The following is a 144,179-nucleotide window of genomic DNA, read 5'->3' on the forward strand; positions in this document are numbered from 1 at the left end:
CCATACTGTAGCCGGAGGAGGCTGGGTAATGTTGGCAGCCAGCAGCAACTTGGAGGTGTTAGCTGCCTTTCGACACTGTGCGGGCAGGAAGGGACAAGCCGCTTCCAGCAGGGGGTGGGGGTGGTGGGGAGGGGCAAGAGGAGGAGGGGGTGCAGAGATCAGCTCTGCAAAGACAGGAGCCAGGTCACCCTTTCCCCACCCCTCCTCCCCTGAGACTGGAAGCCGCTCCTGTCCCTTCCCTCCCACAGTGCTGAAAGGAGGTTGCTGGCCACTTTCTGGTGTGAACCCTGGCAGAAATATGGGAGGGAGGGCATGTGATCCTTTGTCCCCCACAAGCTATGTGTTGCCTTGGAAAGACGAGATGCCAGGTACCAGGAGAGGTGGATCCATCCTGGGGGCCCAGCCAGGCATAGAGGGAAGAGAGCGCCGGGCAGGGAGGGTCAGCTCAGTCGGTCACACACTCCTCCTTTGAGAGAGAGGTGTAAGGGAGTGTGTGTGTGTCACCTCTCCTGGTGGGGGTGGGTGGGAAGGGGTGTGTGTGTGTCACTCCTCCCTGTGTGAACCCTAAAGCCTTAAAGATAAGAAGGTAAATTAAAATAATCCAACTACACAGTCTTTCTTTTTAAGAGGGGCTCAGTCAACCTGATGTTAATTTGAATGTTTGTACTGCATAGTTCTGATTGATTGCCATTGGACTCACTTGAATACGAGTAATTTTACTCGGTGTCCCGTATTCAGCATAGGGAAATATGGACACCCTAACTATTGGGGCTAGCTGCAGGGTGAAGGTAGAACCCTTATTTGTATTGATTTTGGTGTAACTAATAATAGAGGCTGTAAGTGCCCTAACACATCATTAATAACACACTAAAACCCCAGCAGCATTAACTCATTATATCAGCAGGAATCAGAAGCCAGAAACACCACCCTTTCATCATCTGGGAAACCCACCATCAGCCTTCTTCGAAGGCCAGGCGAACAGATGGATTTATGACAACTCAGCCCTTATCACAGAGCAGACGCTATTGCTTGGGATTTTAAAAAATGCTTAATTTCCTGTGTTATTTATTATTAATTATTATTATTATTATTATTGCCATGGTTATGTCAGTTCTATTGTGAGGCAGTTCTCAATCCACTGGCCGTGCATCCTATCCCTCAAACCCTGGCAGGCCAGTGGTCCATGGCATTTACAAACCCGTGTTTTCTCCTCTCCTCTCCATCTGTTACAGATGAACGACAGACTTCCACTGTTGTTTGGACCCTCCATGCCTGCGGGGGTAGCTTAAGATGAACAGGATAAAGGAACCCAGCCCTGAGTGTGGCAAGACCATGAGCGACTCAGGGAGGTGCTGTGGACCCTCAGTTCCCAACAAGGGGCTCAGCACCTTACAGGATCAGGCTCCTAGAATCATAGAATCATAGAATATAAGGGTTGGAAGGGACCCCAGAAGGTCATCTAGTCCAACCCCCTGCTCGAAGCAGGACCAATTCCCAGTTAAATCATCCCAGCCAGGGCTTTGTCAAGCCTGACCTTAAAAACCTCTAAGGAAGGAGATTCTACCACCTCCCTAGGTAACGCATTCCAGTGTTTCCTGGACCTAGACTGTTACCTAGTCAGTGTTACCTAGACTGTTCTCAATGGTAGCAGATGGCAGAACGAGGAGTAATGGTCTCAAGCTGCGGTGGGGGAGGTTTAGATTGGATATTAGGAAAAACTTTTTCACTAAGAGGGTGGTGAAACACTGGAATGCGTTACCTAGGGAGGTGGTAGAATCTCCTTCCTTAGAGGTTTTTAAGGTCAGGCTTGACAAAGCCCTGGCTGGGATGATTTAACTGGGAATTGGTCCTGCTTCGAGCAGGGGGTTGGACTAGATGACCTTCTGGGGTCCCTTCCAACCCTTATATTCTATGATTCTATGATTCTATGATTCTAGGAGCCTGATCCTGTAAGGTGCTGAGCCCCTTGTTGGGAACTGAGGGTCCACAGCACCTCCCTGAGTCGCTCATGGTCTTGCCACACTCAGGGCTGGGTTCCCAAAGATGCTTTGATGCCCAAGTCCCAGTTTTAGACACCTCTGTGATCCACAAAACTCCCACTCAGCATGTTAAACCATGTTAAACCATGTAGGTATCTCAACTCACCTGGTGCCTCAATTTTCAGGGTAAAATTTCCCTGTTTCTGCTCCGGGGCATGTGCACTGGTGCCTCCCTCTAGGCACCTGGAGGTCTGTCTCTCACCCCAGCCCCAGAGTGATCCAGCAATCAGGGGAAGATGGGCAGAGGAGCCCCGTCTCATGTGTCGGGCCTGATCCAGGAAGTGTGCTCATAGGATGCCTAACTCCACATAAAACTGAGCAGCAGGGGAGGATGCAGTAGCTTGCCTTACAACCTTTAGCCCAGCAGTTGGGGTACCCATGCAAGCTATGAAAGACCCCCCCCCAGTTCAAGTCAGTCCGGGGGTGCTGGAACAGTTTTTTTAGTGGGGGTGCTGAGAGCCATTGAACCAAACTGTAAACCCCGTTTATAATGGAATCCACTTCAAGCCAGGGGGTGAGGCAGCACCCCCAGCACCCCTTGCTCCAGCATGTATGCAAGTCACCCCTCTTTCTGAGGGGGAAGAAAGGATTTCAGTGGAGATCTGCCACTTCTCAAGAGAGTGCCACTGGGCCATAGAGTGTCTCTCACTTTTTCTCTGGCCTAATTAGCATTCAATTAAAGTGTAACAGCTTCAATCCAAGAGACTGTGGGAGAGCTGGGTCAGAATCTCTCATAGCTCAGGGGTTAGCACGCTCACCTGAGAGGTAGTAGAGATTTCTTCAAATCCTACCACCCTCTCAAACAGATAAGGGGCTAGAACTGGTGGGGGGTCCTTCTCACCCCAGGTGATTGCCCTGACCCCAGGGCTAAAAGTTACCTCAGCTGCTTCCTCATCACTGTGTGTGCAGATGGGCAGGTGCCTCCCTCTATTTGGCAAGACTTAGGTGCCTAAGCCACCTGACTCTAAGAGTGGGGTTCCCATTTGCAGCTCTCATGCAAAGATAGGTGCCTGCCTGCAGCCTGGATTTTGGCGCTGAACTCTATGAGAGGGGAGAGGTTTCTCATGCACCCCAGTCATCAGCATCTCCTGTTGGCTCGGGAGGGATAATGATACTTCATTTTACCCAGGCTTCATCTCTCTCCTCTCTCTTTCTTTATATAAGGGAAAGTCCCTGCTCCAAAGAGGTTATTATGCAGACAGTCCTATGGTATGGAGCCAAGCTCCACACCTTTCTTCTTTCCTGTTTTGGAAGTGGGAGTTCCTCCTGACACACACACTCCATTTTGATAAAGCAGCAGGTTCCCAGCCTGCAGTCCTGTGAGCAAAGTGTTGCTTTTCTGGAACTGAGCCATCTCTTTACAAAAATCCCCATTTTCCAGGTGGAGAACTGAGACTCAGGGTGATTACATGATTTGCTGCAAGTCATACAAAGGTTTCAGAGTAACAGCTGTGTTAGTCTGTATTCGCAAAAAGAAAAGGAGTACTTGTGGCACCTTAGAGATGAACCAATTTATTTGAGCATAAGCTTTCGTGAGCTACAGCTCACTTCATCGGATGCATACTGTGGAAAGTGTAGAAGATCTTTTTATATACACGCAAAGCATGAAAAAATACCTCCTCCCATCCCACTCTCCTGCTGGTATATAAAAAGATCTTCTACACTTTCCACAGTATGCATCCGATGAAGTGAGCTGTAGCTCACGAAAGCTTATGCTCAAATAAATTGCTTAGTCTCTAAGGTGCTACAAGTACTCCTTTTCTTTTTAAGTCATACAAAGAGACTATGGGAGAGTCAGGCACTGAACTTAGATCTCCCGAGCTCCAATCTAGTGCCTTAGCCATGAGATCCTCCTGCTTATAAAATTGATTGATTTTCCTTTGTTTAACAAAAGAATCTCAGTGCTCCATCAGCTAAACCACTCTCTGCACTGAAGAACTGCAGTGCATTCTTCTTTTCTTTCAGAAGCAAAATGTGTGAAGGTACCAGGTTAAGAGCTATGTGCTTTTCTCTGTGAGCTGCATTCTCACTGCCTGTTGAAGACATTCAGTTCAGAAATAGATCAGTAGTTAACAACAGAACAACAGTAGCACATTAAAAAGACTCTTTGATCAGACTCAAATACAGCACTGAGGGCACCATAGTTTGACTCATTAACAGCCTCACGGCAGTTCACATTTAGTTTGTGTTGGCCAATTCATCTAACATTTCACCAAAACCAAAATCATTTCCTGTCTAGCACCCAGCCTCTGCCCTGACTGGAAATGCACAAGAAATCTATGCATTTTATCAGATTTCATGGCTCTTCTGAGGGACTATTTTCAGTTCTGGATATAAATTACTATTCAAAGCAGAGCCACCGTCTGGCTTCCTAAAACCCACCAAACATCAGGTCCATTTATAAAGTCAGGTGCTCTGGTCTGTGTTGGAACATTTGAATCCTCTTAGGCTATGCAACAAAATCCATCTCTGTGTGTGATATAGCCAACAAATTTTAACAGCTTTATTGTGGCAGATAATTAAGCCAAGAGGTTTAGGAACTCTGAACCCTCTTTCAGTAAAGAATAGTCGGGAGCACAATTAGTGGTGATTTAATTTAAGGTAGGATATTGCACCATTTAAATTTTGGATCCATGGGAATATGCTCCTATGGAAGGATGATTAATAGATTCCAAGGCCAGAAGGGACTATCATGATCATCTGGTCTGACCCCCCTGAATAGCACAGGCCAGAGACCTTCCCCAGAATAATTCCTAGCAGGGCACATCTTTTAGAAAAACATCCAGTGGTGAAGATGCTCTACACTTGGACTGCTGTGATGCATCTTCCAACCCTGTACTCAGTGCTGGGGTACAGTGATGGGTGGTTGCTTTAGGGCTAGATTGCGCCTTTAGGTGCAGCACGGAGCCCGGGACAGCGTATAAGTTGCATCACCCTCAGAGTAGTCCTGGGAGGCATTGTGCTTCAGAGACACCGCTCTGGGTCACAGCTCCTCCCCAGTGGCCTATATTAGCAGTAAACAACTACTCGCCCCACACTGGCTCAGCATGTTAGGAAGGCACATTGCACAGTTAAGGCACAAAGACTGCACATGCATGGGGTCCACAAGGGGGAAGGTTCTTAGCATATGTGCCAAGTTATACTCTAGCCCTTAGAGATTAGCTTGACATATTATTAGCAAGACTGTAAGATCTTCAACTCCTAATAGCCTCCGTTTAGCTAGTCAGAAGTCCCAACCAGGGCCCCCTTCCCAAAGTATTCACTGAGTCTCAGTGTTTTGAGCAAAAAAAAAAAAGGAGTAGTTGTGGCATCTTAGAGATTAACAGATTTTGAGCATGTCCCATCCCTGTCCCCGTATCAGTCCATTGCACAAAGACTCCTTGAGTCCTGGCTGCTACAGAATAGTGTTTTATTTCTCAGCTGCCCTGATGTTGACTCCAGACCGGGGGAACTGTTTACCTTCTTGGTGATTATTTACCTTCCTGGCATGGGAGTGGCTGCCAGCTTTGCTGTTATTGTGTTGGTTTGTCTTTAAGATTGCAGGAAAAACAAATGATTAAACTGGGAAACCTGATGTTTCTTGCTGGCTTTAGCCACAGGGTGTGAGTGCAAGAGGACCTGCTAATCGCAAAAGGGGTAAGATTAGCTGGCATTGAGGGGAACATACATTTAGACGGGGAATTCTATTATTTGTTTTACTTTAACCACTAGATTCCCGACCTCAGACCAGGGTGCCATTGGGCTTGGTGCTGTACAAACATATGGTAGGAGACAATTCCTGGCCTAAAGCACTTACAATCTAAACTGGCCATAGAAGTATTATTATCTTCATTGGACAGATTGGAATGATGCATAGGGAGATAGTTTCACCTCAGTCTATACTAGCGCTGGGAATTGTACTCCAATTTCTAGCTTCTGGCCCAGGCCAGGGGCTTAACCATAAGCCCATTCTTCCTCATAAGTATTGCACTGGTGAAAACATAGAGGACCAAAACTTACTAGCTTTACTCCACGTTTACTTTGTCAGAGCTCCAGTTGCAGCCAATGGGAGTTTATGCCTGTGCAAGGCCAGAATAAAATGTGTGCATTGACTTCAGGATGCAGCCCATATACTGTAGACGATAGCAGGATGATTATTACAGGATAAATTATATGTTATATTCAGTAACAGCCAACAAGTAGGCTGTTCCCCAGCAAGAAATGAAAGGGACATCCAGAAGCTTCATGGAAAGGTGACAACCTCCATTGGGGGCATGGCCGGACAACTGGTCATGTTGTTACGGTAGTTATGGGTCTCCAGGTGAGGTGAACTGAGCACTCTGGGTAACATTGTCAAAAGGCCTTAAGTGACTTAGGTGTCTAAGCCACTTGTGGCCAGACTGTCAAAGAGATTTAGGCACCTGCTCATGTAGATAGGCGTCTAGTAGGATTGTCAAAAGCCCTTAAGCAGCTTAGGTGCCTAACTCCCCTTTCCGTCACCACTCAGACGCTTTTGCCAATCACAGTAGGTGCTGATCTGCATTATTAGGAGCCTAAATAGCTTCGACACTCTGGCCTTTAGGCTCTGCTGGATATTTTACTCCACGTCAACAGTGGCATTAACCTGCAGCCACTTCAGCAAAGGAACAAAGTGTTGTTATCCCCTTGCACAGATGGGGAAACTTGAGGCCCAGAAGGTCCATCATATAGTGTACTCCCTAGCAGACCTGGTTAATTTTTTAACCCTCTGATAGATGGGCAGACAGTTTAGTTTTGCTGTCTACAGCCAATAATGGTGCAAACCAAACCTACTGGAGTTATCTGTGGGGTTTAAGTACTAGACTGTTTGCACTGATGTAAGCTCTTTGGGGCAAGGACTGTATTTTTGGGCTGTGTTTGCACAGCACAGTGAGGTCCTGGGACTGCTAGTGGCTACTGCAGTACACATAATACACACTAATAATAGTGCTTGAGCTAAACACCTGCTCTCCCAATGCACAGCTGAAATATTGTCTGTAGCCTTTTCTGCAGACTAGCCCCTCCTCAAGCAGGACAAAGACCCATCTCCCAGCCTAGGTATGATGGGTATAAATCTCTTTCACGACATTTGTATAGAGCAGTGGCTCTCAACCTGTCCAGCCTACAGCACCCCTTTCAGGAGTCTGATTTGTCTTGAGTACCCGCAGGTTTCATCTTACTTAAAAATTACTTGCTTATAAAATCAGACATAAAAATACAAAAGTGTCAAAGCACACTATAACTGAAAAATCGCTGACTTTCTCAATTTTACTATATAATTATCAAATAAATCAATTGGAATATAAATATTGTATCAAGTATTAGGAGGGTAGCCATGTTAGTCTGTATCCACAAAAACAACAAGGAGTCCAGTGGCACCTAAAAGACTAACAGATTTATTTGGGCATAAGCTTTTGTGGGTAAAAAACCCACTTCAGATGCAGATGCATGGTGCATCTGAAGCAGTGGGTTTTTTACCCACAAAAGCTTATGCCCAGATAAATCTGTTAGTCTTTTAGGTGCCCCCGGCTCCTCATTGTTTTTATAAATATTGTACTTACATTTCAGGGTATAGTATATAGAGCAGTATAAACAAGTCATTGTCTGGATGAAATTTTAGTTTGTACTGGCTTTTTATGTAGCCTGTTGTAAACTAGGCAAATCTCTAGATGAGTTGATGTATCCCCTGGAAGAACTCTGTGTATGCCCCAGGGTACACGTACCCCTGGTTGAGAACCAATGTTATAAAGCTCTATCAGCTAGCCTGAACCTGCTCTGTTCTCTCACCTTGCCCTGAATATTAAGTCTGATATGTTGAAGCATTATATCATGTTTGTTGCTTTCCTCTGAGCTCTTTCCTGTTTGTCTTTGGTAGTTGGAGACTGATTCATTAACGAGCCTTTTCTATCCAGGAGACCAGGCCAAATCCCAGATACAGAAGACAGCACATGCCTGATGCCAATCATTCATTCACTGCCAGTTCAAATAGATATCTGCTGAAGGAACGCTTTCAGCCACACTGGCATCTAGTTTATAGGGGAGGGCATGAACAAGCAGCAATACACCTGCAGATTGCTAGGAGAGCCAGAACCTCCTCTCTGCTGATTTCTAGGACTAAATTCTGCTCTCAGACACGTGTGCAGCAGGTTGAATTTGGTTCATAAATTTGGGATTTTTCATTTAAATTCAATGAGATTTGCTCTCCTAAGGTGCTTTGAAAATCCCACTTTTAAAGAGCTGTTCTAATCTAAACAGCCAGTGTATGGGGATCTATGTTTATTGTCTCTCAGTGTTTTATGTATCAAAGGTGATCAGTTTAAAAGTGAAAAGATTTTGTTGTGACTGCCAAGCCTGCAAAGTTCTCCTGGGATGTTTGGGTCAAGCTGGGTTTGTTCCATCTCATGCATCCTCACCAGCGATGAGTTCTGTGGGTCAAAATGGGTCCTTAGCAACATATGGGCAACCCCATTGTCTGTAGCTGATGTCTTGATGATGTTATTAGTAATAGTATTAAAATATCGCCTAGAGCTCCTAACGAAGATCAGGACTCCCTCGTGCTAGGTGCTGTACAAACACATAGCAAGAGACAGTCCCTGCCCCAAAGAGCTTGAAATCTCAATAGATAAGAAAGACAAAAGCTGGGAAGGGAAGCAAAGTTGAAGTGACTCATGTCCACGGTCACACAGCTGCAGAGCCAGTTGGAAATTTTTTGACTCTGTGTTCTCCATGGAAATGCACAGATGAGATGAGCATGATTTGGAGTGTCACTCGTACAGCTGGGCAAATAATTGATTTTTCAGTGTGGTGGCAGTTCCGGGTGGGTAAAAGGTGCAGGTCAAAGCAATCTGGACTGCCCGGTGAATTGAAGAAATCCATTTTGTGTTTGGATTGGGGATTCCAGCCTGGGTCTTCCTAACCCCCAGACTAAAGACTGTATGGGGGATGGGAGGGGAAGAAAACAGTGTCACCAGCACCACAACCACTTCTTCCTTCTCCTCTGACTGATTCGGGAATGGCCAAAACTATTTGTGTCAAATTTGCACATAGTGTTGGGTTGACCAAAACTGCATTTGTCAGAGAAATAAACTAAATGTCTGAAAAAGTTCACCCAGGTCTAGCTACTTTATTCCTTTATTGCTTGCTTGTGGTCCTACTTGCAAACATGATTAGCTATAAATGGAATCTTATTACTTGGGGAATCTTCTCTCTATATTTTGCTAACTTAAGGGGAAAAATAAAATTTTAACTGATTTTAACTCCCCTTAGCTCTGCAGAGCTAACACTGCTCTGGGAGTACGAGCAGGAGTCTATTTCCCTTTCATGCATTGTCAACAGCACTGGGTAATACATTCCGATCAGTTTCCCCTGTGCAACTTTAATTGATTGCTAAAGTGTATCGAAAGCACTCTTTGGCTGGCCAGATCTTTATCCCTGGAAATGATGTGCAAGAAGGAAAAAATCTGGCTAGACTCTCAGATTGTTTAGGAGTTTGCAGGGCCAGCAGTTAGAATCTTTTTACTTGCAAATGATGCCCATCTGATCTGGAGTCAGTGAGTTAAAATAAACCTAAAATCCCACAATGGCATTTTTAATAGAGTTGCTTTTAAGAGGAAAGCTGCTCATTTGCTATGTTCCTCCAATTGCAAGGATAGCACTCTACAGAAGCCAGACAGCCAGGGATTGAAGCCATTAGCTTTTTATTTAAACTCATTTTTCAAATCACACAAGAAAAGCAAAACCACAAAGACTTGGAGGTGTAAAATGGCAGAGCAATATTGTAACGATCCCAGCGCTTCCAACAGCCAGATCACACACTCTAACTCAGTAGCATAGGCTGGCAGGCTGAGCACTGCACTGCGGTTCACTCAGAATCACCTGCCTTTTGCTGATCCTTTTCCCATAGGACTTCATTAAAAGCTGCTAAATTTCAGAATTGGGCTCTCTCAGCAAAAAGCTTTTTTCGGTTCTATTTCCTACTCTGCAGGTCCAATTCTTTTCTCAGCTAGAGAGGTGTAAATCGGGAGTAGCTCCTTGGAAGCAAACCGAGCTGTGCTGGGATGAAACCAGCATTAGAGGACAATCAGATCTGACACTTCTATTTTCACAGCAGAAACTGAGGTTCTTATGAGCTCCAAGTCCGTTGAACCAGAGTGAGTCTGGTGCAATATAAGCACGCTATCACAGTAACAGAGGCATTATTCAGTGAGGCTGAGTATCTGCCAGTTGAGGCACAAGAGCTAAAAGGCATTCATAGCAGCAGAGACGTCTTCCCATCTCAGTGGCTGGGGCTTAAACTCCTGAGTAGGGCGGTGGTGACTCCTTGGAGGACAGTTCTACGGCTTCCTCGTATGACGGCAGCATGACCTGGGAGGAAGAAATCATTAGAGTCCCAGACTTGCTCTGGAAACAGGAAAATGTTTCGATTGGATTTTACCTACTGTGTAAAAAGGAGTACTTGTGGCATCTTAGAGACTAACCAATTTATTTGAGCATAAGCTTTTGTGAGCTACAGCTCACTTCATCGGATGCATTCACCGAATGATGTAGCTCACAAAAGCTTATGCTCAAATAAATTGGTTAGTCTCTAAGGTGCCACAAGTACTCCTGTTCTTTTTGCAGATACAGACTAAAACAGCTGCTACTCTGAAACCTACCTAGTGTGTGTTTCTTTCCCCAGGGCAAAGGAGTGGGGCGGGAGTGACAAGGCTTATGAAGGACAGAGGATTGGAAAATGAAGGCATGTGGTAAGGGCTGAATCCAGAACCTCTGAACCAAAAGACAGAAAGCGCTACAGCCTGAGCTAGATGACCCAGCTCTGTTAGTGCAACAACAGTAGCAAATTCATAAGCCTCTATGTAGTCCAGCCACAAGAGTCAGAGCCACGGTGTCTGGACTCCACATTCCCCTGGCTGGACAGTTATCAGAATTGGTTGAAATTTCCAATTTGAGACACAAAAACAACAAAAATGTTTCAACTCAATTTTTCACAATTTTTTTTGAGGGAGGGTTTTTTTTTGTGGGGGTAGGGAGGTTACTGCTTTTCAACCATCTTGACTATCGATCTATTTTTATGGCGTGTCCTTATGTTTTTGGAGTGGCCTTTCAGCAGCTACACACAGAATCCCAGAGCAGCTTCTGCTAAAATGGTCAGCTGTGAAACACTTGAAAATATTCCAGTTAGACTTTGGCATTAACACCCTATTGAAATGAATGGGGAAGTATCACAGCTCGCTTAGATGCCTATCCAGCAAAGTACTTACCTTTGAGTTTAAGCATGTGCATAGTACTAATGAGTACAAGCAGGAGTCTATTTCCCTCTCGTGCATCATCAACAGCACTGGGTAACACATAGTCCTAACCGTAGCGAGACTGCTTATATTCTTAAAGTTCAGCACGTGCTTTGCTAGGGCAAGGCCTTAGAACAACTGATTCAGGCTGCCCGTAGATTCAGCAAGACAGCTCTGCATTGGTTCACATGCAGTATCTTCTATAATGGAGAAGCCTTGATTCAGCACTACAATATTCCAGTTTTTCATGCATCCCAGTGTAACTCCACTGACTTAAATCGTTTTACACCACATTAAAATTGGAGTAACGTGGGGGTGAATCAGAGCTCTAATGGTGGTTAATGAAAGCTTCAATTCTGCCTGCTGCTGTGCCCCATAGAATCATAGAATCATAGAATATCAGGGTTGGAAGGGACCCCAGAAGGTCATCTAGTCCAACCCCCTGCTTGAAGCAGGACCAATTCCCAGTTAAATCATCCCAGCCAGGGCTTTCTCAAGCCTGACCTTAAAAACCTCTAAGGAAGGAGATTCTACCACCTCCCTAGGTAACGCATTCCAGTGTTTCACCACCCTCTTAGTGAAAAAGTTTTTCCTAATATCCAATCTAAACCTCCCCCACTGCAACTTGAGACCATTACTCCTCGTTCTGTCATCTGCTACCATTGAGAACAGTCTAGAGCCATCCTCTTTGGAACCCCTTTTCAGGTAGTTGAAAGCAGCTATCAAATCCCCCCTCATTCTTCTCTTCTGCAGGCTAAACAATCCCAGCTCCCTCAGCCTCTCCTCATAACTCATGTGTTCCAGACCCCTAATCATTTTTGTTGCCCTTCGCTGGACTCTCTCCAATTTATCCACATCCTTCTTGTAGTGTGGGGCCCAAAACTGGACACAGTACTCCAGATGAGGCCTCACCAATGTCGAATAGAGGGGAACGATCACGTCCCTCGATCTGCTGGCAATGATCCAACTTATACATCCCAAAATGCCATTGGCCTTCTTGGCAACAAGGGCACACTGCTGACTCATATCCAGCTTCTCGTCCACTGTCACCCCTAGGTCCTTTTCCGCAGAACTGCTGCCTAGCCATTCGGTCCCTAGTCTGTAGCTGTGCATTGGGTTCTTCCGTCCTAAGTGCAGGACCCTGCACTTATCCTTATTGAACCTCATCAGATTTCTTTTGGCCCAATCCTCCAATTTGTCTAGGTCCTTCTGTATCCTATCCCTCCCCTCCAGCGTATCTACCACTCCTCCCAGTTTAGTATCATCCGCAAATTTGCTGAGAGTGCAATCCACACCATCCTCCAGATCATTTATGAAGATATTGAACAAAACCGGCCCCAGGACCGACCCTTGGGGCACTCCACTTGATACCGGCTGCCAACTAGACATGGAGCCATTGATCACTACCCGTTGAGCCCGACAATCTAGCCAGCTTTCTACCCACCTTATAGTGCATTCATCCAGCCCATACTTCCTTAACTTGCTGACAAGAATACTGTGGGAGACCGTGTCAAAAGCTTTGCTAAAGTCAAGAAACAATACATCCACTGCTTTCCCTTCATCCACAGAACCAGTAATCTCATCATAAAAGGCGATTAGATTAGTCAGGCATGACCTTCCCTTGGTGAATCTCCATCTCCATCCAGACCCTGCCTTTTAGTGATGGACACCAGGAGCTGGCGTTCGGAACTTCTCACCTTCTCAGAAAACTCTGGCATGACTTTCACCTCCTCTCTCTTGCTGCCTTTAATGTACTTGTAGCATCTCAAGACGCATTTGAACATGCAGGCCTGAAAATCAAAGGGGAAAAGAGGTCTGTCCTTGCGTTACTGCCTTTTCATTCCTGACAACAATCAGTCACTGCTGTACTGCCCTAGATCTGCCACTGAACTGCTGCTATTCCTTTGAATTGGAGGCCCTGAAGTACTGTCCACCACACTCTCTGGAACCCTGATGCAGCTGTCTCACCGTGGGTCCATTGCTCTGTTGAATGCCCACCTCTGAGTGGCCCAAGGAGTGCCAAAAGCTCCCTAAAAGTGTGTGTGTGGAGGCGCACCGACGCCTGAACCATGCCCCCACCTCCTGCACTGCCCTGAGCCCCTGCATCATTCCTTCTCCCCAAGCCCCCACCCTCGCACCACGCATTCGCCCCAAGATCCCGCCCTTGCACTGCTCCTTGTGCTGGAGGCCCACCCTTGCACTGCTCCTTCCCCCAGGCCCTGCCCCCACCCCACCTCTTCCCCCCAAGACCCTGCCCCCCCCACACTCCTGTTCCATCCCCCCCCCCCATCGCTCGCCCTTACAGCCGGTGAAAAGTGATGGGACCATGGCCCTCTGGCACCCCCTATTCTGGTGCCCCTGCCACACCGGTCTTGATTCTGCAAGGTGACATGGTTAAAGTCAAGCAAGTGCTTTGAGGCTTTGATGGATCAGGGACAAGATTGGCCAACAGAACTGAACCCAAAATTGGGAGGCAGGTCAATGTATTTTTCTTTGATTTTTTTTCCTGAGTGGGGCAGTCGCCCAGAAAAAGCACTGTGGGCCATAACCTTTGCCTCTCAGCCCTCCAGGAGAAACACGAAGGACACTTTCCATCAGGAATGGACCTGAAGTTCTGCCCATTCCATTTATTATACTTTCATTAGTTCCACTTTTCTGGTAAAATAGCCTCTGGCCTTGGAGAGTTTTACAAGATGAAATAAATAGAGTTTTTCTAGGAAAATGAATCAATTGACAGACTGTGGCACAAGACAACGTACCGTATTAAATAAACTTTTGCTTTACTATGTGCAGTGAGGCAAAGTCATGCATCTCTTATTTTTATTGGCGTGTTTTTTAAAATGCACTTTGGAATGTGCTTTGAAATAAACCCCAAACAGAGTGTCAGAAAAAGACTAAGGATGGGATTTTCAAAGGAGCCTGAGGGAGTTAGATGCCCAAATCATAAACCACTGAGATAAATGCACTTTTCTGGGACAACGCAGATCACAAAGCTGAGGCCACAGCATGTGGGAGCTGAGACCAAACATTCTCAGTCAAGGGGATCCAGCTGTGGTACAAACTTCCAAAGGAGATCAGGTGAATCCAGAGCCTGAGCATCTCTAGGAAATGCTGCAAAACCCTCTTCTTGGAAAGGCCTTTGTGCTGTAACAATGGCACTTCACAACCCTGGTGTTAGGAAATAGATATTCAGGCCTGTCTGTAAAGGCCTATACTCTAAGAATTTAGGTGTATTCTTATCACTTAGCTAGTTATAGAGGTATAAAAGAAAGAATCAAAATCACTGTTGGCCGGTGTAAGGGCCTTCTCTTACTGTGACAGTCTGAGGCCCTATGCTTAGGCTAAGGCCTTTGGCTAAGCAGCAGAGGCAGCCATAAGCTGGGACGTGAACGGTCACATCCTCACATTCCAACCTAGTCACATTGAAATATGGTGCTATTGGGCTGTTAGGAATACAATCCTGTCCTGATAATGCCCATCGCCTCCAGAGAAAGGGAAGTGCCTAGAAGATGTAAAAGGAAACTTAGTTTGATAGCATCCTGTCTGGCAAGAACTCACTTATCAATAGCTGGGATGTGAAATCCTCATTTCTGTGGTTGTTGTATCATTGTAGTCCCCATTTCCCTATTGTTTGTCTGTGTAATCTCTGTCTGGTTCTGTGATTGTTTCTGTCTGCTGTATAATTAATTTTGCTGGGTGTAAACTAATTAAGGTAGTGGGATATAATTGGTTAAATAATCATGTTACAATATGTTAGGATTGGTTAGATAAATTTCAGTAAAATGATTGGTTAAGGTATAGCTAAGCAGAACTCAAGTTTTACTATATAGTCTGCAGTCAATCAGGAAGTAAGGGGGGGGGGAATGGGAACAGGGAATGGGGGTGGGGAAATTGGAATCATGTTTAGCTAAGGGGGGTGTTGGGGACACTGCGGTATGGCCACTAGGTAACTCGAGGGGATGGAAGACCACGAGTGTCGATGAAGCCCGCTCGCACTAGGCCCAGGTGTCCTTGGCCCCCCTTCCCGCCTGGAGGCACTCGTAGCAGCTCTGCGTACTATGCCCAAGTGTCCTTGCCCCCCCCCCCCCCCGCCTGGAGGCACACACAGCAGTTATGCTGAGAATCTGCAACAATATGCTGCGGAGTCAGACTGCCTGAAACTAAGCAAGGCCACACAGGGGAGATATGGAAGAACAATGCTGAATAAAGCAGCTTTATGTATAGTTTAACAAATGATACAGAGAACCAGGGAACTAGCCGGGAACTGGATTGGCTGGCTATATGGATACTTAGGGCAGCTTGCTATTGGATAAGTATGCTGGGAAAAAGGATGTATAAAAGCCTGTGTAACTTCCTGCTCTGTGTACAGGATTTGACATTCAAATCTCCCTGTACCTTTTTGAAGCTTCAAATAAACTTTTCTGCTTCTCCACCCCGTTGTGATTATTGGGTGTAGCACACCGGGTACCGAACCAACTTAAGCTGTTGTTCAGCCTCTCAGCACTGGGTGCCCGCAACAGGGGGGGAATGGGAACAGGGACACAGGTAAGGCTCTGTGGTGTCAGAGCTGGGAAGGGGGACACTAAGGAAGGAAACTGGAATCATGCTTGCTGGAAGTTCACCCCAATAAACACGGAATTGTTTGCACCTTTGGACTTCAGGTATTGTTCCTCTCTGTTCATGTGAGAAGGACCAGGGAAGTAAGTGGGTGAAGGAATAAGCCCCCTAACATCTTGGTGCTGTGACTCGGATGCATCGCATTGGATAGGTGAGTGGCAGCCTGTAAGTCCTGCTCCCCAACAGTCCGCACAGCTGCTTGGAGGGGGTATAGTGAACTCTCGTGATGGTAGTTGCGGGTTCTGGCAAGCCAGGGTAAAGGATTTTTTTGATAAATGGATAAGGAAGAACCAGGGCCCATACCAGGTGCAGGGGTCAACCTGAGATGAGATTAAAAAGGAAATGGAGGCAGTGTTAGGGGACCCAGAGGGATGGGGGGTGGCTGAGGAGCCTACCCTCCTTTGGTATATGGGTAGTGGAAGAAGGTCCCTACCCATGGGGACTGAATGCCTTACAGGGAAAGGAGGCACTTCAGCGTGCTTGTGAGAGGTTTGAAGTAAGGGCAGCATTATGGGAAGCTGCCGGGAATCTTTCAAGTTAGGTGCTGCTTCAGCAAGGGCTGCCGAAGGGTTGTAAATTAGTTAGGGGTGGTTAAAGATGATTTGGCACAACAGGGTTTAAAGTCAAAAGCAGAGTTAACAGACGACCTTTAGAGACTGGAGCTGGGACTTGGTCCTGGGGGAGTGGACAGAAAGAAGTTTCAAAGTGCAAAATGGCAGGGTTTGCAGGAGCAGGTAGCAACCCCCACTCTTCTCCCAGAGCCAGAATGAGAACCTGGGGATGAGGGTTCCCAACTGTTTCAACCCAGGGAGCCTACTCTTGGCTCAGAGCTAACTATATCCTTTTCTTCTTTTCCTTCTTTTTCTCGGTTTACTTAATTTGCTGCTGGTAGCCTATACTTTAAACTGACCTGACAGGCTTAATTGGCTTCTTTCCACCTCTTTCCTCTCCTCTCCCCCCACCTTTCCACACTTTTGTTTTTCTGAAGTTTTAATGGAGCGTATTTTGGATACTTATGTGAAAAGTTTTTGTTTATTTTGGACAAAGTATGACGGAGGTCTGCTGTATTCCACTGGAATTTTTGGAGTAAAAGATCCATGGGCAGACATGGAGACAAATGTTTTACTGCTTCTTTGAACAGTCTCAGGGTGAAGACAGCACAGGTTAAGGCATCTGTGTGGCAATAATTGTACTTGGTGGCTAAGTTACAGACAAATTGCACTACCTTAAAGAACTAACTGTAGGAGTAAGTGATTTAAAGAAGTGAGTGAAAAGTTACAAATACCTTTTGCAGGAATTGATAATACAGGGTTTGCAGGAAAGTAAACATTTGGGAGTTGTGGAAATGGTAAAAGGTAACTGTTGTGAAGATGTTAAAAGAGTAACAGTTGTGGTGTTACAAGAAGGAAGTTTTTGTTTAATGATAAAACCCAGTTATATAAATGTAACTGTATGTGCAACTCTGTGCAGTCACATTGGATGGAAGCTTGGTAATTAAATTATCCAAGGGGATCAGGTAGAGTGGCTACTACCACAACTATGCTTCTGTCCCCAGAAGACTTTACAGTTATTCTGAGGGAAAATGGGCCCTTTTCCCACAGAAATGGTCTATAAGGGATTGCTGCAGGCAGCAGGCGGAGAGATAATCTGATCAAAATTATTTGACTATTGGGTAATGTAATCAAAATCACTGAAGGAATGTAAGGGCTTTCTATTGGAACTTAACTTGGCTGCCCCTGGTTGTGCCCAGTTGTCCAAGATGGGAGTGTAATCGGGGTACAGTTGTGTAAAAAGGAGTAATCTGATTACCTGTAAGGTATTCACCATCTTGATTACAGAGGTGATTCTTTTACTTTTTCTTTAATTAAAATTCTTCTTTTAAGAACCTGATTGCTTTTTCATTGTTCTTAAGATCCAAGGGTTTGGGTCTGTGTTCACCTATGCAAATTGGTGAGGATTTTTATCAAGCCTTCCCCAGGAAAGCGGGTGTAGGGCTTGGGGGGATATTTTGGGGGGAAGACGTCTCTAAATGGGCTCTTTCCCTGTTCTTTGTTTAACATGCTTGGTGGTGGCAGCATAAGGTCCAAGGACAAAAAGTAAGAGTTTGTACCTTGGGGAAGTTTTAACCTAAGCTGGTAAGAATAAGCTTGGGGGTCTTTCATGCAGGTCCCCACATCTGTACCCTAGAGTTCAGAGTGGGGAAGTAACCTTGACACCCCCTAACACCTGTCCCTGCCTGCTGCTCATAAACCCCACCATTGACACCCCTTCAACCCAATACGCCCACTCAACGAACCAACCAAAACAATTACCCTGAAACAAATCAACCAATGCCACCCTCCGCCCCCACAGATCCCACCCTTAGCAGAGTCTTTACCCCAAAAAGGGAAAAGTGCCAGATGCTCCATGAATTCCACTAAGGACTCTGCTATTGATTTTACATGGAATGTGCTATGCTAGTGAGTGGCAGTATAATACCCTGAAATAGAGAGGGTGAGAGAGAGAGATACTCCATTGAAATTCGGAGGGACTTGAGCACCTAAATCTCTTAGATTCCATTGCAAACCTCGCCTATTGGACAGAGCCTGCAATCCATGATATCAGCCCCACCTGGGATATCTGCACTAGAGGTGATTCATAGATTCATAGATTCATAGATATTTAGGCCAGAAGGGACCATTATGATCATCTAGTCTGACCTCCTGCACAATGCAGGCCACAGAATTTCACCCACCACTCCTAAAAAAGACCTCACACCTATATCTGTGCTATTGAAGTCCTCAAATTGTAGTTTGAAGACCTCAAGGAGCAGAGAATCCTCCAGCAAGTGACCCGTGCCCCATGCTACAGAGGAAGGCGAAAAACCTCCAGGGCCTTCCAATCTGCCCTGGAGGAAAATTCCTTCCCGACCCCAAATATGGCGATCAGCTAAACCCTGAGCATATGGGCAAGATTCATCAGCCAGATACTACAGAAAATTCTTTCCCGGGTAACTTGGATCTTACCCCATCTAAAAACCCATCACAGGCCATTGGGCCTATTTACCATGAATATTTAATTACCAAAACCATGTTATCCCATCATACCATCTCCTCCATAAACTTATCGAGTTTAATCTTAAAGCAAGATAGATCTTTTGCCCCCACTACTTCCCTCGGAAGGCTATTCCAAAACTTCACTCCTCTGATGGTTAGAAACCTTCGTCTAATTTCTAATCTAAATTTCCTAGTGGCCAGTTTATATCCATTTGTTCTTGTGTCCACATTGGTACTGAGTTTAAATAATTCCTCTCCCTCTCTGGTATTTATCCCTCTGATATATTTATAGAGAGCAATCATATCTCCCCTCAACCTTCTTTTAGTTAGGCTAAACAAGCCAAGCTCCCTGAGTCTCCTTTCATAAGGCAAGTTTTCCATTCCTCGGATCATCCCAGTAGCCCTTCTCTGTACCTGTTCCAGTTTGAATTCATCCTTCTTAAACATGGGAGACCAGAACTGCACACAGTATTCCAGGTGAGGTCTCACCAGTGCCTTATATAATGGTACTAAAACCTCCTTATCCCTACTGGAAATACCTCTCCTGATGCATCCCAAGATGACATTAGCTTTTTTCACAGCCATATCACATTGGCAGCTCATAGTCATCCTATGATCAACCAATACTCCAAGGTCCTTTTCCTCCTCCGTTACTTCTAGCTGATGCGTCCCTAGCTTATAACTAAAATTCTTGTTATTAATCCCTAAATGCATGACCTTACACTTCTCACTATTAAATTTCATCCTATTCCTATTACTCCAGTTTACAAGGTCATCCAGATCCTCCTGTAGGGTATCCCTGTCCTTCTCTAAATTAGCAATACCTCCCAGCTTTGTATCATCTGCAAACTTTATTAGCACATTCCCACTTTTTGTGCCCAGGTCAGTAATAAAAAGATTAAATAAGATTGGTCCCAAAACTGATCCTTGAGGAACTCCACTGGTAACCTCCCTCCAACTTGACAGTTCACCTTTCAGTAGGACCCGTTGTAGTCTCCCCTTTAACCAATTCCCTATCCACCTTTCAATTTTCCTATTGATGCCCATCTTATCCAATTTAACTAATAATTCCCCATGTGGCACAGTATCAAACGCCTTACTAAAATCTAAGTAAATTAGATCCACTGCGTTTCCTTTATCTAAAAAATCTGTTACTCTCTCAAAGAAGGAGATCAGGTTGGTTTGGCACGATCTACCTTTTGTAAAACCATGTTGTATTTTGTCCCATTTACCATTGACTTCAATGTCCTTAACTACCTTCTCCTTCAAAATTTTTTCCAAGACCTTGCATACTACAGATGTCAAACTAACAGGCCTATAATTACTTGGATCACTTTTTTTCCCTTTCTTAAAAATAGGAACTATGTTAGCAATTCTCCAATCATACGGTACAACCCCTGAGTTTACAGATTCATTAAAAATTCTTGCTAATGGGCTTGCAATTTCTTGTGCCAATTCTTTTAATATTCTTGGATGAAGATTATCTGGGCCCCCCGATTTAGTCCCATTAAGCTGTTTGAGTTTCGCTTCTACCTCAGATATGGTGATGTCTACCTCCATATCCTCATTCCCATTTATCATGCTACCATTATCCCTAAGATCCTCTTTAGTCTTATTAAAGACTGAGGCAAAGTATTTGTTTAGATATTGGGCCATGCCTAGATTATCCTTGACCTCCACTCCATCCTCAGTTTTTAGCGGTCCCACTTCTTCTTTCTTTGTTTTCTTCCTATTTATATGACTATAGAACCTTTTACTATTGGTTTTAATTCCCTTTGCAAGGTCCAACTCTACTTGACTTTTAGCCTGTCTCACTTTATCCCTACATATTCTGACCTCAATAAGGTAGCTTTCCTTACTGATCCCTCCCTTCTTCCACTCCCTATATGCTTTCTGCTTTTTCTTAATTACCTCTCTAAGATGCTTGCTCATCCAGCTTGGTCTACAACTCCTGCCTATGAATTTTTTCCCCTTTCTTGGGATGCAGGCTTCCGATAGCTTCTGCAGCTTTAATTTAAAATAATCCCAGGCCTCCTCTACCTTTAAACCCATAAATTCTTCAGTCCAATCCACTTCCCTAACTAATTTCCTTAATTTTTGAAAGTCAGCCCTTTTGAAATCAAAAATCCTAGTTGCAGATTTATTTTTGTTAATCCTTCCATTCAGTTTGAACTGAATTAGCTCATGATCACTTGAGCCAAGATTATCCCCTACAACCATTTCCTCTATGAGGTCCTCATTACTCACCAAGACCAAATCTAAAATGGCATCCCCTCTAGTCGGTTCAGCAACTACTTGCTGAAGGAATCCATCAGCTATCACATCTAGGAAAATCTGAGCCCTATTATTATTACTAGCACTCGTCCTCCAGTCTATATCTGGGAAGTTAAAGTCTCCCATGATCACACAGTTTCCATTAGTATTTACTTTATTAAAAACATTAAAAAGGGCTCTATCCATATCCAAATTAGATCCCGGCGGTCTATAGCACACCCCAAGCACTATCCCAGGGGAGGCTCTAATAGTTTTCTTCCCCAATTTAATTGTTGCCCAGACAGACTCAGTCATATCCATTTCATCGCTTCTTATTTCTTTACATTCTATCTCATCATTGATATACAGTGCTACTCCACTGCCTTTACCTTTATTTCGGTCTTTCCTAAACAGCACATACCCTTCAATACCTGTAGCCCAGTCATGACTACTATTCCACCAGGTCTCTGTTATACCTATAATATCTGGTTTCACTTCCTGCACCAGTAACTCTAGTTCCTCCATTTTATTACCTAGGCTCCTTGCATTAGTGTACAAACATCTTAATTTTTGCTGTTTGGCCTCACTCACATTCTGTACCCTATTAGGCACGGTTATTTTACTACCAGTATAACCTATTAGACTTGTATCTACACTGCCCTTCCTCCTACCTACAGCTGTATCCACTCTTACTTCATTTTCTTTCCACTCTATGCTAAATTCTGGCGTGGAGATTACCTGGACATCTCCCAACCATCTCCCCCAAATTCCTAGTTTAAAGCTCTCTTAATCAGTTGTGCCAACCTCCATCCTAGAAGTCTATTTCCTTCCCTACTCAGATGAAGTCCATCCCGAGAGAACTGTCCTCTATCCATGAATGCCTCCCAATGACCATACATCCCAAAGCCCTCCTTATAGCACCACTGCCTAAGCCATCTATTGATAGTCATAATCTTGTCACACCTTTGTTGCCCTTCTCTAGGAACAGGCAGAATCCCACTAAAGATCACCTGAGCCTCAATTTCCTTAAGCGTCCTCCCCAACCTAGCATAGTCTCCCTTAATACTTTCCAGCGAGAATCTAGCTGTATCATTTGTTCCCACATGAAGGATAATTAGGGGATTCTTTCCCGCTCCCTTTAGAATCCTTTTCAACCTCAGGTCTACATCCCGTATCTTAGCACCTGGAAGACAGCACACCCTCCTATTTTCTGATGATGGAGTTTGCCTGAATTTCAGCCAGTTTCAGTGACAGCGGACTCTTCCCCTAAAAAATCTGACTGTGTCTGAAAATGTCAGGTATGCCCAGGTTAGGCTCTGAATTCTGGGTCATCCGTTCTTAAGATCACTCAGGGAAATATCAGTTTGCAAATAAAGAAGGAAGCAAAATTCGAGGCCTGCCGCTATGTCCTTAAAAATGGAGTTCGAAAGGGGGTTAAAGTAGGACGAACCAATATGGAGCCCAAATGCCAAGTGTGACGCTTTAAATTCAGGCCTGCAGCCAACTACCTCTTGTAATTGCAGGGTGGCAGAGGGCAGTTTTATTGGTGGTTAGAAACCCAGTTAAAACCATCTTTCAGCCTAACAGCAGGATGATGGAATGTAAGCCATTCCAGCCAGGCCAAAGGGAGTTAGGCACATATCTGCCATCCAAATTCAATGGCGCTTGGGCACCTAACTCCCTTAGGTGCCTTATGAAATCCCAACCTAAAGCTCCTTTGCATTGTGGGTGAGGGTCCAACTGGAGGGTGCTGTCAGCTGTCGGGCAGTTTGGTTAGGGGTCAGGGAGCTTGTCCTAGGAGTTGTGGGACTCAGGAGGTTGTGAGCGCTTGGTGGGAGGAGGATGAACTGGATGATGTGATGGGGTGTGGCCCACCCCCAGCCCTGACAGGGTTAACGAGAGGCCAGTTAGGTTACCTGGCATCACCTGTGAGAGTGAAGGCCAGCAGGGGAAGGGTTGGGATACAGATAAAGCCAGGACACTGAAAGCAGAAAGAGGACTGCAAAGACAGGAGCCTACAGCTACTCCTCGGGAGGAGGGTGGTCACTCAGAGAAAGCCAAGTGGGAGGGGAAGCACTGGGATCCTGCCCTGGAGTAAAGGGTCTGACACAAGGCTAGGAGGGAGTGACGGCACCATGGGAGTAGGGTAGGCTCCCATGGTAAACCCAGAAGCTGGAAAGAAAATGTAGAGAAGGCTAAAGGGTAGGAAGGAGCTCAGGGAAAGATGAGGACTGAGGACCTGGATTGCTGGTCCCTGGGCTGGAACTCGGTATGGGGCAGGCTCGGGTTATTCTGCCAGCCCCTGGCTTAGTGGCATAAAGGCCTGAGCTGGGGCTGAACACCAGCTGGAGACGACATTCAGACAATTGGACTCCATAACCCTGGAAAGGGTGACCTGGCCGGAGGGCCAAGTTACCAGCAAGGGACCACTTGACACAGCGAGAGCGGCATTCCCCGACCTGGGTGCCAGGAGGCATGCTAGGCAGGAGTGGGGCCTTGTGAAAGTCACAGGAGGCAAGGAAAGGGCTGAGCACTTATCACTAGTTGATGGACTGGTGGAGGGAAATGGGAGCTATGGGAGAGTGTAGGGAGCTGTGAGTGAGGAGATGGGGCTGGCCAGGTCTATGACATTTGGATCAAACCCCTCACTGCCCAGCCATGAGAACAGGACTGACCCAGCAAACCGGAACAATCCCAGCAGATTCAGGATCTGGTCACTCTAGCCATTGAGGAAGAGAGAAGCATGAGCACATGTATCTGCACACATTTATTTGCAAGGAAAAGGCTTGCAGGGCATAGACCTGTGGGGGTTGCTCAGAGACAGGTCTGGCCCTCAGTGTCACTCAGAGCCTCCACACTAGGGTCTCATTCTATATGTCTACACAGCCGACGGAATCGAGCCTCCCAGCCTGGGTCGACAGACTTGAGCTCACGTTACTGTGCTGAAAATATCTATGTAGACAGCGTTTTAAGCTCCAGCTCAGGCTGAAGTCCATCCCTCTCCCCAGGCTTCAGAACCCAAGCCGCATCATCTACACAGCTACATTTAGTGCCATGGTGTGAGCTCAAGTCTGTTGGACCAGATGATTGCATGGTCTGTGTAGATGTACCAACTGAGTGAAACTGTGGAGATGAACCTGGGCAGGAAAGGTAAAATATTGGCTGCCTTCTTCTTTCAGTGCCACAGGCAGCTGGTGCATAGAACATTTCTGGCATGCTCCATCTATCCTGGAAATATGGAGCTATAATGCTCACAGCCCAGAAGCAAGGAGTCTCATCTGGTTAGGGGGCAGATGGTGCTTGGCCATGGGGTAGGTGGACAACAGGGAGAAAGTAAGGGGAGCTTCCCCCTCCTTACGTCCCCCCACAAAGGGACCAGCAACAATTGCAGTCCCTTCTAGCACCACCAGGTGTGCTGACCACCCCAAAGAAGCGGGGAAGGAGCCTACCAGACAGGTCAGAATAGCTTGAACATCCTTCCAGGAGTGCTCTTGGAGAGTGCGGATCCCACTGATTTCAGCAGGAGCGGTGTGCGTGTATCTCAGGGCAAGATTTCACTCTAGCTGTATGTACAGCCCAATATTATAGGCCTTACTCTTCCTTCAGGCAACTGACTTAATCTGCAGTAGGACAAACTGTAGCCCTTTAAGGTCTGCGCCTTGTTGGGGTGCTGACGGTGCCTAGCAACTGACAAGAGCAGGCCCTGAACCTGTGAAATCTCTACAGTCTAGGCCCCTAGAGCAACAGAATCAAAGCAAATGTGCTCTCTCATCCAGACACACCAGAGGTTTTTCAGGTGGATTCCACAGGAGATCTGACACAAGCTCTTTGGTTTCTCTCCCCCGGCTATATCAAATATTGCTCATGACCTTACCGGAATGTTTAGAAGGCCCAAACATGGTCACTTCAGCACTTCATTCAGCTCCGACTCTTGCTAAAGTTGCAGGGAGTTACCTGCATTTAATCTTAAAACCCAGGCAGCATTCTAAGTGTAGTTGTCTGCATCGTGTTTATAGACCCCTGCTCTGATTTGCAGACCCCCGGGTGCTCAGAGCATGGATGCCAAAGAGCAATAGCTGTGCGGCTCAGTTCCTTGTCAGAGTTACATTGGCACTTGTAGCTCCACTAGGCAGTGAAACAAGCACCAGGCTCACAGTCCCGGTTGGTTACCCAGTCTCTTCAACCCATCCAGCAGCACAGCACCAGCCGCAGAGAGAAATAATACAGAGCAAGCACCAGGAGCCATTTGGGGAAGCCAAGGTGCTGTCAGCCGTAATGGGACATGGCTCTACACCACCATGCCCAGATAGCATTGGACTGAATTGAGGGGAAGGCGTGCCAGGAGCACGGCAATTGCGGTGAATGCATGTCATGTAATTCTCATTGTTCGCAATCTGGCAATGGGCTGAATCATAGAATATCAGGATTGGAAGGGACCTCAGGAGGTCATCTAGTCCAACCCCCTGCTCAAAGCAGGACCAATCCTCAACTAAATAATCCCACCCAGGGCTTTGTCAAGCCTGATCTTAAAAACCTCAAAGGAAGGAGATTCCACCACCTCCCTAGGTAACCCATTCTAGTGCTTCACCACCCTCCTAGTGAAAAAGTTTTTCCTAATATCCAACCTAAACCTCCGCTACTGCAACTTGAGACCATTACTCCTTGTTCTGTTATCTGCTACCACTGAGAAAAGTCTAGATCCATCCTCTTCGGAACCCCCTTTCAGGTAGTTGAAAGCAGCTATCAAATCCTCCCTCATTCTTCTCTTCCGCAGACTAAACAATCCCAGGTCCCTCAGCCTCTCCTCATAAGTCATGTGTTCCAGTTCCCTAATCATTTTTGTTGCCCTCCGCTGGACTCTTTCCAATTTTTCCACATCCTTCTTGTAGTGTGGGGCCCAAAACTGGACACAGTACTCCAGATGAGGCCTCACCAACGTCGAATAGAGGGGAATGATCACGTCCCTTGATCTGCTGGCAATGGCCCTACATTTACATCCCAAAATGCCATTGGCCTTCTTGGCAACTGTTGACTCATATCCAGCTTCTCGTACACTGTAACCCCTAGGTCCTTTTCTGCAGAACTGCTGCCTAGCCATTCGGTCCCTAGTCTGTAGCAGTGCATGGGATTCTTCTGTCCTAAGTGTAGGACTCCGCACTTGTCCTTGTTGAACCTCATCAGATTTCTTTTGGCCCAATCCTCTAATTTGTCTAGGTTCCTCTGTATCCTATCCCTGACCTCCAGCGTATCTACCTCTCCTCCCAGTTTAGTGTCATCTGCAAACTTGCTGAGGGTGCAATCCATGCGATCCTTCAGATCATTAATGAAGATATTGAACAAAACCGGCCCGAGGACCAACCCTTGGCGCGCTCCGCTAGATACTGGCTCCCAGCTAGACATGGAGCCATTGATCACTACCCGTTGAGTCCAACAATCTAGCCAGCTTTCTATCCACCTTATAGTCCATTCATCCAGCCCATGCTTCTTTAACTTGCTGGCAAGAATACTGTGGGAGACCATGTCAAAAGCTTTGATAAAGTCAAGGAATAACACATCCACTGCTTTCCCCTCATCCACAGAGCCAGTTATCTCATCATAACTGGCAATTAGATTAGTCAGGCATGACTTGCCCTTGGTGAACCCAGGCTGATGGTTCCTGATCACTTTCCTCTCCTCTAAGTGCTTCAGAATTGATTCCTTGAAGACCTGCTCCATGATTTTTCCAGGGACTGAGGTGAGGCTGACTCGCCTGTAGTTCCCCAGATCCTCCTCCTTCCCTTTTTTAAAGATTGGCACTACATTAGCCTTTTTCCAGTTGTCCGGGACTTCCCCTGATCACCATGAGTTTTCAAAGATAATGGCCAATGGCTCTGCAATCACATCCGCCAACTCCTTTAGCACCCTCGGATGCAGCGCATCTGGCCCCGTGGACTTGTGCTCATCCAGCTTTTCTAAATAGTCCCAAACCACTTCTTTCTCCACAGAGGGCTGGTCACCTCCTTCCCATGCTGTGCTACCCAGTGCAGCCGTCTGGGAGCTGACCTTCTTCGTGAAGATGGAGGCAAAAAAAGCATTGAGTACATTAGCTTTTTCCACATCCTCTGTCACTAGGTTGCCTCCCTCATTCAGTAAGGGGCCCACACTTCCCTTGACTTTCTTCTTGTTGCTAACATACCTGAAGAAACCCTTCTTGTTACTCTTAACATCTCCTGCTAGCTGCAACTCCAAGTGTGATTTGGCCTTCCTGATTTCACTCCTGCATGCCCGAGCAATATTTTTATACTCTTCCCTGGTAATTTGTCCAATCTTCCACTTCTTGTAAGCTTCTTTTTTGTGTTTAAGATCAGCAGGGATTTCACTGTTAAGCCAAGCTGGTCGCCTGCCATATTTAATATTCTTTCCACACATTGGGATGGTTTGTCCCTGTAACCTCAATAAGGATTCTTTACAATACAGCCAGCTCTCCTGAACTCCTTTCCCCCTTACGTTATTCTCCCAGGGGATCTTGCCCATCAGTTCCCTGAGGTTTTCAAAATCTGCTTTTCTGAAGTCCAGGGTCCGTATTCTGCTGCTCTCCTTTCTTCCCTGTGTCAGGATCCTGAACTCGACCATCTCATGGTCACTGCCTCCCAGGGTCCCATCCGCTTTTGCTTCCCCTACTAATTCTTCCCGTGTGTTGAGGGGGTGTTGAACTGCCCATGCCTGATCTCACGCTAATAAAGAACTAATCGTCATAAGAAATGACACCGACAATTGATTTTTAAAGTACGTTAAAAATCCCCACCTGCCTCCCATCCCACACCATGCCTGCAGATTTGTTTCTGATAGCTCCTCTGCGCTTTTCCCTGTGGGTGGTGGAGGGGAAGCTAGTTAGCTTTATGATACAACATATTTAAGTCTTCATCAGACCCAGGTATCTATTAGTGTACATGGCTGGGGAGGAAATATACGGCTCTGGAAGGGGATGCTCTGCAATTCTGGCCTTCTGTTTTCCTCCTCTCCTGTACACCCATCATCTCCAGAAAAGCCTGTATAGCATCGCTTGAACAATAGGCAGTAATTTTAATAATACCAACAACACTTTGCATCTCTAAAGCTTTCTTCATCTGAGGATCTCAAAGCACTTGATAATGATCACCTCTCCCTGCCCCAGGGATAGATAAGTATAACATCTAGCACTTTTCATCTGTAGATCGCAAAGCACTGCCCATCTTTAATATATTTAGCCTCCTGTGCTCCATTTCACAGATGGGTAACTGAGGCTCAGAGAGGCTAAGTGACTGGCTCAATGTCACACAGGAAATCTATAACAAAGCAGGGAACTGCACCCACGTCTTCTACATTGTAAGCTAGTGCCCTCACCACCGGGCCGTCTGGCTCACTTTGCACATGGGAAACCCAAGTCACAGAGTGGTTAAGTAACCTGCTACAGGTCACCCAGGAAGTTAGTGGCATACAGTGGAATAGAACCCATGACTATGGCCCTACCAATTTCATGGCTGTGAAAAACATGTCATAGACCATGAAATAAGCCCTTCCCCATGAAATCTGATCTCCCTGTTGCTTCTGGGAGTGCCCCAGCCAGGGGGCTCCTAGCTGCAAGTCCCTGCTGGGTTGGGGAGAGACAGGACTTGTCCTTCCCTTGCATGGCAGCTCTGGGGGCGGGGGGGAGAAGAGGGGAGATAGGTCCACTTCCAGATACCTTTTGGGTTGAGACCCCCAGGGTTACAACACTGTGAAATTTTAGATGTAAACAGCTGAAAATGTGAAATTGACCAATTTTAAACCCCTCTGGCCATGAAATTGATCAAAATGGACTGTGAATTTGGTAGGGCCCTAGTCATGACCCTCTCTTCTCTCGCCAATGACCCTCTTCTTCTCTTCGCTTTCCTGCACGGTATGTTCTGTTTTGGAAGAGAGCATAGAGGACAGAGCTATGGGGCATTAATGTCAAGTTAGAAGGCGAACAGATGGCACCAGATATACAGGAACCACGATGTTTGAATGGAAGGACAATAAATGCTTGCAATGGGCCAATAGGCAAGGCAATTGAGGCAAAAAGATACTGGGTTGGCCCAGGGGGCCTTGAGATGCTTTCCTGGAGGGGAACAGTGAATTGAAACTGATGAGCTTAAATGGACCAAATGGCCTTTTTAGATCTACAATATTTCCATTTGTAACCATGATCCCCATCAATACTCTCTCGCTTGGAACTTGTCCCTTATTTGAATAGCCACGGCTGCTTCTGCATCCAGCCCTCAGTGTCAATATGCACCAGAGGAAAGTGAAGGGAATATCACAGCACCCGGATTGTGAAGCTCTAGGTGACATGTCTTTGTCAATTTCAGGGAGCAGAGTGGCATTATGCTGTCAGTCAGGAGTAGCAGAGATTCACCTGTCATTGCCATGGCGAGTGAGAGCCCCCTCAAAGGTAAATTTAATCTGAGAAGCAGATGTAACTTCCTAACTGTGAGATCAGTCAAGCTGTGAGATGCCTCACAGGGATGTGATAAAATATATTTATATCTTAGGTCCTTGTAGTCCCCTCTCTGTACCCATCTGTTGTCTCTTGTCTACGATTGTAAACTCTTTGGGCCAGGAACCATCTTTTGGTTCTTTGTTTGTACGGCACCTAGCATAATGGGCCCCTACATGCCACATGGTGATGATGATGCCAGCCATTCTCAACCTCTTACATGCAGTGACCCCCTATTACAACAGGCAAAAGTTTCAGGATTCCCCTTCGTATGGCACACATCGCGGAAATCTATTTGTGACACTACCCACCTCGTAGGGCCCACGTCTCCTCTCACTAGCACCATAGAATCATAGAATATAGAATATCAGGGTTGGAAGTGACCCCAGAAGGTCATCTAGTCCAACCCCCTGCTCGAAGCAGGACCAATTCCCAGTTAAATCATCCCAGCCAGGGCTTTGTCAAGCCTGACCTTAAAAACCTCTAAGGAAGGAGATTCTACCACCTCCCTAGGTAACTCATTCCAGTGTTTCACCACCCTCTTAGTGAAAAAGTTTTTCCTAATATCCAATCTAAACCTCCCCCCCTGCAACTTGAGACCATTACTCCTCGTTCTGTCATCTGCTACCATTGAGAACAGTCTAGAGCCATCCTCTTTGGAACCCCCTTTCAGGTAGTTGAAAGCAGCTATCAAAATCCCCCCTCATTTTTCTCTTCTGCAGGCTAAACAATCCCAGCTCCCTCAGCCTCTCCTCATAAGTCATGTGTTCTAGACCCCTAATCATTTTTGTTGCCCTTCGCTGGACTCTCTCCAATTTATCCACATCCTTCTTGAAGTGTGGGGCCCAAAACTGGACACAGTACTCCAGATGAGGCCTCACCAATGTCGAATAGAGGGGAACGATCACGTCCCTCGATCTGCTCGCTATGCCCCTACTTATACATCCCAAAATGCCATTGGCCTTCTTGGCAACAAGGGCACACTGCTGACTTATATCCAGCTTCTCGTCCACTGTCACCCCTAGGTCCTTTTCCGCAGAACTGCTGCCTAGCCATTCGGGTCCCTAGTCTGTAGCTGTGCATTGGGTACCAGAGTACCTCTGTTGACTCCACTGAAGTTAATCTTGATTTGTACCAGCTGAAGTTCAACCCCAGGGTGTTTCGACTCCTCTCAAGCACAATGACTTGTTGAGCAAGTGGCCATGTTGAATTCAGTTGCTACTATCACATCCCCCAGCAAAGAAATCAGATACTTACTGGGCACCAGCCCTAGCCATGCACAACTTAAGAGTTATTCATGCCACTATGGGCCAGATCTTCACCTGGTGCAGACTGGCATAGCTCCATTGAAGTCTGGATTTTACTGGTGTAACACACACACACTGGCATTATACTGCCCCATCTCAGAGGAGTTGAGTCACATTCACATACCCTTCTGTCTATTGTCTCCAGCACACGAGGAGGAAAGCTTTGTGGTGAAAATCCATGATATGTTGCATACCCATCTAGCTAAACATGTAGTAAATTCAAGCCGAGTTCTATTTGCCAGGGGCACTAAGCCTTCTGCTGGAATGCCCCTAGTGCTATGCCAGTCCTGCTAGTCAGACTTCTACACAGCCCTCAGGCCCCACTCCCTGCTCTGCTAATATTAAAAGATATGATGAAGTCATGTCAGAAGTGCAATCAGATAAGACATTGTGCTTCATATTGGCTAGTCTGGCTGCCTGGGAAGAATCTTAATAAAAAAAAATCTCCACTTGAAAATAGCATTTTCATTCAGGTAGCATCTGCTGGAATAGCTGGAGATGTCTGTGGTTTTCTGAAATGGTCTGAAACTAGTCAATTAAAAACCTGTTCGCTGAGCCATCAACAGATGACTAGAAAACTCCACTGCGAAAGGATTTTCTAAAAGGCCGGGGGGGTTAGGAGTGGGTGGGCTTTTAATTACATGTTAGGGCAGCCCCAGACCCCCAGCTCGGCTGGTGTGAACTGGAGTAAGCTCCACTGATGTCAGCGCAGCTACACCGATTTTAACCAGCCAAGAATCTGACCCACTGTGTACTGATGTGATTTGTTTTGGCACACAACAGCCGAACTGCCCCTCATCTTTTGTTCCCAACTCACGAATCTCCTGGAGGTTGATGTGCTGGTGTCATTTATAAAGAGTGGGGAGAGATGGAGCTTTGGAGAGGTTTTGTTTCATGTTTGCAGTCTGCAGAGGTAGGGAACAGAATCATTTGAATCTCAGACCTCTCTCCTACACTTGTCTCCAGTATCTAGGCTCTGCTTTACGTGCACAGCTCCTGTTGAGCTCAGTAAGTGCCTCTAATGGCAGGACTGGAGAGGAGGAGCAAATTCCTCATGTCTCATGAGGCAGCAAACATTTGCTTGACCTTCCTGAGAAAACCAGGCAATATAGAATCATAGAATATCAGGGTTGGAAGGGACCTCAGGAGGTCATCTAGTCCCACCCCCTGCTCAAAGCAGGACCAACACCAACTAAATCTCCCAGCCAGGGCTTTGTCAAGCCTGACCTTAAAAACCTCAAAGGAAGGAGATTCCACCACCTCCCTAGGTAACCCATTCCAGTGCTTCACCACCCTCCGAGTGAAAAAGTTTTTCCTAATATCCAACCTAAACCTCCCCCTCTGCAACTTGAGACCATTACTCCTTGTTCTGTCATCTGATACCACTGAGAACAGCCCAAATCCCTCCTCTTTGGAACCCCCTTTCAGGTAGTTAAAAGCAGCTATCAAATCCCCCTCATTCTTCTCTTCTGCAGACTAAATAATGCCAGTTCCCTCAGCCTCTCCTCATAAGTCATGTGCTCTAGCCCCCTAATAATTTTTGTTGCCCACCGCTGGACACTTTCCAATTTTTTCACATCCTTCTTCTAGTGTGGGGCCCAAAACTGGACACAGTACTCCAGATGAGGCCTCACCAATGTTGAATAGAGGGGAACGATCACGTCCCTCGATCTGCTGGCAATGATCCAACTTATACAGCCCAAAATGCCATTAACCTTCTTGGCAACAAAGGCACACTGTTGACTGACATCCAGCTTCTCATCCACTGTAACCCCTAGGTCCTTTTCTACAGAACTGCTGCCTAGCCACTTGGTCCCTAGTCTGTAGCGGTGAATGGGATTCTTCCGTCCTAAGTGCAGGACTCTGCACTTGTCCTTGTTGAACCTCATCAGATTTCTTTTGGCCCAATCCTTTAATTTGTCTAGGTCCCTCTGTATCCTATCCCTACCCTCCAGCATATGGTGGGTTACCTTTAGGAGGAGGACAGCGATGAATGTGATGGTGAAGGTGATCATCACTTTTGCATATTCCTCGGAAGACAACTTCTCCTGGCTTGGCAGGAAGCTCTGAAAGGAAAGGGAAGTGCCCATGATAGTCATATGTCTTTATTCCAACATCAAGGGCCAGATGAAATCAGTTGACAGTTTTGGTCTGATTCCTTGGAGACACATTCCTTGTTTTCCCTGTTATCAGGGAAAGCTTTCATGACTTAAAGGACCAAACATTCTGGTTCTGCTGAAGTGGGAAAGTAGTAATCCATAAGGGACAGTTTTTCATTTCCTGTTGATAACCAGGTGTCTGCCAGTGCTTCCTGGCCTGAATCGGGGCTTTGATTAACCCTGGGTGGATCCAGCCCCCACCTTTAATTGCACCCACTCTGACAGGGAAATGTGTAATGGCATCTCCATGGGCAAAATGCCTTGCTCTGATCAGCAAAGGCAGATCTCGAGCTGGTCAGAATGCCCCTCCCGCCCCAAACAGAAAATATCAACAAAAATGAAACAAAACAAAAAAATTATCTACATTTTCCATGGAAAATTTCAAGTTTTTGGGCGGTGGGGGCAGGGAGGAATCAATCCCCAACATATTTTAATCAAAAAATAAAATATTTTGGCCAAAACCAAATATTTTGATTCTGAAATGCTGCTGCAGTGCCTCCTGGGAGCTATAGTCCATGTGCCTCATGCTCCCAGTCTCTGCAATAGACCAGGCTCCATGATCGGACTCCATCTCCCATCATGCACCTCGCTGTCCCCTCTCTGCATCAGAAATAGTTCCGGTTTTGGCTGAAGTATTTCTTTTTTTGCCAAAATATTTCAGTTTTCAGATGCTCTATTTTTCAACAAAAAATTTTCTGCAGAAAGCAGACACTTTTCATGAAAAATCTAGTTTCATGAAAACCTCAATTTTCCACAGGAAAACAGTTTTGATGGAAAATTTTCAACTGGCCCGAATATTTTCACTTAATTTTAATTCATTGATTTGTTATCTAAAAGCTGATCCCAACCCATTGAAGTTAATGGCACTTAAGCTTGTGGCTAAAGTTAATCATGTTTAATTGCAAAAAGAAAAGGAGGACTTGTGGCACCTTAGAGACTAACCCATTTATTTGAGCATGAGCTTTCGTGAGCTACAGCTCACTTCATCGGATACACAGAGAATCTCTGTGTGTATATAAAGTCTGCTGCAGTTTCCACAGTATGCATCCGATGAAGTGAGCTGTAGCTCACGAAAGCTCATGCTCAAATAAATGGGTTAGTCTCTAAGGTGCCACAAGTACTCCTTTTCTTTTTGCGAATACAGACTAACACGGCTGTTACTCTGAAACCTGTCATGTTTAATTGGTTTGCTGAATAGGCTTGGACTTGGTATGTGCTTAGGTTAGAGTTGTCAGGTGTCTGGTTTTTTACTGGAATGCCTGGTTGAAAAGGGACCCTGGTGGCTCTGGTCAGTACTGCTGACCAGACCATTAAAAGTTTGGTCAGCGGTGCAGCAAGGCTAAGGCAGGCTCCCTGCCTGCCGTGGCTCCCTGCAGCTCCCAGAAGCAGCGGCCTGTCCCCGCTCTGGCTCCTATATGTAGGGGTAGCCAGGGGGCTCTGCATGCTGTCCCCACCTCAAGCACCGGCTCCGCAGCTCCCATTGGCTGGGAACCACGGCCAATGGGAGCTGCGGGTGCGGCACCTGCGGACAGGGAAGTGCACAGAGCCACCTAGCCGCACTTCCATATAGGAGCCAGAAGGGGAACATGCAGCTGCTTCTGGGAGCTGCTTGAGGTAAGTGCCATCCGGAGCCTGCACCCCGACCCCGTCTTGTGCCCCAACCTGCTGCCCCAGCCCCAATCCCCCTCCCGCCCTCCGAACCCCTTGATCCCAGCCTGGATCACCCTCCTGCACCCCAAACCTCTCATCCCCAGCCCCACCCCAGAGCCTGCACCCCTAGCTGGAGCCCTCCCCACCTCCGCACCCCTCTCCCCTTCCCCATCCCGGGGCCCCCTCCTGCACCCTGAACCCTTTGGTCCCAGCCTGGAGCAGACCTCCTACACCCCAAACCCCTCATCTCCAGCCCCACACCAGAGTCTGCACTCCCAGCTGAAGCCCTCACACACTCCCACACACCGACCTCCTGCCCCAGCCTGTTGCCCCCTCCTGCATCCCAAATCCCTCATCCCTGGTCCCACACCAGAGCCCGCACCCTCAGGCAGAGACCAAACCCCCAACCCTGCACCTGAATCCCCTGCCGCAGCCTGGAGCCCCCTCAAGCACCCTGAACCCCTAATTTCTGGCCCCACCCTGGAACTCACACCTCCAGCCCTCAGCCCCCTCCTGCACCCCAAACCCCTCATCTCCAGCCCCACACCAGAGTCTGCACCCCCAGCTGGAGCCCTCACACACCCCCACACACCAACCCCCTGCCCCATCCTGGAACCACCTCCTGCATCCTGGTGGGACCAGGGACCATCATCCCTGGTCCCACCCTGGATCCCGCACCTCCAGCCAGAGCCCTCACCGCCTCCCACATACCAACCCCTGAGCCAGCCCGGTGAAAATGAGTGAGTGAGTCAGGGTGGGGAAAGCGAGAGACAGCGGGAGGGGGGAGTGGAGTGAGCAGGGGGCATGGCCTCAGAGAAGGGGCGAGGCAGGGGTGGGGCATCAGAATAGGGGCGGGGCAAGGGTGTTCAGTTGTGTGCAAGTAGAAAGTTGGTAACCCTAGTTTAGGTGCTTTGCTGAATCAGAGCCTTAGTGAAGGTATGTCCTCAGGGAGGCCAATTCCCAGCCTCCCAGTTTTGCCGATTTAATTTGCACCCACAAAATTTGCCACAGCAAAACGAGTTGTGCTTTTAAGAAATGATGACTGCACAAGCAAACTGTCAGGGAAGGGCACAGTGATGTTGATTAGAAAGTCCTACAGACAGAGATGAAAGTAAGCCGGTACGGTCCAAGCTGGTATAAAGCCGACCGTACTGGCAGGGGGCAGCTTCCATAGAATCATAGAATCATAGAATATCAGGGTTGGAAGGGACCCCAGAAGGTCATCTAGTCCAACCCCCTGCTCGAAGCAGGACCAATTCCCAGTTAAATCATCCCAGCCAGGGCTTTGTCAAGCCTGACCTTAAAAACCTCTAAGGAAGGAGATTCTACCACCTCCCTAGGTAACGCATTCCAGTGTTTCACCACCCTCTTAGTGAAAAAGTTTTTCCTAATATCCAATCTAAACCTCCCCCCCTGCAACTTGAGACCATTACTCCTCGTTCTGTCATCTGATACCATTGAGAACAGTCTAGAGCCATCCTCTTTGGAACCCCCTTTCAGGTAGTTGAAAGCAGCTATCAAATCCCCCCTCATTCTTCTCTTCTGCAGGCTAAACAATCCCAGCTCCCTCAGCCTCTCCTCATAACTCATGTGTTCCAGACCCCTAATCATTTTTGTTGCCCTTCGCTGGACTCTCTCCAATTTATCCACATCCTTCTTGAATTCCCTGGGGCCCGGCAATTTAAATCGCTGCCAGAGCCCCGGGACTCCCCACTGCTGCTACCACTACCATGGGGCTCTGGCGGTGATTTAAAGGGCCCAGGGCTCCCGGCTGTTGCTACCCCGGACACTTTAAATTGCTGTTGGAGCCCGGGGGAAGCGATGGTGGCAGTGGCCGGGAGCCCTTTAAATTGCCTCCAGGCCACACTGAAGGGCTGGCTGGGTGAGTCTGTCCCAAGCCCCGCCCCTTCCGCCCGAGGCTCCATCTAGGGTGACCAGACAGAAAGTGTGAAAAATCGGGACGGGGGTGTGGGGTTATAGGAGCCTATATAAGAAAAAGACCCAAAAATCGGGACATCTGGTCATCCTAGCCCCACCCCTTCCGGTTGAGCCACCCCCTGACCTTGCTCAGGACCCTGGCCCCCCTGCATACCGGTAAGTCCCTTAGGTTACTTTCATCCCTCCCTACAGACGACCTTTGGCACTGAGCAGAGCAGAGCTGGGGGTGCTGCTCTAACAGCAAGTATTAAAGAAACATTTTTCAGAACAGAAAAAAACTGGATGAACATTTTGCTGATTTCCCTGATAGGCTAAAGCACAACATGGCACTTGTTGTCCGGGCTCATGCTTGTCGTTCATTTATTACCTACCTCTTGGTTCGCTGAGTGGAAGCTGAGATAGCCTGGGACCTCCATGTAGGAACTACAAAGTGTTAAGACATTCAGACAGAAATCCAGTAATTGCACGGCCAGGAAGGGAAACTTCGTGTGTGCTTTCTACAGAGACAAAAATGCCAGAGTGATCAAGGCTTTATTTTTGGTTAAACGAAAGAGCCATATTTGTGGGTGTTTCCTTAGCTATAAAGGGCCTGATTCTCCTTTATCCTGCACTTGGGCCTTACTCTCTTTTATGCCACAACCCCTTTATGCCACTCTGACAGTGTAAATAGACCTTCAAGTGGACTCAAGTTTAAGTGGCACTTGAAGGTGCCTTTATGCTGCTGAGGTGCTCCAGATTAAGTTATGTCTACACTGCTATCAGTATGTCAGACCTTAAGGTCTGTCTACACTGCAATCAGAGGTGTGACTGCAGCATGTGTAGACATACCCATGCTAGCTTTCATCTAGATAGCTTGGGTAACAGAGCAGGGAAGTCATGGCAGCATGCGTGTCAGCATGGGCTGTATAACACCCCCTATGCCTGGGGCCCTGGATACATACTTGATCAGTGAGCCCACGCTGCCGCAGCTTCAGTGATATTCTTATTGGTAGCTAGATCAAAGCTAGCTTGGGTATGTGTTAGTCATACCTCTGACTGCCATAGAGACATACCCTGACTGCCAATGGGGAGCTGGTCCCCTGCATGATTGTTAACCCCAGTACAAAGTGGATGTAAAATGTGGTGTTTTACCCCTGTTTTGCACTAGGGCACCTGATGGCACAAGGGGGAAGGGCAATGGTGAATCAGGCCTGTCACCCATAAAAGTTTTCCGAAAAACAGTCTAGAAAGTATAGTGCAGGCCAAATTTTTTCAGACTTGGGGTGTTGGGGATGTAGGCAGGAGAGGCAGCAAAATCCATATTTAGGCACCCAATAAATGGGCTGAATTTCATGCAAAAACCCAGTTCTCAGAGTTTCTGGGCTCCTGCTGATGGGAGCTGCTGGCTTTCAACATCTCTGAAAATTGCTCCTGATTTTGATGCCTAAATATCATGTTTGATGCTTACTGTTTAGGCCTGAAGTTTGACTTTTGACCAGAGATGAAATATATGTATTTAGTTATCAATGGCATGAGAGGAGAATTCATCACTACAGTTTCCCTTTAAAGTACTCTCTAGTTCCACTGTCAGACCTCTCTCCGGTCCATCATCTTAGACACAAATGTTCCCCTGGCCAACCCTTAACCTGCTGTCACTTTGCTTTTATTACTGTAAATAAATTACATCGAGTGTGATGAATCAGGCAAGTGAGGTTATAGGAAATGTGATGAATATTAAATGAATGATTCCTGCAGTGGGGCAGAGATTCCAGTTACACAGGGTTGTAAGACTAGCAGTGGACTTTGGGGGTGAAATCCTGGCTGTATTTAAATCAATGGCAAAACACCCATTGAGTTCAGTGGGGCCAGACATTCACCCCTTGTTCATATAGCGCACCAAGTATCCTGCTAGGGGTCCTATGTCAGAGTAGATCACTAGCCTATCTGCCTTAGGTATTTATGTAGCCCTATCACAGTAGCTTCGGAGCAGCTCATCATCTTTTTAATGCAGTTATCCTGTGAGAGAAGGAAGTACTAGTAGCCCCAGGGTACAGGTGGGGAGCTGAGGCACAGAGAAACTAAGTGACTTGCCCAAGATGACAAAGGAAGTCTGTGGCGGAGCAGAGACTTGAACCCATGTCTCCAAAGACCCTGGTGACAATCCTAACTACTGGACTAGCCTTCCTGCTTCTCTGGGGCCTTTGTCTAGTCCATCAAGTTTAGTTTCACGTATACTGCTATATATCTGCACCCCGGCAGCCTGAAAGTGGGCTCATGCTTCTTACTTACCACATGGCTAATGGATGCAAATGACAGCATTTCAGGGACTTGAATGTAGGAACTGAAGATTGTGAAGAGGGTGAGGAGAAAATCCATGATTTGCAAAGCCAGGAATGGAATCAAGAGGCGTTCCCTATTCTGTGAGAGAGAGAGCAGGCAACTGATTATTTCTATTCAAGTGGGATTGATTAGAAAGGGCTATTATAGTGCTATTGTGCTGTTACAGCTAGAAAAAATTACACACACACACACCCCGGCAAGAAATTCCACACCTAACTCTAGATATTAGTGTGACAGGTGTATTAGAAATCTACCTTATAGACATGAGAGCTGTTCAAAAAATAGGGTTTGTTTTTTTGTTTTTTTGCCATGGAAAATTTAGATTTTTTTATGGCAATTTGAAAGCTGAAATATTTCAATTTGGAAATTCTGCCACTTTGCTTCATGGGAATTGTAGTTCGGGGGCCTCAAGCTGCTGTTCTCCTCTCTAGGCTAAGCACCCTGGTCAGACTATATCTCCCATGATTCACCATGGTTTCTCTTATTGGAGAGGGGGACAGTTGCATCATGGGAGTTGCTGACTATGGTGCATTATGGGAGATGTAGTCTGACCAGCCCATATAGGAGAACAACTGCAATTCGGCACCATGGCAGCATTTCCAAATCAACAATATTTTAGGTTTCGGCTGAAATATTTCAACAAAAAATCTTAATTGTCAGTGGAAAGCAGACTCTTGGCATGAAAAAATCATTTAATTGAAAACCCAATTTTCCATTAAAAATAATTTTGATGGAAAATTTCCCCCTAACCCTAGTAGGCACAGCCAGACTTTGAGCAAATTTGTGAGTGACCAGTACAATGGGTTTGAAATTGTAAATAATCTCCCCTCCCCTCCATCCGTACAAAAACAAGACTGAAAGTTATTTTAAAATGACATACCTTCACCACTCCATAAAGAAGGTAGAAGCTGACGATAAACAGCATGAAGATCAACAGGAAGCTGGTGGTGATGTCCGCTAATAAATAATAATATTAAGATCCCAATGCAACACAGAAGCATTTCAAATCATGGGCCAGAACTACTTAGTCAATCAGTGCTCAATGGAAATTTTAACTGAGTTAAAGACTGGAGGATTTGGTCCCATAAGTCAAAGCTTTTACTTCAACATAATGACTTCTCCTCAGGTGGAATTGAACGCAGGACCGTCACTGCTAAATCCAGTTGCCTCCATCCCATGAGCTAAAGAAGCACCTCTGCCATGTGCCACCAGTAGTAGGCTCTTACCCTCTATACGGAGCAGCTGCTAGCCAGGGACATGACACAGTTAACCAGGGAATTATATAAGGATATGTTGTCAGTGGAAGATAAATATTTTGCAAGGGGTGTTAAGCTGGGCAAATTGTCTCCCAAAACAAGTAGCAGAATACCCATTGCGTGGGACATTTACTTCTGTGGTGGATGAAGCACTGGAGAATAGACTATAAGGGAAAAGCCTAATACGATCTTTCCATGTCCAACTTCTGTGATTCTATGGATTGAGACTCATTCTTGGGCGTTGCTATATCTGTTCTTCCCTAGACTCACTCTGCACCTGTGGTTTGTATTGCAGGGGGCTTGAATTGATAGAATCATGTCTTTTTTTCTCCCAAACACCCTCATGTGAAGGATCAAATCTGGATCCACAGTGCCAGACCTGAGTTCCTATCTACTCTGCAGAATTCTCCTTTCCATTCCCCAGGGCAGGGAGCACTTCTACAGGTGCTACAACAGCCCACGGTGTGCGACAGTAACAACAATGTCCTCCTTTTCCTTTATAGGGGTTTCGGCTTTTGGATCCTGCCTCCCACTCACATGGGGGGATTTGGCTGGTGTGTAGTCACAGTCGCACTAGACATGCTTCCTGCCCTCTCCCAGCCCCAAACCCATGGTCTAAGCTGCCATTGAAGACCTCTGTGCATATCTGAAGAGGATAGTTCCCCCCAGCCTGTCCACTTTGCTTGGGGATTTCACTGCTGCTGGTGAAAGCTTCCCCAAATTGGTGTGTGTATCTCATGAGACTGCCCCAGTCCATGATTTATACAAACACACAGGCCAGCAAATGAATAAACGTGGTCTCTCTTGCGCGCGCGCACGCATCTGTTTCTATGCATCACTGCTTGCTCCCCCAGCTGAGTCTCCCAGAGATACCCAGGAATTTCATGAGCAGGGAGAAGTATGTTATGAAATAAAAGTCCTTTCTCATTGCAAATGTGGTATCAACAGTGTACGCCACGGTGGTCTGATGAAGCCTATACTGGGCCTTTGCAACCATAGCAAGGGGACTAATAAAAAAACAGGTTTTGTTTGCCAAATGTGTGTTTTGATTAACTTCTGGCCACATCAGAGCTAGTGTGCTGAATGCAGCTAGAAGGGACTTTGAATGACTCCTAATGTTCCCATTGAATGCAAAGAGGCCTGTTTCTATTTTATGGCCCAATAAACTGGGGGGGGGGGGGGAATGCAGGCAGGGCTCGTAAACTGTGGTTTTAATAGTCACATTTGCTGATTGCTGGAGATGGATATTTAGGTTGTTGGGCTGTTGATACACTGCAGAGTGCTGCTTCTGAACAGCTGGGTTCAAGGGCAGGACAGGATTGGCAAGAGAAATAAACCTAACGGTCCTTCAAGCATGTTCTGCCTCCAGTGCAGGGGGTTCTGGTCCATATGACAAAAGCTGCACGCACACTATTTTCCTGAATAGCTCTGCTGCTTCCCCTGAATGAGTCCATCAAGATTGTGATGACAACTCCTAGTCATTATTACTGCAGTCATACATTTTTATATATGAATTAAAACAAAAACAAAGGAAATTAAGCCACCACAAATGGAATTAAGGCGTGTTAGAGGTCTGGCCTTTCCATGCGGCACAAAGACCAAATAAAGATGCAACTCCCATTGAAAGTCAATGAGATCTGGACACCTAACGCTTTTGAAAATCTCCCATGTGGGTTAAAATTGTCGCTCAGCTCTTCTCTTCCACTATTGTTTGTTTTACATTTCTGTAGTGCATGATATCACACAGTAGAAATGTGCAAGTTGTTGCTGCAAAGCTTTTGAGAACGATAATGAAATTAAAAGTTTAAATACAAATGTGTGCACTTTTAGTTAATTCTCATGGGAAAGCAAAAGCTGAAGGGGTGTAAATTGACTCACAGGAAATGGTAAAGAGTTTCACAACATTCTAGGGTATTATTAACACACTCCACTCTGGTGCAATTTACACACAGAACAAAAGGCGTTGAGGACGAGTGAGAGAACCAGTTTTTTTTGTGGGGGGTGGATGAATTTCCCAAATCTTCTTCCATTTCTGTATTTGAATTCAAGCTGAGCATTTTGCAGTGTTTAAACACATTGTTTTCACTTCTAATTTCTGGAACTATAAAAGTTGCTCTTTGTGGTATTTCCAGTCTGACCAGAAAAAAAAATGCCAGCAATCTCATGAATAGACCTCTGTGAAATATTTGTGATGCACCTTCAAATGCAAGCGTTCGGGATTTCATTGGAAATTTGCAAAATACTGCAACTTTGGGAGGCGAGTGGGAGAGGGAATATATGCCAAATTTGGCCTTTTTAATTTTGTTTTGTTAAAAAATAGTACTGTTTTCACACAAAATCATTCTGTTTTTAAGCAGAAATCTCAAGGTTTGTGAAATGCAATGTCTAGCTTGGATAACAATTTATTTTTGTATGGAAACTTCATGATCATTTGACATCTTCCCTGCTGCTAAAACTGGCCATTTAATTCAGGGTTGGTAAAATGTGAAATGTATTGTCACTAAATGATTTTTTTTTTTCAAAAAATTTTTGGAAACAAATCATCATTTTTATACATCACTACTTGTGGGAACATTTTATATTTGACAGCGGTTCAAAAATGTTGCTAAGCAGCATATACATTTATGTGTACAACGCCTATAGACATGCCAGGTAGCACTGGTTGAAAAAAATAAAAACAAAATTGTGGGACTTTTCTACTAGTTATTCAAATTTCATTTCCCGCCCCCCACCCCCACCCCCCGAAATGTTAACATTACAGATCTGGATCACTGAAAAATTTCAATCAGCTCTGTAGCTAATAAAAAACTGATAAAAATTGGTCTTGTTTTGATCAAAAATTGCATTTTTGAAATTGCATTTTTGCATCATTGAAAATTTGAAATTCAGAAAAATTTCACCTATTTCAGGGCTGTTATGAGATTTAATCAATTAATATTAGCCAGGGGCTTTGAGATCTGTGGTTGGAAAGCTCTCTCCCAGTATACAAAAAAAACAGAGGATTATTATTATTTACTCCCTAATTTATGTATCTGTTTTAGGTCGGATCTGGGTCTGAAGTTTTCAGCTCTTGCCCCTCAGTTCTAAACTGCAGCATCTGACAACTGGTTTGAAGAAGATTTGGAGAAGAAACAACCTTGGATTGAATGCACCCTCTCAAACGCAGCCCTCTCAGCTTCTCCTCTGGCTTCTCTTCCATCTACTGAACCTACCAATTATGTAGTAATCCTTGTCCAGGACTTTGCAGTAGCCTTTCCCAGTAGCCACCTCCATCGAGTACTCAATCAAGAGCAGTATGCTCATGACCTAGAAGAGCAAAACAGAGGAGATGGTTATGCAGGCAGCCTGCCAATTTCTTATCAACCAGTTTCCAGAGATCACTACTGCTTGGAATTCCTACTGCACAACCCGCCTCAGAGTCTCCAAGTGCCATACAAACGTTAATGGATTGAAACTGCTCTCATTACCACTACAAAAGTTATTTTTCCTCCCTTGGTACCCTGCTGTTAATTGAATTGTCTCGTTAGACTGACCTCACACTTGGTAAGGCAACTCCCATCTTTTCATGTATTTATACCTACTCCTGTATTTTCCACTCCATGCATCAGATGAAGTGGGTTCTAGCCCATGAAAGCTTACGCCCAAATAAATTTGTTAGTCTCTAAGGTGCCACAAGGACTTCTCGTTGTTTTTGCTGAAACTGCTCTGTGAGAGACTGAGGGGAAACCGAGGCACAGACCGATGGGACCTCCCCAAGGTCACAGACAGAATTTGTGGGAGAGCGAGGGAAAGAACTCAGTCAGCCCCGGTCCTGTGCTTTCACCATAACACTCTGCTTCTTCCTCAACCCCCTTGTAGGTTCTGTGGTGAGGAATTTATTTCAAACATCAGGTTTCAGAGGAACAGCCGTGTTAGTCTGTATTCGCAAAAAGAAAAGGAGTACTTGTGGCACCTTAGAGACTAACCAATTTATTTGAGCATGAGCTTTCGTGAGCTACAGCTCACTTCATCAGATGTTATACCGTGGAAACTGCAGCAGACTTTATATACACACAGAGAATATGAAACAATACCTCCTCCCACCCCACTGTCCTGCTGGTAATAGCTTATCTAAAGTGATCAACAGGTGGGCCATGTTGATCACTTTAGATAAGCTATTACCAGCAGGACAGTGGGGTGGGAGGAGGTATTGTTTCATATTCTCTGTGTGTATATAAAGTCTGCTGCAGTTTCCACGGTATAACATCTGATGAAGTGAGCTGTAGCTCACGAAAGCTCATGCTCAAATAAATTGGTTAGTCTCTAAGGTGCCACAAGTACTCCTTTTCTTTCAAACATCAAAGATTGTTGATGTTCAAAAGAGCTTGGTGCTCATGTAGGCCTAAAGAGAAGGGGGTGGATTTTCCAAAGAGCTCAGCTCAATTTAGGGTTACCACCTTTGAAATGCAAAAAAACCCCATCCAACACCCCCCACCCAAGGCAACTCCTCAACCCCCACCCCTTCAACAGCCACTTACAGTATCTAGAGAGATAACACATATAGTAAGATTGGCAACAGAGCACTTCTCCACCCTGTCCTGTGACTCAAACCTTGTCGCACACAGGGTGCAGTTGCTGGGCAGACAGCTGCTGTATTTTCAACAGTTTTGATCTGTTATTGCTTAAACTGCGTTAGAGAGAACAGCAGACACAGAAACTTTTAACATTAGATAACAACACTGTGATAATAATGCAAATCTTTAGACCCATGTAAAAAAACTCCCGGCAGATTAAATTATTTTTCCGGCAACTGGCAAATCTATAAAAAGAAACCCGGCCAAGCCGGTCAAATACTGACCAGGTAGTAACCCTAATCACTATGGGAGCTGCTGGGGGCTGAGAACTTTGACAGTACCCTCCGAGTGATGGCTGCCGCCTGTAGGGCTGGCCAGAGAACAACAAGAATATGGAGGCTTTGGAATTTGTTTTTGTTCTTATGTGGAGCGAAAATGAGGCCTTTGGGATTCTGGCATGAAAAAACACAGGTGAGACAACCCCTAGAACAGCCTGGTGGGTGAGGCACTCAAATGGGATGTAGGAGAGGCAGGTCTGAGTCCTTGCTTCAAATCAGTCAGAGCAGGGACGTGAACTGGGGTCCTCCACATCCCAAGAGATGCTCAACCTGATAATAGCCATCGTAAACTGCAGAAGGAATTTCCAGATTAAACTACATGGAAATAAATGTAGCCTTGCTACCAGCCCCTTACTACACCTGGTGTAGCAGAGAGTTAATGTCCTGCAGTCAGTCCAGAGCTGCATCCCACTACAGATTGATAATGTACAGACATTACATACAGCAGGTGTCTGGGATATCAGACTCCCTCTGGGAAGAGAGTATTTTTACTTGTGGGCTGGCAGTATCATAAAATGAGGACCACAGCAGAGCTCCAGCTGATAAAGCATAAATAAATCACCATTATTTCTTACTGGTTTGGTGCTTTACTGAAACTTTCAACACCACTGGGTGGAAAAATAGGCTCCCCTTTTAGCCCATTGCTCTTCCTGCCTTTTGTTTCTCTTCCTTCCTTTGTTTCTCTCCCCCAGTCCTGTCGTATTTCTCCTTCTTTCTTCTCTCTGCATTTCCTTCTCTGTAGCGACACCCGGCCCATGCAGATTTCACTGCCGTGCCCTTTCCTCACACCGTTGCCAAAAGGTCAGCCAGGACATAGTTCGGGTGACATTTAAAGAGCCATCATTAGCTTTCAGAGATAACACCCCAATAGGACCAATGAGGGAGCAGTTGAGTTGACACCTCACAGAGGCATTGCTTCAGGCTGCCTGCAGACTCAGGAAGGAAGTGCCACATTGCTTACCCTTGGAAGGTTTCCTTCACATTCATCAGGGTGAGTAACTTGATGAGGTTTCTTTCTTAAAATAGAAATTTAGATTCTGCAGAATTTGAATATGCGGCATGAGCTCCATAAATAGGACTCAGCCTGTAGCCCATACCTGTACAAACCCTGGTGCATGTCGTATGTGGACATTGGGGGCCACGCTTGTATGTTCTGAGCCATGCATGTACATTGCGTTATATGCCATGAGCGTACACTGTATATTATGGATTCCAGTTAATAAATTACCTCCTGTTTCTCTGTAGCCATCTTGCTATTACTCGCCCAGCTCCTTTGTTATTGGATCTCCCTGCAGCCACTCTGTTCATCTGAAAAAACTGCTTGAGATTTTGAAGACTTTCCCATTCTGCACTGGGGCAAAACGGAGACCTTTCCAAAAATGGCAGGGAAACAGAGCAAGAGATCCACCCCAGAATGGCTTTGTGGGTGGGGCAGTCACTTGGAACGTGGGAGGCCAGAGTCAAGTCCAGCATTCGGAGGGAGAAACTTGCACTCTGCTCTTTCACAGACCCAGGGAGCACCTTAACCACTGAGCTAGCGAATCTCTCTCTGGCCCACTGCATATTGTGGAACAGCTCCAACAGGAGATCTTGAGAAAGCAAGACAGAGACTGACTCTTGCTCAGGCACTCACTGGAGATGTGGGACCCCTGGATTCAAGTCCCTGCTCAAATCAGGCAGTGCAGGAAAATGAATCCAGGTCACCCCTACTCCGTGTGAGTCCCATAGGCCTCCAGGCAATTAGCAATTTGTGGGGGCACTCTCTGGTTTTGACTAGAAAATTCCATCCCTCATGGGGGAAAGTTTTGTCCAAATTGACCCTTTCCCACAAAATGTTTCGGTTTGGATGAATGAGATAGAAAAAACATTTTGTTGAAAAATTCCTGACCATCTCTACCCATAGCAGGACTCAGTGGTGTCCCCAGAAGCTCCAATGTTCTGCGATACTCCTGGTGCCACAGGCAGCACTGGAGGGACATACTACTTAAACTACTAGGTTCACAAGGCATCAGCGAGTGCTGAAGTGTTGTCAAGAAGAAGCCTATGAGATAGGCCGTGAGCTCAGCCAGACTTCACAGATCTCTCTGCAGAGCTGATCATGAGATAACGGACCCTATGACAGGCACAGGAAGTATGATCATATCCCCCACAAGATAAATAACTGCATACATTCTATCTGGCTCAAACAGCTTCTCAGAGTATTTTGAGAAAGTAACCTGAAAAATGATGCGGAAGATGACGGACAGGAATAGCTGTGGTTTGTACTTGTGTTTGCAATGGGTGCATACAGGAAACAACCCTGAAAGTAGCAAACAGAGAAGCGATCAAGCCTAGAGCTGTGTGTCTAACTGAGCAGAAGAAAAATTACTCTTATCTGTAATATGATAGCACCTGGAGACTCCAAACTAGCTCAGGACCCTGTTTTGCTACGCTGTAAGAGACGATTCCTGCCCTGAAGAGCTCACGATCTAAATACACCAGGCAAAGAGTGGGAGAAAAGGAGGATTATTGTCTCCACTTTGGAAATGGGGAATGGAGGCTCAAAGAAACTAAGTGGCTTGCCCCGAGATCACACAAGAAGCCTGTGACAGAGACAGGAATCGATCTCATATTCCCTAAGTCTCAACTGGTGTGAATGCAAGAAAAACAGGATATATATTTATACGTGGAAGAAAGAATCCTATGTAGATGACACCCATTTGTTTTCTCCTGGTCTATCACATAGATACATCTGTCTGTACTGTGCAATATCCCTGAAGTTGTGAGTTCACTCCTTGAGGGGACATTTAGGGATCTGGGGCAAAAATTGGGGATTGGTCCTGCTTTGAGCAGGGGGTTAGACTAGATGACCTCATGAGGTCCCTTCCAACCCTGATATTCTATGATTCTATGAAGTGCTAACATTACATGCTACTTTTTCTGTGTGGGAACGAACTTTGCAACTTTGTTGGGAGGTGTTTGAGGATGGAAGAGCTGCTCAGAGCTTTCTCTTCCCTTGTTGCTGCTGCGAAGTCAATGCCTCAAGTGCTATTGTGGGGAACAGAAGAGGAAATGACTTTTTTAGGTTTCTGTGCAACAGAAACTCAAGTGAAACAGTGGATCCGAAGCCACTGAACATTAGGGGAGTTCACTTTTGGTTGCAGAACTGAATTTTGCAAATAGACTGAACTGTGGGGTCATCAAATCCAAATGGACATGAACTCTAGTTCCCAGTTGGATTCAAAATTGAATCAGGGTCTGGATCTGAACTTCACAATGCAGGCTCATCACTAATTTCTATAAAAAGGGGGAATTCTGCAGTAAGAGGTCCAGGTTGTCCTCTCATTCCCTATGGCATGAATCAGGAGTAACTGCTGATGTAGCCGAAGGTATATTGGTGTAAAGCCAAGTGTATGTCAGAGGAGAATCCTGTCTTGCTAAACTGGAAGATTAAGAGCTTGTTTCTCATTACTTTAAAGCCCCTTTATGCTGCCAGAATAGAGCTTCATGGAATCCAATGCCAGAAAGGATCCGTTGTGATCATATAGTCTGAGGCTATCCTGGATGATCACAATGGTCCCTTCTGGCTTCGGAATCTATACTCAGCCCCCTTTACCCTGCTCTGGAAGTCTAAAGTGGCCTTAATGCAGCAGTTCTCAAACGTCATTGCACCACGACCCCCTTCTGACAACAAAAATTACTACACGACCCTGGGAGCGGGGACCGAAGCCTGAACCAAAGCCTGATTCCTGCTTCACTGAATGTGTATAGAATCATAGAATCATAGAATATCAGGGTTGGAAGGGACCCCAGAAGGTCATCTAGTCCAACCCCCTGCTCGAAGCAGGACCAATTCCCAGTTAAATCATCCCAGCCAGGGCTTTCTCAAGCCTGACCTTAAAAACCTCTAAGGAAGGAGATTCTACTACCTCCCTAGGTAACGCATTCCAGTGTTTCTCCACCCTCTTAGTGAAAAAGTTTTTCCTAATATCCAATCTAAACCTCCCCCACTGCAACTTGAGACCATTACTCCTCATTCTGTCATCTGCTACCATTGAGAACAGTCTAGAGCCATCCTCTTTGGAACCCCCTTTCAGGTAGTTGAAAGCAGCTATCAAATCCCCCCTCATTCTTCTCTTCTGCAGGCTAAACAATCCCAGCTCCCTCAGCCTCTCCTCATAACTCATGTGTTCCAGACCCCTAATCATTTTTGTTGCCCTTCGCTGGACTCTCTCCAATTTATCCACATCCTTCTTGTAGTGTGGGGCCCAAAACTGGACACAGTACTCCAGATGAGGCCTCACCAATGTCGAATAGAGGGGAACGATCACGTCCCTCGATCTGCTCGCTATGCCCCTACTTATACATCCCAAAATGCCATTGGCCTTCTTGGCAACAAGGGCACACTGCTGACTCATATCCAGCTTCTCGTCCACTGTCACCCCTTTGTCCTTTTCCGCAGAACTGCTGCCTAGCCATTCGGTCCCTAGTCTGTAGCTGTGCATTGGGTTCTTCCGTCCTAAGTGCAGGACCCTGCACTTATCCTTATTGAACCTCATCAGATTTCTTTTGGCCCAATCCTCCAATTTGTCTAGGTCCTTCTGTATCTACCACTCCTCCCAGTTTAGTATCATCCGCAAATTTGCTGAGAGTGCAATCCACACCATCCTCCAGATCATTTATGAAGATATTGAACAAAACCGGCCCCAGGACCGACCCTTGGGGCACTCCACTTGATACCGACCCTTGGGGCACTCCACTTGATACCGGCTGCCAACTAGACATGGACCCGTTGAGCCCGACAATATAGCCAGCTTTCTACCCACCTTATAGTGCATTCATCCAGCCCATACTTCCTTAACTTGCTGACAAGAATACTGTGGGAGACTGTGTCAAAAGCTTTGCTAAAGTCAAGAAACAATACATCCACTGCTTTCCCTTCATCCACAGAACCAGTAATCTCATCATAAAAGGCGATTAGATTAGTCAGGCATGACCTTCCCTTGGTGAATCCATGCTGGCTGTTCCTGATCACTTTCCTCTCATGCAAGTGCTTCAGAATTGATTCTTTGAGGACCTGCTCCATGATTTTTCCAGGGACTGAGGTGAGGCTGACTGGCCTGTAGTTCCCAGGATCCTCCTTCTTCCCTTTTTTAAAGATTGGCACTACATTAGCCTTTTTCCAGTCATCCGGGACTTCCCCGGTTCACCACGAGTTTTCAAAGATAATGGCCAATGGCTCTGCAATCACAGCCGCCAATTCCATCAGCACTCTCGGATGCAACTCGTCCGGCCCCATGGACTTGTGCACATCCAGCTTTTCTAAATAGTCCCTAACCACCTCTATCTCCACAGAGGGCTGGCCATCTCTTCCCCATTTTGTGATGCCCAGCGCAGCAGTCTGGGAGCTGACCTTGTTAGTGAAAACAGAGGCAAAAAAAGCATTGAGTACATTAGCTTTTTCCACATCCTCCCTCATTCAGTAAGGGGCCCACACTTTCCTTGGCTTTCTTCTTGTTGCCAACATACCTGAAGAAACCCTTCTTGTTACTCTTAACATCTCTGGCTAGCTGCAGCTCCAGGTGCGATTTGGCCCTCCTGATATCATTCCTACATGCCCGAGCAATATTTTTATACTGTAGGGCAAAGCCAAAGCCTTAGTCCCATCAGGGAGCCTGTAACCTGAGCCCTGTTACCCTAGGCTGAAGCCCTCAGGCTTTGGCAACAGGCGGTGGGATTTGGGCTTCAGCTTCAGCCCGGATGGTGGGACTCAGACTTCGACTCTGGTCTTGGGCCCCAGCAAGTCTAAGCCAACCCTGGAAACGCCATTAAAATGGGGCCACAACCCACTTTGGGGTCCTGATCCACAGTCTGAGAACTGCTACTTTAATGTAATGAGAATCAAGCCCTTAATCTTTCAGTTTAGTGAGGCATGATTCTCCTATAGCCCAAGCACTGTGATACGTAGCATACCAATGATGTTGAAGCCACCTGCTTTATTCCCTTCTTATTTCCCCCTTGTGGGTTGCTTTGATGGAGACACCACTGCTGGGGGAGGTGGGGAAGTTTTCTCCAAGAGGTGGGTCCTGCATTTGGATCTGCACATGGATAAGGTCATGCTTGCTCTAATGTCTAATGAGCCACAACCCATGCCTACGAGTACCACAGCCATAGGCAGAGACTGAATCTGGGAAACGTAGGCACCAAAAAGCGATGCCACTGCTCCTTGAGCTAAAGAACTTCCCTAAGGGAAAACAAGAGGCAGGTGGTAGGCCTAGCATATTACTGTTCAGCGCATGGTCCAGAACCCACAGCTTTGGGGCACCAGTCACCACAGTGAAGGGTGTTATTGGGGAATCTAGAAAGACAGAGTACCTGTCTCCCGGGCTTGTACTCAGCTGTGTCCTCTATGAGCTCCCACTCTTGCTCATGTTTCCAGCATCCGTGAGTGTTTCTGCATCAGCAATTTCAAGAAGCAGCACAGATGACAAAGCAAGCGGTGAGATTTCACATGGAAAAGCCATAGGGAATAAGGAAGCATCTGTAAGAGAAGCAGCTGAAACCACTGTATAGGTGTGGCTCTGTCACATGGCCTACTCTCACAGCATTGTAACAGCATGTGCATGGGAGGGTCTGAGGGCAGGGGAGCAGCACCTCAGAAAAGCTGGGGAAATATTGGGAAAATTGTTACAAAAATTAAAGAAGAGAAGAAAGAGCCACATGCAGCCTGTGCTGGGGAGGAATCAACAAAGCCCCCGAAGAATAAAGAAATGTCCTATTATGATGGTATCCCTGATAGGCCCCCATGTGTTACATGCTGTGCAAACACATTGTAAGAAACAGTGCCGACCTTAAAGAGCTCACTATTTTGGCCATTGGGATTAGGGTCTTAGCTAAGGAGTCAGTAGTGAAGCAGGGCACTATATCAAGATCACCTCCAGTGGAGACCAGCATGTTAACCGCAAGCCCAACCTTCCGCTCTAGGCCTTGGTTTTCCTTCATTAATTACTCTTGGAGAAAATAAGCCACGAAGACAGCTTGAGAGCTTCCATTTCATATGGACTGGCTTTAGCTTTCAGGGAATGCAAGAGCTTTCACCATGGAGGGCAACTAGAAGCTGGAAGGTTGAATGGATGGAAGCTGGAGATGGGAGCCGTGAATGGGTTCCAGCAGCCAGAGGGAGCTTTATCTGGGACCAGGACCTACACTTGAGTTGCATCCCTTGAGGAATTCCACCATGATTTCAACAATTTCCATCCCACCACCAACCTCAGTCTGGTCCAGTCCACACAAGAGATCCACTTCCTGGACACTACAGTGCTAATAAACAATGGCCACATAAACACCACCCTATACCGGAAACCTACTGACTGCTATTCCTACCTGCATGCCTCCAGCTTTCACCCTGACCACACCACACGATCCATCGTCTACAGCCAAGCTCTGCGATACAACCGCATTTGCTCCAACCCCTCAGACAGAGACAAACACCTACAAGATCTCTGTCAAGCTTTCTTACAACTACAATACCCACCTGCAGAAGTAAAGAAACAGATTGATAGAGCCAGAAGAGTTCCCAGAAGTTACCTACTACAGGACAGGCCTAACAAAGAAAATAACAGAACGCCACTAGCGGTCACCTTCAGCCCCCAACTAAAACCCCTCCAACGCATTATTAAGGATCTACAACCTATCCTAAAGGATGACCCAACACTCTCACAAGTCTTGGGAGACAGGCCAGTCCTTGCCTACAGACAGCCCCGCAACCTGAAGCAAATACTCACCAACAACCACATACCACACAACAGAACCACTAACCCAGGAACTTATCCTTGCAACAAAGCCCGTTGCCAATTGTGCCCACATATCTATTCAGGGGACACCATCACAGGGCCTAATAACATCAGCCACACTATCAGAGGCTCGTTCACCTGCACATTCACCAATGTGATATATGCCATCATGTGCCAGCAATGCCCCTCTGCCATGTACATTGGTCAAACTGGACAGTCTCTACGTAAAAGAATAAATGGACACAAATCAGATGTCAAGAATTATAACATTCATAAACCAGTCGGAGAACACTTCAATCTCTCTGGTCACGCAATCACAGACATGAAGGTCGCTATCTTAAAACAAAAAAACTTCAAATCCAGACTCCAGCGAGAAACTGCTGAATTGGAATTCATTTGCAAATTGGATACTATTAATTTAGGCTTAAATAGAGACTGGGAGTGGCTAAGTCATTATGCAAGGTAGCCTGTTTCCTCTTGTTTTTTCCTACCCCCCCCCCCCCCAGATGTTCTGGTTTAACTTGGATTTAAACTTGGAGAGTGGTCAGTTTAGATGAGCTATTACCAGCAGGAGAGTGAGTTTGTGTGTGTATGGGGGTGGGGGGATGTGAGAAAACCTGGATTTATGCAGGAAATAGCCCGACTTGATTATGTAAAGAGTTGTCACTTTGGATGGGCTAGCACCAGCAGGAGAGTGAATTTGTGTGGGGGGGTGGAGGGTGAGAAAACCTGGATTTGTGCTGGAAATGGCCCACCTGATGATCACTTTAGATAAGCTATTACCAGCAGGACAGTGGGGTGGGAGGAGGTATTGTTTCATGATCTCTGTGTGTATATAAAGTCTGCTGCAGTCTCCACGGTATACATCTGATGAAGTGAGCTGTAGCTCACGAAAGCTCATGCTCAAATAAATTGGTTAGTCTCTAAGGTGCTACAAGTACTCCTTTTCTTTTTGCGAATACAGACTAACACGGCTGTTACTCTGAAATCTGATCCCTACTATAGCAGCGGAAGCTACCAGCGAATCTAGATAGAGTGCATGCCTGCACATAGTTTTTTCTGTCATGCCCACCTCAGGATGTGCTGGAGGGGACAGTTTCTGGTGGTGGGGATGCAGGTCCAGCAGATAGAAGGGGCGCCAGCAGCAGGAAGTATTCTGGCTGGGCATGGGGATTGGAAGACAGTTTGGGGAGGAAAGGGGAATCAGCAGCTGATGGGAGGGTTGGGGCGCTTTAGAGGGAGGGAGGTTGCTGAAGTGATTTGGTTTTAACATTCAGTTCCTTGGTGCAATTTTAAGGGTGAAGGCTCCCTTGATACTGCCATGGACCTCATCCCTGTCGCATCTGAGTGCCTCAGAACGCCCCCAGGAGGCAGAGCAGTGCTGTTACCCCCACTGTACAGGTGGGGAATTGGGGCAGAGAGAGAGAGAGAGAGTGATTTGCCCACAGGAAATCTGTGCCAGAGCACTGAACTGCACCCACATCTCCAGAGTCCCAGGCTAGCTCCTTAATCATGGGCCCATCCTTCCCTCCTAGACAGAACCTGGGCAATATTTCTTTTCACTAGCCCAACTTCCCCATCACCCTCACTCTCCCTACACACACACCCTGCTCAGGTGGGTAATGAAAAACCTCCCTCCACAGACTAACATGCAGGGGTCCAGGTGCCAATGAATCCCAGCAGTGTGTAGAAAGCGATGGTATGCCTGGCTCGGCTGCTGGTGTCAGATAACTCGAGCCTGTGCTTCCCGGGGGAATTAACACATCTGTGCTTCTTTTTAAAACAAACCGTGAATCTCTGTGCTAAGCACCATGGCCTCTGTTCAGCATGTGTTAATCCCGGGCCTGGGCTCTGTCTCACATTCCCTACATCTTCCCATTCATTGGAGAACATCCACGATTTATTTCCACAGTCTGTGGAGAGCTCAGCAATGAGACAAATCTAATTTACAGGAGTACAAGACACTGCCACAAAGCCTCAGCGCTGGTGTTTGATGGAGTTACTATCACCAAGCATCACTGGAATTCATCGCGGGGATCCACAGCAATAATTTTTACTGATATTGATTCAGCAAATCATCCAAGTACTGTACCTGCCAGGCTATAAATCCTCTTTCCCTTTTCCCTGTGCCTGGCTGCAGACGTACGATGAAAAATGCAGGAAAGAAAAAAAGATCTGCGCTCATATTTTACCTTTTAAAGTGCTGATGCGAGATAGCCTTCTCTGCAATGAGACAGCATTCAGTGTGAAAGAGACACACCGTGACAGAGCTGTCGGTGCAGACAAACTAGGGATGGGATGGGATCACTGCGCTGTGTACTCTTACGTTGTGGATTGATTGGCATCCTATAAGTGACCACAGATAGAGAAATAAATGGATGACCATAGAGAGAAAGATAGACAGACAAGGTGGGGATGGAAATATGTTTTATTGGACCAGCTTTGTTGGTGGAAGGAGTAAGTTTTCAAACTTCACAGAGCTCTTCCTCAGGTCTGGAGAAGGAAAAGATAGATAGATAGATAGATAGATAGATAGATAGATAGATAGATAGATAGATAGCGGGGATGGATGAGGATAGATAGATAGATAGATAGATAGATAGATAGATAGATAGATAGATAGATAGATAGTGTGACAGGGTCAGGCCAGATGGCTACAGGAGAGTAATCCTATTGGGATCCGGGAAATGGGCGGGCGAAGCCCATCCACTGCTAAAGGATCCCCCCCCAGCCTAAGAGGGGGATCCACAGGACCTGGATACCAAATCAATCTGGGGGACAATTAATGAAATAACAGGGACAGGAGTGTGGTCAAAGGGTCAAATGAAGGGAACCGGACAGGGACACCGAGCAGAGAACCCCGGACAGCGCCCACTGCTCCTCAAAGGCATCAAGGGAGTTAGTGGATGCTGCCCAGAGGAACTCTGCCCGGATACGTGAACGGACCGAGGATCGGAAATAGGCCCCACAGTCACAGGAGACTCCATCGGCCAACCTCCTCACTCTGTATGTGTATACACACACTCCTGTGTGTATAGTTGGTCATTTTAGCTAGGGCCAGGAGGAGGTTGACCAGGAGATCTCGTGACTTTGTGGGGCCACGGATAGAGAGTGCGTAAATAAGAAGGCGAGAGGAAAAGTGCAACCAAAAACGTAATAAAATATTTGTGAGGAGCTGGAATAGGGGCTGCAGCCTGGCACACTCCAGATATATGTGTGCCAAGGTTTCCCTCACGCCGCAAAAGGGGCAGGTGTCTGGGATAAAGGTGAACCGCGCCAAGAACACGCCCATGCTCACAGCTCCGTGAAAGAGCCGCCAACTGATATCCCCAGCGGGCCTCGGGACCAAGGTGGAATATAGGCTGCCCCACCGGCTACAGGAGAGTAATAGAAGGCAGATATATTAGCCCCAGGCTAAGTAGGTCCCTTTTCCCTGGGTAAGGTAACAGGGAAGGTTCCAGAACAATCAGGAACCTCCCGGAGACAATTAAGACAGGCTGACACCTGCAGCCAATCAAGAAGCTGCTAGAATCAATTAAAACAGGCTAATTAGGGCACCTGGGTTTTAAAAAGGAGCTCACTTCAGTTTGTGGTGTGCGTGTGAGGAGCTGGGAGCAAGAGGCACTAGGAGCTGAGAGTGAGAATGAGGACTGTTGGAGGACTGAGATGTACAAGCATTATCAGACACCAGGAGGAAGGTCCTGTGGTGAGGATAAAGAAGGTGTTGGGAGGAGGCCATGGGGAAGTAGCCCAGGGAGTTGTAGCTGTCACACAGCTGTTCCAGGAGGCACTCTAAACAGCTGCATTCCACAGGGCCCTGGGCTGGAACCCGGAGTAGAGGGCAGGCCTGGGTTCCCCCCAAATCCTCCCAACTCCTGGTCAGACACAGGAGGAGTCGACCTGGACTGTGAATTCAGAAAAACGGCCAAGCTGAGGGCTGCCGTGAAGCTCCAAGGCGAGCAAATCCGCCAATAAGCACAAGACCCACCAAGGTAGAGCAGGAACTTTGTCACAATAGATAGATAGATAGATAGATAGATAGAGCGGGTGGATGGGCGGGGAGAGAGAGAGAGAGAGAGAGGGAACAGCCACAGAGTTTGTGAAAAAAGAAGTATGCAGGGAGAGGTGCTATTGGAAAAATAAGCATGTTTTCCATACTCTGAATTGGGCAGTTTCTTGTGTCAACCCAGCTTTGCAGGGGGGCTGTTCTGTCCCTCACATAAAAGCCAGGCTTCCCACTAGCCATGACAACACGTTTTTTTGTTAGTCACCCTTGAAAATCTGCAGAAAATAAAATTAGAGGAGATGCTTGCAAGCCCAAGCAGCCTAGGTCCAGAGTCTTGCCCATTACCCTGCCTCCGCAATGCACAGGGGCACCCTGGCAACTAGTTAACTGGCATACATACGGCAAGACCTGTGGCTTCAGAACCGCAGGCCCCTACGCCCCAGTGGGACAGTCTCAGAATCACAATTCAGTCCCTGCTTCCTGGCACCAAGGAGGAAGTAAACTGTACCAGCTGTTACCCAGCACAGATGACTTCCTCCTCCACAACAGCTAGCGCAAGGGAGGTGGGAAGTGCCCCCTGCCCACTCCACACCCTGCCCTGCCCACTCCCCATACACCTGGATGGAAGAGAGAGCAGCAGCCCACCCCATCATGGAGCATCTGATGATGCAGGTGGTCTATGCATGGGAGGGGAGGGAGATTTATTCCCCCTGACTCCCCTGCATGTAGGCAGGAAAAATCCTATTCTGAACCCCACCTCCAGCCAGAGGCCTGGGCAGGCTGCAGCATTGTCAGCGCCCTTAGTCCTTGTATTGGTATCTGGTGAGACGCTCAATTGCTTCACCTCAAGCTTTGTTGAACACTCAGAGCATCAACTATGGAGCTATTCTCTGAAAATAGCTTTTTTCATCATTGAATAACAATCTCTGAGATCAACTGATGAAGAGTCAAAGAGCTTTACAAAGCAGACTTTGACTCCCTCAGGGAACGGATGGCCAGGATCCCCTGGGGGACTAACATGAAGGGGAAAGGAGTCCAGGAGAGCTGGCTGTATTTCAAGGAATCCCTGTTGAGGTTACAGGGACAAACCATCCCGATGAGTCGAAAGAATAGTAAATATGGCAGGCGACCAACTTGGCTTAACGGTGAAATCCTAGCGGATCTTAAACATAAAAAAGAAGCTTACAAGAAGTGGAAGGTTGTACATATGACCAGGGAAGAGTATAAAAATATTGCTCGGGCATGTAGGAATGATATCAGGAGGGCCAAATCGCACCTGGAGCTGCAGCTAGCCAGAGATGTCAAGAGTAACAAGAAGGGTTTCTTCAGGTATGTTGGCAACAAGAAGAAAGCCAAGGAAAGTGTGGGCCCCTTACTGAATGAGGGAGGCAACCTAGTGACAGAGGATGTGGAAAAAGCTAATGTACTCAATGCTTTTTTTGCCTCTGTCTTCACTAACAAGGTCAGCTCCCAGACTACTGCGCTGGGCATCACAAAATGGGGAAGAGATGGCCAGCCCTCTGTGGAGATAGAGGTGGTTAGGGACTATTTAGAAAAGCTGGATGTGCACAAGTCCATGGGGCCGGACGAGTTGCATCCGAGAGTACTGAAGGAATTGGCGGCTGTGATTGCAGAGCCATTGGCCATTATCTTTGAAAACTCGTGGCGAACGGGGGAAGTCCCGGATGACTGGAAAAAGGCTAACGTAGTGCCAATCTTTAAAAAAGGGAAGAAGGAGGACCCTGGGAACTACAGGCCAGTCAGCCTCACCTCAGTCCCTGGAAAAATCATGGAGCAGGTCCTCAAAGAATCAATCCTGAAGCACTTGCATGAGAGGAAAGTGATCAGGAACAGCCAGCATGGATTCACCAAGGGAAGGTCATGCCTGACTAATCTAATCGCCTTCTATGATGAGATTACTGGTTCTGTGGATGAAGGGAAAGCAGTGGATGTATTGTTTCTTGACTTTAGCAAAGCTTTTGACACGGTCTCCCACAGTATGCTTGTCAGCAAGTTAAGGAAGTATGGGCTGGATGAATGCACTATAAGGTGGGTAGAAAGCTGGCTATATTGTCGGGCTCAACGGGTAGTGATCAATGGCTCCATGTCTAGTTGGCAGCCGGTGTCAAGTGGAGTGCCCCAGGGGTCGGTCCTGGGGCCGGTTTTGTTCAATATCTTCATAAATGATCTGGAGGATGGTGTAGATTGCACTTTCAGCAAATTTGCGGATGATACTAAACTGGGAGGAGTGGTAGATACGCTGGAGGGGAGGGATAGGATACAGAAGGACCTAGACAAATTGGAGGATTGAGGATGTCGAATAGAGGATTCCCCTCTATTCGACATTGGTGAGGCCTCATCTGGAGTACTGTGTCCAGTTTTGGGCCCCACACTTCAAGAAGGATGTGGATAAATTGGAGAGAGTCCAGCGAAGGGCAACAAAAATGATTAGGGGTCTAGAACGCATGACTTATGAGGAGAGGCTGAGGGAGCTGGGATTGTTTAGTCTGCAGAAGAGAAGAATGAGGGGGGATTTGATAGCTGCTTTCAACTACCTGAAAGGGGGTTCCAAAGAGGATGGCTCTAGACTGTTCTCAATGGTAGCAGATGACAGAACGAGGAGTAATGGTCTCAAGTTGCAGGGGGGGAGGTTTAGATTGGATATTAGGAAAAACTTTTTCACTAAGAGGGTGGTGAAACACTGGAATGCGTTACCTAGGGAGGTGGTAGAATCTCCTTCCTTAGCGGTTTTTAAGGTCAGGCTTGACAAAGCCCTGGCTGGGATGATTTAACTGGGAATTGGTCCTGCTTCGAGCAGGGGGTTGGACTAGATGACCTTCTGGGGTCCCTTCCAACCCTGATATTCTATGATTCTATGAGGTCAGTATCATTATCCCTGCTTTACAGATGGGGAAACTGAGAAACAGGATGGCAAAGTTACTTGCTCAAAGTCACCCAGCAGGCCAGTGGCAGAGCCGGGACTACAAACCAGGTGTCCTGAGTGCCAGGCCAGTACTCCATCCACTAGGCCACGCTGCCTCCCCCAGTATTACATTTTTCCAGGTGACCACAGCGCTGTGCCACAATTACTGTTTTCTGCCCACCATCAGGACCACTGATCACAGCTTTACAAACAAGCAAATAAATATGGACTTAATTATAATCCTAAAATGTCCCCTGAAATGACCTTGGGCTTGACTGAAATCCCAATGGAATCTTCCCATTGGCTTCAGTTGCATTAGGATAAGACTCTATGTTCACTGACCTGTTGGAAAAGGGGAAAATGTTCACAAAAATTTTGATATCTCCTGAATTCATGGATTATATCAATCTCATCTTTTTCTTTTCTTTTTTTTTTAAGCACCCTCATAATAGCGGAGAAAAGCCGAAAAGCGTGATGGGCCTGTACCCTAAAGGCCCAACAACCCGAATGCAAAGAGACTGATGTTTTAAAATCTCAGGATTTTTAAACTAGTCTCAGGGTATTTTGGGGCCTGATGCATCATCTGTGAGCACTTGGCTTTGGCAATGCTGCTACAGAATCCGACAGCTCAATAGGTTGCTTATAACCATCAACGTCACCTTCTATTGATGAGCTTATAACCATCAATAACACACACCACTCCTGTTTGTAGCATGCTTATAAAATCTGTTGCTCACGTATTAACCCTTTATAATCTGCCTATAAATGGAATCTTAGTGACTGGGGCAATTCAAGCTTCCACAGTGACTTCCCATTAAACGTGGGCCAAATCTCAGTGGGTGCAATTCAGCATGGTTCCCCTGAAATCAATGGAGCAACACCAATTTACACCAACTGAACATCTAGCCCTATACTGGGATGACTCCACAGATACACTGTGGACCTGAAAACTGCGGACCTGTGTGTTGCTTTTAAGCTGTGGCTTTGTGCTGGGAGGGGTGACGCAGCTGCAGAGCACTGGGGAGTCTGGCAAGCCAGCCAACCGATGCAGTGCTCGCGGGCGGCGCACCCATCAGCACCATGGAGGAGTGCTGTTCCGGCATGCTGCACCCTGCCAATGGATGGCGACACCCCCTCTCCGGCAGAGGAACCGGGACACCCACTGCAGCGCAACCACCCCACCCCTTCCCAGTGCAACAAGTGGCCTAAAACCCACAGTGTCCCGCTGCCAACCGGGCGACCTCTCGAGGCCCTTGGTTGTGCTCAAAAGGTGTGCAGGGCAACTGGAGAGGTGATTTGAAGCCATTTTTGTACTCCCCCAATCCTGGGCTGACTATGCAATGTGTCATAACCTCAGCATAAGTTACATCCACCAGAAAGCTACTCTAACTATGTCACCAAGCAGCACTTACAACAGCAGAGACCCCCCCCCAGCCACACCCTATTTCCCCCCCCCCCCCCGCACACACACACAGCGCTAATCCTCCCAGGACAGCCACGGCAACTTAACAGAGACATAAGATTCAAAGAGAAACCAACTGAGAACCGGGTACAATGTCTAAAAGCTGTTAGAGAAATTAAAGACATTCACAATTTTACCTAGATACTGTTTATAGCTCTGATCCATACACACACGCATGCCCACACCCCACTATAGATTCCTAACCTTAACTTTTACACAACCCTTTGTATTGTCATCTCACTGTACAATTTGCAACCAATGGATCCGCCTATCTACACTGAAAGCTTGTAGGATTCACAGCGCCGACTGCAAGTGCAAAGGCTCATACTCGAGCAGCAGAGGAAAAACAGGAAGTGCGGTGAATTTCCATCAGCTCTGGCAGAAGAACCTAGTTCAGAAAACTATCAGCACAGTAGGTTTCTTTTTTCCCCTCTCTTGTCCATTGCTCTTAAATCATAGGCCTCCCCCCACCTTTCAGGAACACAGAAAAGTCAACACTTTGGGAACTGTTTGATTTCCCAGTTTATAGCTTTCCTATCTGTCCTTGTATTTCGTAACTTACCACGTGGTAGATGCCAAGAGTGACTGTTCCAGTCTTAATGTTGAAACAGCAACATTTCGGGGGCGTCTGGGGGGACATTTTTGATCCCTTTCGTCTGTTGTGGAGCTCCAGCTGCTGAATCCGAGGCAGCTGCACTAGAGAGACCAAGCAATGCAATGTAACATCTTGTTGCTCAACTTCCTTCCTGGTCTATAAATGTGTCAAGTCATCTCCAGAGTCACATGAGGTCTCTGAGATTTCCAAATGCAAGAGAAAACAAAATCATGTTGAAAGCAGCTGATGTCTAAATATTGCCTTTAAGTGATTAAATAAGGATTTAGGAGACTAATTTGAGGCCCCCACATTTGCAAACCTTGGCCCAAACTATGAAAATGTCAGCAAATTCCCCTTAAAAGAAAATCTATTATTGCAGGGTCCAGAGTAAAGACAACAACATCAACAACAAAGCATCCATTCCACCAACCCTGCAGGTGCCCAGACATTTTTCATGGAAATCGGAGGAGCATTCACACACACACACAAGTAGCCATCTTGCAAATGATTTATGCATTGTGATCATCCTTGAAAATGTGATTCTCTAAGCCTCACCATGGTAGTTTTGTAATTGACCTAACCCATGTACAGCACAGTGCACCCAGGTGCCCAGTGCTGGGTATATGATAAGTCATCACCCTCTACATGAACCCTACTCTCAGTATGCATGTGCCATAATGGCATGTGGGCTTTAGGGCAATCTTGTGGCTTTGGGCCATGGCTGGCAGAGAGGGTGAGAAGGTGATTGTCTATCATCAGCGCAAGAAAAATGGGCCCAATTCATGGCTGCCCTAGGTCACCCTAGGGTTGCCAACTTGGTAATATTTAAAAAACAGCAAAAAGAAAAGGAGTACTTGTGGCACCTTAGAGACTAACCAATTTATTTGAGCATGAGCTTTCATGAGCCACAGCTCACTTCATCAGATGTGTACCGTGGAAACTGCAGCAGACTTTATATACACACAGAGAATATGAAACAATACCTCCTCCCACCCCACTGTCCTGCTGGTAATAGCTTATCTAAAGTGATCAACAGGTGGGCCATTTCCAGCACAAATCCAGGTTTTCTCACCCTCCACCCCCCCACACAAATTCACTCTCCTGCTGGTGCTAGCCCATCCAAAGTGACAACTCTTTACATAATCAAGTCGGGCTATAACCTGGATCTATGCAGGAAATAGCCCGACTTGATTATGTAAAGAGTTGTCACTTTGGATGGGCTAGCACCAGCAGGAGAGTGAATTTGTGTGGGGGGGTGGAGGGTGAGAAAACCTGGATTTGTGCTGGAAATGGCCCACCTGTTGATCACTTTAGATAAGCTATTACCAGCAGGACAGTGGGGTGGGAGGAGGTATTGTTTCATATTCTCTGTGTGTATATAAAGTCTGCTGCAGTTTCCACGGTACACATCTGATGAAGTGAGCTGTGGCTCACGAAAGCTCATGCTCAAATAAATTGGTTAGTCTCTAAGGTGCCACAAGTACTCCTTTTCTATTTAAAAAACAGACACTCCAGCAGGAGTGCCGGAACTTCCCCTTCCCCGCCTTTTCCCCCCAAAGCCCTGCCCTACCTCTTCCCCTGAGGACCCGCCCCCATCTATGCCTCTTCTCACCTTCACTCTGTCACTCACTGTTTTTCCCCTTCCATCCCCCCACCTGGGTCAGGAGGGACCCATCTGCAGAGCCGGGGCTGGGAGCTGCAGCTTCCCAAAGCAGGTAGGAGGCAGCCCTTGCTAAGTAGGGGCTGGTGTGGATGCTGACTTGGGGCCTTCCCACCTCCCCCGACCTCAGTAACTGGACTTGTGTTTCCGGTCAATAGATCTGACCAGACACTGTCAGGCAGGGCCAATCAGAGGGGGGGCCAGGAGGGCCATTTAGCTTGGGCCTCACGCTCAAAGGGGGCCTCAAATTTAGACACTTGTTAATGTTTTGACATTTGATAAGTTTCGCAACTTGTTTTTATGAGCATCCCTATCGGACCAAAATGTGACACATGCTCTCAGCTTAGAGCTGCAAATTTAAGCAAATAAGAGATGTGATTTGGTAAAAGACATACTTTTTTTGTTAACTGATCTAGATTTTGTCATATTAAAGAGTTTAAAATGTTCATAAATATTAATAAAAATATATTGGTTCTGATGACAAAAGATTAGACCGTGATGAATGTGTCCTCTCAGACCAGCTGATTATATAAACAAACCACTACTAGTGGCTGGTGCTGGGTCAAATGAGTGTTGAAAAGTAGAGAATTGTTGCATTTTAGTGTCTTTACAGTTTTACATGTAGTTGACTAAGGAATTATTTATGTGTGAGAATTCGAACTTGGACACTCTGGGGTGTTTCCTAATATTATAATTGCATTGCGTATTTTTGTCAGTTTGCCTGCAACATTGGCTTCAGGTGAACGCACCTTCAATGTGTTGAAGCAGGTAAAGAACTATCACTGTTCTACTATGGGACAAGAGCGTTTGAACGGTCTCACCATGCTTCGTATCAACTGTGACATTGCACGAAAGCTAGATTTTTCCTCAATAATTAGTGCATTTGCACAGAAAAAGGCTAGAAAAGCATTTGTTAACTAAAAAAATATTCAAATTATGTCTCACTCTTTTTTTGGTGCCTTATTTTGTTTTCATGTGTCATCATTTTTTATTTTTGTTATGGCTAGGGACCTCAAAATCTGGAAGCAGCCTGGGCCTCTCTGGCCTCTAAGAGGGCCTGCTGTCAGGTCTTGATCAGACTTTCCGGTTGAAAACCAGGCTCCTGGCCACCCTACCTGCACCAGAATAATCTGGGCGTAAATCAGCCATATGCCCAGTCCCTTGCCCACAGAAAACACCTCCAGCATGGGGATCTCTGCAGCAGCCAAGGCCTTTCCAGGGCATGTCAGAGGTGCCTGGGGTCTGGGAGGGGACATGGCCAGTGTAGCCCTGCAGAGTGGCCAACTCTCATGGTTTTATTGTCAGTCTCACAATATTTGGTGTTTTTCTCAAACCTCCAGCTCTTGGAGTCATGTAATTTTAGTAGAATCTCCGCTTTCATTTTAAAAACCAAAGAAAGATTCCAGGCTTCTTGGTTGCAGAGCAAAGCTGGAAAACATGACCCAAGTGGGACTTAGCGGAGCAGGAGACAAAGAACCCAACAGTTATCATTATTTTTAAATCTCATTATTTTTAAGCCTATCTCGTTTTGGGGGGCCTTACTTATGAATTTTGAATGGCTGGGGTTGGCAGTCCTGGTCACATGTCCCTGCATTTCCCTGACTCCCACATGGGCTTTGGGCAGACGGGAACAAATTAGGGCAGCCTGCAGGGTCAGGATCGGGGGTGCACTGGGGACCTCACCTACTGTTACATCCGTTAACAATACCCCTTCCTGCTCTGGCTTCGCTCCTCTGGCTGGTTGGGTGGGAAGAGGGCAGGGCCTTGCAGCACGGGCAGTGCCAGACTCCTTCTCTCCTCACACAGTGGGAGCACCAGGAGCAGAGTTGTGCCCAGCCCTCTGTGCAGATGCACGAATGCTGGGGGAAGCTGCTTGCACCCACCCCATGCTTTGCACTCCCAAGCAGAGCTGGGAGCCCTCAAAGCTTGATTTAGCCAGGCTTCAGCCATACATACTTTCCCGAAATACAGCGCAGGCGTCGATCGTACCAGAGAGCAAGTGCAGTAAATGGCAGGAACCATTAGTGCGTCAGAGGAGACACGTGAGGAGGTGTGACTTAGCTCCCTTTATAGCCAGCCTATTGGTCTAGGGGATGGTCTTGGCTTCTGGTTCAAATCCTGGGGCAAAAGTGGAGAAGGAAGTGCATGTTAGCCTGTGTGTTATACAGAAGGTCAGATGACATGGCCCCTTCTGGCCTTCAGATCTAAGAATTCTCATGTAGAGACCCTTAGCGCTATATACACCCACTTACTGATACATAAGGGTGTCTCATTTCAGCTACGCGTTTGCCCTTAGGTGTCAGTTTAGTACTCAGGAGCTTTATGTTCCAGTCCCTGCAGTGCTACAGACTCCTTGGGTGTCCTTGGGGCAGCTCATTTAGTCTCAGGGTGTGTCTATACTGCAATGTAACACCCACAGTTGCCTGGGGCTGACGTTGCAGGGGTACAAAATTGCAATGTAGACCTTTGGGCTCAGGCTGGAACCTGGGCTCTGGGACCCCATGAGGGTGGAGGATCCCAGAGCCCAGGCTCCAGCCCGAATGACTATACAGCAATTTTATTGCTCCATGAGCCTGAGTCAGCTGACCTGGGCCAGTTGTGGGTGTTTCATTGCAGTGTGGACACACCCTCTCTGACCCACACCCTGAAAGGTGTTGAGGTGCCTAACTCCCATTGGTTACAGTGAGGATCTCTCCTCAGTTCCCAGTCTGTAAAATGTGGGTGATCGAACTTCCCTACCTCACAAGGTGTGGTGAGGATAGGTGCATTACAGGTTGTGAAGTGCTCAGGTACTATGGTAATAGGGGCTATAAAAGTACCATCGGTACAGGGTAAAAGATGTAAATTAAATTAATCTGGGGGCTACATTAATTTTTGCCTTTCTCCATCCAGTTATAAGCTGCTGTTCTTGCTGCACTCATTTGTTCTGGCCCCAGGTGTGTCGCTTCATTTTAGACTCCTTCCTCCAGCTCTTCGGTGTGTAAAATACCCCAACATATAATGCAGAGGGGCCAAACTCTGTAGTGACTTGTGTGATGATCTTTGCTTGCACTTATGCCACGCTGCCACCAGGTGTCTCTGTGCTGTATTGAAAGTTCCAGGAAGGGGAGCTGTGTCTGGCCAGAGACAAAAACAGAGAAGTCATTGGGTTTATAGCTTCTCTCTGTTCTCTCCAGTAAATGCCTCTTGCTTAAGAAGTTCTGGGGTTCCATATGTATTAGGACAACCTGCACGAGCCCTGCAAGATACGCGTTGGTGGGTGGAGAGGAGTCTAAATAAGGGTGTCAGAATAAGTGTAAAAAGATTCTTGATGCCTGAGAGCGCTGGAAGAAAGTGGAAATTGCACTAACATACACTTTCCCTCTGAATTTAGCTAACTGTAGGGTGACTCCAGCTCTGGGCAGCAGCTCGGTAGAAACCAGCCCTTGCTGGGGTCCTTGGTGGGGAGGAGCAGTCGTCTTTGCGAGGGTTGCCACCTGTCTGGATTTTTCCAGGATCATCCTTTTCTTGAGGTGCCATCCTGGTAAATCTGCCAGGGTGCTCAGTGCATACAGCCAGTGGGCAAGTTTTAGGAGCTCAGGATCGTCCCAGATGTGCCCAGTTTTTGTATCTCAGAGGTGGGAACCCTGGTCTCTGCTCCCCAATAGACAGTCTCCCCTTGCTTTGCCTTCTGCCTACATTTCATGACAAAACTCAAACAGGGCCCCACCTCAGCCTGCAGGAATGTGGGCCCATCCAGATGTAAATACCAGCTTCGTTTAGTTCTTCTCCAAGCAGGGCCGGCCCTCGGCACCAGCAAAGGAAATCAGAAGGGGCGGCATGCCGGCCGTTCTCAGGGCGGGGCACGCCTCCCTTGGCGGCACACCGGCCATTCTCGGGGCGGGACACGCCTCCCTCGGCGGCACGCCGGCGGCAGCTTTTTCATTTTTTCTTCTTCGGCGGCCGCTTTTCTTTTTGCTTTGCTGCTTGGGGTGGCAAAAAAGGTAGAGCCAGCCCTGTCTCCAAGGCTTTTCACCCATAGACCTCAAAGAGCTTCACAAAGGAAGGGGAATATCCCCATTTTACAAATGGAGAAACTGAGGCACGGAAAGGTGACCTGACTTGCACAAGCTCAAATCACTGGTCACAAGCTGACTATGGCTGAGCAAATAATGGATTTTTTTGGCTCAGGGGCCATTTCAAACAAAAACTAATTTCCCTCTGCTGATACCCACACCTTCTTGTCAACTTTGAAATGGGCCACCTTGATTGCATTGGCCTCATTAGAAGTACAAAAGTGATTTTTCCCTCCCTTGGTATCACCCCTTCTTGTCAACTGTTGAGAATAGGCCACTTCCACCTTAATTGAATTGGCTCGTTAGCATTGACCCCCCGCCCCCGCCACTTGGTAAGGCAACTCCCATCTTTTCATGTGCTGTATATTTATACCTGCCTACTGTATTTTTCACTTCATGCATCTGATGAAGTGGGTTTTAGCCCATGAAAGCTTATGCCCAAATAAATTTGTTAGTCTCTAAGGCGCCACAAGGACTCCTCATTGTTTCTACATACAGTGTTTTTTTCGTATTGTGTTACCAGACGTGAAATCCTGGCTCCACTGAAATCAGTTAGGTTTTGTCTAAGTTCCACTGGAAGCTTGGGACCCTTCTTATTTGCTAGGAACCAATTCCCAAGTGACTAATATTCCACAGTAACTAGTGATTTTGGATGCCTCAATTTTTGGGTGTGTGCTCTGTGCTGTCTGAGAATCAGGCCCCTTTAATATGTTTCAATTTGGACTCCTAGAAATTGAGGTCCCTAAAACCACTAGTTACTTTGGAACATTCATAGAAAACAATTTTCATCCATTGACTTTAGGTGGGTTGGCACTATCATTCCCATTTTACAGACAGGGAAACTGAGGCACAAAAATAAAATGACTTATTCAAGGTCACCCATCAAGCCAGGAGCCAAGTAGGAAATAGAACGTTGATTGTCTGAGGCTCAATGTACTATGGGAAAAAACCGCAGCTACAAAGACTCAGCGATAGATCCATACTAGAACACTAGATCCAAACTCCTTCAGACTGCAGGAAAGTTCTGATCCAGATCCTAACTTTGAGGGTAGGGCCCGACTCTACTAACTTTTAAGATAACAGACCACAAGGCCTGGTAGATTTAAGGCAAGCCACAGTAATGGCTGAAGTGTCTCTGTGGATATATTCTGTGCTTGAGTTTTAAAAAAAAAGCGTTGATCTTATTAAACTTCTTCCATTTAAAAATTAGTTGCAAATGGAGATTTTATGTTTCTTCTCCATTTGAGGCCTTCTGTTTTCTGTCGAGATTCCTTCTCCATGCCTTCCTACAGACCAGTTTCTGGGCCCATATGAATGAAGGTTCAAGAAGATCAAGTAGTTGCTGATCAAATAAAAAGCTTATTCATTATGTGAACCTGGCATCCCTAGGAAAGCATGTTTTCCTTTCGAAACCCCCTTGTCCTTTTAGAGGCAGACAGAGGCCTGCTTGTGTGCTGCACCACGCTCAAACATACTGTAACCAAACTTAGTTCACAACGTGTAAAAACAAATAGAAAGTATGGCCCAGGCTGAGCCATTGGCTTCAAATAGTCCAGCGCTGACTGAAAGCCACTGAATATTTGGACTATGGATCCCGGGAATGGTATTATCCTGAGGGGCCCTTTTCAGCAGTCTGCATTCCGAGGCCTTCAGACATCTGGAGGGACAAACAGAGACATTTTGCTGGAAGATCAGTGCGGTAGGAAGTCAGGGTGCACAGAGGAAACACAACACTGTTTTTGTAGCACTAAGGATATACATTTTGTACTCTCTTTCGGGGCCCTGTTACCTGCTTCTCCCTGGAAGGAATTCAACTCAAGATGAGCTTTCTCAAGCAAAGGATGCTGTTGGACAGAGTTTGAATTAGCAAAGTCTCAGCCCTGAGACAGCGCCTCACCAAATTCTAAACAGATCCAACCCCGCCTTGAAGTCAATGGGAGTCTTTCCCATCAGGCCTTTGGTGAGACCCCCCAAAGGCAGAATTCTTAGGTGAGAGCCTTGACACAAGGAAAGATTAAACCCAATGAACCACATGCTGCTCTCATAGACCAACATCACTGAGTTCAGCGGAGCTCCTCTGGATTCACACCAGTGTAGCTGAGAGTGGAACCGGGGTCAAACCCTGTGAGGAGGCCAGAACTGCAACGTTGCCTTGAGCTTATTTTTTTTCCTGCTTACATTTATATGCATCTTTCACAAATAGTCACATGGCCGCACCACTCTCTGAGGTAAATCCCTGAAGAATGCAGGAGATCTTCTGGCAAGCATTTAAAGTGTCAGGAGACAAAAGCGAGGCTCACTATCCTGACTTTTCAGATGAGGAAATAAGGTACAGAGAAATTACACCATGTGCCCAGGGTCATATGAGAAGCCTGGGACTGAGCTAAGAAATGAACCCAAGCCTCTTGAGTCTTAGCTCAGTGACTTAACTGTGCGGCCTCTAGACACCCTTCTTTTAAGGGTCACTCAATTTCCACTTGACCCCAATCATGTTCAGTTCCAGCGCGTGATCCCAGCCAATCAGAAAAGTGTCTTCCATAGTTCCTGACCAGCTTGCTTCACAGCATTGACTGATGTATTTGCATTTAGAGGCAGCCAAATAACAATGTGACAGCAGGACCCAAAGAAGCACCACGGCACTCCAGGAGAGCAATAAATCTCAGTCAGATGCTGGCACTCGGCTCTGCCACTCTAAATTCCATTTGAAGTGAGTCAGGCTCAAGCTTCATCTATTGCTGGGAATTGATGAGGGTTTGGTGAACCAAAAACCGGCAAACGACTCCTGCCTATACAGTCTTTTAATTAGAAAGATAAATGCATTTTCCATTCACGTACAGTGAGCAAGGGCAGCTCAGGAAGATGCAACTGTCCAAAGATTCAGCAGAAATGAGAGGCCCCTGCAGCTATGCAGATACAAATAAGGAACCGTTTTCATGTTCTCTCCACAGGTACTCATGCGGAGAGTGGACTAGATGATACATCTGAGGGAAGGGAACAGAAGGAGACTCCGCCGATGCACTGTCCTAGGGATGGGGGTTCCACGACCACCGGTCCCAAGAGAAGGAGGCGGGTGCTGGTGGTCGGGGACTCTCTCCTCGGGGGACTGAGTCATCTATCTGCCGCCCCGACCGTGAAAACCGAGAAGTCTGCTGCTTGCCAGGAGCTAGGATTCACGATCTGATGGAGAAACTGCCGAGACTCATCAAGCCCTCGGAATCATAGAATCATAGAATCATAGAATATAAGGGTTGGAAGGGACTCCAGAAGGTCATCTAGTCCAACCCCCTGCTCGAAGCAGGACCAAATCCCAGTTAAATCATCCCAGCCAGGGCTTTGTCAAGCCTGACCTTAAAAACCTCTAAGGAAGGAGATTCTACCACCTCCCTAGGTAACGCATTCCAGTGTTTCACCACCCTCTTAGTGAAAAAGTTTTTCCTAATATCCAATCTAAACCTCCCCCACTGCAACTTGAGACCATTACTCCTCGTTCTGTCATCTGCTACCATTGAGAACAGTCTAGAGCCATCCTCTTTGGAACCCCCTTTCAGGTAGTTGAAAGCAGCTATCAAATCCCCCCTCATTCTTCTCTTCTGCAGGCTAAACAGTCCCAGCTCCCTCAGCCTCTCCTCATAACTCATGTGTTCCAGACCCCTAATCATTTTTGTTGCCCTTCGCTGGACTCTCTCCAATTTATCCACATCCTTCTTCAAGTGTGGATTGCTACCCCTTCTTGCTCCTCCACGTGGGCACCAATGATACTGCCAAGAATGACCTTGAGAGAATCACTGCAGACTACGTGGCTCTGGGAAGAAGGATAAAGGAGTTTGAGGTGCAAATGGTCTTCTCGTCCATCCTCCCTGTGGAAGGAAAAGGCCTGGGTAGAGACCGTCGAATCGTGGAAGTCAACGAATGGCTACGCAGGTGGTGTTGGAGAGAAGGCTTTGGATTCTTTGACCGTGGGATGGTGTTCCAAGAAGGAGGAGTGCTAGGCAGAGACAGGCTCCACCTAATGAAGAGACGGAAGAGCATCTTCGCAAGGAGGCTGGCTAACCTAGTGAAGAGGGCTTTAAACTAGGTTCACCGAGGGAAGGAGACCAAAGCCCTGAGGTAAGTGGGGATGTGGGATACCGGGAGGAAGCACGAGCAGGAGCGTGCGAGAGGGGAGGGCTCATACTGAGAAAGAGGGACGATCAGCGAGTTATCTCAAGTGCCTATACACAAATGCAAGAAGCCTGGGAAACTGTAAGTCCTGGCACAGTCAAGGAATTATGAAGTGATTGGAATAACAGAGACTTGGTGGGATAACTCACATGACTGGAGTACTGTCATGGATGGATATAAATTGTTCAGGAAGGACAGGCAGGGCAGAAAAGGTGGGGGAGTTGCATTGTATGTAAGAGAGCAGTATGACTGCTCAGAGCTCTGCTATGAAACTGCAGAAAAACCTGAGTGTCTCTGGATTAAGTTTAGAAGCGTGAGCAACAAGGGTGATGTCGTGGTGGGAGTCTGCTATAGACTACCGGACCAGGGGGATGAGGTGGACGAGGCTTTCTTCCGGCAACTAACAAAAGGTACTAGATCGCAGGCCCTGGTTCTCAAGGGAGACTTCAATCACCCTGATATCTGCTGGGAGAGCAATACAATGGTGCACAGACAATCCAGGAAGTTTTTGGAAAGTGTAGGGGACAATTTCCTGGTGCAAGTGCTGGAGGAACCAACTAGGGACAGAGCTCTTCTTGACCTGCTGCTCACAAACCAGGAAGAATTAGTAGGGGAAGCAAAAGTGGTTGGGAACCTGGGAGACAGTGACCACGAGATGGTCGAGTTCAGGATCCTGACACAGGGAAGATAGGAGAGCAGCAGAATACGGACCCTGGACTTCAGAAAAGCAGACTTTGATTCCCCCAGGGAACTGATGGGCAGGATCCCCTGGGAGAATAACATGAGGGGGAAAGGAGTCCAGGAGAGCTGGCTGTATTGTGAAGAATCCTTATTGAGGTTGCAGGGACAAACCATCCCGATGTGTAGAAAGAATAGTAAATATGGCAGGCAACCAGCTTGGCTTAACAGTGAAATCCTTGCTGATCTTAAACACAAAAAAGAAGCTTACAAGAAATGGAAGATTGGACAAATGACCAGGGAAGAGTATAAAAATATTCCTCAGGCATGAAGGAGTGAAATCAAGAAGTTAAATCACACTTGGAGTTGCAGCTAGCAAGAGATGTTAAGAGTAACAAGAAGGGTTTCTTCAGGTATGTTGGCAACAAGAAGAAAGTCAAGGAAAGTGTGGGCCCCTTACTGAATGAGGGAGGCAACCTAGTGACCGAGGATGTGGAAAAAGCTAATGTACTCAATGCTTTTTTTGCCTCTGTCTTCACTAACAAGGTCAGCTCCCAGACTGCTGCTCTGGGCATCACAGCATGGGGAGGAGGTGACCAGCCCTCTGTGGAGAAAGAAGTGGTTCGGGACTATTTAGAAAAGCTGGACGAGCACAAGTCCATGGGGCCAGATGTGCTGCATCCGAGAGTGCTAAAGGAATTGGCAGATGTGATTGCAGAGCCATTGGCCATTATCTTTGAAAACTCATGGCGATCAGGGGAGGTCCCGGACGACTGGAAAAAGGCTAATGTAGTGCCCATCTTTAAAAAAGGGAAGAAGAAGGATCTGGGGAGCTACAGGCCAGTCAGCCTCACCTCAGTCCCTGGAAAAATCATGGAGCAGGTCCTCAAGGAATCAATTCTGAAGCACTTAGAGGAGAGGAAAGTGATCAGAAACAGTCAGCATGGATTCACCAAGGGCAAGTCATTCCTGACTAATATAATTGCCTTCTATGACAAGATAACTGCCTCTGTGGATGACGGAAAAGCAGTGGACGTGTTGTTCCTTGACTTTAGCAAAGATTTGACACGGTCTCCCACAGTATTCTTGCCAACAAGTTAAAGAAGTATGGGCTGGATGAATGGACTATAAGGTGGATAGAAAGCTGGCTAGATTGTCAGGCTCAACGGGTAGTGATCAATGGCTCCATGTCTAGTTGGCAGCCGGTATCAAGTGGAGTGCCCCAAGGGTTGGTCCTCGGGCTGGTTTTGTTCAATATCTTCATTAATGATCTGGAGGATCTTAGAATCATAGAATATCAGGGTTGGAAGGGACCTCAGGAGGTCATCTAGTCCAACCCCCTGCTCAAAGCAGAGCCGATCCCCAATTAAATCATCCCAGCCAGGGCTTTGTCAAGCCTGACCTTAAAAACTTCTAAGGAAGGAGATTCCACCACCTCCCTAGGTAACACATTCCAGTGCTTCACCACCCTCCTAGTGAAAAAGTTTTTCCTGATATCCAACCTAAACCTCCCCCACTGCAACTTGAGACCATTACTCCTTGTTCTGTCATCTGCTACCACTGAGAACAGTCTAGAGCCATCCTCTTTGGAACCCCCTTTCAGGTAGTTGAAAGCAGCTATCAAATCCCCCCTCGTTCTTCTCTTCCACACACTAAACAATCCCAGTTCCCTCAGCCTCTCCTCATAAGTCATGTGTTCCAGTCCCCTAATCATTTTTGTTGCCCTCCGCTGGACGCTTTCCAATTTTTTCACATCCTTCTTGTAGTGTGGGCCCAAAACTGGACACAGTACTCCAGATGAGGCCTCACCAATGCTGAATAGAGGGGAAAGATCACGTCCCTCAATCTGCTGGCAATGCCTCTACTTATACATCCCAAAATGCCATTGGCCTTCTTGGCAACAAGGGCACACTGTTGTCTCATATCCAGCTTCTCGTCCACCGTAACCCCTAGGTCCTTTTCTGCAGATGGCATGGATGGATTGCACCCTCAGCAAGTTTGCAGATGACACTAAACTGGGAGGAGAGGTAGATATGCTGGTGGGTAGGGATAGGATACAGAGGGTCCTAGACAAATTAGAGGATTGGGCCAAAAGAAATCTGATGAGGTTCAACAAGGACAAGTGCAGAGTCCTGCACTTAGGATGGAAGAATCCCATGCACTGCTACAGACTAGGGACTGAATGGCTAGGCAGCAGTTCTGATATTCTATGATTCTATGAAGAGCTCTCTTCATCCTTGCTGGAACAGATCACAGTTCACTCTGGCCCAGTGCTATAGCAGTGGAAGCAGTGTTAACATTCGGACTCTTCCCTGGGAAAGAAGGGCACTTTTTAACTTATAGCTGAGGTTATTATTATTATTATTTATTTATATCATCATAGTTCCTAGGTACCCTAGTCGTGACCATCGTGCTAGGGGCTGTACAAGCATAGGACAAAAACATAGGAAGCCAACATAATGCAGGGCTGAGTTGAATCTGAGGAACCTACTGATGTCTGAGGACTATTACTAGATGCCCCAACCAAGGTCAAGAGCACTGCACAAACACATCGTGCGAGACCCTCCCTGTCCCAAAGAGGTAACAAAGGGTGGGAGAGGAAACAGAGGCAAAGTGACTTGACCAATGTCACACAGCAAGTCACTGGCAGAGCCACCACAAGAACCCAGGTTTCATGGGCACAAGCCCAGGGCCCCATTCACTAGGCCACACTAATAACCATCTGAGGGGGGGGTACATATCCCAGCTTGCTACAATCATTACTATAGGAAATTTGCAGTAGTATGTATATGGGGGAGCACCACACTTTTTGTCATATTCCCAGACCAAGGTGACATTCAGATGGAGTTAAGGTAGGAAAATGGAGCTTTAATGATGACTAGGGAAACTCTTGAAAGGCCCCAGTCACGCTGCCCGCAGCTCCCTCACTCTGATACCGAGGGAGCTCCATACAGAGTACCCTCTGCTGATCTCAGCTATCAGGGCGTCCCATAGGTACAGGGGTCACGTCTCACATAACCTGAGTGGCCTGAGATGTGCCTAACACCTTAAACTCCATGCGGAAACCAAGAAGTGTCCAGTGCAGCCAAATAGCACATAAGCAAAATGGACGAGGTAGCTCATTTTGTTAGTTACCTTTAATTTCCTTTAACTTCCCCTACCCCTTTCCCACACTCTGCCAGGTGTCGAACCTGCCTGCTCTGCCATTACTAAGCCCACATGTCCTTGTACCACCACCCCCCCCCCGTCTTCAGTGCTTTCCTACCCACCTCCACACTGGCGCTTTTGAATACCTCCGCTTGCTACACATTCCACACTAGACTGTAACCTCTGAGGCATGGACCATCTCTTCTTTCGGTGTTTGTACAGCGCCTAGCACACCGGGATCCTGGCTCAAGACTGAGGCTTCTCAGTGGTACTTCAATACCCATAAGAAATAATAATAACAATAGCATTCTTAATTCCCCCAGATTTCTTCTCCTGAAACCAAATGCCCTCATCCTGCTGCGTTCTCTGAACCCATTCTTTCCTATCTGGAGTTCAAGCAGCTAGGGTCACTACGTCCGAGCTTCCCTATTAATTTTATGGCTTGTCTACACTTGCGGCACGACAGCTGCGCCACTGAAGCGCTTACTGAAGATGCTACTGATGCTAACGGAGGAGGGTCTCCCCTCGGTGTGGGACTCCACTTCCCCGAGAGGAGGTAGTGATGTCGATGGGGGAAGCCCTCCCGTCGAAGTAGCGCTGTCTACACTAGGGTTAGGTTGGTATAGTTCATAATGCAGACCAAGCCTTACATTCCCCATCTCTTCCTGTTTTGCTAAAATGCTAGCTGAGCTCGCCAACAAGGGTTTTAAACCCAACAATAACGTTTAGTGAAAGGTGTTTGAAAGTGTCAGACTATTAGTTTCAGCACAAGGAAACCGGAAACCCCACGCCTCAGCTTTGCATGCCAGTGAACCCACGGAAGGTGCAGAAGACAAAGATGATTGTCTCAGTTACTGTATGTGACAAGAATGATCTATCTATTAATGTGACTTTCATCCATCAGTTCATTATGCTTTATGTGTATGCTGATGTGTATTTTGCCATTTGCTACTTTTTCTATCTCCATTATGTGACATGCTTTATTCATCTCACTAGGATTTATGTCCATCCTGTTACCTGCTTCATTCTTTTCATTATATTTTATATCAGTTTGACTAAGCTTCACGTCCACATAGCTGCGCTTTGTATGTGCCTCACTATATTTTATACCCTGTTTTACATGCTTTATGCTTTAACTAGCTGCAGAAAAGTTCCCTGCGTGTATTTAAGTGCTCACAAAAGTTATTCTATTGTTTTAAGCCAGCCAGAGTGCAAGAAGGTGCTGTGTAAGCTTATGCTGCTAAAGCAATCCCAGAACCATACTATACTTTGCCTTTAGAGAAGGCAGCGTTTTCATCTTGCAAGTGCTTTATAAGGAGGAATGAATGAATCATGATTCCTATTTATTTATTATTTGTCTTTCAGTAGTGCTGGGTGGACCACTGAAAATGAGGCCGGCACCCTTGTGCTAGGCATTGCCCAAACACAAAGTAGTGCACAGTTCCTGCCCCAGAGCACTTACAATCTAACTACAGGAGGCAGGCACATGTTGGGGGAAAGGGTGAGACACGCAAATAGAGGAACAGAGGGATGGTTTGCAAATGTCATGTTAATTCCATGACTTTTTTTTTCTTTAATTCTTAGCATGGGGGTTTGTTAGGAGGGGATTAGCGAAATGGAAACACAAAGAGAAGGCAGTCATCCCCAGCCGCTCCTGCAGTGAGGTAAATAAGTGATTTTTTGTATTATAGTACCCAGGGAGGCTCCATCCAAGATCAGGGCCCATCATGCTGGGTGCCTTACAGACACACAAGAACATGGAGTACCTGTCCAGGAATAGTCGACAAACGAAATAAACTCAGGGTCGGAGAAGAAACAGGGGCAAAGGACAGGAGAGTGCCAGTGGTGAAGCCCTCCCCCCCAACCCTCAGAATTATTATTATCATCATTAGCCCATTTTTCAGATGCTCGAAGAATTAGAACACAGGAAAAGTATCTGGGATCTCTGGCTAGGAGGGTGTCAGTGGCCTTGAGCCAATCACCATAGGTGATCCTCACTCTGGGGCAGAGGGCCAGAGAGAGGCCTAGGCAGTGATTCAGCATTAAGGATCTGGGTTTTCGGGTTCTTTTGTCTGAAAATTGAAAATGTTTCATGCGAAATGTAAAAACAAAAAGCTCATTTTTCAAAAAATTTCTCACCAAAACACTAAGTGGCATTTTTGACCCAGGGTACAACTTTCAAAAGCACCTAAGTGACTAAGGACTCCATGTCCCAGGTTCAGAAGTGACTTAGACCCAGATCCTCAAGGGTATTTAAGCGCCGAGCTCCGTTGGTTTCAATGGTAGTTGGCTGCCTAAGGTCCTGTGAGGAGCTAAATCTGAGGAGCTGAAGTTTCACTGAAAGTCAATGAGACTGAGACCTGGTCTACAGCTAAAATTTAGGTCAAGCTGGTTATGTCACTCAGGACTAAGAGCAATTTACACCCTTCAGAGACATAGTTAAGCCAATCTAAGCCCCACTGTAGACACCCCAGGTCAACGGAAGACTTCTTCCATCAACCTAGCTTCCACCACTGACGGGGATGTGTCATGGGGTCCACTCACTGCTAGTCCACCTCCTCCTGGCCACTCTGGGGATTAGCTCTTGCCAGGTCAGACATCCCCTTCTGCTGCTCATTCGCACTCCCTGCCATCTCTCGCTCTATATATATGCGATTCAGGGTGTTCTCTCCTCATAGCTTGGCCCTGCGACCAGGGCATCGTGCATTTTCCCCTTCCGGGTTATCAAAGTCTCTCTATACAGACTGTTTCAGGCAATCTTTCCGTTCAGTGCGCAGATGGTGCCATTTCCCCAGTGGCTGGTAGGGGAACTCAGGCCTGCCCACTACTCCATGTTCCAGCCCAGGGATCTTAAGCTCCGCAACTATGGTCTACTTGCTCCCAGACCTGTTTGCTACTTCCCCGCTTTCTGCTTCTATCCTCTGGGTTTGCCACCCAACCGAGCTGCCTCCACTCCCCCTGGCTACTTCCCCCTTTGGCTTCTTGCCAGACCCCGTAATCTCCAAGACACCTTCCTGCAGACTACTTCACCCTGAAGTCCCCTGCTGTTCTCAGCCTCTTAGCTTTATAGCGTCCCCATCTGTTCCTGTCCAGGTGAGTGTTGTTCCTGATTAAGCATCATTGAGCTAGCTGGCCTTAACCCCTTCAGGGCTGGGGTGAGGTCAACACCCCATCACAAAGTGGATTAACTACAGCAGTGGAAAAACCCCTTCCATCACTGTAGCAAGTATGCTAAGGTGCTAGACTGGCACAGCTGCAGCACCCTGTGGCTTCTAAATCACATAGGCACTTTTGAAAATGTTCCGCCAGGTCTATTCTGATCAGCTGCTGGATCTGCAGTTTCCAAGCATACTGAGTTGGTTCAGCCCATTACAAAGGCAAGGTCCATCTGGGAAGTACAAGTCTAAACCCAAATTATCCTTTATTTGGGGGGGTTTCTCTAGCCAGGATGGTGGCTTTAGGTCCAACTCATCCCAAACCTTTAGAAAGCTGCCCACCACTGGCCATTATCTGTGGAATACAGAGCAAAAAAAACGTGTCCTGCTGCATTGCTGCTTGCAGCAAAGGGGTAAATAACAAATGTGTGGAACTGTGTCACACTAAAGTCTTGCCTTCTCCAAATCTCCCACCCCCATATTTGTTCAGGGCCTATTCTTGTTGCTCATCGCAAGTATCTGTCATCACGATTCCTTGAGGTGGTTAACTAATTTTGTGTGCAGACCACATTCTAAATTGTCCCATTCCACGCTGCTTACCCACAAGAAATCATTTTGCTTAAGAAAGGAATCAACCTACGACAGCTTATTTAGCTGCAAAAGGAAGAAATCAGCTGTTACATTTGCAATCCCCCCAAAAGATTTATTAGGAGACACCGAAAAGGTGAGTGCTTCCTGACCAGCACTTGGCAGAACATACCGTATGAATAACTGAATGACCTTTCAAATATTTACACATATGCAAAGTCTTGTTTGGAGGCTGCCTCTTGCTCCTTCATTTGTCTGACAACTTCCTAACCAGAAATGATACATTCATTTACAGCCACCAGACAGCTTGTTTTTTATTAGCCAGACACCGCCAAGAACAATAGGTGAGAAATGACAGAACACATGGCACATTTGCTAAGCGCCACGGAGCCCGTTTCACACGATGAATGTCAGCCTTAGTCCTTGCTAACCTAGGAACATAGAGAGCTTTTAGGTGTTAGCCACACTGACAAGGGCCTTGTGAAGGGGGAGGAAAAGTATGGCCCATAAGGCTCCCCTTGGCATGCGTGGAAAGTAACATTTACTGTGCTAAACAGAAGCATCTTAGTTGAGTTTACCTGCCAATGATTCCGTGGTTTAAGTGACGTTTGGATGTAGCCAGAAGGTGCCCAAGTGGTAGTAATGAGACGGCTATAGGGGAAAGCTACAACAATCAGCAAGGGCAGATGATTATTATTATAAATATAGTTATTAGGAGAGGAAGGATGATCTTAGCTCATGAGCTAGCTGTGGCAGGGACTGTCTGTGTGTTATTTGTTTGTACAGTGCCTTGTACAATTATTAATCCTAGTGAATACTAAAAAAAGGTTTGAAAAAGGTCAAGATCAAAACAAAACATTCAAAAAATTATCAAAATGTAACATTTTGATTAACCCAAATTGGAATTCTTGCCAGCTTTTGTGTTTGTGATAATTGTCAAGATTTTTGGAAGGGAAAAAAATGTCAAAATCTCAAAAATTCTCATGGGACAGGAAAACCATTTCCTATCCAGCCCTGCCTAGCACAATGGTGCCCCAATCTTGCTTGGCCTGTAGGCACTACCTGTCAGCATTGCAAGAAACCTGCTCTGCTGGTCTCATGTTTCCCTCCAGCTGAATGGGAAGAGGAGGGGATGGCATGAGTTGGGAGAGGTCTGGTCCCGTCCTTCACGAGGAAACAGACAGTCTGATGGTACATACCTCCCCATTCACGAACCTCGAGGATCCTCTACAGCAGCGTTTCTCAAACTGCGGGGTCCCGACCCAAAAAGGAGTCACAAGACTATTGTAGGGGGGTCACGAGAATGGCAGCTGCTGGCCAAGGGCCCAGCTCTGAAGGCAGCGCCACCTCCAGCAGCAGCACAGTAGTAGGGGTGGCCTGGTACGGGGGTGGGAGAATCCATCACTTTGTGAGAATGGTCTGAAATATTTTCAAAGGGGGTCCCAGAAAAAAATTTGAGAACCTCTGCTCTACAGAAACATTGTTATGACTTTGATTCCTTTCAGCGATCTTGGGGAACTTCTCAGACCCCAGCAGGCTCTAGTGTCCCCAAATGTTGGCAAATGGGGAAAGCAGATGGCTAGGCACTTTGCAATGTTACCAGCCTCCATCCCCCTGGCCAGTGTGGCTCAGGAGACCATGAGGTTGGGGTGGAACTTCACACTGTCCCCATTAAAACTTTGAAGTTATCTTAAGTACCCATGAGACAGGGCCCCTCTAGGTGCCCAATGTTTCACACATTATCAAAGGACACCATTACTGACCTCCACACGGCCTGTGGCCCCTGGAGATGCAATAGCTCTCAGGTGCCTGGGGACCCTTCTCCTTTCTCCCTTCATGATCCCTATGGCCAGGCCGAGCCTGGGGATCATGAAAGCATGGGCTTCAAAATGCTCTCACTGGAACTTTGAAACTTTTCACCCCAGCCACACTGGAGCTTAGCTAGCACAGAGCCCAATCGGGAACTTGCCACCCACGCAGACGGGAAATACAGAATGTCTAGACCTCATGTAGTTACGGGGTAGCACTTTGCAATGTTACCAGCCTCCATCCCCTTGGCCAGTGTGGCTCAGGAGACCATGAGGTTGGGGTGGAACTTCACAGTGTCCCCATTAAAACTTTGAAGTTATCTTAAGTACCCATGAGACAGGGGCCCCTCAAGGTGCCCAATGTTTCATACATTATCAAAGGACACCATTACTGACCTCCACATGGCCTGTGGCCCCTGGAGATGCAATAGAATGTCTAGACCTCATGTAGTTACCTCAGTGATCTCCTGCAACATTGAAAGAGAGAAGAACAACAATGGGATTGGCTGAGTGTTTTATTCTGTTGATTTTGGAGCCCAGCACCAAAAGTGGGGGCTAAACTCAGATGGTCCGGAGACCAGGGGGATCTTTGTTCCCTCCCCACAAAGCTGCTGGGTGAAACCCCACAGAGAGGATGGCGTGGGACATGTTTATGGAATTGCCCATTGATTCCCTCTCACAGGTGCAACGTCTCTGGGGCTGTCCCCCTCACTCTCTCCCCTTCACTCCTCTTCCATGCAGTGCATTCAGCCAAGGTGCCCTTAGAGACACAGAGCGAGCTTGGGCCCCCAGCTGTGACCGGGACATGAGATCTAGGTCCTTTGCAGTGCATAGCATGGCCATTCCCCTGACGCTTGCTCTGAGTGAGCAGGCACTGCTGTCTATCCTCTGCCAGGGACTATGCCCTCTTCCCCCCGGCAGTTGACCTGCTGGTACAGATTGGACAGTTGCCAGAGGGTGAACTCTGCTGTCTAGATTCAACACAGCAACTAGCCCCCGGGAGAAACTCCAGCTGTTCCCCCTAGGGAAGGGGAGGGGGTTTTACCCCCAGCACTCAGCCCTTACCCACTAGTCTGACTTGCAATGTCTTGTACATTGAGAGAACATGGAGAGGAGGGAATTCAATGCAGCTCAGAGTTACTGACTCCAGAAGAATTTGGCTGCTGTTGTTTTCAGCTCATACTAATCTCTTGCTCCCTGTTGGGATTTTCAGTGGAATTGTTCTGCCAAATGTCTCCTTTGGGCTTTGCCTTTCCTGGGGTCCACCCCCTGCCCCTGCCCTCCCTAGGCTCTGTCTGTCAGCTTTGTGGGAGAAGGGAGCTCTCTGCAGCTTGGAAGGTGCCCTAATTTAATTCCTGTTGCATAGTGGAGAAGGGCCATTGTCTAGCGGGGCTCAGCCGAACACTCACAGACTCGATCAATTCCCCAACCCAGGCCGCAGCAATTCCTTGAACCAAACTCTGTGGGACCAGGAATCCCCTGAGCCATCAGGACCAATCTCTGCAGGCCAAACTTCTAGATACACTCAAAGCTCCCTCTCTGTCTGACGCCATCCTGCCAGCCAAAGTCCCCCGACCCTCAGAGCCCCACTTCACCCACTGAGCCAGAACAGACACAACACTTGTCTCTTTTCTTTCTAATCCCCTATTCCATTACCTGGAACAGGGTGGCCTCCCAGAGCCATTAGACCAAGTCCCAGAACCTACATTCCCAACACCAGGAAAATCCTAGAATCCACGAGGCTCACAGCCCCAACTCCCAAGCTCTTGGCAATGGGACATCTTCACTGATTTAGGGATTTCCCTGAGCTCGACCCCTTCTCTTCCCTTCACACACACACGCACACACACACACACACTCTTTAGACAAAGAATTTATCTATTGTCAGGGATTTCCTCTTCTTTGTCTTCCATGTTGGCTGTTAAATCTCATCTTTGTAGTGTTTAGTTTGCTGCAGTTTCCACGGTATGCATCCGATGAAGTGAGCTGTAGCTCACGAAAGCTCATGCTCAAATAAATTGGTTAGTCTCTAAGGTGCCACAAGTACTCCTTTTCTTTTTAGTTTCTCTGTCCTCTCCCCCTGCCTTGCCCTGGGGGCCTCTCTGGCCATGAGCCTGGGCCCCCAGCCACTCTGCACCCACCGTGCTGAACTGCTGAGTCTGTTCTGGAAAGGCAGGCAGGCTGCATCTCCCACCCAGGGGCTGGGCTGACCTCAGCGCTGACATCATGGTGCCGGGCTCTGTGCTGGCAGGATGATGTCACAGTGCAGAGCTGAGATGCTTTCCTGCTGTCTCTGCTCGTTCCCGATGGGTCAAAGCCTGTTACTAACATGTAGAGCGGGAAGTCACTTCCCCAGTCCTTGCTGTCCTGAACAGGGGAGCAAAAAATGGTGTCTGAGTTTTCGATCTTTCCTGTGTGGTGTCACTTGCCCAATCTTTCACCTCTGGGTTTGCATCTCCCACTTTCTTCTTCCAGATTGTGATCACAGAGTCTAGATATCATATGACTCTGCTTTGTTTTCTAGAAATGAGTCTATGGAAATATATGCAAAGTGGCAAACTCTTCCTCTCTCTATCTCAGCAGTGAGGACACTTAGCCGGGGTGTGGAAGATACAGGTGCGAGTATTGGTTTTCCCGACTCTAAGCTGAGTTTTTCATCTCCAGTAACTGCACCAGGCAGAGTGAAGATTTGAACCTGCAGCAGTACCAGCTCTCACAATTTTTTTCACAAGGGATAGGATTATAGCCAAGGCTGGAGCCAGTGTCACGGTGAGGCTAGAAACTCCAGCTCGTTAGCTAATGTGAGCCCTCTGATTGCTGCCTGCCTCGCACGTCTCCTGAGGCAGAACAACCAATCCAAGCTATTGCCGACAGAGCACTCTCCCAAGGGCCAGTTTTAGGGGTGGGCAAGCAGGGCAGTGACTATGGGTACTAACTTCCGGGGTGGGGGCACACCACTCCAGGTTGCCTCTTTTGGCCTTTGGCGGATACTGTGCCAAAAATGTTTTCTGCCCTAAAAAGCACGTAAGAGCAGCCCTGAGTGAGGTAAGGTTCCCATCTAGTGCGTGTCTTGGACTATGCCCACAGGGGTATGCTATGTACAACAGGCTTCATCTTTTATACAGGTACTCACTGCGCACACCCAATGCTCAGGGCGTTCATATAAGACTAGCTCTGCTCTCTAGCTGGAGCATTCCAGGAACTCTCCCTCCACACAACAGCAGCATTCCTGAGGTTCTTGTGGCCAAAACGGGAGGAGTATCTAAGGTGATATTTCCAAATTAAGGGCCAGATCTTTAGCTGGTGGAAATCAGCATAGCACCATCAGAGTTGCATCAATTTACATCAGCTGAGGATCTCTTCTTAATGGCCAAACTCTGCTTCTTTTCACCGTGGTAAATGCAGGGTAATTCCACTGAAATTAGTGGTGTAAATCTGGAACAATTCCACTGAATTCTATGGTGTAAATCTAGAGCGACTCCTCTAAAGTTGATGGAGTTACTTTAGATTTACACCAGTATAAACAAATGCTAATGAATTATCATTTATATTCCTAAGGAACTTAAAATTGCAAATGTCTACTTATTTTTTATAACTATAATGTTGTTTTATAGCTGTGCAGAATAACAGCAAATCTCACTCAAAGCTAACAATGTAACTTGGCTGGTAATTGCTTATATTTTAAACTGAAAAAATTAGCAACTGGCAAACCATTTAGAATAATATAAAGAAAGAATCTGACCCTTCTCCAAGAACTTGAATTAATCTTTTTTAAAAGTTGAAAAAATGTTTGGTCAACTCACATCAGAATAAAAAGAAAGAAGAAATGACTTTATTCATATCCACTCCCTCTATTTTCAAATGGGACCCTATGAGAAGACAGAAAAAGCCACAAGAAAGAACAAACGTGTCATGCCAGATCTGGCGGTCCCTGCCTAATAACTCCCTCAATGGGTTTTCAGAAGAGCTTGAACCTGGGACCTTCATCACCAAAGCAAAAGCCTTTGCTCCTTGAGTCAAAGGAGTAACTCTATTAGCTAGCAGCAACGGTAGGCTGTTATTCGCTAGCTGACCAGCACCTAGAAAGGGATATGATCACACACGCTTAGGCCTGGTGTACCCTAGAAAATGTATACCATTACAACTATGCTGGTTAGGGGTATGATGTTTACCAATATAGTTATACCAGTACAACCCCTAATGTAGATGCAGTTATACCAGTGGAAAGATACCTTATACCAGTAGGGCTGATTCCCTTCTTCAACGGAAATAATCTATTCTGGTATAAGCACTTTTATACTGGTATAACTAAATCCATACTTGGGAAGTGGTTGTACTGCTTTAACTATTCCAATAGAGTTAAAGTAGTAGAACTGCTATGTTTACACAAATCCTTATTCTCTACTAGACCAGCCACTAAAGACCGACAAAAATCACACATATTTAGTACTTGTAAAAGTTTGCCTAACTTCTTCATAGTTTCTTTTCATTTTTACCCTGCTTCTGTAACACTTGCTTCCAACTGTGACCAGAAGCAGAATGATGAAATACCGAGACAAGATGCTCTTCTGAGATTTCCAATGCAGATATGCAACTCCATAAGTCTTGGTTCAGACGCAGCTGCAGTAAATAGCCAAATGTTTTGATGTTTTACCCAAACACTTTGTGGTTTACCCATCTCTACCTGTGATATGTGATCCTGAAAAGATCCAGAAACTGAGATGAACCCCCAGCAGTTCTGATGTTGATCCAAACTGTTTGGACCTTTTGAGTGTGCAAAACGGAGTTGGAACTCTTATGAGAACAGCCTTTCATGTATTATTTTCCCACTTCCATTTCCATTCCCAACTGGAAGCATGCAGTGAATAGTCATCCTGCAAAACGAAACAATAACAAAACCCATCAGCCAGCTGGGTTGATCCTTAACTTGGGAAACATGTTGTTTATTATTTTAGCTGACCCATTTGGACTGCAGAGATGCACCTAAACCAAAATCCATCAGTCCAGCTCTGTGGCTGGATACTGTATTCAACAGCCTCTGCCAGAATGGCATGATCCAGGCCAGAACTTCAAAAATCCTATGTGTTGCCAGGAAGCAGTGCAAGCTGAGTTAATCTTTCTGTGCCAGGAAAACAAGAGGTTCTTTTCTGTGTCCTACAGCTTAAGTGAAGCTGAGACCTGTCTCCTCCTAAGGGACAGTGGGTCTGACTTCGATACCTGGGAAGCTACTAGAGCAATGTATAAAACGTTCAATTTGTGAATACCTGCAGGACGAAGGGGTGATCACAAGCAGCCAGCCTGGATTTACCCAGAACAAGTTGTGTCAAACCAGCTTGATTTCCTTCTTTGACAGTGTAACTGATTCGGTGGATAGGGGGAATGTGGTAGACATAATATGCCTGGATTTTGCAAGGTTTTTGACTCAGTCCCACGTGACATTCTGTTAAGTAAACTGGAGAAATGCGGGCTCAGCAGAACTACCATTAAGTGGATATATAACTGGTTAAACAACCACACAAAAAAGAGTAACCATTAATGGAATGATGTCAGATTGGAGGGAGTTCTCAAGTGGGGTTTCACAGAGATCTGTTCCGTATCCACTGTTTAACATCTTTATTAATTACCTGGATGTAGAATTACAGAGCATACTGATCAAGTTTGCAGATGACACAAAGCTGGGAGGGGGTTGCAAACACTTTGGAGGATAGAGCTAACATTCAGAGGGATCTTGATACATTGGAGAATTGGGCTATAGACAACAAAATGAAATTCAACAAAGACAAATAGAAGATGCTACACTTAGGAAAGAAAAAACAAATGCACAAATACAGAATGGGGAAAAATTGCCTTTGCAGCAGCACTGTTGAGAAGGATTTGAGAGTTCTGGTTGGTCACATCCTCAACATAAGTCAGCAATGCAATGCTGTTGCAAAAAAAAAAAGTGAATTCAATTTTAGGCTGCATTATCAGAGGCAAGTCACAGGAGGTGATAGCACTGCTCTACTAGGCACTGATTCGGCCTCGGCTGGAGTTCAGTTTTGGTCACCAGTGTACAGAAAGGGTGTAGAGAAACTGGAAAGGATCCAGAGGCAAGCGACAAAGATGATCAAAGGGGTGGAATACAAGTCATATGAGCAAAGGCTGAAGGAACTGGGTATGTTTGGTTTGGAAAAGAGGAGATTAAGGGGGGGACACAATAGCGATTTTCAAATACTTGAAAGGCTGCCACAGAGAGCAGGGCAAGAGGCAGTGGGTTCAACTACAGCAGAGCAGATTTAGATTAAAACTCAGGAAAAACTTCCGAACAGTAGAATAATGGAACAGACGAGGTTCCATTGGAGGTTTCAAAAGGAGGCTGGATAGCCATCTGTCTTGGATGGTTTAGATACAACAAACCTTGCATCTTGGCAAGGGGTTAGACTAAATGACCCTTGCGGTTCCTTCTAATCCTGTGGTTCTATGACACTCTGGTCCAGATCCTCAGTTTTTGCTGATGTACATCAGCTGATGATCTAACCCCATAGATCCATCTACACAGCTCAAACATATGGTACTCTTGTAAATGGCTGAATCTGAGCACTGTGAAGTTTGAGAAAAATTTGGATCCAGATTTCAAATGCCTAAGCTGGGAAGCATTTGGAACTAAGTTTTGGTTCTGCTTCCTTTCAAGAGAAGGGGATAGAGTCAGATGTCACTGCCACTACTGAAAATGTGGAGGCTGTGACAGGTTCTCCCTGAGCTGCCACCTGGAACTGGGATACCACTGAGCCCCCTGACTCAGCCTGGGCTCCCTCTCAGACTGTGCTGCTGTGACAAGCTGCAGACATGCTCCAGGTCTTATACTTCTACCTACCTACACACAGGTAGGGACACACTCAGCTGCAGTTACATGTAGCCTTTCTGACTAGCCACTGCACTAACCGAGAGTAGAAAGGCTAAAGCCAAGGTAACTCTCAGCTTCCCAGGCACACACCCACTCTGGAGCATAAATCCAAAATTATATCGTCTTGCGCTGCACAGGGAACTCCCTTCAGTGTGGACAGGAGTAAGCAACAGCCTCTCTCAGCTAGATTCCCAAGTACTTCACTCAAACTCACTGGTTTAGATAAAGCAAAAATAAGTTTATTAACTACAAAAGGTAGATTTTAAGTGATTATAAGTGATAACAAACAGAGCAAAGCAGATTACCTACTAAATAAACAAAAACGCAACCTAAGGATGGTCTACACTATGAGTTTATGTCGGATTTAGCAGTGTTAAATTCGAATTAACCCTGCACCTGTCCACACAACAAAGCCATTTTTTCAACATAGAGGGCTCTTAAAACCGATTTCTGTACTCCTCCCCAACGAGGGGATTAGAGCTGAGATCGACATTGCCATTTCAAATTAGGGTTAGTGTGAACGCAATTCGAAGGTATTGGCCTCCGGGAGCTATCCCACAGTGCACCATTGTGACCACTCTGGACAGCACTCTGAACTAGGATGCACTGGCCAGGTGTACAGGAAAAGCCCCGGAAACTTTTGAATCTCATTTCCTGTTTGGCCAGGCGAGCTCATCAGCACAGGTGACCATGCAGAGCTCATCAGCACAGGTGACCATGCAGTCCCAGAATCGCAAAAGAGCTCCAGCATGGACTGAACGGGAGGTACTGAATCTGATTCTGAATCTGTATGGGGAGAGGAATTTGTGCTATCAGAACTCCGTTCCAAAAGATGAAATGCCAAAACATTTCAAAAAATCTCCGAGGCCATGAGGGACAGAGACTACATCAGGGAAGCAACACAGTGCTGCGTGAAACTTAAGGAGCTCAGAAAAGTGTACCAGGATCTTTTTATCACCCTGACTGAAATACCCTCCCAACCCAACGAAGCCGGAGAAGGGACCTCTGGTAAGTGTACCTTTTAAACTATAATACATGTTATAAACGCAAGTGTTTTTTAATGATTAGAATCATAGAATCATAGAATATCAGGGTTAGAAGGGACCTCAGGAGGTCATCTAGTCCAACCCCCTGCTCAAAGCAGGACCAATCCCCAACTAAATCATCCCAGCCAGGGATTTGTCAAGCCTGACCTTAAAAACTTCTAAGGAAGGAGATTCTACCACCTCCCTAGGTAACGCATTCCAGTGTTTCACCACCCTCCTAGTGAAAAAGTTTTTCCTAATATCCAACCTAAACCTCCCCCACTGCAACTTGAGACCATTACTCCTTGTCCTGTCCTCTTCTACTACTGAGAATAGTCTAGAACCATCCTCTCAGGAACCACCTCTCAGGTAGTTGAAAGCAGCTATCAAATCCACCCTCATTCTTCTCTTCTGCAGACCAAACAATCCCAGCTCCCTCAGCCTCTCCTCATAAGTCATGTGTTCCAGACCCCTAATCATTTTTGTTGCCCTTCGCTGGACTCTCTCCAATTTATCCACATCCTTCTTCTAGTGTGGGGCCCAAAACTGGACACAGTACTCCAGATGAGGCCTCACCAAAGCCGAATAGAGGGGGACGATCACGTCCCTCGATCTGCTGGCTATGCCCCTACTTATACAGCCCAAAATGCCATTGGCCTTCTTGGCAACAAGGGCACACTGCTGACTCATATCCAGCTTCTCATCCACTGTCACCCCTAAGTCCTTTTCCGCAGAACTGCTGCCTAGCCATTCGATCCCTAGTCTGTAGCGGTGCATTGGGTTCTTCTGTCCTAAGTGCAGAACCCTGCACTTATCCTTATTGAACCTCATCAGATTTCTTTTGGCCCAATCCTCCAATTTGTCTAAGTCCCTCTGTATCCTATCCCTGCCCTCCAGCGTATCTACCACTCCTCCTAGTTTAGTATCATCCGCAAATTTGCTGAGAGTGCAATCCACACCATCCTCCAGATCATTTATGAAGATATTGAACAAAACCAGCCCCAGGACCGACCCCTGGGGCACTCCACTTGACACCGGCTGCCAACTAGACATGGAGCCATTGATCACCACCCGTTGATCCTGACAATCTAGCCAACTTTCTACCCACCTTATAGTGCGTTCATCCAGCCCATACTTCTTTAACTTGCTGACAAGAATACTGTGGGAGACCGTGTCAAAAGCTTTGCTAAAGTCAAGAAACAATACATCCACTGCTTTCCCTTCATCCACAGAACCAGTAATCTCATCATAGAAGGCGATTAGATTAGTCAGGCATGACCTTCCCTTGGTGAATCCATGCTGACTGTTCCTGATCACTTTCCTCTCATGTAAGTGCTTCAGGATTGAATCTTTGAGGATCTGCTCCATGATTTTTCCGGGGACTGAGGCGAGGCTGACGGGCCTGTAGTTCCCAGGATCCTCCTTCTTCCCTGTTTAAAGATTGGCACTACATTAGCCTTTTTCCAGTCATCTGGGACTTCCCCCGTTCGCCACGAGTTTTCAAAGATAATGGCCAATGGCTCTGCAATCACAGCCGCCAATTCCTTTAGCACTCTCGGATGCAACTTGTCCGGCCCCATGGACTTGTGCACATCCAGCTTTTCTAAATAGTCCCTAACCACCTCTTTCTCCACAGAGGGCTGGCCATCTACTCCCCATGCTGTGATGCCCAGCGCAGCAGTCTGGGAGCTGACCTTGTTAGTGAAGACAGAGGCAAAAAAAGCATTGAGTACATTAGCTTTTTCCACATCCTCTGTCACTAGGTTGCCTCCCTCATTCAGTAAGGGGCCCACACTTTCCTTGGCTTTCTTCTTGTTGCCAACATACCTGAAGAAACCCTTCTTGTTACTCTTGACATCTCTTGCTAGCTGCAGCTCCAGGTGCAATTTGGCCCTCCTGATTTCATTCCTACATGCCCGAGCAATATTTTTATACTCTTCCCTGGTCATATGTCCAACCTTCCACTTCTTGTAAGCTTCTTTTTTATGTTTAAGATCCGCTAGGATTTCACCGTTAAGCCAAGCTGGTCACCTGCCATATTTACTATTCTTTCGACACATCGGGATGCTTTGTCCCTGTAACCCCAACAGGGATTCCTTGAAATACAGCCAGCTCTCCTGGACTCCTTTCCCCTTCATGTTAGTTGCCCAGGGGATCCTACCCATCCGTTCCCTGAGGGAGTCGAAGTCTGCTTTCCTGAAGTCCAGGGTCCTTATCCTGCTGCTTACCTTTCTTCCCTGTGTCAGGATCCTGAACTCAACCAACTCATGGTCACTGCCTCCCAAATTCCCATCCACTTTTGCTTCCCCCACTAATTCTTCCCGGTTTGTGAGCAGCAGGTCAAGAAAAGCTCCCTCCCAGTTGGCTCCTCTAGCACTTGCACCAGGAAATTGTCCCCTATGTTTTCCAAAATCTTCCTGGATTAAGTAGCCCTGAGGACTTGGGATGCATTTGTGGCAAAAGTCTGTTAACATGTCTGGGGATGGAGCGGAAATCCTTCAGTGACATCTCCATGAAGCTCTCCTGGAGGTACTCTAAAAGACTTTGCAGAAGGTTTCTGGGGAGACCAGCCTTATTCCGTCCTCCATGGTAGGATACTTTACCACGCCATGCTAGTAGCAACTAATCTGGTATCATTGCATAACAAAGCCTGGCAGCGTGTGGTCCCGGTGTTTGCTGGCATTCAAGCAACATCCGTTCTTTATCTCTGTGTTTTATCCTCAGGAGAGTGATATCGTTCATGGTAACCTGGCTGAAATAGGGGAATTTAATTAAGGGGACATTCAGAGGTGCCCGTTCCTACTGGGCTGTTTGCCTGTAGCTGAAAAGAAATCCTCCCCGCAGTTAGCCACGCGGTGGGAGGGGGGGCATTGGCACTGAGCTGTTGGCGTTTGGCTAGCAGGGAACTTCCCTGATACCAGCCAGGCGGTGGGAGGAGGGGAAAAGTGATCATCCCAGAGAATTGGATGTGGGGAGGGGGTTAGTTTGGTTTCTGCTGCTTCACGTTAACAGGAAAACTGCAGCACCAAATGGTCAACTCAACAAGCTTTGCTTGGTATGGGAAAGGACGGGGCTGCTGTAATGAAGGTTGCAGAAGCTGAAAGACTATGACTTACCATGGCCACCTGCAAGCCGAATTCTGTTGCCTGGCCCTGCCTGTGTGATCTCTAACACCAAAGCCGTAGACACTCAATATAAGATGCAAAATGCGACCTTGTACCAAAATCACGTGCTATGTAATGTGAATAGCATTGTTCACCGTGAAAGAGTATAGCCATTGTTCTGTAAAATGTATCTTTTTAAATACTTCACTCCCTTTTTTTCCTCAAGCAGCTGCAAATGTTTCAAGCCTCCCTCCTCCGTCCCAAAGGCTATCTCAGATAAGGTGGCGAAAAAAACGCACGCACGATGACATGTTCTCTGAGCTCATGCAGTCGTCCAGCACTGACAGAGCTCAGCAGAATGTGTGGCGGGACACAATAGCAGAGTACAGGATGGTGACCGATGAACGTGAGGAGAGGTGGCGGCAGGAAGATCAGAGGAGGCATGAGGCAATGCTGGGGCTATTGTGGGATCAAACGGACATGTTCCAGCATTTGGTAGAGGTTCATGAACGACAGCAGGATCACAGACTGCCACTGCAGCCCCTGTTTAACCACCCTCCCTCCTCCCCAAGTTCCATCGCCTCCTCACCCAGATGCCCAAGAACGCAGGGGGGAGGCTCCGGGCACCCAACCACTCCACGCCAGTGGACAGCCCAAGCAACAGAAGGCTGGCATTCAACAAGTTTTAAAGTGGCCTTTTCCTTCCCTCCTACCCTCCTCCCACACCCCACCTGGGCTACCTTGTGAGTTATCTCCCTATTTTTATAATCAATTAATAAAGAATACATGTTTTTAAATGATAGTGACTTTATTTCCTTTGAAAGCAAGCTGTGATCGAAGGGGGGAGGGTGGGTGGCTTACAGGGAATTTAGAGGCAACCAAGGGGGCGGGTTTTCATCAAGGGGAAACAAACAGAAGTGTCACACAGTACCCTGGCCAGTCATGAAACTGGTTTTCAAAGCTTCTCTGATGTGCACCGCTTCCTGCTGTACTCTTCTAACCGCCCTGGTGTCTGGCTGCACGTATTCAGCGGCCAGGCGATTTGCATCAGCCTCCCACCCCGCCATAAACGTCTCCCCCTTACTCTCACAGAGATTGTGGAGCACACAGCAAGCAGCAATAACAATGGGAATACTGGTTTCGCTGAGGTCTGAGCGAGTCAGTAAACTGCACCAGCGACCCTTTAAACGTCCAAATGCACACTCTACCACCATTCTGCACTTGCTCAGCCTATAGTTGAACAGCTCCTGACTACTGTCCAGGGTGCCTGTGTACGGCTTCATGAGCCAGGGCATTAAGGGGTAGGCTGGGTCCCCAAGGATAACTATAGGCATTTCAACATCCCCAACAGTTATTTTCTGGTCTGGGAAGTAAATCCCTTCCTGCAGCCATTTAAACAGACCAGAGTTCCTGAAGACATGAGCGTCATGAACCTTTCCTGGCCATCCCACTGTGATGTTGGTGAAACGTCCCTTGTGATCCACCAGTGCTTGCAGCACCATTGAAAAGTACCCCTTGCGGTTTATGTACTGGCTGCCCTGGTGATCCAGTCCAAAGATAGCGATATGCGTTCCATCTATAGCCCCACCACAGTTAAGGAATCCCATTGCAGCAAAGCCATCTAGTATGACCTGCACATTTCCCAGAGTCACTACCTTTGATAGCAGCAGCTCAATGATTGTGCTGGCTGCTTGCATCACAGCAACCCCCACAGTAGATTTGCCCACTCCAAATTGATTACCGACTGCCCGGTAGCTGTCTGGCGTTGTAAGCTTCCACAGGGCTATTGCCACTCACTTGTGAACTGTGAGGGCTGCTCTCATATTGGTATTCTTGCGCTTCAGGGCAGGGGAAAGCAAGTCAAAAAGTTCCATGAAAGTGCCCTTACGCATGTGAAAGTTTCGGAGCCACTGGCAATCATCCCAGACCTGCAACACTATGCGGTCCCACCAGTCTGTGCTTGTTACCCAGGCCCAGAATCGGCGTTCCATGCCATGAGCCTGCCCCATTAACACCATGATCTCCAAATTGTGGGGGAACGCGGTTTTAGAGAAAAGTGTGTTCATGTCCTCATCACCGCGCTGCCGTCGCCTCCTTTCCTGGTTTTTCAGGTGCTGGTTCTGCATACACTGCATGATAATGTGTGAGGTGTTTACAATGGTCATAACTGCTGCGGTGAGCTGAACGGGCTCCATGCTTGCCGTGCTATGGCATCTGCTCCTGCTTGGGCAATCCAGGGAAAAGGGCGCGAAATGATTGTTTGCCATTGCTCTGACGGAGGGAGGGGCGACCGACAACATGGCTTACAGGGTTGGCTTACAGGGAATTAAAATCAACAAAGGGGTGGCTTTGCGAGAAACAGAATGGCCCCCTCAAGAATAGAACTCAAAACCTCAAGGATAGAACTCAAAACTGGGTTTAGCAGGCTGTTGATTTCACGGAGGGAGGGAGCAAGGAAGGAGAAAATGAATACAAAACAAATCTGGTCTATTTCTTCTTTTGATCCACTTCATCTATCTTTATACACCTTGCTGGCAGCAGACTGTGCAGTACGACTGCTAGCCATCGTCATCTCCTGGGTGCTCGGCAGAAGACGGTGCAGTAGGACTGCTGGCCATCATCTTCTCCTGGCTGCTTATTAAAAGACAGTGCACTGCCAGTAGGACTGAATCGCCATGAGATGAAACTTAAAAGGGAAATGACCTGGCTAAGCCACTCCTACGTTTGCCCAGGCTCCCCTGACCTCATCGAGGTCGGTTAAAAGAGCACCCTGGACTACGTCGACGACGGCTACCAGTCATACTGCACTGTCTGCTGCCAAAAGGCAATAAGCTGCTGCTGTGTAGCAATGCAGTACCACTTCTGCCAGCACCCAGGAGATGTACAGTGACAGTGAGCTGAGCGGGCTCCATGCTTGCCGTGGTATGGTGTCTGCACGGATAACTCAGGAAAAAAGGTGCAAAATGATTGTCTGCCCTTGCTTTCATGGAGGGAGGGAGGGAAGGGGGGCCTGACGATATGTACCCAGAACCACCCATGACAATGTTTTAGGCCCATCAGGCATTGGGATTTCTACCCAGAATTCCAATGGGCGGCGGAGACTGCGGGAACTGTGGGATAGCTACCCACAGTGCAACGCTCCGGAAGTCGACAGTTGCCTCTGTACTGTGGACACACTCCGCCGACTACATGCACTTAGAGCATTTGTGTGGGGACACACACAATCGACTGTATAAAAACGCTTTCTACAAAACCAACTTCTATAAATTCGACCTAATTTCGTAGTGTAGACAAGGCCTAAGTCTAAGATATTAGAAGGATATGAATTAGCAATTTCTCACCCTGGCTGATGATACAAGCAGTCTGCAGATTCTTAAGGGAAAAGCTGCATTTGCTTTACAGCTTGGAATCCCCAGGTCTTTCATACGCAGACTAGAAATCCCTTTAGCCTGTGTCCAGCACTTCCCCCAGTTCAGTCGTTGTTCCTCAGGTGTTTCCAGGAGTCTTCTTGTGTGAGGAGTGAAGAACAACAGATGATGTCACTTCCTGCCTTATATAGCTTTAGCATACAGCGGGAACCCTTTGTTTCAAAATTTGGTTCCCAGACAGGTTTGTGGAAAAACACTGACATCCCAAGATGGAGTCCAGAGACACATGGCCTGGTCACATATCCTTGTAGAGTCATAGCAGCCATTACTTAAAGGCTGTCTGTAGCATTCTCAGGAAGGCTCACCAGGTGGGAGATAAGCTTCTCCTAAGGCCTATTGTTCTTCCTAATGGCTCATTGCCCTGAGTAGGCCCTTCCCAACTGGCTATCTAGACTGAAAGAATCTTGTCTAGTGGGCGTTACCCAGGTGTAACTACATTTGAAATTCAGATACATAGTCAGTATTTATAACTTTAAATACAAAAACGATGCATGCATACAAATAGGATAATCAAATTCAGCAGATCATAACTTTTCCAGTGACACGACCCATCTTGCATAAAATACATCATAATTACGCTATAAACATATAATAATATCAGTATGAAGAATATGAGGTGCAATATCCTAGAGGCCTCCCTCTGAGGTCCATGGAATTATTACAGATTTACACCAGTGTTACTAAGAGCAGAGTCTGACCCACAATATTCAGCCCTGGATAGAGAATATAAATGCAGGGTATTAGTTCAAAGGCACGTCTAGTTATGAAATTATCAAAGCCAGCTAGCAATGCAAGCCGTGGGCCTTGACTGAGCATTCTGTCATTCTCTGCTTCTTCTAGTCTGTCAATATGTCTTTATCTCTCACCCTGTTTTACTCTGTCCCGGGGCCCTTTCACTGCAGGTGGGCGCCTCGTCCTGGCCATGCTGGGAAATCAGCTCTTTCCAGTCCAAGGCCTCCTCCTGCTGCTCGCTGCACAACCTATTGCTGCTCTCAACCTCAGTCTCTGGGACTCCGTGTGCTCCTTCCTTGTGACTTGCCCTCTGGCCAGGCAACTCTATGTGTTCCCCCCATTCTGGGGTATCAACGTCTTTCCTTACTAGCTGTCTCTGGCAGTCTCCCCCTTCACTGCCCTGATGGTGCCAATTCTTTAGTGGCTGGTGGGGAACCCGGGCCTGCCCTCTACTCCGGGTTCCAGCTCAGGGACTCTCTACTCAGCAGCCAAGGCCTGCACCCTCCTGAACCTTGCAACCTTTCCTTGAGCCCTTTCCTTATCTTCTGGCTCTCCCTCCCTCTCTGGGTTTGCCAGCTTCACTACTCCCTCCTTCTGGGGAGCAACCATAGGCTACCTGACTCTGTAGTCCCAAATATGCCTCCTTTCTCCCAGGGAGCGACTGAAGACCCCTTCCCTGGAGCCCCTTTCTTCTATCATCTCCCTGGCTTTATAGAAGCCCCACCTGTTCACACACAGGTGAGCTTCCCTTAATTAGGGCTTTTCTCTCAGCCTTAATTCCTGTAGCTTGTAGCCTAATAGGTTAATTGGCCCATCTGGCCTCCATTAACCCCTTCAGGGTGAGTGTGGGGTGAACACCCTATCACATCCTCCTCTTAGAGTTTCCAACACGCAAACAGTAGGAATCTCTGTCGTCTCTGTATGCAGCCTCACTGTGCCAATTCTGAACTCAGAACTTGGAACAGTAGATGATTTGGACATGGCACCATTCATAACCCGACATGCAGAACTGACTGCAGTGCTGAACCTGAGAGCCTTGGCCAAAATAAACAATTCCTTTAAAATTTACAGGTGAAATAACATTCTGCGCCATCTAACAGAACGGAAAATACACAGGCGTCCAATGAGGTTTCACTTAGTGGCCAGTAATTAGCATTCTTGTAAATTTGTAACATTTCTGTGCGGTTTCAAGGGTGATACATTAGGTAAGAGAGCCCCGGTGTCACTTCTTTCCAGGTTGGTTTTTGTGTCATGTTAGAAATTTGCCTTTCAGGCAGATACTACACCATTCAAAGGGTTCAGTTCATAAACATTTCTGAGCTAATTGCAGCAGATTGAAGCCCTAAGTGAAATTAGTTAATACTGCTAGCTTCACAACTTCTAGCAAACATTAATTAATGCCCCCTAAACAGTAAGTGTTATCTAAGACTTTACCGACTACAGCTGGTCAAATTATTTGTTGGAAATAAACAATGCAATGAATTGTTTTTCTACACTGCTACCTATCGCTTGTTGGAGTCTTTAAATCAAGACTGCAGGTCTCTTTCTAAAAGCTGTGCTCTAGCTTAGCCAGAAATTATGGGCCGGATGCAGGAATCCCTGGGTGAGGTTCTCTGGTCTGTGTTATGTAGGAGGCCTGGCTGGGTAATCTTAATGGTTCCATAGTGTTGTTCCTTGACTTTAGCAAAGCTTTTGACACTGTCTCCCACAGTATTCTTGCCAGCAAGTTAAAGAAGTATGGGCTGGATGAATGGACTATAAGGTGGATAGAAAGCTGGCTAGATTGTCGGGCTCAAAGAGTAGTGATCAATGGCTCCATGTCTAGTTGGCAGCCGGTATCAAGTGGAGTGCCCCAAGGGTCAGTCCTGGGGCCGGTTTTGTTCAATATCTTCATTAATGATCTGGAGGATGGTGTGGATTGCACCCTCAGCAAGTTTGCAGATGACACTAAACTGGGAGGAGTGGTAGATACGCTGGAGGGTAGGGATAGGATACAGAGGGACCTAGACAAATTGGAGGATTGGGTCAAAAGAAATCTGATGAGGTTCAACAAGGGCAAGTGCAGAGTCTTGCACTTAGGACGGAAGAATCCAATGCACCGCTACAGAGTAGGGACCGAATGGCTAGGCAGCAGTTCTGCAGAGAAGGACCTAGGGGTTACAGTGGACGAGAAGCTGGATATGAGTCAACAGTTTGCCCTTGTTGCCAAGAAGGCCAATGGCATTTTGGGATGTATAAGTAGGGCATTGCCAGCAGATCAAGGGACGTGATCATTCCCCTCTATTCGACACTTGTGAGGCCTCATCTGGAGTACTGTGTCCAGTTTGGGGCCCCACACTACAAGAAGGATGTGGAAAACTTGGAAAGAGTCCAGCGGAGGGCAACAAAAATGATTAGGGGACTGGAACACATGACTTATAAGGAGATGCTGAGGGAACTGGGATTGTTTAGTCTGTGGAAGAGGAGAATGAGGGGGGATTTGATAGCGGCTTTCAACTACCTGAAAGGGGGTTCCGAAGAGGATGGATCTAGACTGTTCTCTGTGGTAGCAGATGACAGAACAAGGAGTAATGGTCTCAAGTTGCAGTGGGGGAGATTTAGGTTGGATATTAGGAAAAACTTTTTCACTCGGAGGGTGGTGAAACACTGGAATGTGTTACCTAGGGAGGTGGTGGAATCTCCTTCCTTAGAAGTTTTTAAGGTCAGGCTTGACAAAGCCCTGGCTGGGATGATTTAATTGAGGATCGGCTCTGCTTTGAGCAGAGGGTTGGACTAGATGACCTCCTGAGGTCCCTTCCAACCCTGCTATTCTATGATTCTCCTAGCTCTAAAGTCTATACATCTGTATTAGTAAAAGGCTTGATTCTCCAAGATGCCGCACATCAGCTGGGAGGTGCTGGGTACCCTTAGTTCCCATAAAGCCTGAATTTCATTTTTACGTTAAGGCACTTCACACTGCAAGACTTCTGTAAAAAGTTTTTATTGTACAATGGGAATCAGGCCAACTGACTTCAGTGTGGACCATTTATACTAAAGGCACTTTACATCACACCAGCAGTGTAAACGCTGTCTACTTTAAGTTAGGGTTGCCAGGCATCCAGTTTTCTACCAGAATGCCCAGTTGAAAAGGGATCATGGCAACTCTGGTTAACACTGCTGACCGGGCCGTTAAAAGTCCAGTTGGTGGCGCAGCAGGGCTAAGGCAGGCTCCCTGCCTGCCCTGGCTCTGCATGGCTCCCAGAAGTGGCCGGCATTTCCCGCCAAGGTGGAGGCGTAGCCACTGGGGCTCCATGCGCTGCCACTGCCCCGAGCACCAGCTCCGCAGCTCCCATTGGCTGTGAACCACAGTCAATGAGAGCTGTGGGGGTGGCGCCTGTGAACAGGGGCAGTGCACAGAGCTCCCTGGCCGCACCTCTGCCTAGGAGTTGGAGGGAAATGCCAGCTGCTTCCGTGAGCAACCTGAGGTAAGCATTACCCAGAGCCCACAGCCCGGATCTTCTCCTGCACCCCAACCACCTGCCCCAGCCCTGAGACCCCTCCCACACCCAAACTCCCTCCCAGAGCCTGCACCCCCTCCCGCACTCAGAACCCCTCAACCCCAGCGATAGACTAGAGCCTGTGCCCCCAGCCTCCCTCTGTCCCACCTTGGAGCCCTGACCCCCTCCCACACCCCAACCCCCTGCCCAGCTGGGTGAAAATGAGCAAGGGTGGGGAACAGCAAGCAATGGAGGGAGGGAGATGGAATGAGCAAGGGTGGGGCCTCAGAGAAGGGGGTAGGGGCAGAGCCTTGGGAAGGGGCAGGGCAGGGAGGTTCAGTTTTCTATAATCGGAAAGTTGGCAACCCTACTTTAAGTGTGTCTCACAGCAGGGCTTGGGAGTTGAGGGCACTCAGCACTTCACAGGATTGAAAACTGGCTGCTTCTTTCTACTTGTCTTTAACAACCTGGGAAATAAAGGGGTTGTCTTCACTGCAGAGTAAAGCCAGGCTCTTATTTGTGTGTTTCCCCTAATGCCCCTCCTATCCACAAACAAAACCCTCTCACTTCACCCCAGCCTTGCTGGCCCAGCTGGGTGTGTATGAAAGACATAGTGCTGCTTTCACTTGAGCTGGTAACCTGCCCATTTTGCAGTGAGAACACAGGCTAAACCATGGGAGTCCTGATAGTCCTCCGATGCCTTCCCACAATTCCCTCCGTGTCCAAAGGGACAGACAAGTTCTCCCACAGTTCACTGGGAAAGAATAATAGAGTGGCTCAGTTTACAGCAGCACAAAGAATCATGGGACATGCTCCAACAAGCCCTACCAACGCACACAGAGGAGCGCAGCACCAGTGGGGACCCAGCAACTCAGGCATGGTTTTGTAGTGTGGCTGCTCACACCCAGGTGTTGACAACAGGGTCCTGGTCACCCAAATGAACTCTGCAGTGAGGACGTTCTCTAAATGTGAAAAACTCTGTTACTGCTTTTGCTGATGTAAGGGGGTTTTTAGCCATTTAAAAGCCTACAACACCACATGAAAGAAAAGTCATAGAATCATAGAATCATAGAATATAAGGGTTGGAAGGGACCCCAGAAGGTCATCTAGTCCAACCCCCTGCTCGAAGTCCTGTGAAAATAATGTCAGTTTTGCACATGCAGGCCAGGTCTTCAATTGCTCTGTACCCACCACTGAGGCCAGATTTTCAAAAATGTTCAGCACCCACTGGTACACCCCTTGCCAACTTTTGCAGCGCTCTTTGGAACATCCTGCCCCAGTGTTAGGTGCCAAGCACAGCGGACCAGAAAATGATTTTGTCCCTGAGAAAAAAATTGAGACAAAACTGGACATTTTTCATTTGTGTGCAAATTCTCAGGGTTTCGTAAAACAATGAAAAATGGAAAATTTTCCACACAAATGGACACTACAGTAGAACCCAGGAGTTACGAACACCAGAATTACAAACTGACTGGTCAACCACATGCCTCATTTGGAACCAGAAGTACTCAATCAGGCAGTAGAGACCAAAAAAACCAAATACTGTGCAGTACAGTACTGTGTTAAATGTAAGCTGCTACAAAAATAAAGGAGAAGTTAAAAAAACAGTTTGATAAGCTAAGGAAACTGTTTCTGTGGTTGTTTCATTTTAATTAAGATGGTTAAAAGCAGCATTTTTTTTTTTTTTGCATAGTAAAGTTTCAAAGCTGTATTAAGTCAGTGTTCAGTTGTAAACTTCTGAAAGAACAACTGGAACATTTTGTTCAGTTACAAACATTTCAGAGTTATGGACAACCTCCATTCCTGAGGTGTTTGTAACTCTGAGGTTCTGCTGTATTTGTTAAATGTCCCTGTTTTAGCACTCCAAAAAATATTTTTTGTAGGAACTTTCAATTAGCCTCTCGCATAGAGCCCTTGAAAATTTGCCCCTTAAAGTCACCAGAAGCAGAGCTGGTCAGAAAATGATCTCTCCCTGTGGAAAATTTCAGTGAAAAAAAAAATCCACAGAAAATGTTGATTATTTGATGAAAATTCAAATATCAAAATATTGCAGCAGAAAACCAAAATAGTTTGATTTAGAAATGCTGCCACAGTGCCTAATGGGAGTTGTAGTTTGGATGTCTTATGATCTCACTCTTCTCCATGGAGTGAGGGGTCCCTAATCAAATTCTATCTCCCATAATGCATCATAGTCTCCCTTCTGGGAGAAGAGAGGCATTGTTGTCCTTGGACAAGGTGCATCAGCCAGGGAACCCAGGTATTTGACTTTAGATCAAAATTTTCTGTGGAAGGCAAACACTTTTAGTGAATATTGTCATTTTATCAAAAACCTAATTTCCCATCAAAAAACAGTTTTGAAAGAACATTTTTGACCAATCCCAACCAACAGCCAAGGTGATGCAAAAGTTAACATTTCTTGAACTTTTCTTGGAACCCTCCATCCTGCTACATTTATAATGGTTTCATCTTTCTGCCCTAGGCTACTTTAATTGAATGATTCCCGTTGTTTCCGATATCATGTCATCCTGATAAATATGGGGGTATCTCAGCAATGCTGATTTAATATGGTGTATTTTGTGTCAGCATCTGACCCACCAGTTGATGGGATAAAGCAGAGACTCTTTCTGAGCACTGATTAACTGGTGTTCAGTGTTTAATTGGCCCCTTTGATTATCATTTTGTTCTAGAAATCTAAAAGAATCTTAAAACAGTCTTACGGAACTTAGTGTCTTTCTCCTCTGTCTGCAGTCTTCCAATTAAACTGCAACCCTATAAAAAACAAGACCTACTTCATAGCAGGATGAATGCTAAGGCACACATACACGGAATGCCATAAATCGAGAATGCATGCTTTCTTTAAAACATAATGATTTTCTTCAGACATGTCTCACAGAAGTTCCCCTGGGCCCCGTAACATAGACCCTGGTGTTCTAATATATGGTGTTCTGAGAATTCATTGCAGACTCCCTTGTGAGTTCCTCCTCCTCCTTCCCCCAGTCCTTTCCCCAGTCCTCCTCCTTTCCCCTGTCCCTTTTCAGATAAAGGCATCCTTATGAGACGTGTTTGTGTAGTGGCTTTCAAGGCTTTTCATTCATTCTTTCCCCCCCCACCTACAACAGGAATGACTGTATTTCTCTTCTGCAAAAATGCCAGCGGACATTAAGTGTATGGGAGCACGAGCAGAGATTAAGGCAGATTATGGCTCTGACCCTGTAGTGAAAGGCACAGCAGCTTTTGTGCCGAAATATACCACGGTTTTTCACGTTGGACCAAATCCTGATTGTTTATATAGCTAATAGGCTATTGGTGTCATGGAGCTGATGTCCAGCTAAGCACCAGCAAGTCTTCTTGCTGGAGGCAGGGGGTAACAAGGTGGCTCATAGTCCCGGGCACACAGGGAGGTCCAAAAAGGTGAGATAGAGACTCAGAGGTGGATAAGGCTGCCCCATCCTCAGGGCTCTGCTAGCCCATACTTTGCTTTGCAAGTTAACAATAGGTGCACCCCAATCCCAGAGCCCCCTTGAAGCATCCCCCTACAGTATCCAGCCCTTAAGCACTGGACACTCTCAGAAATTACCAGACAAGGTGTCCCCAAAGGAATAGTGAACACACCAGCTTCCTGATATCTGCTGGGAGAGCAATACAGCGGTGCATAGACAATCCAGGAAGTTTTTGGAAAGCGTAGGGGACAATTTCCTGGCGCAAGTGCTAGAGGAGCCAACTAGGGGGGGCGCTTTTCTTGACCTGCTGCTCACAAACCGGGTAGAATTAGTGGGGGAAGCAAAAGTGGATGGGAATATGGGAGGCAGTGACCATGAGTTGGTTGAGTTCAGGATCCTGACACAGGGAAGAAAGGTAAGCAGCACGATACGGACCCTGGACTTCAGGAAAGCAGACTTCGACTCCCTCAGGGAACGGATGGCCAGGATCCCCTGGGGGACTAACTTGAAGGGGAAAGGAGTCCAGGAGAGCTGGCTGTATTTCAAGGAATCCCTGTTGAGGTTACAGGGACAAACCATCCCAATGAGTCGAAAGAATAGTAAATATGGCAGGCGACAAGCTTGGCTTAATGGTGAAATCTTAGCGGATCTTAAACATAAAAAAGAAGCTTACAAGAAGTGGAAGGTTGGACATATGACCAGGGAAGAGTATAAAAATATTGCTCGGGCATGTAGGAATGTTATCAGGAGGGCCAAATCGCACCTGGAGCTGCAGCTAGCCAGAGATGTCAAGAGTAACAAGAAGGGTTTCTTCAGGTATGTTGGCAACAAGAAGAAAGCCAAGGAATGTGTGGGCCCCTTACTGAATGAGGGAGGCAAACTAGTGACAGAGGATGTGGAAAAAGCTAATGTACTCAATGCTTTTTTTGCCTCTGTTTTCACTAACAAGGTCAGCTCCCAGACTGCTACGCTGGGCATCACAAAATGGGGAAGAGATGGACAGCCCTCTGTGGAGATAGAGGTGGTTAGGGACTATTTAGAAAAGCTGGACGTGCACAAGTCCATGGGGCCGGACGAGTTGCATCCGAGAGTGCTGAAGGAACTGGCGGCTGTGATTGCAGAGCCATTGGCCATTATCTTTGAAAACTCGTGGCGAACGGGGGAAGTCCCGGATGACTGGAAAAAGGCTAATGTAGTGCCAATCTTTAAAAAAAGGGAAGAAGGAGGATCCTGGGAACTACAGGCCAGTCAGCCTCACCTCAGTCCCTGGAAAAATCATGGAGCAGGTCCTCAAAGAATCAATCCTGAAGCACTTGCATGAGAGGAAAGTGATCAGGAACAGCCAGCATGGATTCACCAAGGGAAGGTCATGCCTGACTAATCTAATCGCCTTCTATGATGAGATTACTGGTTCTGTGGATGAAGGGAAAGCAGTGGATGTATTGTTTCTTGACTTTAGCAAAGCTTTTGACACGGTCTCCCACAGTATTCTTGTCAGCAAGTTAAGGAAGAATGGGCTGGATGAATGCACTACAAGGTGGGTAGAAAGCTGGCTAGATTGTCGGGCTCAACGGGTAGTTATCAATGGCTCCATGTCTAGTTGGCAGCCGGTATCAAGTGGAGTGCCCCAAGGGTCGGTCCTGGGGCCGGTTTTGTTCAATATCTTCATAAATGATCTGGAGGATGGTGTGGATTGCACTCTCAGCAAATTTGCGGATGATACTAAACTGGGAGGAGTGGTAGATACGCTGGAGGGGAGGGATAGGATACAGAAGGACCTAGACAAATTGGAGGATTGGGCCAAAAGAAATCTGATGAGGTTCAATAAGGATAAGTGCAGGGTCCTGCACTTAGGACGGAAGAACCCAATGCACAGCTACAGACTAGGGACCGAATGGCTAGGCAGCAGTTCTGCGGAAAAGGACCTAGGGGTGACAGTGGACGAGAAGCTGGATATGAGTCAGCAGTGTGCCCTAGTTGCCAAGAAGGCCAATGGCATTTTGGGATGTATAAGTAGGGGCATAGCGAGCAGATCGAGAGACGTGATCGTTCCCCTCTATTCGACATTGGTGAGGCCTCATCTGGAGTACTGTGTCCAGTTTTGGGCCCCACACTTCAAGAAGGATGTGGATAAATTGGAGAGAGTCCAGCGAAGGGCAACAAAAATGATTAGGGGTCTGGAACACATGAGTTATGAGGAGAGGCTGAGGGAGCTGGGATTGTTTAGCCTGCAGAAGAGAAGAATGAGGGGGGATTTGATAGCTGCTTTCAACTACCTGAAAGGGGTTCCAAAGAGGATGGCTCTAGACTGTTCTCAATGGTATCAGATGACAGAACGAGGAGTAATGGTCTCAAGCTGCAGTGGGGGAGGTTTAGATTGGATATTAGGAAAAACTTTTTCACTAAGAGGGTGGTGAAACACTGGAATGCGTTACCTAGGGAGGTGGTAGAATCTCCTTCCTTAGAGGTTTTTAAGGTCAGGCTTGACAAAGCCCTGGCTGGGATGATTTAACTGGGAATTGGTCCTGCTTCGAGCAGGGGGTTGGACTAGATGACCTTCTGGGGTCCCTTCCAACCCTTATATTCTATGATTCTATGATTCTATGAACTGAGGGTCAGCTCCAATGTAACATCACAGCACTGAGATATATCTATAGTGAAAACAATCATAATTTTATTGTCAAAAGCTAAGTTTAAGAGATAGTGAGTAAGGATAACAATGGAAACAGGAATGGTTACATATAAAACAAAAGATACAACATGCTTCCTAGAGTCTAAACTTAATTTTAACATGCTAACCCCTTGTCAGAAGCAGTTTATCTCACCTCAAGCAATCTCCCAGCGTCTCCAACTGACATGGCCAGAATTCCGCTTTCATAAATGCATCAAGCACTGTCCTTTCGCTTCCACAGTTCAGGATAAAAAGACACCCTTTTGCCTTTCTCCCCTCCTCCCCCTCCCCCAAGTTAATTGGTTTGTACCCAGAGTCAGGATGAGCCCCCATGATTCAGTTCAGTCTCCAGTGTCTTGCCTCCTTGTTGGCTTCCCATCCCCTGTTGATTTCAAATGTAAATGGAGTTTCCATTGTGTTGGCTTACAATGTTTCATCTACAAGGCCAACAAAGCAACAGGTGATTCAACATCCTTTGTGTGACCCAAAGTCTGTTTCTCAGCTCTGCCTTAGACACAAACTGTTTAAAACTTATTTTCAGTACAAAGGCGCTAGGCCTTAGAATCACAGAATATCAGGGTTGGAAGGGACCTCAGGAGATCATCTAGTCCAACCCCCTGCTCAAAGCAGGACCAATCCCCAATTAAATCATCCCAGCCAGGGCTTTGTCAAGCCTCACCTTAAAAACTTCTAAGGAAGGAGATTCCACCACCTCCATAGGTAACACATTCCAGTGTTTCACCACCCTCCTAGTGAAAAAGTTTTTCCTAATATCCAACCTAAACCTCCCCCACTGCAACTTGAGACCATTACTCCTTGTTCTATCATCAGCTACCACTGAGAACAGTCTAGATCCATCCTCTTTGGAACCCCCTTTCAAGTAGTTGAAAGCAGCTATCAAATCCCCCTTCATTCTTCTCTTCCGTAGACTAAACAATCCCAGTTCCCTCAGCCTCTCCTCATAAGTCATGTGTTCCAGTCCCCTAATCATTTTTATTGCTCTATGCTGTACTCTTTCCAAGTTTTCCACATCCTTCTTGTAGTGTAGGGCCCAAAACTGGACCCAGTACTCCAGATGTGGCCTCACCAATGTCGAATAGAGGGGAATGATCACGTCCCTCGATCTGCTGGCAATGCCCCTACTTATACATCCCAAAATACCATTGGCCTTCTTGGCAACAAGGGCACACTGTAGACTCATATCCAGCTTCTCGTCCACTGTAAACAATAGGTCCTTTTCTGCAGAACTGCTGCCTAGCCATTCGGTTCCTAGTCTGTAGCAGTGCATGGATTCTTCCGTCCTAAGTGCAGGACTCTGCACTTGTTTTTGTTGAACCTCATCAGATTTCTTTTGGCCCAATCCCTCTGTATCCCTCTGTATCCTATCCCTACACTCCTCTCAGTTTAGTGTCATCTGCAAACTTGCTGAGGGTGCAATCATCCTCCAGCTCATTAAGGAAGATATTGAACAAAACCATCCCCAGGACCGACCCTTGGGGCACTCTGCTTGATACTCGCTGCCAACTAGACATGGAGCCATTGATCACTACCAACTGAGCCCTTGCCAGCTTTCTATCCACCTTATAGTCCATTCATCCAGCCCATACTTCTTTATCTTGCTGGCAAGAATACTGTGGGAGACCATATCAAAAGCTTTGCTAAAGTCAAGGAATAACACGTCCACTGCTTTCCCCTCATCCACAGAGCCAGTTATCTCGTCATAGAAGGCAATTAGATTAAATAACAACAGTCCATACAGCTTGCGGTGATTATGGGGATCAATCTGACACAAGCTGTTATTAGATATCTCATTTGATCCTCTTTGGATAAATACTATGAATGCAGTGTGTTGGGTGTAGTGAGTTTGTCAGACCGGTCACGTAACAGTGAACCCTTTGCTCGTTGGCATTGAGGGGTTCTTAGAGTCACACCTTGCCCAGAGCCTGATTCCCTCCCCACTACAGCTATCTGTACATGGATGGGGTGACCTTAGCTACCTCTGAGTCTCCACTTCTCTTTTCTGACCTCCCCTAAGGACCTGTGATGGGGCCTGCATCCCACACTGGCCCGGGAAGAGCTGGGTGGGGCCAAGGCTCCTTGCCTGCCCTAGCTCCATGTGGCTCCCAGAAGTGGCTACCAGGTCCTTGCAGCCCCTAGGCACATGGGCGGCCAGGGAGGCTCCATGTGCTGCCCCTGCCCTGAGTGCTGGCTCCACAGCTCCCATTGGCTAGGAACCGTGACCAGTGGGAGCTGTGGGGGCTGCGCCTGTGGGCGCAAAGGCAGCATGTGGAGTCTCCCTGGCCGCACATGCGCCTAGGAACTGCAGGGACCTGGTGGCTGCTTAGTGGGAGTCATGGTAAGTGCCACCAGGACCCCACATGCTGAAAACCCTCCCAAACCCCAACCCCCTGCCACAGCCCTGAGCCCTCTCCAGCACCCCAAACCCCTCATTCCCAGCCCCACCCCAGAGCCCACACCCCCAGCCAGAGCCTGCACCCCCTTCTGCACTCCGAACCCGTCAACCCCAGCCCAGAGCCACTTCCTTCACCCCAAACCCCTCATCCGCAGCCCCACCCCAGAACCTGCACCCTCTCCGGAGTCCTCACCCATCTCCCCCATGAATGCAAACCCCCTGCCCCAGCCCGGAGCCCTCTCCTGCACCCTGAGCCCCTCGTTTCTGGCCCCACCCAGAGCCCATATCCCCAGCCCAGAGCCCATATCCCTCTGTACCCCAACCTCCTGCCCCAGCCTGGAGCCTTGTCCTGCACTCCAAACCCCTTGGTGGAGAGACCAAGCAATGGAGGGACTGGGGATGGAGTGACCGGGGCAGGGCCTCAGGGAAGTGGCGGGGCCTCAGGGAAGGGGCAGGGAAAGGGTGTTCGGTTTTGTACCATTAGAAAGTGGCAACCCTAGGGGCCAGATGGATCCAAGCTACTAATTAGGCTGCAAAACCAGGGAGCTAATTGAGAATAAATTAGCTCACCTGGGCTGGAACAGGCAGGGCCTGTAAAAAGAGAGATAGCTGGCTACAGGGTAGGGGGTGGGCAGCTTCTAGGGAAGGGCAGTCATGCCTGGAAAGGGGGAACAGAGTTTGAGGCTGCAGGAAGGCAGGCTGCACAGACTCCTTGAGAGGAGGGAGTAGAGAAGCTGCCGAACTGGGGGCAGGGGAACCAGTTAGGCAGGAAAAGGACCAAGGAAACAGGAACAAGGTTCAATGCAGTACAGGCCTAGATTGCATGTTATAGGATCCCTGGACTGGAACCCAGTGTAGAGGGTGGGCCTGGGTTCCAGTACCAGCCACTGGGAAGTGGCTCAGGGGGCTGAAGACACCAGCCAGGCGGCTGGTCAAGAAAGACTGTGATTTCCCTGGAAGGGGAGGGACTGAGTGACGTGGCGGGATGGCCAAGCCATGGACAGGAAGTGGCAGCACTGAAAGCGAGAAGACGACGGGTGGAGAGACTGCTGAGGAGGGTGCCGCACACGACGAAGCTAATCCCCAGACTGACCAGCAGGAAGCACCACGAGCAGATAGGGAAAGCATCACATGGACGCTCTGCAGGGCATCCAGGATCTGCATCTGGGGAAGAAGCAGACTCATCCCCCACTCTGAATCTCACACAGAACCTGGGCAGGAGCTAATGCAGCCCCAGGCTCTGTTAGCACTGGTGCAGATCACTACCACACTGGGGAAACAGCCTCCTTTCCACAGGTTCCCTTCTCTTAGGGATTCCCTGGCAGTGCAGCACCAATGAGGCTAGACTTGTATGTGTGTGTGTGTGTGTGTGGCAGGGGTCCCAGAGGGTGGCGCTTTGCCTCTGGCAGATCCCCAAGCAGTGGATGATCTGTGGGCTTGGGGGCTGAATCCCATCTTTGTTTCAAGGGAAAAGCGGGTTAAATAAGACCCCGCTCCCCACTTCAAAGAACTCAGAGAAAATTCCCTGACATGATCCTCCCAGAGTTTTCATCCCACAGGAATCTTTCCACTGGTGTTTCCATGGGCAGGAGTGATCCTCCCATTGCCTTACCCTGTCCTTACTCAGGCAGAAACGCACAGGGAAATCCTTTGACTCCACAGCGAGATCTGACAGAGCAAGGACAGAATGAATTTGGAGCTCAGACTTCAGGATTCAGCCTGTTAGCTTCAAGGGATAGAGGGATTTTCCAGCCTGCTACACAGAGCAAAGTTGAGTAGAGCATCTGGCGACAGGCAGTGGAGAATTCCGCCTTCACAGGGCACTTTCTGCCAGCCCCACCACCTTCTGCACCCCTGTGATGACAGGGACAGGGCTAGGCAAAGAGGGAAGGGCATGGTAGGGTAGAACTCTGCTACACACATCCCTCTGTGGGGGAAGAGCACCCTAGAAACTGGTGTAACTTATACCTGCCCCCCTACAACTCTTGCTATGACAAATTTGATCCGGGACATGCTGCTGCTTCCAGGAGCCATGCAGAGCTACAGCACATGTAGAGCAGGGCAAGACCTCGACCCTGCTCCCGGGCTGGAGCTCGAGGGCCGGGCTGGATTAAAAGGTTTGACACCCACCCCTGCTCTATACCTTCCTACTGGCCAGCTCTTGGATCCTCCATATCAGGCCGCAAAGAGTAAATAGTCTTTTGTGTTTCTTCTCTTTCCCTATCTAAGACCCTGGCACCACTCCTATACCAGGTACGCCTCAAAAATTGAGTTAAATATATACTCCCTGTGATGTTTCACTTCATATTCTTTATGAAAATATACTTATGATACAAATATGACACAACTTAGATATATTTTATGCAAGATGGCTCATGTGAGTATCATTGGAAAGGTTATGATTTACTGAATGTGATTGTCCAATTTGTATGCATGTATCATTTCTGTATCTAAAGTTATAAATGTGGACTATGTAACAATTACAACTGGGTGTGTATTGGGAAGACACCCACCAGAGGACAGGCTATCAGATTTGATGAGCCATCAGGAAGAAACAACAAAACCATGAAGATACTAATTTCTCTCCTTCTTGGGAGGGGTCCAGGGATCTAACTGTGACACTACTAGATCAGGTGGTCTTGTCACCCTGATACTAAACATCATCTGGGACTTGTTGTAACTTTCCACTGAGAGGGGTGGGGGCTCAAGTTTGGGAAACAAAGGATTTGCACCTTATGTAAATCCTATTTAAGGGTGGGGAGGAAGGCAAACAGGACTCCTCCTCTCCCTGGCCTGTCTGCCCAAGAAGAAAGACTGCTAAAGCCACCTGAAGGGAAGACAGGGGGGAGTCCAGACTAAGACAGGGGTCCAATCTGAAAAGAAATATAACTGGAACTCTAAACCACAGAAACTTTGTAACCTGCCTAAAATAACATTTAAGGTAAGAAATTACATTTTGCAACCTCAGAAAGAAAAGGAAAGCTTATGCTCAAATAAATTGGTTAGTCTCTAAGGTGCCACAAGTACTTCTTTTCTTTTTGCGGATACAGACTAACACGGCTGCTACTCTGAAACCTGTCATTTTGTAACCTGTTTCTTAAGTATATTGAGCTTAGCTTGCATGTTTGGTTTCATTTTCTTTGTAATCTGCTTTGTTCTGTCTGATATCTCTTACATTCACTTAAAATCCACCTTTGGTAGTTAATAAACTTACTTCTTGTTTATAATAAAACTCAGTTTCTGCAAAACCCAGTTTCTAACTGGGGGGAAGGAGGGGCAAGAAGTGTGCACATCTCTCTTCACACTGAGGAAGAAGGGCAGTTATTTTTATGAGCTTGCGCTGTGAAGATTTTTCTATACAGCGCAAGACAGTATTATTTTGGGTTTCTCTCCCAAAAAGGGGTGGCATATGAGTGCTGGGGGAGTTCTCTAACACAGAGCTGACTTCAGTCTGTGTCTGCAGTGGGTGTGGCCATTCCTGTGTGTGTGCTGCAAGAGGCTGGAGAGCCTAATTCAGCAAAGCAGGGAGAGCAAACCCAGGCTAATTGAGCAGGGGAAGCTCAGTGAAATCCCAGGACATCAGGTGGCATCCCAGAAGGGGGGTCCAGACTGTCACACTCCCATCCCACCACAGTCCACAGCAGCCCTTGCAGTTTCCGAGTTGGAAAACATAATGTGTTAAACAGGGATTGGTCCTGCTTTGAGCAGGGGTTTGGACTAGATGACCTCCTGAGGTCCCTTCCAACCCTGATATTCTATGATTCTATGATCTTCCAGATAGCAATCAGGGGTAGGCCAGCCCTCCTGCTCCTTTGTCTCCCACCCACCCCACTGGGGAGCGGATTTCAAATTCCACTGAAGCTCACACTTGAAAATGAGCTGGGTAGTTTGGGCTCAGTCCCAAGTGGCTGGGTGTTTACATCACAAAGCCATCACACAGACTTGTCTCGGTCAGTGTGGTTGGTATCGCAGGTGGGTGCTGGGGGTCAGGACCGGGGCATGTTGTGAGGCCCTGCACAGCGCCTGCTTCCACCCGAATTGTGCTGCTGTAGAAATGTGGCTTGGGTGGAATTTACAGACTAATACGGCTGTTACTCTGAAACTCGTCTCTTCTGTAGGGATCCCTCATATTCACTTTCACAAACAACAATTAACCTGAGGATTAAATTTAGGCTGGGATTTCCAAGTGAGACCTGGACCCAAGAATTTCCACTCTCCTTGGTTGTTCTCAGTGGGAGCTGCTGGGTGCTGAGCATATTTTAAATCTGGCCCTTACTGTCTAAGTGCCAGATTAAAAAAGCTATTTAGGTGCCTAAAGATACAGCTAGATTCCGATGGGATTTACAGAAGTCCCAAGGTGCCCAACTCCCATTGATTTCAAGGGGCTTAAGTGATTTTGAAAATGCATCTAGAAGCCTTTAGGTACCTATTTATCTTTACATAAGAACTGCCATTCTGGCTTAGCCCCAGTGGTCCATCTAGCCTAGCATCCTGCCTCTGACATGGCCAGTGCCAAAGGTTTGGGGGAGAGTACAGAACATTGATCCATCCCATTTTTCCCTCCCAGCTTCTGAAGTCAGAGGTTTGGGTTTGCCCTGAGCATAGGGCTGAATCTCTGACCATCATGGCCAATGCAGTGTAGTTGTAGCTGTGTCAGTCCCAGGATATTAGAAGGACTAGGTGGGTGAACTTTCGTGGGCTACAGCCCACTTCACATATCTTTTATTGGACCAACTTCTGTAGGTGAAAGAGACAAGCTTTGGAGCTGCACAGAGGTCTTCCTCTGCTCTGGGAAAAGTACTTAGTGTCTCAGCTAAATGCAAGATGGAACAGATTGTTTAGTTAGTTTGCACATATTCTAAAAAAAGGAGTACTTGTGGCACCTCAGAGACTCACACATTTATTTGAGCATAAGCTTTTGTGAGCTACAGCTCACTTCATCGGATGCATCCACATATTCTAAGGGACCATTCAAGGTAGAGTGGCCCATTAACACCTCTTCAATCATAGGACAAAAAGGGGGGTTAATGGGTTATAGTTACTGCTAATCACTGTAGCTAACACCCATTGAGGGACCTATCTTCCATGAATGTATCTAGTTCTTTTTTGAACCCAGTTATAGTTCTAGCCCTTACAACATCCTATGGCAGTGGGTTCCACAGGTTAATTGTGCATTGTATGAAAAATACTTCATCTTTTTTGTATTAATCCTGCTGCCTATGAATGTCATTGGGTGACCCCTGCTTTTTGTAGTGTGGGAAAGGGTCAATAGCACTTCTCTAGTCACTTTTTTGACACCATTCATGATTTTATAGACCTCTATCATATCCACCCACCCTCGCCATTAGTTGTCTCTCTTCTAAGCCGAACAGCCTTAGTCTTTTGAGTCTCTCCTCATAAGGAAGCCATTCCATACTCTGGATCCTCTTTGTTGTCCTTCTCGGAACCTTTTCCAGTTCCACTCAGTACTTTTTGAGATGGGGTGACCAGAACTGGACACGGTATTCAAAGTGGGGGTGCTTTATTGATTTATCTAGTGTCATTATTATATGTTTTCTTATTTTCTACCCCTTTCCTAATACTCCCTAACATTCTGCAAACCTTTTTGACTGCTGCTGGACATTGAGCTGATGTTTTCAGAGAACTATCCATGGTGACTCCAAAATCTCTTTCTTAAGTGGTAACAGATAATTTCGGACCCATCATTTTATATGGGTTTAAAAATCTGACCCTGAATTGGGGTAAAATTTCATTTACACTAAGGCCCCTTTACACTCCTATGAGAATCAGGCCTTAAAGGTCTGATTTCAACATCGTTTATGCAGATGTAACTCCACAGATGCCATTCCCCAACCTTGTTTATAGCAGTATAAATGAGAGCAGAGTTGAGCCTTAAAAATCCATGTACGTTTGACTGAAATAAATTGAAAAGAGCCAAGAGAGTCAGCATTTTTAAAATTTAGTTCATATTTATTCATGTAATTTATACTTTGAAAAGCCTGTATATAGAGAGATTTGATGACTGTGCAGTAGGTCATAATCACTTAAACATTCAGATCTCTTCCGGGGGAATTGGTTTCATTTAAAAAAAAATCAAAGGAAGCAATCAGTCTCAGGATAGGGGACTCTCTTACAATGTGCTTGTGCAACGTCCAGCACACTGCAGGGGCCGCAGGCATGGCTGCCTTATAAATATTAACTACGGATCATGACCTCTAGCTAGGTATGAGTGGTGTAGAGAAAGTCAATAAGGAAGTGCTATTTACTCCTTCTCATAATACAAGAACAAGGGGCCACCAAACAAAATTAATAGGTGGCAGGTTTAAAACAAACACAAGAAAGTATTTTTTCATGCAACGCACTGTCAACCTCTGGAACCCCTTGCCAGATGGTATTGTGAAGGCCAATACTATAACGGGGTTCAGAAGGGAGCTAGATAGATTCATGGAAGATAGGTCCGTCAATGGCTATTAGCCAGGTTGGGATTGGGTGACAGGGTATGGATCACTTGATGATAACCTGTCTGTTCATTCCCTTTGGGGCACCTGGCATTGGCCACTGTCAGGGGATAGGATACTGGGCTTGATGGACCTTTGGTCTGACCCAGTATGGCCATTCTTATGTTCTTATACTGTCTTCATTGCTGTGATGAGTGATTGCATAGGCCACAAAGACCATGTTTGAGTTAGGGCCTTGTGAACTGGATCCAGAAATATAATCCACCTCGCAGTCCTACCCCAAAAAGAAACCCCCTTACTCAGTGCTGGAGCCAAACCAAAATGGAACTGTTCTCATGCTGGAAAAAGATTCTGAATGCCCTAACGTCTGAAGGCCAGATCCATAGCTGGTATCAACAGGTGTAGTTCCATTGACGTCGATGAAACGATGCCAGTTTGGGATAGGCACAAACACTGAAATTGGAAGGTTTTTTCAGAAGGCATTTTTGGTTTTTGGAAGAAACCTTCGGTTTTCAGTTTTCAAAAACTGAAGAAATTTTACTGCACACCCAATCTTTTATTATTATTTGACCAAAAATTGTTTTTCAAAACTGAAAATTTTCCAGTTTTTGGCTTTGTTTTTTGTCAAAACAAACAAAAACGTGTACATGAGAAAAAAAATTTAAAAACACAATTTAAAAAAATTCTTATAAAAATAATTGGCACCTTCCAACCTCTTTTAATAATAAAATAATAAATGAAAATCACAGAAAACACTTATTTTCATAGCTTCATAGATTTTGTGGCCAGAAGGGACCAGTAGATCATCTAGTCTTATCTCCTGTATAACATAGGACATAGAATTTCACCGTGTTACCCCATATTTGAGAACATACCATCGCCATAACATATTATTTGAAGTACAGAATAATACATTGCCTGGTTAATGCTTGAAAACAGACTTCTGATCTGAGTAAATGCTGCTTAGTAGCTCCTTATTGGTTATGGGTTATAAAACAGAGAGGAACGTGAAAGTACAGAACAGATGGCCACCCCGTTATTACAAGCACTTCGGATCATTAGGCATAAGGAACTCTGTTAAGCCTGGAAGTTTATCTTTAGTTTTCTTACTTGTGTGTATTATATCTGCACATAGGCCTAAGCTGCAGAATTCAGATCTGGATCTTCACGTCTCTGAAGTTCTGGGCTGTTCTGATGTGGAGTTTTGGTCAGGGGTCCATCTTTCAGCGTATCACAGGTCTGTGTTACTTAAACATCACTCTGCATGTGTTAATATTTACTCAGTGCTGTTTTTCTGTGGTTGTTAGGGTGGGAGGGGCAGGCACATTAAACCCAGTTAAACGTTGCAAAGAATGTTTAATTTGGCACAGGGCTAAGAAAGCTGCAATGATGCTATGCAGGACTAGGCAGCTCAACTGGTGGAGATGAGGACAGGGGAGTAACCAGCCAATAAGCTCCCCCTTGGAAGAAAGTGGCAAAGACAGCATGGTGAAGACTCACGGAGGGGCAAATATAAAGTCAGATGCTCTACTTGCAATAAATTGGCTTTTGATGTCAATGGAGCTGTGCTAAATTACACTAGCTGAGAATTTGTCCCCTAATACTTTCCAGTTGCAGAGGAAAAAAAGGGACATACCATTCTGTATGGGGGAGAAGGGGTGAATGAAAGGGAAAGAATGGATCAATCAAGACATATGCCCATAAGATCTGAGTAGTCCCTTATCATTGGCTGAATTCAGCCCTTGTATGGGTGTGTGTGTGAGTGATTGTGGGAATCATGTGACAGTGGGAAACATGAATACACAGCTATGGACAAAATGTGGTGTCCAAAAGGACTGAGCCCAATTTGCCTCATCTTTCAATCACATGGGGGACCTAACAGAGGAGAGGGGACATCTAAATGATGGTGACCATCAACCTGGACTGCACTGAAATGGGACAATAGGGGACAACGTGGAATTTCAGCACAGTGGGTTCAGAAGAAACTTATGGATGAAACCAAAAAGACCAAAGTGAAAGAAGGAAAAAGACATTAAAATGGAGGTGGAAAATATTTAAAGATGAACAGATATGTGTTCAGAGGTTCTGTATTGCAAGCGGTGATAAGTAAACTCAGAGGGGCTGGGGATTATAAAAAAGAAGATGCAAGTCTGGTGTGGGTGAATGAGAAGGTTCCAAGAGTAATCAGGGTAATTAATTGGAGGTAAGGTATGAAACACTAAGCGGGACAGCAGTGCTGGAAAGACTCCAGAATTAAATGAGGAGAGTGCAAATAAGCAATAACAGAAGCAAAGACAGTAAATGACAGAGAGCATTAATAGAAGGGGACAATAAATCTTTGATAATCAAATCTGTGCAAGAGTTTCCTAAGGAAATTCATGGTTCCATTACAAATCCCAACCTCAGGCAAGGTGGATCAGAAATGCAGTTGAACTTCACAAGTCTCTCAACCAGCCTGGACCTGCATTCAGAATGGACAGAGGATGAGTTATGGGTTTGAGTGGAATCCAAGGATGCATGTTTAATCCATCTGTGTCTTGCCATGTGCCTCTCACCATCTAGGAGCCAATAATAATCATTAACTCTTCTCTAGCACCTTCCCTCAGAGGATTTCAAAGCAGTGTAGAGCAGGGGTTCTCAAACTTTTTCTTTCTGAGGCCCCCCCAACATGCTATAAAAACCTCCATGGCCCACCTGTGCCACAATAACTGTTTTCCTGCATATAAAAGCCAGGGATGGCATCATGGGGTAGAAAGCAGGGCAGTTGCCTGGAGCCCCATGCCACAGAGGCCCCCATGAAGCTAAGCTGCTCAAGCTTCGGCTTCAGCCCCTTGTGGTGGGGCTTGGGGCATAGGTGCTTTGGCATTCAGCTCTGGGCCCCAATGAGTCTAGTGCCAGCCCTGCTTGGCAGACCCCCTGAAATCTACCTGAGGCCCCCCAGAGGACCTCAGACCCCTGGTTGAGAACTGCTGGTATAGAGCATTAAGAAGTCTCACAAGTCTCTTATGAATACAGCTGGGTGACATTTTTCAGACAAATAGTTTATTTGCCAGAAAATGAAGATTTGGGTCAACCCAAACTATTCAAGAACTCAACATTTTTGTGAATAGTTTCAGCCAAAAAAAAAAAAAAGGGGGAACGGGGGCTAGATTCATGTAGGCACCATTCACAAAAGTGAGGCAGAGGTGCCTACTTCTCATATCCTACCCCACAGTCCAGTGGGTAGAGCATTCACTAAGGATGTAGGCACCTGGGTTCAAGGCCCCATTCTAGGACTTGAGTCTCAAGGTGCTGGTGATAGCCCTAATCACTGGGGTATAGGTTATTCTGGGCTTAGGGTGTCTCCTATTGAAACTGTTCCACTGTATCAATAATTAAATACTTATTGGAACAGGGATTGGAGGCTAGGTGTTCTGCCTCCCAGGTAAGTGCCCTGACTACCAGGTATGGAGTCATTTCACTCTCTCTCACTGGCTTTTGTTTTTTTGTTTCAACAAGAAAAACATGAAAAATTTCATTTGGGGTCAATTTGAAACAAATGTTTGTTTGGTTTTTGTTGTTTCATTCACTGTCCAGACTGAATAAAACTGATAATTAGAACTGTGAAAATTGTAAGGCTGGTGGGTCTTAAAATCCTTATTTTACAGTCAGGAAAAAATGAAGCCCAAGACAGGCTAGGGGATATATCCATGATCAAATAGGGAATCGGTATAAGGAATAGAACCCAGGAGCCCTGCCTGCTTTCCCTGTATTTGAACCACGAGACCGCCCTTCCTCTCCAACAGCTACGCAGTCCCACACCGTGAAACTCCTGCACCACGGTATTGTGAAGGCATTTACATAGGTTGCCCATGCACAGAAGAGGATAGAGCAGAAGATGGAAATTAGTGGTACATTTCCACAGGAGGAAGAAGAAATATGCTAAAGGGACCTTGCCAAAATAGCTAATCAAGGAATAAGACTGTTCAGAATCTAAAACGTAAAAGGACCAGATGGTAGAATCCCCAGACTCCAAAGGAAGTGTCAAAGGAGATCCAGGAACTGTTAGAACTAGAAATAAAACTTCCTTGGAAAGCGGGAAATTAACAGGGGATGGATCACTTGATGATTACCTGATATGTTCATTCTCTCTGGGGCACCTGGCATTGGCCACTGTTGGAAGACAGGATCCTGGGCTAGATGAACCTTTGGTCTGACCTAATATGGCTGTTCTTATGTTCTAAGGGACCTTTCCTCCATTAATTTATCTTTTAATTTATCTGTTAATTTTTTGAACCCTGTTATAGTCTTGGCTTTCACAACAACCTCTGGAACTCAGAGTTGGAACTCATAACAGTAGGCAAGAGGAAGGATGGTCTTGTAGTTAAGACACTGGCCTGGAAGATGGGAGAGCTAGGTTCAACCACAGATTTCCAGTGTGCCCTTAGGTAGCTCACTGAATCTGTCTGTGCCTTAGTTTCCCATCTATTAAAAGAGAATAATCATACTTCCTTTCTTCCACTGCTTGGACTATAAGGAGTTTGGGGCAGGGCTTCTGTGTTGGTTCAGCACCTAGCACAATGGGGTTCTTCTGACCTTGGTTAGTGCATCTGTATGCCACCATAATATACATAAAAATAGTACGTCTCGCTATATAATGCCTATGCAATGCCAGACTGTCAGTCAGAGCCACATCCTTACTTCCTAAAAGTCTGGATCCAGGGCTTGAGTTCAGCCCAGGTAGAAGAGATATGATCATCTGCAAAGGTATCTGGGCCTCTGTGATGGATTTATTATCATTTCTACAGTCCCCAATTATATATTGTCCCTTTGTATCAGGTGTGTACATAACAAAAAGACCATCTCGTAATGCTCAAATTTATTTTACATCTCTGCAATATCTTCCCTCCAGGGATCTCAAAACTCTTTTCCTAATACTCAGTCTTCTCCATATCTATCTATCTATCTATCTATCTATCTATCTATCTCTCTATTTCTAAGATGCTTGTCTTTCCCCATATTATCCTTTTCTTTTCTTTCTTGTTTTCCACTCAAGAATACAAGAGGCAAAAGCAGGGAATCACCATAAAATGATCATTTTCCAGATTAATTCCATCCCCTTAATAGCAAGGCTGAATCCTGTGACATAATTCACAGTAGGCTGTTGTTGTTTTAAATTGTAGTAGTTTTGCAAAGGAGGGTCGGGGGAAGGGGGAAGGGTATGCTAACCGCAATTTATTACAAAGCATTAAACAAGCCTTCACTTCTTTTACCAGCAGAAAGCTATTCCTGTATGGACAAGGCTCTTCGTGAGCTTTTGTTTGATGTAGGTGAAGCATTAACTGAAATATACAGTTGAAACACATGCCATTTAAAGCTGAACAGATGGATACTGTGGGCCTGGTTCTGACCTCATCTTCAGGGATAACTGAATGAAATTCTGTGGCTTGCATTATAAAGAATGTCAGCGCATATGACCATAATGGGCACTTTGGATCTTAAAATATATGAATCTCACTTGTACAGGTGTAAATCAGGAGTAGCACCATTAAAATCAATAGTAATTGCTCTACCATCAATGAGAGCAGAACCCAGCCTTATGAGTCTGATTTTCTACTCACATACACTCTTGTGCACATTATTGACTTCAATGGTCTTACTCCTGATTTACACCAGAGTGAGTGAGATCAGAATCAGGTCCTTAGAATAAAAAGCAGACGGACAAAAACAAACACACCAATCGCTTTGGGACAATTTGGCTCATCATCGCTGGCTGGGTTTATTCACAAAAACAGCCTCTTGACAAATATTTGTTGACCATTTATATATATATATATATATATATATATATATATATATACACACACACACACCTCTTTATTATCTTTTTATAGCCTTGTTGTTGTGTTCTGGTATTGCCGGCTGTATTTTAAGTTCAAATTATGGAAATACAAAATGCTGTGAGAACACATGGAGAGGCCAAGAGTGGATCCCAAAGTCTCATCAGTTGAACTGCTGATTCTCATTCAAAGCACATCAGAACCTTTTCCAGCCTAGGCAATAACTTTGGACTGTTAGAGCCAAATTTTCAAATGTGCCTTCCTTAGCTGTTGCTAAAATAAAGCCCATGAGCCCATTGGCCATTCAAAATGACATTTGGGTGAAACTGGGCACGTGTATGTAAAAGTGTCTATATGCACACATAGGGTTGCCAACTTTCTAATCACACAAAAACGAACACCCCTGCCCACCTCTTCCCTGAGGCCCTGCCCCTTCTCCGGGCCCCGCCCTTGCTCACTCCACCCCCTCCCTCCATCGTTCTCTCTCCCCCACCCTCACTCACTTGCTCATTTTCACTGTGTTGGGGCAACAGGTTGGGGTACAGGAGGGGGTGAGGGCTCCGGCTGGCGGTGTGGGCTCTGGGGTGGGACCAGAAATGAGGGGTTCAGGAGGTGGGAGGGGGCTCCAGGCGGGGCAGGGGGTTGGGTTGTGGGAGGGGGTGCAGGCTCTGGGGTGGGGCCAGGGATGAGGAGTTTGAGGTGCAGGAGGGGGCTCAGGATTGGGGTGGGGGGGTGAGGTGCAGGTCCTGGGTGGGAGTTTGGGTGTGGGAGGGGGCTCCGGGCTGGGGCACGGGGTTGGTGTGCAGGAGGGGGTTTGGGGTGCAGGCTCCAGGCTGCCCTTACCTAAGGCAGCTCCTGGAAGTGACTGGCATGTCCTTCCAGCTCCTAGGCGGAGGCATGGCTAGGTAGCTCTGTGCATGGCCCCTGCCTGCAGGCGCCACCCTGGCAGTTCCCTTTGGCTGCGGTTCCTAACCAATGGGACCTGTGGAGACGGCGCTTGGGGCGGCGGCAACACGTGTAGCCCTCATGGCCTCCCCTACAAATAGGAGCCAAGAAACATGTCATCGCTTCCCGGGAACTGCACGGAGCCGGGTAGAGAGCCTGCCAGCCCCATGCCAACCGGACTTTTAACAGCCCTGTCAGCGATGCTGACCAGAGTCCCCAGGGTCTCTTTTCAAGCAGGTGTTCTGGTCAAAAAGTGGACACTTGGCAACCCTATGCGCACACACAACTGCATGGACCAAAGGCCCCACGGCTATAATCTGGTTCATCTCTATATAAGTCAACATGTAAACCATGTGTTGGTTCATCTCTATATAAGTCAATATGTAAACCATGTGTCCTAGTGCAGGAGAGAAGGGAGCTCACTACTGTCACCTGTTGGTGAAATGGGAGAAGAGCAGCTCAGAACTGCTTAAAATCTGCAGGTGGGGCCGGGATTCCACTGGCAAGGGAGCGCTCTGCCGGCACCTGTTGGCCAGCCAGGGAAGCTGATTGAATGGGGCAGGCCTCATTTGCATTTCTGCTGTGTGACATTTGGAGCATTTGGGGCAGGGGGCAATAAAACGCAGTTGTTGGGAAGGGCGTGGGAGCCTGGACAGAGCCTAGGTGATGGATGGTGCGGAGCGTTGAGTGCAGCAGCTTGTCTGATGTGCAGAGTAGCAGGGGTGCCCTCAAGGGAATGGATGGCACAGAGGAGCAGCAAAGCTAGGCAGCTTGGGGCTGAAGCCCACAATGAGCGGCAGCCTGCCTAAGGGACATTGGTGTGGGCCTCCTCCCAAGCAATTAAAGCTGAAATCCCTCCAGGTGGGTTAGGGAGAGGCCCCAGAGCAGCCCAGGTAGGAGTGACCTGTTACAAACCTTAGACCTCTCCAGCCCAGGACAGTGAACCATGAGTGAGGAGCTGGGGGGGAGGGAAGTGGCCAGAACTCATCAGCCACTCAACCACCAAAGGAGGACTGTGGCTGGGGCTATTGTTAAGCTTCTGTGAGGGTGGGAGTCTTACCTCACAGAATCTGTTAATTGCCGGTTTTCCCAGATTCAATCTTTTGTCTTCCCTCTCCCAGTCAAAAACATTCTCTTTGTTATTTGCCCTGGACTTGGTGCTAGTGAGTGGGCAAGCCTAGCCAGGATGCTGTATATCATTTCTCAGGTTTCTGGGCGCAGGCTCAAGCTGGTGTTAGTGAAATCTTTAAGGAAGCTCCTAGAAAATTGAGCTTGGTTCTTTTTGCTGCTGACAATGCCTGGCAGAAGGGTTAAAGATACAACTGCGAACTTCAGTTGTAAATCCAGGCCTCTGTGGTCAAGTGCTCATGTCTTCACGTGCAAGATTGGGATTGTTCAGTCTGCGGAAGAGAAGAATGAGGGGGGATTTGATAGCTGCTTTCAACTACCTGAAAGGGGGTTCCAAAGAGGATGGATCTAGACTGTTCTCAGTGGTAGCAGATGACAGAACAAGGAGTAATGGTCTCAAGTTGCAGTGGGGGAGGTTTAGATTGGATATTAGGAAAAACTTTTTCACTAGGAGGGTGGTGAAGCACTGGAATGCATTACCTAGGGCGGTGGTGGAATCTCCTTCTTTTGAAGTTTTTAAGGTCAGGCTTGACAAAGCCCTGGCTGGGATGATTTAGTTGGGGATTGGTCCTGCTTTGAGCAGGGGGTTGGACTAGATGACCTCCTGAGGTCCAACCCTGATATTCTATGATTCTATGAACTGCTGTGCATGCATTTTCATAGCTGCAAACTGAAGGCCAGTGTTCTTTTGCAAATGCCTTCTTGTGCGAGGAGTCTGACAGGAACTAGAATCGAACCTCCTTGGGAAGATAACGCCTTTTGCAACACAGCACCCTCTAGCACCACACAGGGTCAGTGGGGCAGGACAGACACAGAAAGAGAAAACCATCAGCTACATTTTCTGTAGCTAAGGGCCAGATCCTCAGTTGGTATAAATCGGTGTACCAGGCAGCAGGGACTAGTTGCAAGGAGGCCCAGATGATGCCACCAAGTCTCAGGTGAGAGCAGGAGGAGGGTCAGGCCACCAGCCCTCCAAAGCACAAAATCGAAAGCCAAGTTGTGGGGAGGTCCCAGGAGCTGGAAGGAGAGTGTGTCCAGGAGGCTCCTCAGGAAGTTCCCTGAAAGGTAATTTCTGTAAACTGTGATTGTGCTGTGGTAGTTTTTAGTCAACCTCAGAAGCAAATTTTGTAGGTGAGGAGGCGGCTTGGTGAGGAGATTAAGAGAGGGCATTGCAAGTGTTAGGGGTTGGGGCATGAGGGTGGGTTGGGAGAAGATGAGATAAAGGCTGGTGGTGTTGGCAGAGTAGAGAGGAGTGTTTGTGTATGTGGTGAGGTGGATTGGAGGACTGTGAACAGAAATCAAATTGGAGACATCAGAGATCTTATCTATCTTATCACCCATCTAGCTCATCGCCATAATTTCTGAGCAGCTATTTGCCCCAGAGAGCACTTATGGGGCACCAGTATGGAAGAGCTGTTTTTCTCATTGTTAAGCTGTCCCACAGTGGCTCAAGAGCCTGTGTACCAACCTCAGGGCAGACTGTTAAGATGCTTGGGACAGACCCCAAACTGGCTGTGAGTTCTATGCTTAGATGTCACCAATCAAGTATAAACTCCTCAGCACTATAAGAGCTTAACCATGGAGTCAAACAGCATCCCCTGGGATACTCCAATCTATCTTGTCACCTAGGCAAGCTTGCCACTGTGATAGATGGTCCCTTACACCAAATATCACAACAATAATCTGGTTACTTCCCAGGCCAGTCACACTTTAGATCCCACACTAAAGGCAATGCTTGTAGCCAATCCTATAATAAACTATCTAAAGACTTTTTTTTTATTAAATAGGTAAAGGAAATAAGAGTGTTATTTGCAAGGTTAAAGCAGGTAAACGTAGCCACACAAATGGCTTACAGTCTTAAGTTTCAAAAAGTAATAGAAGCATTTATAATAAGCAAGTTCTATATGTCCTTTAGAGTTAACCCAGGCCAAGCCTGGGGATCTTGCTTATGTTTAGTCATCCTTGCCCCACATGTTAGGACTTTTTATTCTTTTCCCCCTTCTGCTTCAAGAGGCAAATTCAGCAGTTGGGAGGAAATCTGTTGCAGGTCTCCTCCTCATGGGTGGGCTGGGGGGCAATCCACAAAGCCTTTTGTCTTCTGATGTTCCACAATCGGTCATCTGCTGTTGATGGGCCTCCATTTGTTGGGCAAGAAAGAACCCCTCCTGTTGGAAAGTAGTATTTCACACTTGTTAATGCTTCTATCCTGTCTGGTGACTTACAGTTACAAAGCAAACACTTCAATATTGCCGTATAACTTGGGATACGGGCATTATAAGTGCGATTAATGCAGGCAGCAACTTACAAGCATTTCATGAAGTTTAAACACTAAACACATCTACACAACTCTAATACCTATTTTAACACTACTAACACACAGGTAAGCCAGACTGGTTCTAGCAGTGAATTTGTCAGTGTTCAGTTGAGGCCTTGGGACCATGGCACAGGAGACATGTATAGGGAGCATGTGAGGTCAAGTGCCCTCCCCAGATTGGCCTGCTGGGGGCAGGAAGGGAGAGGGGCTCTGTCCTTCTTTCCCTGCGCCTCCCTCCCCCCTTTCCCGGCACTTTCGGCTGCTCTCCCTCGCAACTGGGTGGAGAGCGGGATGGAGCTGCTTCTGCCTGAGAGGGGAAAGCAGCGGACGTGTTGTTCCTTGACTTTAGCAAAGCTTCTTACACAGTCTCCCATAGTATTCTTGCCAGCAAGTTAAAGAAGTATGGGCTGGATGAATGGACTATAAGGTGGATAGAAAGTTGGCTAGATTGTCGGGCTCAACAGGTAGCGACATCAATGGCTCCATGTCTAGTTGGCAGCTGGTATCAAGTGGAGTGCCCCAAGGGTTGGTCCTGGGGCTGGTTTTGTTCAATATCTTCATTAATGATCTGGAGGATGGTGTGGATTGCACCCTCAGCAAGTTTGCAGATGACACTAAACTGAGAGAAGAGGTAGATACGCTGGAGGATAGGGATAGGATACAGAGGGCCCTAGACAAATTAGAGGATTGGGCCAAAAGAAATCAGATGAGGTTCAACAAGGACAAGTGCAGAGTCCTGCACTTAGGACGGAAGAATCCCATGCACCGCTACAGACTAGGGACCCGAATGGCTAGGCAGCAGTTCTGCAGAAAAGGACCTAGGGGTTACAGTGGACGAGAAGCTGGATATGAGTCAACAGTTTGCCCTTGTTGCCAAGAAGGCCAATGGCATTTTGGGCTGTATAAGTAGGGGCATAGCCAGCAGATCGAGGGACGTGATCGTTCCCCTCTATTCGACATTGGTGAGGCCTCATCTGGGGTACTGTGTCCAGTTTTGGGCCCCACACTACAAGAAGGATGTGGAAAAATTGGAAAACGTCCAGCAGAGGGCAACAAAAATGATTAGGGGACTGGAACACATGAGTTATGAGGAGAGGCTGAGGGAGCTGGGATTGTTTAGTCTGCAGAAGAGAAGAATGAGGAGGGATTTGATAGCTGCTTTCAACTACCTGAAAGGGGGTTCCAAAGAGGATGGATCTAGACTGTTCTCAGTGGTAGCAGATGACAGAACAAGGAGTAATGGTCTCAAGTTGCGGTGGGGGAGGTTTAGGTTGGATATTAGGAAAAACTTTTTCACTCGGAGGGTGGTGAAACACTGGAATGCGTTACCTAGGGAGGTGGTGGAATCTCCTTCCTTAGAAGTTTTTAAGGTCAGGCTTGACAAAGCCCTGGCTGGGATGATTTAGTTGGGGATTGGTCCTACTTTGAGCAGGGGGTTGGACTAGATAACCTCCTGAGGTCCCTTCTAACCCTGATATTCTATGATTCTATGATTCTAGACTTATGTGCCTCAATCACTTAAGTGCTTTTGAAAATCTCATCCTAGTACCTTAGTCATCCTCCATCAGGGAAGATGCATCCTACCCTTCTAGGGGTTAAGAACATAAGACGAGATGCACTTACAAAACCTGTCCAAGAGACATGATGTTGGAAACAACAAAGCAAACTACTGGCCTGTAAAGTTTGACATTGGCAATGGGGAAAATGTGGGCAGATGAGGGAAAACACCTGGTAAATTACGATTTAATTAAAGAGAGCTGGCTTGGATTCACAAAGGGGAGATCATGTATAGCCAAGTGAAGCATTTTGCAGAGGGAGAGAAATGGAGATAATGTAACTGTGCTTTAGGGGAGCGATGCGGCAAAGACAAACTTGCAAGGTCACTACGTTACTGGTGCTGGGGGTCAGCAATGGAAGCAGATGGAAAAGAACGGGCTGCTCATGGAGAATGCTGGAGACCTAAAGGAAGTATTTGGGTTTCCAGCATTTGTGTCCACGGACTTGTTGTTAATGCCTCAGGGAGGTAGTTACAGGGCCAAAGCAATACAAGGAAGGCATTCTGGCTCTCCTTTGCCCTGCACCTTCTACGTTTATGCCACTGCAAAGTGACTGTAAAATGGTGGTAGAATTATATACCCCTTCTTGTACTCTGTGCTGGTATAAGAGACTGCACCGAGAATCCGACCCCTGGGCGTCTTCACATTTTGGATGATGCAAAGATCATCAGTGTGATACTGGCAGACCAGGTGCCAGCTCATGCCAAGCTCCAGAGATGACTCAGGCCTCCCCATATTGGCGGGCGGGGGGCACAATCTAAAGGGGAGGACACGTGACTGCCCCATGTGTCTCCTCTGCCCAGTGACACGCCCCCATCCCGCACCCAGCCTGGGACTGCCACACTCTCCCTACCCCACATTACCTGCTGGGGTGTGTGTGGGGGAAGTTCTGTCCTTCTCTCCCTGAACCCCGCTCCTCCCCCACATATTAGGCCGCTCTCCCTGGCAGCTGGGCAGGGAGCGGGACAGAGCCGCTTCTGCCTGAGAGAGCCTGGCTGGGTAGCAGCAGCGGCCCACACCCCACCCAGGCTTGGCTGGCGGGGACGGGGGCCAAGCGAGCCAGAGCCCTCCTGGCACACTTGAGCCCTGTTCCCGGCAGCCAAACCCAGGCAGGCAGCAGGCCACTGCTGCCTCCCATAGGGGTGCCAACTTTATACTTACACAAAACCAAGCACCCTTTCCCTGCCCCTCCTCCGAGGTCCCACCCCTGAGGCCCCACCCCTGCTCACTCCATCCCCCCTCCCTCTGTCACTAGCTCTCCCCCACCCTCACTCACTTTCACCGGGCTGGGACAGAGGGTTGGGGTGCAGTAGGGGGTGAGGGCTCCAGCTGGGGGTGTGGTCTCTGGGGTGGGGCTGGGGATGAGGGGCTTGAGGTGCAGGATGATGCTCTGGGCTGGGATTGAGGGGTTCAGCGGGCAGGGGATCAGGGCTGGGGCAAGGGGTTGGGGCACAGGAAGGGGTCAGGTTTCCAGGCTCCGGGTGGCACGTACCTCAAGCAGCTCCCAAAAGCAGCAGCATATCCCCTCTCCAGCTCCTGTGTGGAGGCGCGGCCAGGCGACTCTGTGTGCTGCCCAGTCCACAGTTGCTACCCCCTCAGCTCCCATTGGCCATGGTTCCCGGCCAATGGGAACTGCAGAGCTGGCACTTGGGACCAGGGCAGTGTGCAGAGCCCTCTAGCTGCCCCACATATATGAGTTGGAGAGGGGACATGCCATTGTTTCCAGGAGCCATGCGGATCCATGGCAGGCAGGGAGCCTTCCTTAGCCCCACTGTGCTGCCAACTGGACTTTTAATGGTCCAGTCAGCAGGGCTGACCGGAGCCACCAGGGTCCCTTTTTGACTGGGCATTCTGGTTGAAAACTGGACACCTGGCAAACCTAGCCTCCCAGCCAGGATCATAGAATCATAGAATCAGGGTTGGAAGGGACCTCAGGAGGTCATCTAGTCCAACCCCCTGCTCAAAGCAGGACCGATCCCCAACTAAATCATCCCAGCCAGGGCTTTGTCAAGCCTGACCTTAAAAACTTCTAAGGAAGGAGATTCTACCACCTCCCTAGGTAACGCATTCCAGTGCTTCACCACCCTCCTAGTGAAAAAGAATTTCCTAATATCCAACCTAAACCTCCCCACTACAACTTGAGACCATTACTCCTTGTCCTGTCATCTTCTACCACTGAGAATAGTCTAGAGCCATCCTCTTTGGAACCCCCTCTCAGGTAGTTGAAAGCAGCTATCAAATCCCCCCTCATTCTTCTTTTCCACAGACTAAACAATCCCAGTTCCCTCAGCCTCTCCTCATAACTCATGTGTTCCAGTCCCCTAATCATTTTTGTTGCCCTCCGCTGGACTCTTTCCAATTTTTCTACATCCTTCTTGTAGTGTGGGGCCCAAAACTGGACACAGTACTCCAGATGAGGCCTTACCAATGTCGAATAGAGGGGAACAATCACGTCCCTCGATCTGCTGGCAATGTCCCTACTTATACAGCCCAAAATGCCATTGGCCTTCTTGGCAACAAGGGCACACTGTTGACTCATATCCAGCTTCTCGTCCACTGTAACCAATAGGTCCTTTTCTGCAGAACTGCTGCCTAGCCATTCGGTCCCTAGTCTGTAGCGGTGCATGGGATTCTTCCATCCTAAGTGAAGGACTCTGTACTTGTCCTTGTTGAACCTCATCTGATTTCTTTTAGCCCAATCCCCTAATTTGTCTAGGGCCCTCTGTATTCTATCCCTACCCTTCAGCGTATCTACCTCTCCTCCCAGTTTAGTGTCATCTGCAAACTTGCTGAGAGTGCAATCCACACCATCCTCCAGATCATTAATGAAGATATTGAACAAAACCAGCCCCAGGACCGACCCCTGGGGCACTCCACTTGATACCGGCTGCCAACGAGACATGGAGCCATTGATCACTCCCCGTTGAGCCCGACAATCTAGCCAACTTTCTACCCACCTTATAGTCCAATTTTCGAATTGAAAATCAATGGGCTGAATACTCCTAAATCACTTAGGTGCTTATGAAACTCTGACTGCGGAATGATTCTACATTTGGTCTTAGCATAATGGCCAAGAAAAAGCAAAGGAATTCCCAAAGAGACAAGAAACTTGAAATCTGGTGCTTCTAAAAATCTGGCATGCTGGGTGTGCTAGTTCCATGGACAGTATAGCAGTGTAGTAGATCATCCATTGGTCGCCTGATACACAAATTGAATAATACAGTCTGACCTCTGCGAATTGATTTAAAGAGGGAAAAGGTCAGTGGCCTGCACATATGATCTATTGTACGTATAAAAAGAAAAGGGTACAAACTGTATCATTATTGGAAGTCACCGAGTGGTGCTATTACAGATAGCCTTGCAAGTTCTGTAAACTGACTTTATAATCAGCTAGATCTTGGAGAAATGTTTATTGTTAGTCATGGTGCAATTCTTTTTAGAAGCTGTCCATATCACCGGTTAAGACTGTTGCTCTAGTCTCTCTCTACATTAATTTTCCGAGTTGTTGCCTGTGAGCTATCCATATACAAACAGACAAGAAGCAAGTGAAAGACTCCAATTTTGATAGGAATTTAGTGACTTGATTATGGATCATCAGTAACAACTTTATGATTAAGGTTGCATTCCATTCTTTGCGTTTAATACTTGTTGTAAATCCATTTAGTTAGGTATGAAAATAGGCATTGATTGTAACCAAGCACAACTCCAGTGGCTCAAAAGACTGCAGAAGGGCTGACGAGGGGCTGCATTTCAGCCCTGACATCTACCCATGGGCTGAGTGCCTTCACATCAGTCAAGGAGAATCCAATTCCAAGCCTGATTGTTCCTGGTTTCTATAATGTACCTGGGTGTGTGTGAGTGAATTTCACCCGAGAGGCCCAGCATTTCAAGTTGTCAATGCGCCTTTCTTCTGACGCTTAATATCTGACCGAGAGAGACTTTAATACTTGAAAAATGAAATCCACTTCTCTGGCAGAAAGACTGATTAATCAGATTCTCAGTGAGAAAGCTGGGCAGGTGAAATCTCTCTCTCTCACACACACATGTCTGAAGCCAGGCTAGAAGCTGCAGGCAACCTGCAAGGACACTGACCCCATTCCAGGGCTAGCACGGTGCCCCCTCTGTCCACCTTCTGAGTGACTTCCATCCTATGCCTTTATCACTCCAGGCTGGAAATCTACAACACAAGAGATGGTCGCAGAAGACAACCCAGGGGTTGGATGGACTTAAACTAATCCTCACTGAATCCTTAGATCTGATCCAAACATCCAGTCAACTCACTGTTAAAACCTTTTTCTGTGTGTCTTTGTTCTTCTTGGTCTTGTGTTGTGAAATATAAGGGGAAGGAAGATGCTAGGATTTAATCTCTTAGGCCAGCTCCTGCTCCTGTTGAAATCGGTGGCAGAACTCACAGTGTTCTAGCTGGCTCAGAGATGAATTTTCTGCTTTGCGGGAAATTCCATGATTCCAAAATGGAATAAAAAAAAAAGATCAAAATCAAAAATGAGATTTATATTTTGCGTCAACTGAAACATTGTGTTTCAATCAACTCCAAAGTTTTGCTCTGATTTTTTCACTTTTAAAAAAATATTGAACTTCTTATCAAATGAAATAAGACGTACAAATGAAAAGGCATTTCAACGTGAAGAATCAAAGTGTTCTGGTCTGAAAATGTTGAAATGAAACGTTTAGACCTTTACAAAATGCTTTTTTTTTTTTTGCATCTTTCCCCTGAAACAAAATGTTGCAGAAATCCAAACAGTTTGCCTTCTGAATTTTCCAGAGGACGATTTCCAACCAGTTCTACTCACTGTCTTCATGGGCATGGGGCAGACACCTTCAGGAATGAATTCATAAAATCCAAACTGCATCCAAAGTGCAATTCAAAGAACCAATCCAGAGATGATAATGGGCCTGCAGGATAGTTCTTGGAGAGGCCAGGAGAATTGTGTACAGGTTGGCCAATGGACAACTAATGGGTGGCATGATAAGCATCTGCAATCATGTGGGTTTGAACAGGGAACTACTTCCCCTTTCCTTATATAAAGCTTCAGGGCTTGATTCTCATGGACATTGAGCCCCATTGATACTGAGGGCGAAATAAGAACTACACCCATACAGTGCTGCACTGAGCACTCAACCCTATATCCATTGAAGGAAATGGCAAAATTCCCACTGCCTTCCATTGTGCAGGATCAGACGCTGAGAGACCAAGGGCCTGATTCCCCCTGCCTCGTACCTGTTGCCACGATTTACACCCTTGCAAAGAAGATGTGCCATTCCACCACTATGCTGTGGTAGCCGTTCACTCTCCCTGCACTGCTCTAAATGGCTCCCCAGAAAGCAGAGCAAATCAAGCCCTCAATCTGAGTGTTAAAATCATTTTGTTCTCACTCACTATGGCAGAGGAGTGCAAGATAACTCAGCCTACCATGCTCATCTTCACTTACTCCATGCAGTAAAGAAACCCTTCATTTGGGTCTGTGCAAGCCCAGAGTTACATGATTCCTTTCCTTAAAGTCTCCTGGAGGCATCAGCAGTGCAACAAGCAAGGACTTCTCCCCCATCTCCCCAGCGCCTGGAGGTCACCATGGCAGTTGCTGGCATCAGTGAGGTTTTTTCAAGCCCTTCACTTTGCCTGTCCAGGATCTGTTTGACACGTCTGGGCAGCACAGTGTACAGAACATTTGCTGGCTCAGGGCTGGGGAGTGACGGCTCATGTTGATCATCAGGCTCTTTGGAGGCATTCAAAAGAAAACAACAACCAAAAAAAATCGGCTTTCACACAGGCGGAGTGTTTGGAGCGGGATGAATGAAGCCTCAGAGAGGGGGCTTTTTTTCCTAATGGAACTGGCATCTCCAGCTCTCCAGGCCATGTACATTTCACTCATTTCCAATGGGTCACATCCCTACTCCCCAGCCCTGTGAGTGTCAAGGGAAATATGGGAAGCGAAAAATATCCTGCAGAATCTAATGCTCTTCCGCGCCTCTCCCGGAGCACCGTAGGCGCTGACTCCATGGGTGCGCCGGGGCTTGAGCACCCACGGAAAAAAATAGTGGGTGCCCAGCACCCGCCAGCCACTGCTGCTCGGAAGCTGGCGGACACACTTGGCGGGGAGGTGCGGAGAGCTGAGAGCGGCCGGCGAGTGTGGGATTCGGGGGGGGGGGGGGGGGGGAGAGGGTTGGAGCAGGAGCAGGAAGAAGCAAGGTGAGGGCAGGGCCTCGAGGGAGGGGCAGAGCGGGGCAGAAAGAGGTGGAGGGAAGGCGGGGCCTTGGGGAAGGGTCAGAGCAGGGCAGGAAGGGGAGAGGGTGGGGCCTTGGGGAAGGGGCGTAGTGGGGGCAGGGCCTCGGGGCAGAGCCGGGGTGGACAACCCCCAGGGAAAAATAAAAATCAGCGCCAATGAGGAGGACGCATCTTACAGCATGTCTATGCTGCATCTGGGAGGTGCCTCCCAGCCTAGGTAGACAGACACACGTTAGCTCTGTTTCAGCTAGCGTGCTAAAAAATAGCAGGGTAGACATTGCAGCATGAGTGGCAGCAAAACTAGCAGCCCAAGCACAAGTCCCCCCAATCCCCGAGGCCCGGTGTCAGGTGGCTAGTCCATGCCAGTGCCCATTCCACAATGTCCACACTGCTATGCGCGTGTCTGTCTCCTACTCAGGCCGGGAAGCACACTCCCAGCTGCAGTGCAGATATGCCTTTCGTGACTCAGGAGCTATCGTTTCCTTGCACACACCTGCCCCTGTGTGTGTGTGTGTGTGTGTGTGTGAGGGAGGTGGGCTTGCACACTGATCTACAATCACACATGTATGCGTGAGAGAAAGGGTTATGTTGCACACCTGCCCTGTGTCAATGAGATAAGTGTTCCTGGACGCGTACCTCCAATCATCTACCAGGAAAAAGGATTCTTTCACACAGCTGTCCATGTGTGTATGAGGGAGATGTTCTTGCACACCTGTCCCTTTGTAAGGAGGTGTTCTCTTGCACACCAATAAACAATCACACGTGTGCCCGCTGTGGTGTTAATTGGGATAGAATAAGTGGGCCCAGGGAGTCAAAGGTGTTAACAAAACCCTGTCACTCTACAACACTACACAGTCAGTACAAAGACCTCATCCTACTTAGTCCCATGGCAACAACCCCCGTTAAAAATCTTTATAACTGTGGAGGACATGGGAGATTTCTGCATTATGTTATGACCACCATGTGTGACTCAGTTTACATACTTATCTGTGTATTGTGGGCTACCTGGATTCAAAGGGTTAACTCCTGCCTAACCCACCATCTAGGAGGCCAGGTAGTGAGATAATGATCTGAATTAGCTCCATCACCCAATACTTCACCAACTATAAAAGTGAAAATGATTGTCTCAGTCCCAACTGGGTTGCCACCCTCAGCTTGGGCTAAAGGAGAGGGGATCCTTAAGACAGGAAAGCCAAACAAAGGGATTTGTGTCTGTTAAAAAGCAGTCCTGGCAAACTGGAAAAAAGGACTCTGGGAGAGAGAGACACAGGCAGGGTGTCCAAATTAGGAGCCACGGGCTCCCTCTCCCAACCCAAGACTGAAAGCTGCATTGATTAAATAGGGCCTGCTTAACTAAGCAAGGAGAAGCTAAAAGGTTAGGGGGGGGGGGGTTGTCTATAAGGTAAAAGCTTCTTGGTTTGTTTGTCTAGAGCTGGTTGGAAATGTTGTATCTAAAGAAGTTACTAGATCGCAGACCCTGGTTCTCATGGGAGACTTCAATCACCCTGATATCTGCTGGGAGAGCAACACAGCGGTGCACAGATAATCCAGGAAGTTTTTGGAAAGTGTAGGGGACAATTTCCTGGTGCAAGTGCTGCAGGAACCAACTAGGGGCAGAGCTCTTCTTGACCTGCTGCTCACAAACCAGGAAGAATTAGTAGGGGAAACTAAAGTGGATGGGAACATGGGAGGCAGTGACCATGAGATGATCGAGTTCAGGATCCTGACACAGGGAAGAAAGGAGAGCAGCAGAATATGGAACCTGGACTTCAGAAAAGCAGACTTTGACTCCCTCAGGGAACTCATGGGCAGGATCCCCTGGAAGAATAACATGAGGAGGAAAGGAGTCCAGGAGAGCTGGCTGTATTTTAAAGAATCCTTATTGAGGTTACGGGGACAAACCATCCCGATGTGTGGAAAGAATAGTAAATATGGCAGGCGACCAGCTTGGCTTCACAGTGAAATCCTTGCTGATCTTAAACGCAAAAAAGAAGCTTACAAGAAGTGGAAGATTGGACAAATGACCAGGGAAGAGTATAAAAATATTGCTCGGGCATGCAGGAGTGAAATTAGGAAGGCCAAATCAAACCTGGAGTTGCAGCTAGCAAGAGATGTTAAGAGTAACAAGAAGGGTTTCTTCGGGTATTTTAGCAACAAGAAGAAAGTCAAGGAAAGTGTGGGCCCCTTACTGAATGAGGGAGGCAACCTAGTGACAGAGGATGTGGAAAAAGCTAATGTACTCAATGCTTTTTTTGCCTCTGTCTTCGTGAACAAGGTCAGCTCCCAGACTACTGCACTGGGCAGCACAGCATGGGGAGGAGGTGACCAGCCCTCTGTGGAGAAAGAAGTGGTTCAGGACTATTTAGAAAAGCTGGATGTGCACAAGTCCATGGGGCCGGACAAGTTGCATCCGAGAGTGCTAAAGGAATTGGTGGCTGTGATTGCAGAGCCATTGGCCATTATCTTTGAAAACTCGTGGTGAACGGGGGAAGTCCCAGATGACTGGAAAAAGGCTAATGTAGTGCCAATCTTTAAAAAGGGAAGAAGGAGGATCCTGGGAACTACAGGCCCGTCAGCCTCACCTCAGTCCCTGGAAAAATCATGGAGCAGGTCCTCAAGGAATCAATTCTGAAGCACTTAGAGGAGAGGAAAGTGATCAGGAACAGTCAGCATGGATTCACCAAGGGCAAGTCGTGACTGACTAATCTAATTGCCTTCTATGACGAGATAACTGGCTCTGTGGATGAGGGGAAAGCAGTGGACATGTTGTTCCTTGACTTTAGCAAAGTTTTTGACATGGTCTCCCACAGTATTCTTGCCAGTAAGTTAAAGAAGTATGGGCTGGATGAATGGACTATAAAGTGGATAGAAAGTTGGCTTGATTGTCGGGCTCAACGGGTAGTGATCAATGGCTCCATGTCTAGTTGGCAGACGGTAACAAGTGGAGTGCCCCAAGGGTCGGTCCTTGGGCCGGTTTTGTTCAATATCTTCATATATGATCTGGAGGATGGTGTGGATTACACCCTCAGCAAGTTTGCAGATGACACTAAACTGGGAGGAGAGGTAGATACGCTGAAGGGTAGAGATAGGATAGAGAGGGCCCTAGACAAATTGGAGGATTGGGCAAAAGAAATCTGATGAGGTTCAACAAGGACAAGTGCATTGCTACAGACTAGGGACCGAATGACTAGGCAGCAGTTCTGCAGAAAAGGATCAAGGGGTTACAGTGGACGAGAAGCTGGATATGAGTCAACAGTGTGCCCTTGTTGCCAAGAAGTCCAATGGCACTTTGGCATGTATATGTAGGGGCATTGCCAGCAGATCGAGGGACATGATCGTTCCCCTCTATTCGACATCGGTGAGGCTTCATCTGGAGTAGTGGGTCCAGTTTTGGGCCCCACACTACAAGAAGGATGTGGAAAAACTGGAAAAAGTCCAGCAGAGGGCAACAAAAATGATTAGGGGATTGGAACACATGACTTGTGAGGAGAGGCTGAGGGAACTGGGATTGTTTAGTCTGCGGAAGAGAAGAATGAGGGGGGATTTGATAGCTGCTTTCAACTACCTGAAAGGGGGTTCCAAAGAGGATGGATCTAGACTGTTCTCAGTGGTAGCAGATGACAGAACAAGGAGTAATGGCCTCAAGTTGCAGTAGGGGAGGTTTACGTTGGATAATAGGAAAAACTTTTTCACTATGAGGGTGGTGAAACACTGGAATGCGTTACCTAGGGAGGTGGTGGAATCTCCTTCCTTAGAAGTTTTTAAGGTCAGGCTTGACAAAGCCCTGGCTGGGATGATTTAGTTGGGGATTGGTCCTGCTTTGAGAAGGGGGTTGGACTAGATGACCTCCTGAGGTCCCTTCCAACCCTGATATTCTATGATTCTATGATTCTAAAGGGTTTTGTCAATTGAAATTGAAATGTTGCAAAAAATGTGGCAATTTGAACCGAATCTTAGCTCAAAAGCAAAAACCAAATGAAGCATTTCAGCTTTTTGTTTTGGAATGACTTTTCATAGTGAAATGTGTTGCTTTTTAGAAAGAGCCTTTTTAAAAAAAAACAGTTGTGAAAAGGTCAAAATAGGAATAAAATGCTTTGATTTTACAGGGCGGGGGGGCGGGGGGGAAAGATGGTTCCAGCCACCCAATTTTCCCCTGGAAACTAGAGGAGTTGTTGGTCTTGTGTGAAGTTAGACCTGTGCAGCAAGGACTCAGGCCCTAAATATTCGTAGTGCTTTCAGATCCCTTAATGAAAGATCCTTGGTAAGTCCAACATATTAGTTTGGGGTCATGCTTAGGTGATTTAGAAGCACAAGCCCTATTGAAAGTCAGTGCAATTTGTGTACTGAGGTCACTTTGGGTATGTCTACATGGCACACTCAGCCTGGGCTCTGACTTGGTTTGAGCCCAAGCCCCCTTCCAGCTACACACAAATCAGCCTGACTTGGGCCAGCAAGCACCCAGGGCATGGGTCCTTGGATCCTGCTGGAGGGAAGGGGCAGAGGCTGGGTCCCACTGAGACTCAGGGCCAAGCCCTGTCATTTTGCAGTGTGGACACAGCCCAAGCGCAGTCTGAGTCAGAAGGTCTGTGTCGTGCTGTATGGATGCATTAACACAGCTGTGAGACCAAGGTGCAGCAGTTGTAAAGCCAGGTTGATGATGCAGCCTGGACACTCATGCGTGGGGTTGGAAACACCGAGTCCACAAGCCAGGTCGCACAGTCCCAGGCTCAGTGTGCTGTGCAGACACACCCTTAGGGGTTGTGAAAATCCAATAGGTCTGATATTTTCAAAAGCGACCAGAATGTGCAGGTGCCTCGATTTTGAGGACCAGCACTGGAGACACCTTGAAGGGGCGTGATTTTTGGAAAGTGCCAAGGCCGAGATCCTCAGAGCGATTTAGGCCCTTGGCTTCCTTTGAAATCAGTGGGAGTTAAGTGCCTGAATCCCTTTGAGGATCTGGGCTTGAGGGTCCACTCTGAAAATCAGGCCCCTGTTAGGCATTTCAGGTTGGGCCCCCAAAATCACAAGAGCCTTTTGAAAATCCTGAGCTAATTCACCCAGTTTGTCTCTCCATTCATACTGGCATAAACCCAGCACCGTCCCATTGACTTCAGAATTTACACCGAGGAGCAGAGCAGAATTTGAGCTGCATTTTTACAAGCTATTCAGCGGCACGTGTCTGGGCATATCTAAGGCCAGCATCCAGCTCCCATGACTGGGAGCTGGGCGAGAAGAAACACTGCTCTCTGTCCCACTTTCAAGATGAAGAATAATATCAATAAACATCCCAGTTTGAAAGCTCCAAAGGCGGGAGTCGCACATGGGAGCAATGTGAGTGGAAAACCTGTTTTCAATAGGGGTTGTATGGCTCGGCTCAAGGCAAAGGTTCTGGCTTTCCTCCCAGTGATTTTCCCTGCTGCTATTGCAATGAATTATCCTTCCTTGGGTTAGACGCAATCACTCAACTCCAGTTACCTTGTGCCAGGGTTAGTCCAGGTCAAGCATTCTTCACCTCAATTCACACTGAGCTGCTCAAGAAGGGGTGGCACCAAGAACACTGTGAGCACTGGGGCAAGTGTTGCCTCCCAGAACAAAGCATTTTAAAGGGGGGATCTATTTGGGAAGGAACTTTTAGATGGACAAGGTAGCTCTATATGTGAAGCATGGGCATCGGGTAGCACAGGCTGGGGGAGGCTGTGTCTCCCCAGGCAGCCAGGCTTGGCCCCGCCCCCTGCCTACCACTGTTCCCTGCACGAAGTTCCAGTCCTTCAGGACTGAGGCCGGGATTGCCTGGGTACCACACAGACACATTTCCTCTATGTCACTGCTACTGCTTGCATCAGTTTAGTTTTAACTTGCTACAAGCTCTCAAGAGGGTGACTCCCAACCAAATGATGTCAAGGAACTATGACGTGATCGGAATAACAGAGACTTGGTGGGATAACTCACATGACTGGAGTACTGTCATGGATGGTTGTAAACTGTCAGGAAGGACAGGCAGGGCAGAAAAGGTGGGGGAGTAGCACTGTATGTAAGGGAGCAGTATGACTGCTCAGAGCTCCGGTACGAAACTGCAGAAAAACCTGAGTGTCTCTGGATTAAGTTTAGAAGTGTGTGCAACAAGAGTGATGTAGTGGTGGGAGTCTGCTATAGACCACCGGACCAGGGGGATGAGGTAGATGAGGCTTTCTTCCGGCAGCTCACGGAAGCTACTAGATCGCATGCCCTGATTCTCATGGGTGACTTTAATTTTCCTGATATCTGCTGGGAGAGCAATACAGCGGTGCATAGACAATCCAGGAAGTTTTTGGAAAGCGTAGGGGACAATTTCCTGGTGCAAGTGCTAGAGAAGCCAACTAGGGGGGGTGCTTTTCTTGACCTGCTGCTCACAAACCGGGTAGAATTAGTGGGGGAAGCAAAAGTGGATGGGAATCTGGGAGGCAGTGACCATGAGTTGGTTGAGTTCAGGATCCTGACGCAGGGAAGAAAGGTAAGCAGCAGGATACGGACCCTGGACTTCAGGAAAGCAGACTTCGACTCCCTCAGGGAACGGATGGCCAGGATCCCCTGGGGGACTAACTTGAAGGGGAAAGGAGTCCAGGAGAGCTGGCTGCATTTCAAGGAATCCCTGTTGAGGTAACAGGGACAAACCATCCCGATGAGTCGAAAGAATAGTAAATATGGCAGGCGACCAGCTTGGCTTAATGGTGAAATCCTAGCGGATCTTAAACATAAAAAAGAAGCTTACAAGAAGTGGAAGGTTGGACATATGACCAGGGAAGAGTATAAAAATATTGCTCAGGCATGTAGGAATGATATCAGGAGGGCCAAATCGCACCTGGAGCTGCAGCTAGCCAGAGATGTCAAGAGTAACAAGAAGGGTTTCTTCAGGTATGTTGGCAACAAGAAGAAAGCCAAGGAAAGTGTGGGCCCCTTACTGAATGAGGGAGGCAAACTAGTGACAGAGGATGTGGAAAAAGCTAATGTACTCAATGCTTTTTTTGCCTCTGTTTTCACTAACAAGGTCAGCTCCCAGACTGCTGCGCTGGGCATCGCAAAATGGGGAAGAGATGGCCAGCCCTCTGTGGAGATAGAGGTGGTTAGGGACTATTTAGAAAAGCTGGACGTGCACAAGTCCATGGGGCCGGACGAGTTGCATCCGAGAGTGCTGAAGGAATTGGCGGCTGTGATTGCAGAGCCATTGGCCATTATCTTTGAAAACTCGTGGCGAACGGGGGAAGTCCTGGATGACTGGAAAAAGGCTAATGTAGTGCCAATCTTTAAACAGGGAAGAAGGAGGATCCTGGGAACTACAGGCCAATCAGCCTCACCTCAGTCCCTGGAAAAATCATGGAGCAGGTCCTCAAGGAATCAATTCTGAAGCACTTAGAGGAGAGGAAAGTGATCAGGAACAGTCAGCATGGATTCACCAAGGGCAAGTCATGCCTGACTAATCTAATCGCCTTCTATGATGAGATAACTGGCTCTGTGGATGAGGGGAAAGCGATGGATGTGTTGTTCCTTGACTTTAGCAAAGCTTTTGACACGGTCTCCCACAGTATTCTTGTCAGCAAGTTAAGGAAGTATGGGCTGGAAGAATGCACTATAAGGTGGGTAGAAAGCTGGCTAGATTGTCGGGCTCAACGGGTAGTTATCAATGGTTCCATGTCTAGTTGGCAGCCGGTATCAAGTGGAGTGCCCCAAGGGTCGGTCCTGGGGCCGGTTTTGTTCAATATCTTCATAAATGATCTGGAGGATGGTGTGGATTGCACTCTCAGCAAATTTGCGGATGATACTAAACTGGGAGGAGTGGTAGATACGCTGGAGGGGAGGGATAGGATACAGAAGGACCTAGACAAATTGGAGGATTGGGCCAAAAGAAATCTGATGAGGTTCAATAAGGATAAGTGCAGGGTCCTGCACTTAGGACGGAAGAACCCAATGCACAGCTACAGACTAGGGACCGAATGGCTAGGCAGCAGTTCTGCGGAAAAGGACAAAGGGGTGACAGTGGACGAGAAGCTGGATATGAGTCAGCAGTGTGCCCTTGTTGCCAAGAAGGCCAATGGCATTTTGGGATGTATAAGTAGGGGCATAGCGAGCAGATCGAGGGACGTGATCATTCCCCTCTATTCGACATTGGTGAGGCCTCATCTGGAGTACTGTGTCCAGTTTTGGGCCCCACACTTCAAGAAGGATGTGGATAAATTGGAGAGAGTCCAGCGAAGGGACTAAATCGCACATGTTCAGTGAAGCATGTCCAGATGGAATGACCCTACTGCAAGTCCAGATATTCCAGTTGTGTAAGGGTAGAGCAGGCCTGTATTACAGGAGACAGCATTGCCAATGAATTCAGAAAATATCTAGATTCAGTTCCTGGCTCTGTCACTGCAGGCAAGCCACTTGCCTTTCTTGTGCCTCAGTTTCCCCACCTGTAAAATGTGGAAAAGCATGCTAACCTCATTTGTAAAGCGCTTTGAGATTTACAGATTCAAGCTCTATATAAGAGCCAGGTATTTCTACTATGAAGAAGAACATCCAGGTGAAAAACACCCATTGGGTTTCCAGATATTCCAAGTGAACCCAGACAAAACACAGCAGATGTGGCAGAGGAGTACCAGTGAAGAGGTTATATATAGGGAGACAGTAAGCAGGTTGTGTGCCCTATTTTCAGTTTGCTTTGCACACTCCCTTCTGATTCGGTTTGGTGAATCATAACACATTCTAACCCTCTGCGAGTTTTTTAGGAGCCAGTAACCAGGAAGTACAGTAATTAGAGTAAGTATCTGCTACATTTGCACCTTCGATCAAAACCAGCCTTTCAGTTTTGATTAAAGATATATAATTCTAGATTCCTTGCCCTGTCAGTTTCATGCGCTTGCTTATTTATAAATGGCTACTCTCCACTACAAAAGATTGGCTGCACTGTTTCATTAAGAAAGAATGTGTATTCCGCAATAATCAGGTTCCATTTCCTTTGCCGGCATTTGCATTTGAAAGATTCAACTGAATTAATTTCAGACAAAATGTAAATACAACACCTGGATTCCAATCAGGAGTCTCAACTGTAACCTGGATTTTTTCATGGGGGGAAAAAAAAGAAAAGAGGAAGTGTTCTGGCATTAGCCCATCTTTTTTTCCCTGTGTTTTTTTTTTCAAAATGTCCCTTCACTAGCGTGAGGTGAGAATGTGACATTGTATGACATAAATGGGACAGGCCTCTTTCTTCTATTAAAGAAAAAGGCCCGCAATGCACTAGCAGCCAGGGGTCCAGCTGTTTAGTTTTGAAGCATGTCTACTGGATCTTGCTCATAGCTGTACTGTCCCTGCTACAGATAGGCTGCATCAGTGAGGAGTCAAACTTCCCCCAAAGGCTGAGGAAGGATGGTGTGTGGTTAAAACATTGGTAATGGATACGCAATGGCATCAAAGGCATGACAGTTAAGACACAGGATTGGGACTCAAGACATTGGTTCTGTTCCCAGTTCTGCCAAAGGTTTCTTGTGTGGCTTGGACAAGTCAGTTAAGCCCAGATGTTCAAAAGGCATTTAGGCACCAAACTAGGGAATTTGGTGCCTAAACCTTCTTTGATGATCGGGGCCTTAATCTTGTGGGGCCAGGTTTAAAAACTTGTCTTGTGAGATTTTCAAGTAAGCTTCTAAGTAAGTGCTTAGGCACTTTTGAAAATGCTCCTAAACACCTGTCTGCATCATTCAGCACTTAAATGCCTTTATAAATCTGGCCCTCTGTGCCTTTGCTCCCCAGCCCTGACTGTTAAAAGTATTTAGGTGCTGCTCCACTCAGTAGTCCAAGGCCTAAAATGCCATTTTCCAAGAATACTTAGGCTAAGCACCTCAAAGGTATTTAAGTACTAACTCCCATTAATTTAGGCACTTAGGAGCCAAAATCCCATTGATAGTCAATGGGTTTAGGCTCCTCAGTGCTTAAATCCCTTTTGAAAATGAGGTTTAGGACCCTAAGGGTATGTCTACGCTATGAAATTAGGTCGAATTTATAGAAGTCATTTTTTTTAGAAATCGTTTTTATATAGTCGATTGTTTGTGTCCCCACACAAAATGCTCTAAGTGCATTAAGTGCATTTACTCGGCGGAGTGCTTCCACAGTACCGAGGCTAGCATTGACTTCCGGAGTGTTGCACTGTGGGTAGCTATCCCACAGTTCCCGCAGAATCCACTGCCCATTGGAATTCTGGGTTGAGTTCCCAATGCCTGATGGGGCAAAAAACATTGTCGCGGGTGGTTCTGGGTACATGTCATCAGGCCCCCCTTCCCTCCCTCCCTCTGTGAAAGCAACGGCAGACAATCGTTTCGCGCCTTTTTTCCTGAGTTACCTGTGCAGACACCATACCACGGCAAGCATGGAGCCCGCTCAGCTCACTGTCACCATATGTCTCCTGGGTGCTGGCAGACGCGGTACTGCATTGCTGCACAGCAGCAGCAACCCATAGCCTTGTGGCAGGAGATGGTGCAATAGGCCTGAAAACCATCCTCATCGTGTCCAAGGTGCTCCTGGCAGCCTTGGTAAGGTCGGTCAGGAGCCCCTGGGCAGACATGGGTGCAGGGACTAAATTAGGAGTGACTCGACCAGGTCATTCTCTTTAGTCCTGCAGGCACTTCTATTGTACCATCTTATGGTGAGCAGGCAGGAGATGAGGATGGCTAGCCGTCCTATTTCATCGTCTGCTGCCAGCCAAAGATGTAAAAGATAGATGGAGTGGATCAAAACAAGAAATAGACCAGATTTATTTTGTATTCATTTGCTCCCCCCTCCCTCCCTTCGTCAAATCAACAGCCGACAATCATTTCGGTGAGGTCTGTCAGGGGCACCTTGAAAACTTTAATGGAGATTCAGTCTGCCTGAAATATCAGAGGGAGGGATAGCTTAGTGGGTTGAGCATTGGCTTGCTAAACCCAGTGTTTTGAGTTCAATCCTTGAGGTGGCCATTCTGTGTGACAGCTGTTTTTGTTTCTCCTTGATGTAAAGCCACCCCCTTGTTGATTTTAATTCCCTGTAAGCCAACCCTGTAAGTCATGTCGTCAGTCGCATCTCCCTCCGTCAGAGCAAAGGCAGACAATCGTTCCACGCCTTTTTTCCTTGCAGACACCATACCACGGCAAGCATGGAGCCCGCTCAGATCACTTTGGCAGTTAGGAGCACATTAAACACCACGCACATTATCCAGCAGTATATGCAGCACCGGAACCTGGCAAAGCGAAACCGGGTGAGTAGGTGACGTCAGCGCGGTGACGAGAGTGATGAGGACATGGACACAGACTTCTCTCAAAGCA

General features: G+C 47.0%; 1 protein-coding gene across 1 annotated transcript; it reads right to left on the reverse strand.

The window, feature by feature from the left end:
• Positions 1-9,716: 9,716 nt before the first annotated feature.
• On the reverse strand, positions 9,717-62,123 carry LAPTM5 (lysosomal protein transmembrane 5). The gene is made up of 8 exons (XM_048826202.2): positions 61,950-62,123; positions 43,546-43,639; positions 39,958-40,034; positions 39,027-39,155; positions 37,130-37,255; positions 32,982-33,077; positions 13,021-13,113; positions 9,717-10,400 (listed from the first exon to the last, which is right to left on the reverse strand). The coding sequence occupies exons 1-8, from the start codon at positions 62,025-62,027 to the stop codon at positions 10,326-10,328; spliced, it is 768 nt and encodes a 255-aa protein (XP_048682159.1). The 5' UTR covers positions 62,028-62,123; the 3' UTR covers positions 9,717-10,325.
• Between the last annotated feature and the right edge of the window lie 82,056 nt (positions 62,124-144,179).

This window comes from Caretta caretta, chromosome 19 (assembly GCF_965140235.1).
Source record: "Caretta caretta isolate rCarCar2 chromosome 19, rCarCar1.hap1, whole genome shotgun sequence".
In the NCBI taxonomy this organism is placed as follows: Eukaryota; Metazoa; Chordata; order Testudines; family Cheloniidae; genus Caretta; species Caretta caretta.

What these genes read in the sequence shown, in the direction of transcription:
- LAPTM5 (XM_048826202.2), bottom strand. Translation starts at nt 62,027, where the DNA reads ATGTCCCCCCAGACGCCCCCGAAATGTTGCTGTTTCAACATTAAGACT. An exon ending in CAAGGATTACTACATAATTG is followed by an intron (nt 40,035 to 43,545) that starts GTAGGTTCAGTA and finishes ATTATTTATTAG; the next exon opens with CGGACATCACCACCAGCTTC. An exon ending in TTGCATCCATTAGCCATGTG is followed by an intron (nt 37,256 to 39,026) that starts GTAAGTAAGAAG and finishes TTGTCTCTGTAG; the next exon opens with AAAGCACACACGAAGTTTCC.